This window comes from Emydura macquarii, unplaced genomic scaffold (genome assembly GCF_026122565.2).
Source record: "Emydura macquarii macquarii isolate MOO-44397 ecotype Brisbane River unplaced genomic scaffold, CSIRO-AGI_Emac_v2 contig_2457, whole genome shotgun sequence".
Taxonomy (NCBI): Eukaryota; Metazoa; Chordata; order Testudines; family Chelidae; genus Emydura; species Emydura macquarii.
Genome location: NW_027132594.1, coordinates 4,146,492 through 4,280,209, shown reverse-complemented (window position 1 = coordinate 4,280,209; position 133,718 = coordinate 4,146,492). Strand labels below are relative to the sequence as shown.

The 133,718-nt window shown below is 40.4% G+C and overlaps 3 protein-coding genes across 13 annotated transcripts; 2 read left to right on the top strand and 1 right to left on the bottom strand.

Moving 5' to 3' along the window:
- Positions 1-20,092: 20,092 nt before the first annotated feature.
- DPY30 (dpy-30 histone methyltransferase complex regulatory subunit) lies at positions 20,093-29,298 on the bottom strand. 4 transcript variants are annotated; one of them, XM_067562704.1, is made up of 5 exons: positions 29,122-29,298; positions 25,802-25,873; positions 25,674-25,721; positions 22,868-23,010; positions 20,093-20,326 (listed from the first exon to the last, which is right to left on the bottom strand). In XM_067562704.1, exons 2-5 carry the CDS (start codon positions 25,835-25,837, stop codon positions 20,254-20,256), a joined length of 300 nt encoding a protein of 99 aa, XP_067418805.1. In that variant the 5' UTR covers positions 25,838-25,873; positions 29,122-29,298; the 3' UTR covers positions 20,093-20,253. The 4 variants fall into 4 exon arrangements, with proteins under 4 accessions (XP_067418805.1, XP_067418804.1, XP_067418806.1 ...); XM_067562703.1 differs by lacking the exon at positions 29,122-29,298 and adding an exon at positions 27,235-27,402; XM_067562705.1 differs by lacking the exon at positions 29,122-29,298 and adding an exon at positions 27,235-27,402 and having other exon boundaries at positions 25,802-25,869.
- Positions 29,299-36,474: 7,176 nt separating this feature from the next.
- SPAST (spastin) lies at positions 36,475-96,285 on the top strand. 6 transcript variants are annotated; one of them, XM_067562698.1, is made up of 17 exons: positions 36,475-37,000; positions 41,829-41,912; positions 43,818-43,901; positions 50,559-50,654; positions 59,145-59,332; positions 60,367-60,500; positions 60,855-60,948; positions 69,598-69,672; positions 71,351-71,422; positions 72,070-72,145; positions 72,785-72,876; positions 74,772-74,851; positions 76,523-76,565; positions 77,326-77,405; positions 83,047-83,117; positions 85,073-85,113; positions 89,723-96,285. In XM_067562698.1, exons 1-17 carry the CDS (start codon positions 36,565-36,567, stop codon positions 89,843-89,845), a joined length of 1,869 nt encoding a protein of 622 aa, XP_067418799.1. In that variant the 5' UTR covers positions 36,475-36,564; the 3' UTR covers positions 89,846-96,285. The 6 variants fall into 6 exon arrangements, with proteins under 6 accessions (XP_067418799.1, XP_067418798.1, XP_067418800.1 ...); XM_067562697.1 differs by having other exon boundaries at positions 41,826-41,912; XM_067562699.1 differs by lacking the exon at positions 89,723-96,285 and adding an exon at positions 86,124-86,824 and having other exon boundaries at positions 41,826-41,912.
- A 5,797-nt stretch (positions 96,286-102,082) lies between these two features.
- Positions 102,083-133,162, top strand: SLC30A6 (solute carrier family 30 member 6). 3 transcript variants are annotated; one of them, XM_067562693.1, is made up of 14 exons: positions 102,083-102,139; positions 112,185-112,271; positions 113,748-113,832; positions 114,887-114,929; positions 117,564-117,629; positions 118,016-118,096; positions 120,112-120,147; positions 120,661-120,755; positions 126,730-126,778; positions 128,593-128,712; positions 129,009-129,111; positions 129,510-129,557; positions 130,211-130,279; positions 131,899-133,162. In XM_067562693.1, exons 1-14 carry the CDS (start codon positions 102,137-102,139, stop codon positions 132,394-132,396), a joined length of 1,383 nt encoding a protein of 460 aa, XP_067418794.1. In that variant the 5' UTR covers positions 102,083-102,136; the 3' UTR covers positions 132,397-133,162. The 3 variants fall into 3 exon arrangements, with proteins under 3 accessions (XP_067418794.1, XP_067418796.1, XP_067418795.1); XM_067562695.1 differs by lacking the exon at positions 102,083-102,139 and adding an exon at positions 102,283-102,396; XM_067562694.1 differs by lacking the exon at positions 102,083-102,139 and adding an exon at positions 104,185-104,203.
- Positions 133,163-133,718: the final 556 nt, after the last annotated feature.

Here is a 133,718-nt window from a genome sequence, read left to right as displayed (position 1 = left end):
CGGCAGGGATTGGTCGCCCTTGTTCTCCCGCCCCCCCCAGGCCTGATGGCAGCCTGTGATTGGACAGCGCCGTTGGCTTGGGAGCGGAACGAGGTGGGGAAAGGCCCGCCGGCAGAGCTGGTGTGGATTGGTCCGCCGGGTTGCCGCGGCGATGGCTTCTGGCCTCGCCGATTGGCGGGTTCGTGTCGCTGTGGTGGCAGGGAAGATTAGAGGGCAGGGGGGCGTGGGGAGACGGGGCGAACCCCGGGGGAGCCAGGCCCCGAGGGGGGAGGGGAGTTGCCGGGCAGCAAGGCCCCGCCCCCACTGTGAGGGCCTGGCCGCGACCGCGCGCCCGCCGCAGCAGCTCCGCCGCGGCCCCCGCGCGCACGCTGCCCGCCCGCCCAGCCCCACTGCGGACCCCGGCACAGCCCGGGGGGCGCTGGTAGCCCGCAGCCGAGCCGGCCACGCTTCAGCCCCGTGGGGCTGGAGCCTGCAGTGGCACCAGCTCAGGTCCGGCTGGGACGCTGCTGTACTACAGCAGGCTGCCCCGGAGGTCGGGGAGGCCCGTGCCGATGCTCTCAGAGCGGCAGGCCAGGCCCGAGGCGTTTATTACCCGTTCTGGATTAGCGAGCGATGCGCAATGGGTGGGGGGCGGGGAAAGGGAGACACGTGGGTTTTTGCTTTGTAATTGACCGCGCGCGCGCATTTTTCTCATCTGCCTCCCAGACTTGCTGTTAAGCGTTGGCGGATTTCTCAGAGATTGTGGCAGAAAGGGGGCTGCAGGCGACAGTAACTGCCTTACTACCTGGCAAGCTCACTTCCACCTGTGCATCCTCTAGGTTTCCACTTACACCCCTGTTTTCACTTGTGCACGTGTCACTAAGATCTGAATTTGGCCCTTCCGTCAGCACTTAGTAAATAGTTACCGGTATGTTAAGGCCAAATATGAATCCCATTCATGCTCTGATACCTCCTTCGGCCCTGCACAGCAAATGGAAGTAAGGGGTGAAACTATTTAAGTCAACAGATTTCCCTGATTTTCCCTGGACTCCTGCGAAGGGGAAGTAAGACCATGCCATTGAGTAAGAAGATACCATTTTTATAGAGTCACTTTTCAGACTAGGCCACACTTTGAGCCATTTCAGGCCATTTTCTGATTTCAGCCACACTAATGTCAATTACAGTGACTCCCTGATGGTCAGTGGATTTACTCCAGCTTTACACCCAAGTAATTTATCAAAATCTAGCACAAAGCTACAACAGCATTTAAACGTTATTCTGAAATTCTTTGATCCCTTTCATACTTAGTCTAAACCTAAATTCTAACAGATTTTAGAGACAACTAAGTTTGACCTATATTTAAGCACAGTTCTTAAACTCTCTTGCAAGTCTTACACAGATAGGGTCTTATGTGTCATAAGAAGGCAAACTAAATTTCTTTTGAGAGTAAGCACTGCTTTCCTGTATGCTGTATCTCAGTCTCACTTTCTCCATAGCCAACGAAGTGAGAGACCCTCCAGCATCTCCTTTCCACCACATCCAGTCCATCAAAAACAGGCAAGGAGGTTTCTGAACAAGGTTTCCCCATACCAGGTGTTACATCACATGTGTAACTAAAGACAGGAAACAGAGTTCACTATTTGAGTAGTTATGACTGAAACCCTGCATGCCCAAACCACATTATAGGAATAACATAGAAATTATAATATTAGGCCTAGAATTGGTTACCTGCTCAGCAGAGCAAGCTAATCACGTAGGCATGTAGTGGAAACATGCCTTATTTTTTATATTTAAACTAATAAATACTAATTGAAACCTCTCACATTTTCAGTACTGAGACAGGTAACCAGAGACAGTGTCTGTTCAATTCCTCACCTTGACTTCCTCCCTCCTACCCAACTCCAAATCAGTTCTGCCTCTACCTCCACATCAATCCTGCCCTCTCAGATACTTCCCCTCCCCAGTAATTTTCTCTCCATATCTGTTCTGTCCCCTCCCATGCCTCACCTCTGCTCCTCCTGCAGCTCTTTGAAGGGAGGAATGCCTCAGGGTCCTCTTTCCCAGGCTAAGTCAGGTGTTGCAAGGGGAGAGTGGTGTTATCCCCCTCCTTAGGGAAAAGGGAGAGACAGAGAGAACAGCCTGTACACCCCTCAGTGACTTGGGGCTCCTCGGTGTCCAAGCTCACTTTCTAGCAATTTTATTTCCTAGAATGGTGACCCCATGCACTTTCAACACTGCTTCCTTCCCCCCCCCCCCATCTCCCTCCCTCAAGACTTCTATTGCTGACACTGATCCTTTCATGCCACTTTTGTCTCTCTCACCCCTTTCTTTAGCTGTCCAATTGCAACTGTTACATAGCTTTCTGAATAGCAGGAAAGGGGAATTCACTCCATGTCCTCCCACACTTCTCTCCTACTGGCACCATAACTCAGATGTATCCAGCACTATTTACTAATTAAGCACCAACTGTGCTTTTGGCACTTTACAACAATCACATAGTCCTGGCCTCAACAATCTTAGACTGCACTGACCCATAGCGAGATGCTATGAATTGGAATTGGCAAAGCATATTGCTGTGGCCTTTTGTGAAGGCCTTATGAAAGAAGTATGTTTTGAGAAAGGATTGAACTGAAATGGGAATTGTCTAGTGCATAAAGAAGAAGAGGACAGCTGTTCCAAATACAATGATCACTGGGCCCATGCCTATAAAGCAAGCATATTTAGGGAAAGATGAACTTGTTTTGTCTAATTTTCAGCCCTCTTAAAACACAGCTCAACTACTTGATTCAAACTTCGTTGAGTTGGCATTTCACACAGGAAGAACTGTGGAGTTGGGATTTTGGGGGAGGAAGTGAGAGGATCATTTCTTCCCCTCTGTCCCCGCATATTCACAGGTCACCCACTTGTGTTATCTATTGGCATAGGCTTCCCTTTAGCTACAAAAATATGTTGTTGTTTTTTTTTTAAAGTGAATCATTCTTGAAAATAAATGGGTTTAAATTTGGGGGGGTGGGGGAAAAGTTGACAAAGATGTATCTTGCAAATCCAGCTAAATAGTTGCAGAGGTTCACAAAAACAATTTCATGCAGTTCATATATCCTTATTACTTTCTACACTAAATGCACAAACAAAAAGTTTCAAAGACTTAAATTAATGTTACATGATAATCCCTCAAAATCTTCATTTCTTGATCACAACTTGCAGTCTCAAGACCACTGGTAGCCACAAGTTTCTCTCTCAACTCTGTATTCCTGTTGAATAATCTGGCTCCAATTCTGATCTAGGGGACATCTGTACATGTATCCTGTGATCTCCTTACAACTCTTCATATATTTCCAGTGTTTTCTTGAAGTCCATACACTAGTAGCATCTAAAGTCTTGCTGCTGTTTTATCCTCTGCTATGCTTAACTCCTACAATAGGGGATATGGCATGCAGGTCCAACATCAGGGGAAAGCAACAGAGTGTAATCCATGGGAGAGTATTTGGAGTTACAGACAAATACTAGTGATTCAGACAGTTCTCTATTTTGGATTTCTTCAGTGTTCCTAAAATAAATAGTAATGTTCTGTTAAGGTGTTCATAAGCCTCACTTCTTTAACGAGAGAGAGTCAAATAGTCCATCACAAAGTTCTAATAAAATGGTCTTCTAATTGGGCAAGTGGCACTTTACGTCTTTCTGAGACAGTCAAAGTGCAATTCTGACATTTTGCTTACAACTTAGCATCTTCTTGTGAGATTTGTGCTTGATAAAATCTTCTCTTCATCAATTCAATAGCATTCTCTGGACCAAGATGTCCATTGCAGTGTAATAAATCACAAGGCACTTTCTCCTTGAGAAGTACTGTCATATCCTGGTTGTTGTACATCTTCCTGTACAGGACTTCATTACTTCTCAACTTAAATTCGCATTGGCACAAGTTTTCCTCAACTTCTTTCAATAACCTGGTTCTCCCACTTCCACTGAGGCCTCCTGCTGATTTCCAAATACTCTACTCCCAGTACACTGCTGGACCCCGCTTTCAGTATGCCCCGTCTGGTCTAACTTACAGTAGAACCTCAGAGTTACAAACATCTTGAGAATGAAGGTGGTTAGTAACACTGAAATGTTTGTAACTCTGAACAAAACATTATAGTTGTTCCTTCAAAAGTTTACAAGTGAACATTGACTTAATACGGCATTGAAACTTTAATATGCAGAAGGAAAAATGCTGCTTTCCCTTTATTTTTTAGTAGTTTACATTTAACAGTATCATACTGTATTTGACTGGGGGGGTTTTGTTCATTTGTTTTGGGGCCGGGGGGATTGTCTCTGCTTCTGCCTGATTGTGTACCTTCACTTCCAAATGAGGTGTGTGATTGATAGGTCAGTTTGTAACACTGGTGTTAATAACTCTGAGATTCTACTGTACTTGGAGAGAGACAATTACAAAGTTGTATAAAGCCTGTAATGACTTAATTCTACTATTTTGGATCATCATCCCTTCACAATTTTCTTTCTGGTCTTCTCCATATTTTGCAATGCATTTCTAAAAGGACAGCTCCATTATTATACGGTTTCCCCAGCATAGGTTTAATTCAGAAGTTGAAATTAGCCAGTCTTGTTATTTGTTTTTGTTCAAATGCCCCCACCTTTGCACTAGTTAGATATAGAAGGGGACTGTTTCTGTATATGAAGCTAATTCAAATTCTGACAACATGGGGGAATAATCCATCACATTCCAAAAGGAAGGCAAGTTTCAGCTTGAAGGAGTTAAGGTGTTCTCACTCAAATAGCCTCAAAACTTCTTTCTTGTCCCTTTTGGTTCTTGAGTCAACACAGCTTCCAACACTAAACTTCTGCCCCATCCACATTTTGGCTCCCGTGGTGTGCAACAGGGACCACTTGAATATATGCGTAGGCAGCCTGTCTCTTAACCCTCCTCATCCCTTTCCCCCACCTCATTCCTTATCTGCTTGTCAGCAGACTATTGCCATGGAGACACCAACAGACCTGCTACCCCAAAATAGCTAATAAGAGGGATAACTGGGAAGAGGAGCACAGCTGTTGAAGTGGGAGGGGTGAGCACAGCCACTGTTGCAACAATGGGGGGGAGGGAGGACACAGCAACAATGAAAGAGATGAGGGACTTCAGCCACCTGGAGAAGGCAGATTGAGTTCATGGGGAGGAAGAATCTAGACTTGTTTTGGGGTGGAGGCAAGTGTTCCCCTGTATCCAATATGAATGTTGCATGACTGTTGCAACTATTTGTTGATAATTTTAAGGATTCCTCTCTCCAAAACTCCAAGCACAAATACAATCTAGGATTTTGGTTTTGAATTACATATAAAACCAACAATTTAGAACTCTTCAGAGAAAGTCTGGGACAACAAATAAGCTTTGCAACGTTCCATGACCGTCAACAAATTCAAGCTCTGCAATGGGATTGGGGGGGGCAGGGTGGGAAATTAGTTCTAGAATTGGGTGCCCTTCTCTCAACACACTGACACCAGCCCCCTTTTATTGAAGCTGAGGGGCAATTAACTCCAGTGTCTCAAACTGATTTTGTTTGCCATAGAATCACAGGAGATGGAGGTCATGGAAGGGTTCAGTGTCTTCTGAGGTAACCAGGACCCATTTCTCGGTCTTTCACCGAAGTGTTAAGCTAATATTAGTTTATCACTACATACAATGTATTGAGAAAAGTTTATTTTGTAATAAATATCTTGAAGAACCATCCTGATGAATGCTTCGATATAGAATTACCCCCAGGCTGGCCGTTATAGCTATATCCCAAAATTCTCAATCCACATTGCATTGATAGGTCAGTACTAAGAGTACCAACTTCTAAACTAATTAACCTCACAACAGAACCAACTAATTAATGCAGTGGGGTTAAAGTTTTACTCAATGAGGAGGAATAATTATCATGCTTCTATCCAAACAAGAAAGGGCAGGTCAGACAGCAATTCAAACCAGTCATACACTTCCAGCCTATAACCAGCAAAGCAAGGTTGTTAGGAAGTCAAAATAAGTTGGGGGACTCTAGAGACTAACTTCTCCCAAAAATTTTTGAAATATCAAGTGCCATTTTCTACCATTTAAATTAAGAGATTTCCACAGTTAAATGAAAACCAATAGAAAATCTTCCTAGCAGTCTTTGGGACTTCCATGTAAGAACAGTTTACCAGCGTGGCAAGTTAAATAGGCATGCAGCATGGAGATCCAGATACCCTTGTATATTTCCAGACATGCAATCCTACACCCTCTAAAAGCTAGAATCCATATATTCTTAAGCAGCTTAGCATGCATTAAAGGTAGTGCACCTTGTCCAGGCTAGACTTTCAACTCTTTCCCAGTGAGCTTTGCACTTCTCCTTGCCTTTCTCCCCTCACTCTAGCAGTGTCTAACCATCCATTTCCTTTCTCTCTCTTTACCAGTGAGGTCTCCTTCTCTTTCTAGGAGTTTTTCGCTCTCAGTTGTAGAGGGTATTTTATCAACTTATGCTTCTCTTCTGAGGGATAGGGGGAAATCTCTCTCTTCCCAAAGATTCATCCCTCTAGCTCCCCAGATAGTTTAAGCCAGGGCAGGTAACTGCTCCCCCTACCAGTGCTGCAGTGAAATAAGACCTAGGGGCAAAACCAAAGAAGCCTACAGTTCTTCAGAGGAAACACAATACACAGGCCCACCCAGTACTGGGAATACAGAAGTATACAGGATCATACTGCTCTGTGCTGAGCACTTGGGCCAGCTATCCAGAGAAGCAATGAAAGGTGATTTAGAACAGCAACCCCTACTGTCTCCCCATAGTAATAATGTCTGGCCAGGTGGAGTTCTGTCATTTTTTCCAAGCACTCGGTCTGTTCTATAGCCTTTTCCTTTGTGTTCTCTCATCTCTTCTCTCCTCCCCTCAGGGAGCAGCTCACTGCTGTGGCTGTTATCTCAGCTCTCTCCCATTTACAGCTGTCCAGTTCAAACCACCATTCTCAGTCTACCCGTAATCTGCTGTTTCTAATAGTCTATCCTTTCTGGTGTTAAAAGGAACCCACCCACTCCTTGCTGTATAAATCATAATAAAGTGGGAAAAACTATTGTTTCATATATACCTTGGCAGTACACAGGGATGGAGAGGGATCATTGAGGATGCTGTCCAGAACTCCTCAGCCTACATGATTGACAAAATAGCCTGCCAGTCTGGCTAACTAAAGGTTTATTATAATCTTGTCTTTTAAGTACCTAGTAGCCCAACAGCTGCCAGTTATTAGGCTTGTTAATACTTCCCTCAGGAAACTCTTACTGGTTTATTAAGGCTAATTGCCAAGCAGACACAGGATGTCTTAGAGTACAGATAAAATCCCAGCTGTAAAGGGGATACAAGTCAGTCTCATAAGAGTCTAGATAAATATCTTCCTTACCTTACCTTCTTAGACTCTGTTGATTCAGAATGGCTGGAAACTTGATTCTTCTTTTTATTAGGACTGAGGGTACATTTAAGGGAGCCTTCATTTTTGCAGTGAAATTTAGCAGAGATTTTGCTAAATTTCTCTTTCATTTCGAACCTGTTACTGCAGCAATTGACTTGCCACACTTTCAGGCATTTCAATGTGACTTCAAATTGTGTGAAATGCTGTAATGGAAACACACACTAACAAAGGCTTGGCTGAAAAATAAAATTATGTAAGTAAATGCAATGATCAGAACAAACAGATAAATATATTCTAATAACTATAGTCATGACCTCTACTTTAGGGTGCATGTGTTTCTGCTTTAGCCCACTAATTTCAATTGCTCATAGTCTTCTTATTTTTTTAAATCTTTTTCATTTTGGGATGAAACTTTGCAGGCTTGGGCTTTGTCTGAAAGTGATTATTTTTCAGTTGCCTATTTAAAGAGGCTGAATTGGTTTTTCCCCAAAACATACCTGAAAAACCATTTCCCTATTTAAAAAAAAAAGATCTTACAAGGGTTGTTTGTTTTTTTTTGTTTTTTTTTTAAATAACAGCTCAACAGTCAAAATGGCTGCAGATAAAAATATTTTTGCATTAAAGAGTCCTCTGTTGAGTAGCCTGGTGAACACTATTTTTGATTGGACTAGCATAAATTTGAAAATCAGGTGCTGAAGATTCTATGGATTTTCTTGCTAGGTTCATATAACACGCAGCTAATGGAGGCTGTGCATAGCTGACTAAGTGCATGTTGAAAACTACGATAGAGAGCAGTAGCTGAGACGAGCACTATTGGAATTGGAAGTTCCTGTTCTGAAATATCAAGGTTTATGTCCCACCTCTACCAGCACTCACACACATGCTTAGCTTTACAAGCTGTATGTAGTCACAATGCAGTCAAAGTTAAATGCAGAAGTGGGGGCTTACTTGCTTAACTGACGGTCTGTGTGCAGCTTACAAGACTCCAATTGTGAGTGTCTGAAAGATTGGTCAGATATGAAAGGTTACAATAGGCAGTAATCAGTGAGTGAATCTACAGTATTTTAGAGAATGCTAGGTCATGTGTTCCAGGTCTTAAAGAGTTATGTCTTGTTTTTGGATGACAACCTTGATGGATGGGAGAGATGTATAAGAAACTTAAACAAGTTTGGTAGAGGTTACAAATGTGTTGTGTGTGTTTAAAACAAAAGTGTGCTTCTTTCCAGAATCAAACAATTAATTTGGAGGACTCTGACCATGTTAAAATATTAGAAGATTTATTTCAGTTTTGTTAACAGTCTCTAAATGTTTGGAATGGTGGAAAAAATGTGATACAGGTTTAAATTTGAAAGCCAAAGCTATCTGTTGAAGAAACAATGTGTTTCAAAATATTGGTACTCTTCCTACTACTAGCATACAATGCTGGGAGCTGATATCACATATTAGAAGCCATAGAAGAAACTCCATAGTTAAAGTTGAAGCTTTCCACTATACGCCCAATTTTAAACTGCCCCTAACTTCTTTCCTAAGAAATCAGTCTCCATGTAATTGGAGATGCTACATCTCTTAATTAAAACAAAGGACAGGGGAGGAGTGTGGAGTATGTATTTATAACATATGTCTTCATTTTCTGTGTGCTGCACCTTTACATTTCTCAGAACTCTGGTTATTGGGTCTGGACTAGGGCTGGGTGAAATTTTTTCAGCAAATAGTACTTTTACCGAAAAATGCATTTTTCAGTGAAAAGATCTTCATAACTACAGGTAGAATTTGGAAAAATGGGGGATTTTTTTTGTTTGTTTGCCCAAAGCTAACACAAAAACAAATGTCAAAAATAACCATTCCAACAATATTGCGTCCAATTAACACTCAAAACATTTCACTTGATTAACAGATTCTTTTTTTTGTGAGAAAACAAAACACCACTTGAGCTCTTTTGGTTTGGTTGCTGAACAATAAAAAATAACATGCAATTATTCTCTCAGCTCTAGTTTGGACTATTCTTAAAGTGGTCATTCTGATTGTGGTAGAGTTGATGGTAACTGCAATCAAAGTAGAGGGATATGATATAGCTTTTAGGAATTGCTTTCAGTAGGAAATCCTCTCTTACTTACCACTGTCACTTAGAAGCCAAAGAAGAGACTGCAATTACTGCTAGGCCTAGACCCATCTCACATATTACAAATCTCAAGGCACCATGCATGGTTTTCAATTCTTTCAGTGGTTATTGGAAAGAAATACTGCAGCTGGGGTGGTTCACTTGTTTTGTTTGCCATATTGCAAGTTGTGATCTTAGGTTAATCAAGCACTGCTCACAAAATTAAGTGGTCTAGAGTTAGCAGAGAGATGGTTTGGGCTATGTATATGTGAGCTGATATGCTTTTTCAGAAATATTGCTTTTAAAAAATTTTTGTCCAATCCTCTGGCTTCTCTCTCTTAATGATTTTTCTATCTTGTAGCTCCTTTGATTTTTTTTCAATTTTTATTGGTGTATGATTTCTGGAGTTGCCTGTTTTTCACACTTATTTGTAAAATCCATTGATTAAGGTTTACTGTACATTTAAAAAGCAAAATAAAACCTCATGTAAAGCTTTTAAATACACACTTAATTTATAGAGCCCTGACAATTAGTGTTTCCTAAGAAAAATGTTAAAATTGTTTTGGCTTAATTAGGGTTGGTATGGTAAAACATAGGTAGACTTCTCCCTGATACCAGTTGGAGGAGTTTAAAGAGAAAACCTTTGAGAAATTGGAATATACCATTACTTCCTACCCCAGCACTTGAACTCTACTTTTGACACTGCATTCATCTGCTATGAACCTTAAAATAGTAACCAACTACTTTTCCTAAATCAGTCATGCAGCACTTCCTCATACAGCCTATCAAATGACACAAAATTAACAAATACAGATTTAAAGGAATGCATTTGTTTAGATACATATCCTAGATATCAATTCTAAAAAGCCTTTTTAAAAAATAGTATGTTTCATTGCTTTTAGGTTCAAGTTCCAAAACTGTTCTCCTGTATGAAGCCTCCCTGAAAAGATCTTCCTAACAGTCATTCTTCAACAACATTCTCTTGCAAAGGACAACTTCTTGTTTTTCTCATTCTGGCCTAGATGGAAGCATTGGTAGCAGGTGACATTGACATCAGCATTTATAAGTACACAACAGCTGAATGATTGGAATGCTGATGGCAAGTGGCAGCTGAATTGGAGATGCTCTGATCTTGGAAATTTCAGGTTGACCTATTTATTGCATAGCAAGCTAAACTCTACCAAAACACTTCTGCACAGCTATTTTGGGGAGTCAAAGGGAGAAGCCATGAAAGTCATTTTACTTCAAACTTGCACAGAACCACACCTCTTGGAGGAAAATTGTTTTGTCCAATAAAGACTGAGCTGAATTCTTACTTCTCATAGTTTTCTGTTGGAAACGTGTACTGTATTTTGGGATCACTGGAATTTTTCATCTTTAGAAGTTCAAATTCTTTAGATAGTGTCACCTACAGCTGAGCTCCTTGAATGTCACAGTACCAGTAAACAGCAGTTTGTCCTTTTACTCAGTTACTCTACTTCTTTAAGAAGCAACACACTAGTTTCCACTTCTGCCTTATTGTTTTTGCAGTTCTCTGTATTCCAGTTGCTGTGTCTCACCCCACGCCCTCCTTCATTTTCCCATCTGATTGCCCGGGGGTGGGGATGACAGAATAGAGGTTAAGCTGAATGAGCTAATTTGGCTCCTATTGCTCTTTGTATAGAGTTTTTCAACTGAATTAACTTGCCCATTTTAAAGGGTTATGTGATGCTGTCTAAAGGGGAAGGTAACTGTCTACGTAAATACAGTCACCACTTTTACAGAATTGTGATAAATCTTGTACAAAGTATGCCTTGCGAGGTATCATTGGAAAAGTTGTAATCTTCTGAGTATTATCGTGTTATAATATGAATATTGATATTGTGTAATTATGAAATTTTGCCATGTTTGTAACTCAAACATGTTGTGGGTCAGAGAACGGCCCACAGATTAGTTCTTCAGGAATAACAAAGGAACTGTCAATAAGAGCCTCTGCATGTTATCCCCAAAGACACCTCTTACAGCACATATGCAGAACGTCCAAGCAAAGATTTGCAGCTCATATGAGGAATTGATGGCAATGCACATATGCCATGCAACTGCTTGACCCCATGACACCACAAGGATTTTTGCAGCAAAAAGGGTAAAGATATAAGAGGGGAGAACAAAGGTTCCTGGCCATCTCTTTCCTTCCCCAGCTCGGGACTAGTGAATTCTGGACAGGGGAAATTTTGAACAAACACTGAGATCCTCGAAAACTATTTGGGCAACCCATAGAAACTTATAAAAAACTAAAAGATTTAACATCCCTGTTATCACTTTGGAATACCTATTTTGATCCAACTGTAATGTATTTTATTTGCTTTAACCGTTTAGGAACTCATTTCTTTTTCTTACTTAACGATTTAGTTAGTTTACTAAAGGATTGGCTTCAGTGTTGTTTTGAGCATCCATTGAGCTGGGTAAGTGACTGGCCTCCTGTGGCTGGAAGAACTTAATATGGAGAGATTTAATAACCTGTCATAACAGAAGTCCAGTTTGTGTGGGTGCTAATTTAGGCTGGAGTGTCCTAGGGGACTGTCTGTGGCTCCACGTTAAGCTAGTATAGCGACCCAGCAGCACACATTTGTTACTGCTTTGATTAAATCTAATTATAGAATAGACCACTTCTGTGGGGTGTCTACCCAGTTTTTTGACAGCCTGATCTGAGATTGGCCCTCTCAGCTGTGATCCATACCAGGCAGTGTGACACCTAAATAAGGAGTCTTGTAGCTCCTCCTGTGAGGTGCAGCTCAAGCCTCTTCCCTGCTACTTGCTCTTTCGAGTGTCTTCTCCCTTCTCTTTGCATGAGCTGGGTTCCAAGTTCTTCTGGTGGCTGGTTCTTCCACCCAATGTGATTCCACTGTGCCTAAGACACAAGATATGCTATCCTTTGGAAAAATGCTACCAATCTGCAAGGAGTATCAAACACTAGGGTGACTAGACAGCATGTGAGAAAAATCGGGGTGGGGTGGAGAGTAATAGATACCTATATAAGACAAAGTCCCGAATATCGGGATAGTCCCTATACAATGGGGACATCTGGTCACCCTAGCACCCCCAAAACAATAAAGTACTTCAACACAAACCCCAGCAATGAAATAAACATTAAAAAATAACACTATAATAAGGGGGGACTTTATTGGGCACAGGGAAAACGTGATCTGGGGAAACAAAGGGTTAAGGTTTAACTAATAAGTTCTAAACATTAACAAGTCAATCAGTTCCCTGCCTCCCAAACCCCAGCTCCTTCCCTGGCACCTTTCTAGGTGGATGACATGCTGAGGTTGAGTCCAGAGAGGAGTACTGCAGTGCTATGAACATTGGCTGGCTTCAACAAAGAGTACCCTTACTCTGTGTTCACCCCTGGGTGGAATCCACTAAAGTACATAAGTGTTATGCATCTAGAGGATTGGTGCTAGCCCCTTGATTGGGGGCAGTCTCTTGGAGGAATCCCTTCAGTGTGCCAGACCCCCAAGGGGACTCGCTCTTCCTTCAAGGGAGGCCACGGGGGCCTCATTGCTTCCAAGGACTGAGTCTCTGGGCTACCAGCGCTCCTGCTTCATATAGTGATCTCTGTGCAGTGACTCCAGCTGAGAGAGACACCTGATAACGACTCATACACTCTTCAGGGATTAGTACACCTCACCCAGTATTTGCAGTGTCACTCAAACAGCATTAGGATGACCAGATAGCAAATGTGAAAAATCAGGATGGGGGTGTGGGTTAATAGGTGCCTATATAAGAAAAAGACCCAAATATCGGGACAATCTCTATAAAATTGGGACATCTGGTCACCCTAAGCAGCACTGTGAAAACAAGAGTGTTCATTAGTCAACTGGACCACAGCCTAGAAGTCCTTATGTTAGTGTAGAGAAATGGAGGTTAAATCATAGTCCAAGTCCATCTGATTAGCCCAGAGCCCAGTCAAGCTGTAGTGAACTCCATGTTCAGGCTCTGTCTCTCTCAGTCTGACTTCCTTGGATAGTTCCCTGGTGAGAGCCCTGTCTCCCTCCAGCAGCCAATTCTTTTCTCCCTACCCTTACACCTTCCCCATCCTTTGTTCTCAAGTCCATCTGATTAGGGCCCAGTCAAGCTGTAGTGAACTCAGTTTACTGTCTCAAGAGGCAGGGGTGAAATCCATCTTCCTCCATTTATTCTCAAGGTTGGGAAATCCATCTTCCTCCATTTATTTGGTTGCTAGGTATCAACTTCCTGGTGACTGTATTTTCCATTCTTTTCGTATTATCCATTGCAGTGTTTCTCAACCTGGAGGTAGCAACCCCTCGGGGGGTCAAGGGAAGGGTTGCAAGTAAGGCCGGCGTTAGGGGGTAGGATGCAGAGCAATTGCCTAGGGCTTCATACCACAGAGGGCCCTGCAAAGCTAATTTACATGTTTTAGCCCTGTGCTGTGAGGCACACAAAGGATTCCTAAAAATATTATAGAAGATTCCCATTTAATTACTGTAGGCTCCCAAGTCCCAGTTTTTGCTCCTCTGCAATACACAGAACTCCCGCTGAGCCCTGTAAGCACCTGAACTCATTAGATGAGTAAGTTTTCAGGGTAAAAGTTCCCATCTCTGGGCATGCACACTGCTTCCTCCCTGTAGGCATCTGGACATCTATCTTTGGCCTAAGCCCCAGAGCGATTCACAAACTGGGAAATATAGGCACTCAGTTGCCTAATTCATGTGTAGGGCCCAATCTGGTAGATGTGTTCAGAGGTCACCTACCAGATCGGGTCCCGTTCCACCTGTGGCTGGTGGAGGACGGAGAGAGAGGGGTGTGTGAGAGAGTGATCCACTGTGGATAAATAATTATATAGTCATTGAGTCAGCAACAGAATGACTGTAGTCCAGTGGTTAGGGCATCCACCTGGGAAGTAGGAGACCCATTGTCCAGTCCCCTGCTCCAATCATTCATCATTTATCCACAGCACAAACAGTGGCGTAGTGAGGGGGAGGCCATGCTCCTGGGTGCTGGCCTGGGGAGGGTGTCAGCTGTGCCCTCCTTGGAGGAGCTGCCCCTCACTGACATCTCCAGCGGCTGTACCAAGCCAGCCCCTCTGCCTTCCATTCTCCCTGTCTCTCCACCCGTGTGCTTGGAGGGGATCCCAGCTGCACAGGGCCCAGGCAGCCAAAGACAGGGCTCTGGGGCAGAGCCCATCACACCCTGCCTCCCCCCCCTGCTGCCAGGCAGCCCCCTCATACTTAAATTTGTGTTTCCCAGCAGCAGCAGCAGCACCCCACGGGGGAGGTCTGTGGGACTGTTTCCTGCTCTCTTCCACTCCTGCTCTCCGCTGCCCCCATCACCCCCACAGGAGGGGGAGTGAGGGAGAGCAGGAAACAGGCCCACAGACACCCCCGTCGTGAGGTGCTACTGCCACTGCTGTGACAGGAAGGGGAGCGCAAATGTAAGTATTGGCCTCTGGGCGCCGGAGACCCACGGTACACAACTGAATGGAAACCTTCAACAGGAAAGACTGAAAAGCCCTACATCCGACCATCTCCTAGCTCAGTGGTTAGAGCACCCTCCTGAGAAGTGGGAATTGAACCTTGCTTCCTCACATCCGAAGAGACTGCTTTGACCACTGGGCTGAAAGTTATAAGGTGGGAACCACCTCCAGCAGCCAGTGTGTGGATAGTGAGGCAGGCACTTCACTCCCACAAGAAACAGCTTAGGTGCCTAAGGCACCTCCAGGACACAGGTTCTGTTTGTGCATCACTAAGCAGAGATAATACGCCTGGATACAGATATAATATATTAACCAGAAAGGGCCTAAGAAAGAAAAGAAGGGGGGGCAAACCACAAGATAGATACCAAAGTCTGAGCTACAGGGAGGTGCTTACCTCCATGAGGGGGCAGAGCCACACACCCTGGCATTAGCATGAACATGGATGACCAATGTATGTAGTAGGCGGTCACGAAAGGTCTGGTTGACATCTCCCCTCAGCTGGTTTAAGTGGCTCCGCACCTAACATGCTTGCTTTTGTGGATCGTTCTGAGGTGCCTCTCTCTGCATTCACTGTATGGTGAGCCTACGCCCCCAGCTTGACTTTGTGACACTATTCCTGTGATTTTCTAGATGCCTAAAAGTTAGTCATCATGACACTCAGCCTTGCAATGCCTATGTCCTTTTCTGGATTGCATCTCAGCTCTTAGCAGGATCCCTGATTAGGAGTCCTGTGGAGGCCTCATCTGCTCTCGGTAGCCAGCACCAGGCAGATCTCTGCCACTCTGGGTGCTGGTCTCTGCAGGGCTGGAACTGCCTCATCCATACAACTTTCCCACAGCAGTTCAAAGACTCCCTCTGTAGGGAGGGGGAGTTAATCAGACTGTTCTGCTGTTCTCTCAGGCGCCAACCTCAAAAGACAAAAAACTGAAAGCTTGCCTTGGTCTCCGAGTCAAGCTGTCCTCTCCCACTGAGGGGCAGAGCAGCACTGGCTCACCCTTACTCCAGGAAATGGTTTGTCCATTTCCCTATGCAAAAGCCTCCCTATTGGCTTCAGCAGGAGTTTCTATCCATTCCATCTCCTCCTCAACTCCAAGCATGCTGGGAAACGGTGTCAGAGAGCTCTGATAACCATTACTGTGGGTAGTCCTGAGGGTAGGACACCCTAGCTCAAAATGGCACTCCAGAAGCTGGCAAACAGAAGGAGGGGGAGGGGAAAAAGGAGAGTTAGTCTGTTACACAGATTAGTGTCTCACTGACACCTGTGCAAGCCCATTAGCCTATAGCGAGCATAATCCAAACACAGGAAGGTTGCACATGTGAAAATGATGGTCATATATGCCCTGTAAACCTATTACTGGTTGTGGTTCACAAAATGAACAGAACCCAGTTTATCTTCCAGAGGCCAGAGCAAGTTTGTTGCTCTGGCAATTAAGAAAAAATAATTATTTTATTTGCAAACAGAACAAGCTAGCTATGCCTTTGAATGAAACACAAGCAATGCTGAACTCCATGTTGTTATGTTTACAGTCACTTCTCAGGATACAGCTGCTCTTTACTGTTAAGGAATTATGCATAGATATCAAGTGAGAAAATACCTCTATACATTTAATTTGTCTGGCAAAGTGTAATGGGTTCTGCGATTGAACTTCAACGGAGAGTCACATATAGCATATACTCAGTGACCAGTTAATAAACACAATCCCATTGTGTGCCATTTGTTTGGCACAGGCCATTCATAAAATTATCAATAACTGCCAAAAAAGGGAGAGGGGGAAGTCACACCACACACTTTTCACAGATAATTTGCAAATTGAAGCAAAAGCTAAATTCTTCAGATGAGTTATCCTTAGTGAAAAATTCCACACTAATTTCTATTACCCCCAACCTGGCATCTGGGAGGATAACAACCTCTATTCCTGGAATAAAAGTAAATTCATTTCTAACAAATTGTTTCTAAAACAGTGATATTAGTGCTAAATGTCAAAGTGTCACAATTAGTGTAACCATTTTGAGTGGGGAAGGGTAAAACACTTTAGTTGCATTTTAAGCACCAGAGAATTTGAAGGGAACAAGAGCTTTCAGTGATACACAAAGGAGGGTCATTTTTCATCTAAAGTTAGATCAAGAAATGGGAAGGGAGCGTGTGTAGATTTTTAAAATTATCATCCCTTCCAAGTAAGTCAAAACGCTCAAGTTAAAATCCTTTGAGGTTTCATTAATCAGGACACCTGCTAGAAGTTTAGAACCGCCTCTTTCAATAACCCCTTGTATGTTATCTAAAATAGACTAAACATTGCTTTTCTTCATAAATCATTCTGCCCTCTTCTGCTATTACACATGGACTATTTCAATAAAAAAGTTTCATTCCAATTTTTTAATGTCTTCCAGAATATTGAGAGATGCCATAGTAGAGCCTGCAGCCAAATCTCCTCCCTTTGAATTCTTGGGCAATTCAGTTTTCTTCTTCACCCCATACCGTTGTCCCTCTTCTGCCAACCCCTCTGCCAACGCTTTAGAGCCATTAGGGATGCAAACCATCCTTTCTTTTTTGCATTGAAACTTTGTTACTCCTTACAAGGGCATCTGCCATAGGAAAAGCTAGATGCTGGCTGGGAGAGGATCACTCTGACCTGTAGTGCCATTATCTGTAAATATTTGTACTTTACTAAACAAAAAGGGAATATACATCCTGAAATCATACAAATGAATCTACTAATCCTCTCACTTCCTTGCTGGAGATGTGTGCTCAGGTACTCCAGGAACATTTCAAACAGGGTTTGATCAGACTCTCTTATTAGAGCAAAAAACAAATATGAGAAAAGATGTATGCCTCTGAACAGATCCTAGGTATCTGGGGCCTGAAGCAACCTAAAGGTAGGTTCCACAGTAGGGGGTGGAGGAGAAATAACCAGAAGTGACTACAGCCTTAGTTCCAATCCTGCAAATACTTACACGTGCTTTTCTTGAAATCCTTCCTGTGAAATGAATGAGACAATCTATAAAAATAGTGATCATGCAATACACACAAGGAAGCAAGATTAAAGTTGCCAGAGGCAACCTTAATTCTGTCATTTCCTAACTTGGAATATTTAACTTTGCAACCTTAATGTTCCTTTAACTTAGATTGGTTTTTGTTATAGAGTTCATTAGTTCAGGTAGTCACCTCTCTCCAGCTGATGAGTGTGTTGGCGGTTAGTGAAGCTGGGTTGTGGTGACTAGAGAGCAGCAGAGATGCCCACTTAGTTACAAGGACCTGTGTGACTATCACTCTAAGCCCTGGTCTACACTTACCTGGTGATTCGGCAGCAAACGGGTGTTATGCAAGCTACGCAGAGTAGCTTTCATAACGTCCGTCAACTGCTGTACTTCCATTCAGTGCGGCATCTTCACTGCACTGTGCCGACGGGTCTGTGTTCCCGTCGACGCAGCGCTACGCCACTTGAGGGGGTAGTTTTAGTGTCGACTTCTGGATTGAGTGGGGTTTCACTGACCGCTCAATCGAGCCAGGAAGGTCGATCTGACAACGGCGACTTTGCCGCCATCAGTGTAGACATACCCTGAGGTTTACAGAGGTGCAGGCCTGTTTAAGTGGGCTGGAATCTGCAGAACCAATGCATTCTCTGCTGAGATAGAGTTTGGAACCACAGAGGTGCCACTGGAAGCTGTCTGCTTTTATGGCATCAGGTTGGGGGGCTGGAATGGAGTGTGCTCCATCCTCTCCATGACTAACCCATCTCATTGAGTTCAAGGGCCAAAGCCCAGGGCCCCACTCCTACCATGCCAATCGTAGGGGCCAGTGGTTGAGGATGGAAACTGGAACAGGCCCAGACTGCTCCTAAGAGAAGTCGCATCAAAGGCTATAGAGGAAATGCACATAAGGATATTAGCTTGTGTCTTTCAGGGAGGGGCAGCTGCTGCATAAAGAAACACAGAATGATTCCTAGTTAGGATAAGCAAAGGAACAAATCTGCAGATGTTTTAGAATGTTTCTATGAGATTTCCTATGCACCAAAAGAAAACAGATCTAGAAACAGCATGACAGCAGTTAGAATTGGAGGGGGAGCTAAGCCTCCTAGCCAGTGTATGACAGGTTTGATCTTTCCTCTTCAAACACACAGACGTAAAATCAAGACAGAAATAGGCAGCATGGTTAAGAAGTATAATGGTGATGCATGTTGAGAAACAGGAGACTGTACCTAAGAGATCATTTGGCTGCAGCAGATTGACTAATTTAGCTTATATTAGAGAAAATTTTTGAAAAAAAATCATTTTGCTAGAAGTTACTTACCTACTCAGTTACTAGTACACAAGCTTATTGTAAATTAGTTAATAAAAAGTCTATTGTTTGAGTTTACTCTGTGCATTTTGAAAGCACGTTGTGAAGGCAGTTTTAGTTTCCTCTTAAACATCAGCAAAGAAAAAAAATCTTTAGTTACTCTAAGTATTTATAAAAGGTGAGGGGTATAAAGGATGCGCTATTAGACAGTGGATTTGTTTTAAATAAATTAGTTTCACATAATTCAAACTGCATCCCTTTTAACATGGCAATGCTACTGATGTGCCAGAATTAGAAGAAAGCAGGTATATGGCAAACAATGCTTCACACTTTTTTCCATTCACCTTTGCTTATGGCAGAATAGGATCATCGCAAGACTTAGCCAATGTAAGAACACTTGTAGATACTGTAGCATGAATGTATCTGCAGTACTGGAGGTTGTTGTTCCAATATGTTCACGTATGGTACCCTCTGTCTAAATAAAAATTAAAGCTCCCAGAGGATGCTAAGTGAGGCTTCTTTCTTAATAAATTGTCTATCTCACTAAATCAAATTCTAGTGTCCGAAGATATTCATATGCTCTTGATGACTGCTTGGCTTGTACCTTTCCTGGAACAGTGAGTATTGAATTCTACAATACTAACATAAAACTTATGGCTTTAAGAGGTTGGGATATCTTTAACAGGAAAGGTGCTATATAAAACCAAGTCTGATTATAGTAATTTCTTATCATTAAGACTGTTACATTTGTTTCATGGACTGAGGTGAAATATTCCAGTGGAATTATTCAAACTTTCATCTAGCTATGAACTTTCAATATTTTATTCTGAAGAATACTTAACATGTAGTTTAAATAGACAAGTGAGAATAAAAATGTACTTTATTAAATAACTCAAGAAAAGGTGAGGGAAACTGTGCAGTTACGAAAAACATTTGTGGTTCTGTAGGATTTTTACAGCAAAGAAAGAATCATGGCATATTAGCATGTAAATCTAGCAGCCAAACTGTCCTCTTCCCATGGAATTAATTTCGGTCCTCAAACTGTGACTTGTTTTTTAAAAGATACGCTGCTAGGAATTCAATGGGATTTGGCGGTCTGTAGAGATAAAAGTCAAGAGTAATTACTATTTATCACATACATTTAAGTAAAGCTGAAGAGATCTTCACTGAAAACAGAGATTTACTTGTAAAACGACTGGATAAATTAAAATTTTTCAGCTTTGTATTGCGACAAAGACAAGCACAAAGGGCCAAGTTTTAAGCAGCAACTAGAGAACTCCTTAACTAGGAAGCTCCTATATTTATTAAGCTCCCCACTGCAACACTTCCTGGTCCTATATAGCCACTCAGCGACCTTCATCCTTAGACTACATCTACAATATGATCTAGGGATGTGATTCCCCTGCTCATGTGCACACTCATGCTAGCGCTCACCAAACTCGTGAGAGTATAAATAGCAGGGTAGCCACAGCAGAAGCAGGGCTCAGCTATGCCAGGTAAATGCACACCGGTTTCAGGGGAGCGTCTACTTAGCACAGCTCATGCGTGCTACCATAGCTGCACTGCTACATAGCTACACTGCTAGCTCTGATTGCTTTAATCATTTAACATTTCTCTTTAGTTTGTTTCTTTCCTTTTATAATAAACCTTTAGTTTTAGTTATTAAAGGATTGGCTGGCAGTGTGGTATTTTGGGTAAGATCCAACCTTATATTGATCTGGTAATGTGGCTGACCCTTTGGGGACAGGAGAACCTTTTTGGTAAAAAGCATAGAATTTTAAATAACTTATCTCTTTACTGGACCTAGTGGCTGATTGGGAGCCAGAGACTGAAATGTGGCTGTGTATATTTTGTTTTAGCTTCTTGATAACCAGTGTGGGGACTCAGAAGCACTGTTTGTGGCTCGTTGGGAAGTCTGATTTCCTTGTCACCTAACAGTGCTGGGAGAATCTGCTGTCCTTTTGCAGCCTGCCCTGACCTTGGCATTGTCAGGTTACCACCCTAGGCACATAGAGGGGTCACACGAGTGTGTGTTTCAGGTGGCTACCCTAGGCACGGACAGGTCACACGAGTGTGTGTACATGAACAGGGGAGTCACATGCCCAGCTCATCGTGTAGTCACAGCCTGAGAAGAAAAAGTTCTTCATAACTATAATTAAGAGGCATGTATACAGAGTCTATGCTAATCAACATCTCATTTTATTTTTTTGGTGGCTTCGGTTCAGGGCCAATCCTTAAGAGACATCAGACAAAGCCTAAAATGTGTCCACATGCATATTAAGCAGTTACTGAGGGAAGATGCTGTGTGCAGGTTCTTGAAGAAAGGGAGACTGTACAGGAAGCAGGAAAGGAAAAGTAGATCTAAGGGGCAGGAGAGACAAGGGAAGTGACACTGACTAGCCAAACTGGAAGTCAATTTAGAAAGGCTGGCCTCTCTCCCCATCCTACTCACATCCATTTTGAAGAGTCAAATGAATTACCCAAGTTTACACACTGAATTTATTTAATGTAATTTCCAAAGCATTTTCCTCTTTCACCAACTCCTGCCATGTAAGATAAAGATTTAAAGTTGCCAGCTCCCTGGTTTGATATGTTGTCTTGTTATTTATTTCAAATAGCTACTGTTTCGTTCCTCCATTAGAACAGTGTGCCTCAAAGATATCTTTGTTGCTTCTGCCAAGTATTTTTTTTCTAACCAACATTGTCATGATAACAATTGAAATTATTGGAAGAAAAAACACTACATGCAAACTGCTTCACAATTAAGCCTCACTACAGCCTTGCTACCTAAGTAGATTTGTTTTTCTTCAGCAGTAGACAAGGGTAGTGCATAAATCCTGGTAATCAAAATTGTCTCACCCCATATATCAGGTTGTCACACTCATTCTGGGGAAGTGTTCAGAAGTTTTAATTGTGGTCTGGGATATCAATTTAGGACTACATAGTACTCTCCATCCAAAGCAGAACTCCACAGAAGTCATCAGATCTGTGTATATCTTATAAACAGAATATTGTCTCTATATAGCAACTAAGTGTTTAGTTACTCATATGGGTAGGTTCTAGTTTAAGCTCAAATATTCTTTTGGGATTAATATACTGCGGGGAGAGGCATGAAAGGTTCTCAGGATTTTAAGTTTGTCCATTTTGGTCTGCAGTTTTTGATAAGATTGACCAAATATTGTCCCTTCAGCAACAAAGAAATATTATTAGTGTGTGCAAGTATAACACTCAAATAGTTCCAATTATTCCTAGATGGCAGGAGTCAACTGGAGAGGAAGGACAGTTGGGTGTTATCACCAAGGAGCATCCTTCCTATGTTGTTCAACATATACATGAAGCCTCTTGACAAAAGAGTCTTTAAACAAAAGGAACAGTATCATTAGTATGCCACTGCAGCACAATCTCTTGCTATGTGGACTCTGAGAATTTGGCCTCAGTCCTGATGAAGTACTTAAATGCTCTTGCCAACTGGATGTACCAGAACTGCCTTGTTCAACAAAGGAAGAGACAGCATGAGGAGTCCCTACTTACTGAGGAAGAAGGGCTTATTCAAGAACCCCGAGTCAGGTTAAGAATGATAGTGAAATGTCTGTACATACTCTCGCCACAAGGACAAATGCTACAATAAGCTTCTTACCTCTCCTTTGCAAGCACAGCGAGTCCCTGTAATAAGATAGGCACAACTGTCTGATCCAAGTAGGCACGTGTAGGTAACGACTGAAGATCCACCTTCTGCTTTGATGTTTTCTCTGCGTTAATCTTCTCATTTTCTACTATCCTCTGATGAGTTCAAGGCACCATGTGAATAAAAGTATTTACATTACTACATTAAGAGTCTACTTTAAAGCAGAAAGTCAGCATGAGCAAGAAGATAAGGGTAGCAGAAGATAAATTTCACTAACTCCATAGTTTTTCCTTGGTTGAGAATCCCAATTCAGTTTTCCTAAGTTAGATATAGAAAGTCTTATGTTAATTTAACAGCATGTTCTGACATCTAAACTACATTAAATTCCTTGAAACCAGAGGCAGCCCCTGCATTACCATTTTCATCAGTTCTTTCATATTCATGGCTTTACCCTGCCAACTGATATAGATAAGTAAAATTATTCTAATGTGAGCAGTTCTCATTAAGTTGCTCCCATGAGCATTTGTAGTATCAGGCTTCAAAAGCAGGACCCGATCCTGCAAGAAGGATTTGTATGATAGGCCACTTGCATTTACCAAGAGTTCCCCTGCAAGCAGTGGTACTTGGAACAGGTACATGGGTCCATCCATATAAATCCCTGTGTAAAATCAGGCTCCAATTACAGCAAGTGACTAATCTTTTTAACAGGCTGAAATGCTTATACACAAAATAAATACATATTGTCCACATTTTTGGCTCCACTATATCAAAGAACTTCAGGGTTGGATATTGTAACCAACCTTTTGGTCAGAAAATGTTAAAATGAGCTCTCTTATACTATTGTCAAATGGATTGCTACACACAATATAATATTCATAACATCCTCAAATTGTCAGTTTTGCCACATTGTAAAAATGTTTTAAAAAAATATTAGCACTATAAAAAGTTAGTCCTTAATTTATTCTAGACTTGCAAAGAACATTCAAGGTAATATCTAGGAATCATCACAGGTAGTTCAATGAAGATGTCTGTCCATTGTAGCTGTAATTAAAAACAAAACAAAACCACCACCACCAAACAACGCACACTGGCATCATAAAGGTATACAAATAAAATAAAACATATACTCAAAATGTGCAATGATTAGAAACCATTTTGGGTCATATCAGATCAAAATAGATATATTAGAGATTGAAAGGCATATACGAAAGTATGACTAAGAGAGAATAGCAAGACAGGACTTTTGAACAGCAAGAAGTAGCTAAAAGCTACTATTAATTGGCTTAGACTACAAGAAAGTTAGAGGGATTTAACTGAAGCCCCCCATCTTATGAGGAGTAGTAAACATATGCGTAACAATACCAACAGTCATTACCCAAGACTAACATTTTATCAACAATAAAAGAAATTGTGTTGAACAGCACTCACAAATAAGTAAAAGAGGGGGAAGAAAAAAGTAGATTATTTTGGCACAATGTTTCCAAACCTGAGAACATGGAAAGCTTCCCCTCCCTTCCAAATATACCACCAAATGCTCAAAAAAATTGTCAGGCAAGTGTGATACCAACACAGCCAGACAGGCAATAACTCCTGTGTCTGACCATCTTCTCAATATTTCACTGAAGAGGTCATGTGTGGTCTCTGCTGAAAGCTAAAAACTAGTTGATTGTCATGGTTATTGTGAGAAGTTTGTATGGAAAACAATTCTTTGTAACAGGAAGTGTATTTTATTCCAGAACTGTTAGAAGTGAAACTTGTCATTTGAGGCCAGGGAGTCTCAGAGCTCACAATCAACTTCTGTGGAGCCAGCCCTGTATTTACAGTTTGGACCAGGTGCAGGCTTAAGTGTTTACAAAGACAAACAAAACTAAAAGAAATCTCTGTTTAGGGGACTCCCTAGGCTAAGAGACAATAGTCTGTAACTGTGTAATAGAAGGGGAAGAGGAAAAGTTGTTATCCACTATTCTGCCAGCAGGAGTGTCTCATGAAAAGTGGATAGCAAGCTCTTTGGGCTGGACAAGCACTGCAAGGATGCTCATTGGAGGAGAAATACATTATTAGTAACAAATTACCTTTTTGTCTAAGTATAGACTATCAATTGCATTTTACGGTTTTCTTTTACCTGTACCCTTATATTTCCATATCCTTTTATTTGCTTTTATTTTTAATCTCTCTCTCAAGCTTTTTTGAAATAATCTTCAATTTTGTTTTACTATCAACACATCTAAGTCTCTTGTATTAAGGGGAGCACTGAACTGAGGTGAGGCTGGTAAATTGGGATGCTCTGCTTCCACGGAAGCAGTGGATCAGCACACACTGCAGGAGCTCAGAAGGCAAGGGACTGGGCACTCAATGCAAGCATGTGAGGCACATACATTTTTAGCATGGAGAGAGAAAGAGTGGGACTCATGGGACCCAGAGCAGAGTGCTTGTACCACCAGTGGCTGCCAGTGCTGGGAGGCATTTCTCCCCTGTTGGCACAGATACTGCTCTCTCATGTGCAAGACATGACAACAGACTGATGGAAGAGGTAGCGGAGGTAAGTTGTACACAGCACTTCAAAAATAAAAATACAAACCACCACACAAATGGGAGCAGCACAATAGGCAATACTGGTACACTATTAAGGGTCTATTGTGCAAGGTACCAGCATTTATTGTGTCATGCTAATCACCCTTCATCTCCCACTGCCTGCAAGGACACTCAATACCTTGAATGTTGGGTCTCATTCTGCAGTCATTTTAGCTAAATTAAACCCACATTTACCCCAAATCAGATCTATTTCAATTGCATTTGAAAACAATTAAATTTTAGTTACCTCTACATTTTCTGTAAGGCCATATTCAGCATGAGGATTTTCTGGAACCTGTAAAATAATATGCTAGTCAGCAAAACTGAAATGTACTTTACGTATCTGTTAACTGTGTAAAGAGTTTCTTGCAATACCTGTGCCTGCCCCTCGATGATCTGTTCTGTATCCATGATTTGAAACTTGGAAATCACCAAATATGCAACTATCTTGGGAAGTAACAAAAAAAGAATTGGTCAGAACATTAAAATCAATACAAAAATAAATTAGTTGATACAAAATATGATTGACAATTTTAGTCACCATCATGCAAAGAGTTACCAGCAAGGTAGGTTTGGGTCTTTTCCCTCCCCTCTCCATACACCCCCATTTAGCTCAGTAAACCAGATTTTTCTTGGATATAATATCTGAAGTTTTTCAGAACAACATGTGAAATAAACTCAGACTAAGTAACTGTTTCAGACAAGGTTAGTTCAGGCAGAATTAGCAAATGGATATATGTGGTCCAGAGACATTTAGAAGTGACTGCACAAGTTAGTGTTAAAAGAGATCAGCAAAGGCTGTTTAAAAAAAGAAAAAAAAGAAAAAGAAAAAAGACGTGTTCCTTTTTTTCAAATCTATATAACATTTAAAGAAGGCCCAAGACATGTTTTTTAAAAAAAGTGTTTTTCTGCTTGTTTTGGTTTTTTCTACCCTATATGACTGTAGTAACTAAAGAACTAGTGTAACTGCCATCCTCAAGTGGCATGGGAAAGAAAGCCAACCAAGTGAGTGGGGAAGAGAGTGTTTAACACGCATTGAATTCCAATACCTAATGGGCATTTCAGAGAAGAGCTATCGATGATGTATTTGTATTACAATATTTCCGAGAGGACCCAACAATCCCATCCCTCTCGTTAAGGTGCTGGAGTACAGCATGTCCAAGAGCTCCTCCAGCAAAGCTCGAGAAGAGGGGCCAGGAGCAGGTGCAGCAGGGGCTGAGAGCTGCGTTACCACGGCGTCTCCTTTTTTAGTCATGCTTAAAACAGGCGAAGGAGCATTGCTTCGGCAGGCAGGCAGGCGAGTGACCACGGCCAGGGAAAGACATGCCAGGGAGCGAACCCCAACCCCGCTCGCTGCGGGAGGGGCTGATCCTGCCCCGAGATCAGTCGCCCGGGGCCGAGGTTACAGCGGATCAGAAACAATGGCTCCAAGTGTTTCTAGCCCTGGCAAGAGGCGACGTGCCGGCCTGGGACCACCCCAGGGAGCCGCTCCCGCCAGGCTCCCTCCAGCCCCGCCTGCCCCACGGCGGGCACCGCAGGAACCCGACAGAGCGGCCAGGGCTCGGGGGAGCCGCTCCTGCAGCTGTCCGGGGAGCGGGGGGGGGGCTCCCCTGGGAGGCCGAGGGCCGGTGCCCGCGCCCCGCGGAGCGGGCGGGAGGCACTGGGCGCCGCTGACCAGCCCCTCTCCCTCGCAGCCCCGCCCGCTCTGCCCCTCGCACGCCCGCCCAGTGGGGCGGGGCCCAGAGCGAGAGGGACCCGCCGCGGCGCCCGCGCTCCCCTCCCCCGGCCGGGAGGCCGCCCGCTCTCACCGCGTCTCGGGGCAGCAGCTGCGCGGCGGGGGAGGGGCGGGGGCCGCAGGCGCGAGTCTCAGCGCAGGGGGAGGGGAATCGTTGCGGAGCAGCACGAGCCTCTCAACGGCGTCCGCGCGGCTAGCAACACAAGCACCGTTGGGACCGTCGCAAATTGTTTTGCCGCAAATGAAGGAAGAGGCACACCGCGGCGACCACTCAACTGCGCCTGCGCGGAGAGAAGCCCCGCCCACATCCCTCCAGGGAGGGCGAGGCGATGCTGAGAGTCCCGGCTGCCCTGCCCTGCCTGTCCTCACAGCGCCGGGGCCCCAAGCATCATTCGTTACGTCAGTGGCTATCGCCCCGCCCACTGAAGTATCTTGTCTTGGTTGTGTAGCCTGCGGCCAAACGGCGCGTGGGTGCAGCGGCCCGACTCTGCATCGCTGGACTGGAATCAACGCGAATCGACCAGGGAAGAGGCGCGCCTTAGCAATCGAGTTAGCCCCACGTAGCACGTAATGTAGACGCACCTGCAAAGTCACGTTAGCTAGCTGGTCATAAGCGAGGAGGGAGCCTGGGTTACAGCACGACCAGCCCTCGTATTGTAAAGATGTGGAGTCCCCTTCTTAGTGCATTTTATTCCACTCCAGGTCAGGCTAGCTAAGTGGGCAGGTAAAATGATGTCTTGTCTGACTTCCAACACCACAAACTCACCCCAGGTCTCTAACAGTCATATTCCCTCTCCCAGTTGGGTGTATCATCACTAATAAAGGCATTGCAGGCAAATGTCACCCTCAGTGACACCTGCAGAGGGCCATCTAAGTTAAAAGTTGTACAGGTGTTTGAGGGTTTCATTTGGCTTGCTTAGAACTTTTATTAGTGGTGGTGACACCTGAGATGGAAAGAACTCAGCTTCATTGTCAGAGCCCATGGTGAGTTCACAGGGTTGGTAATTAAACAAATATTTTTGAGTAAAACACCTAGAAATCTGTAAGAGTCAAAGTACAAACAACTCCATGTTACCAATTCATATTTTATGGTGAAACTGCCCTTTAGATACAAACACTTGACACTTAAGTAATTATTTTACTGGTACTTCAATCTATTTAAGTGAATGCTGTTTTGCTAATTTTGAAATCTGTGCTCTATATTGTTTAGTTTTGCTTGTGAAATAAAATTGGTGGAATTCGTCAATTAACAAAAATGCAGATAATATCTGCACCGCAATCCAGCTATAAGCGCTGCATAAAACCCCACTGAAGTCAATAGGGCTTGACCTGTGAGGCTTTCATTGTAGTATTGGAGCCAAAATTATTTTGCTCAAGTTATTTTTGAAGTGACTTTTTTTCCCTTCATTTAGAGCTACTTGAAAAAAAACAAACAGATCCCTATTAGCCAAGAATCCACCCAGTCCCCCAGTTGATGGAATTCTTACCAGGGTACTGTCCGGATTCATTCTCTGGGTGCCCAGTTTGAGACCCAGGGGTCAGATGTGCAAAAGTGCTGACCATCACCAGAGCAATTGAAGTCAAAGGGAGCCATGCTTTGAACATATGAAGTCCTATAAAAGTTTAAGTATTCTGAATAAACAAGTCAATCACTAGGCATCTTAAATTGGGCCTCCTGTGATGGGTGGCTCAGAGAGCCAGATGGCCTAGTAGTTAATGCACCTGGCTTCCAACCCCCTATCTTCACATTGAAGGCAGTAATGGTGCCTGGTCCCTACCTTCAGCCCAGGAGTGTTTGGGACCCCCCACTGCATCTGGGGGCAGTTACAGTTAAGTGGGGCATAGTAGGGGGACCCAGACCCTCCTCCACCAGATCCCAGACCAGGGCCCTGTGGAAAGTATAACTGGTAGGTTCCTCCCTCTGCAGAGCCTAAATCTCCTACCCCAGGCTACTTGCTACCTCAGTGCCCCTTCAGTTTGAGGCATGGCTCCTGTAGTCCAGTCAATAGCTTCAGAAAATCCCAAACAAGCAGGGCACTGCAATCCCTGCTGCTGTTGCTTGAAGGCGGTGGTGGTTGGGGAAGGCACTGCCAGGGGCCTACCCATTCTGTGGTCCCCACTCAGGCTCCACCATTTAGCTAGTTTCCTGGACGAAGCCTTCTCTCCTGCAACCTGTTCACTTGGCCTTCTGAACTCCTTTTAACTTGCTTCTCCAGCTGGAGCATGGGTGGCAGGCCTATCTGTGGAGGATTGCTTTTTAACCCCTTTAGCCCAGTGTGGAGTTTGTATAGCCATCATCCCCCAAAATTAGTGGACAATTTTTACCTCAATCTGTAAAATGGGAATAATAATAACTGCTCACCTCACAGAGTTGTTGTGAAAATAAACTCATTCATGTGTATGAACCACTTGAATATTGTAGCGATGAATGCCATAGAAAAGCCCATGAGGAAATTTATAATTCCTGATAATTCAAAGCAGGATTTGAATGGTGGTCAGTAAATAAGATATGGGTCACATGTTAAAAATGATAGAACAAAATATTGAGTAGCTGCTTGTTCAGTTAGCATCATCCAATTTGTGCACTGAATGAGGTAGAGGTTCTATGGAAAAAATATGTGAACATGTAATTAAAGACATGTACAAGGGGGCCAAAGTAAGGTTGCACATACGCTAGCTTGATTCTGTCATTTTATAACTTCAGAGAGCTTGACTTTGCAACTGTAATTTAAAAAAAAATTATTTTGTGTGTGATTTCTTTATTATTTATATTACAGAATCAGCTAGGAACCCAAATTAAGGATTAGTGCACCACTGTACAGACATATAACAAAAAAGACATTCTCTTCCCCAGACAGCTCATAATCTTCCTGTCAGACAGGATGCAACAGGTGGATGAAACAGACATACAGGATGGGGATAGTTTGGAAGAATGAGGTAATAATAAAATTAATGATTTAGCAGAAAAGTAAAAGCCACCGTTTGCCTCTTGCCTAGTCAATGCCAGCCAAGAATGATTTATACCCATCATGGCAGAGGTAGGTTTTCGGGATGGATTTAAAAGCAGATCAGGTGTTGGCTTTATGAATTTTGATGAGTTTCAACCATGCAGATTGGCTCAGTATGGGAGAAAGCATGGAGTGCTTGCAGGAGATGTGAGCAGGTGGGTGATCGAGACTCTGATCAATGACAGATCGCAGGAGTCAAACTGTATGTTAATAGATACAATAGACAGGATGGACCTAAAGGGTGAAGAACTTTAAAGACTAGGACAAGGAGCTTAAGTTGGATGTGGTGGAGAAGAGAAGCCAATGGAGGAATGCAGAGAGGGGGATGATGTGGTCAGTGTGATGAGCCAGGGAAATGATCCTAACAGCAGTGTTTCAAATTTAATTAAAAGGGGGCAGTGGTTGGTGTCAGGTTGAGGTGTGAGATTATGAGGGTCTGAACAACAGCATTGTCAAGCTGGAGAGAGAGAGAAGTCCAAATCTTAGGCCAGGTCTACACTCATGGCGAAATTCAGCGGCAGTGGATGGGGGATACGCAAGCTACATACGCATATCTCCCGTCGATTTCCTAAGTTCTAATTAGCGTGGCGTCCCCACTATGCTGTGTCGATGGGAAATGCCCTCCTGTCGACGCAGCATTAATTTTTTGCAGGGGTGGATTTATTGAGTCGACTTCCAGATCGATTGAGCTGGTCTCCACTGCCGCTCACTCGATCCTGAAGAATCGATCCGGTTGTGCTGCCGGTGCCACCAGGAGTGAAGACATACCCTAAGAAATATTATGGAGGTTGAAATGGAAAGATTTCAAAATGATCTGGATATATTTAACTTCAACAATTCATATTTTCAGCATAAGGCTATGATGTGTCAATCTGATGTACATGGGCTGACCCTTATGCTTCTACTGAATCCTTCTGAAGTCAACAAGCTGCATGCAAGTACAAGGTCCAGCTGCAAGGATTCAACTGCAGGACCGAAGCCTAAACCACTAGCCAATCATGATGTATTTTTGGTGTCACTACAAAAACATTTTTTTTTATAACTACTTCTCTGTTACTTACTCAGTTAATATGAGAGAGCCAACACAGTGGAGTAACAGGGGCTGGCTTTTATTAAAAAGATTCTCATGAAAGATAAAACAGAGAGCAAATAAAGCCATGCAAACAGCCTATTAACATAAAATGTGCATAACTTGCATAAGTAGCAAGACACTTAAGAAAAGAAAAAGATTTTACAATTGTGTAAAATTAACTAATTCACAATAATAATAGAAGAAATTTGGTAAAATAATAGCTCCAGTGAAAAAGTGACTAATATACTTTAATTTTAAACACAAAGAGTCAGCCCTACCAAAACAGTTATTCAAACTTCATTATCTCATAAAAAACTTGAAAAATGTATTAAAAGATGTCCCTTACCAGTAGACAAGGCATACATACATACAACCATAATTAACTTGAAATATAGTCCCTTTTCACAAATAACTTAAAAGCAGTTTCAGATGTTAGAATTGTCCTGAGCTTTCCTGCCAGTTTTTGTAGTTTTAGTCATATTTTCATATTTAAAATAATAAGTACTCTATCCTTTATGAAGAACCCACACAATAAATTGACTTTACAAGGGAAACAGTGAAAGTGGCTATGTGACTGTGCACAAAGCAAGCAAACGGGAAAAAATGTTTCTCTTATCTTTGTTATAAGTAATCTTAGGTATTGCTTGTAACAGTAGATTAAACATTCTTGGATGGAAGTGATTTTAACTTGGAACTATTTATCCTTTTACTTAAACATTCTATCGTCTTGTAAAATAGACAATAGGGATAAATACATTCTTATGCTGAGTTGATGTTTGGGGATGCTGTAGAAAGATAATACATCATAGTATATAAATAACAATATTTTGACTTCAATAGAGCTTTTCATTTGAAGATCAGAGCACTTCACAAAAGTAGTATTATATTGGGGAAACTGAGGCACAGATTGATTAAGGGACTTGCCTAAGACCATAGCCAGTCCAGTGGCAAAGCTGGGAAAAGAACTCAGGAATACTTACTGGCAAACCTGTGCCCTATCCTATAGACCACAATATCAAGCAAATTGGGGAAAATTCAGAGAAGAGTAATAAAAATGATAGAGGGACTACCTCAGTAGGAAAGATTCACATAAATAAATATGGTAGCTAGGCTAAATGACAATTAAATCAAGTATGGCAACTATCTACAAGTATTTCAAGGGATAATGGAAGAATAATTTTGTAAGGTAACTGAGAATGGAGTAAATGGAAAACTTTTCTAATGCTGACATCTAATTATAGGCCTATAAACTCACCTACATTTTGTAGGTGACACCAGCCAATGGAATGAGGCACTAGTGGAAATATATTAATCATCTGTAAGATAAACCACTTGGCTTGCATTGAAAATTTCAAGTGAAACAGCATATTTATGGCCAGGATAAGAATTCCTACTCAGCAAGCTTCGTCTCACTTGCCCTTCTGAGAAGGGGAGTAAAGGTTTCATACTGCCTTATGGTATAGCAAAGAACCCAGCTGCCCCACCCGCCAAAGAACCAGTAGTAGTTTGTGTGGGGGGGGATTTGACCAAACTTAAAATGTCTTCTTAATAATTTCTGATATTTTATTCATTTTTAAATGACAATGACTTTTGTCACTCCACAAAACAGTAACATTTTTTAAAAAGAAGGAATGGATGGCATAGGAGGTTGGTAACAGGAAGAAACAGCAAAAATATCTGAAAATGGTCCTGGTTAATCCCCTACCTACACCTGCTCATGTGGGTGCTACATATCACACTGACTTTTTGTCTTTAAAATTGACAGGTAGATATTGTGTAAGTGTCTTCCATGGGAAGTGTTAGAAGCTCCATTATCTGAGTCAATTAAAATTTGACTAGACAAAGCACTTGAGAATATACTCTAAAGAGCAATCCTACAGGGAGGAAGATGGACAAGATAACCTATGAGATATTATACATCTCTAATTGATACGACTTTAAGAAAAAGAAGCAATTCTATGTCGCCTGCTAACCTAAATCATCTTAATGTGATTTTAAACATAATGTGATACGATTTATCTGTATTATATGTTGACTGCTTTATGGGTCACAAAGAATTCAATTAGCAAGATTCCAACTGTTCCTATTATTTTAAAATAAATTATTCATGATGTTTCCACTTGGTGAGTTTCAAATTAACTCAGTCTATTACATTTTAGTAGCTTTGAAACATCCCTATATTTTCCTCAAATAGTTCTCAAATTGTAAGGAAATTTAAGGCCCAATCCTGCAAATACTTACTATTGAATATAGTGCTTATTCTTGTGATTTCCAAGAGAGTGCCCACAGTAGTAAGCACCATGCTCGTTAGTAAGCGTTTGCAGGACTACTGGACCCTGAGGGCCTGCTCTAGTTCGCATTGCAGTCTGTCCATTGATGTTATTTGGAGATGGCTTGGGCCTTTAGTGCATTTGAAGATGTGTACATCTCTGAAACATGGATAAGGTGCTAAGAAATGGGTTTATCACCTGAAATGTGCAAAGCACACCTGAAGGAGGTGCACAGACGAGATTGTTTGTGAAAAGGGTGGGTGAAGACTTCCCCATTTACTTTAGCAATAAGGGAGAAAGGGACTGAGTTGAAATCCCATAATAATATATGATGTAAACATGACTCCCACTGAATGGTTTCTAACATAGTTTGGTGGCCTGTTGGCAGGATAGCTGGATCCAAAATGTTTTAGAACAGTGTTCAAAACCCATGTTTGACACTGGTAGAAGCATGTTTAGTTTTTTTAATAAGTTGTGGGAGAAGGGAAGCTTTAAAAAGAATTATAAAAACAATGTATGAAGATGCCCTGATCAGATTTTAAAAGATCCTAACAAATCCTATATATTATGTGATGTCATTGGGGGTGGAGAGAGAACCAAGCAGGAACCAGGAGAATGCCAGAAGCTGCAACAGTTTGAATGTGGGAGATGAAAAGTGTGATTGAAATATCTTTTACCTCACCAGGGAGAGATTTTAGACACTACTATAAAATTAACTACCCCCCAAAAGAGTCCCATTCACTTGCAATGAGCTAGAATAAAGAGATTATTGCAGGAGCATGATTCTTCTGGCCTTCACCCAACTGTCCTAGTAGGGGATCCAGTAGTGCTGCAGCTACTGATTGACTCCTTCCCTACCTGAAAATGAACTGTATAGCAGGGAAAAAAAGTTATGCTGTTCACCACTGGGAGGAAGGAACTAGTGAGGTGTTCCACAGGGGAAAGTGTAGGTCTTCAGGATCCCTCCCTGACCATGCTGTTCTGATACCATCTTCATTACCAGAATAGTATCTGAGCACCTTGGATCTCCTTATTGAGTTTCCTTCCCCTTAACTTCTCTGAGTCCTCATAAGGGAGCCTCTCTTCATGCTGCTATAGCTCTTTATATGAGGAATAGCTCAGCAGGAAGAAGGGGAAGTGGACAGGGTCCAGGAGAGAGAATGTGCAGGTTGGGAATGGGGTGTCTCAGAAGAGAACAACTGAGAACATCAATGGGATGACACTAGTTAAAAATTCTTCTTTTAAAAAATACCACAGGAAATTAACTGCAAAAATAGGTTAATGCAAAATTAAATTTACTAGTTTTTAAAAAGAGAAACTCCAGCAAATACAAATATTAAGATATGTATGGACAGTTCTGTTGTACACATATAATGCAGATTAACCTTGATTATCCACACCTCTTTTTTTCTGAAACAAGGTAACAAAGCTGTTAATAAAACAGAAAATATCTTTGTTTATCTGAACACTTGCTTATCCAAATGCTTATCCAAATGTATTCGATGTCTCCTTTTACGCTCAGATAATCAAGGCTGTACTGAATTTCTAATGACTAGTTAAACTGTTTAAATGTATGCTTTAATAGACAGTATATGCAATGTGGGCAAATTAATGTAGTGGGATTCTTAATGTTAACATTTCCTGACACCTATGTTTAACTATATAACCTTAAGGTTGCATTGATGTTTTTAACAAATTCATTATAGCTCTTTAATATTAAGGAGAGGTTGCATAAAACTGTAATTCATGCTGCAGAAAGTGGCCCCTCCCTATTTTACTATCCTGCTGATAGATTTTCTAGTATTCTTTGTTGCAAGATTTCCCCCCTGTACCATGTCCCAGATTTGTCCCAAAGCAGGCTGAGAGGGAATATATTAGAATGTCACCCACACCCAGTGACCACCTGCCCTTCATTTGGTGCCTAATGTTCCACATTACACATCAAATCAATAAACATTGTCTTGTATACACCAATAATCATGCAGAGGATTGTAGGTTGTAACAAAATGTGTTCTTTGGTACTTGAGTGTGTGTCACAAATAAAACACGGAGGAAGTGCCCTTCAACTTCCTCCTGAAACTTCCAAGTTGTCCTTTATTTTAAGGGTCTGTATATGGGGGGCGTGGGAGAGATTACCATAGCCAGGGACTAGCTCTTCTTTTTCAGGAACCTCAGTCCCAATGACGCTATGCATTCCCTGTGGCCAGGCTTTTTGCGCTGCCCGGGGTGTGGGCACCAGACCACGACCCATTTTTTGCACCCTCCGGTACTCGCCAGTGCGAAGTGACCCGACGGGCCCAGCTGACTGGGTGGGTGTGTTGCAGTGGCCACCCCGCTAAGGGCGGAGGAGGGGCTGGAGCGGATCACATGGTCCGTGCCAGGGGCGAGGACCGTCAGGGGACTCGGGGAGCTGCATGACACCGAGCTGTTGACAGCCGCCGCCCCCCCCCCCCTTTTGCAGCACGTGGCTCCTAGAGCCGGCAAATCCCAGAGCGGCGCAGCCCGCGCGCATGACAAGTCCCAGCCGCAGGCCACAGGGCGGGTCCCGATTCATGTCCCGGCGTGCAACGTTCCACAGCGAGACCAGCAAGTGATTCCCCCCGCCCCGCCCCGCCGGCAGCAGGGCCTACAGCCCTCGACATGCAATGCGGAACGAAAAGCCTAACTGTCCCAAAATGCAACGCGCCCGCAGCGGCGGCGGCGTTCCCCCTCAGCCCTCCTACGTCACTCCGGACTACAGTACCCGGCATGCCATGCGACCGCCGCCTCGCGGCCTGTCGGGACGGGTAGTCTCCGTGACCCGGCGCTGCGCTCAGCAGACCTCCCATTGTCGCCGCGCGGCCGCGGCCTGCCTCTCGCCGCGGCATGTCAACAATACCCGCACGCTAGGGGCGGCGGTTACGCTGCTTGCCCGTATTCAGAAAGGGCGGCTGCGCATTTTCCCCACGGCCCTGGTAGCCGGGGTTGGCCGCGCCGCGGGCTGAAAGGGGCGTAGCCGCCGCCATGGCCGCTTGTTGTCAGTCGCTGGCAGCGGGTTATGGCGACGGCGGTGAATGAATTCTCCGGGCGGCAGAGGGAAGAAGAAGGGCTCAGCCGGCTCCAGCTCCCCGCCTCAGGCCCCCGGCGCCTCCTCCTCCTCCTCCTCCTCCTCCGCGCCGGCCGGGCCGGCTCCCCCCCAGCAGCAGCAGCAGCAGGCGGCGGCGGCGGGGGCGGCCGCGGCGTCTCCCCATAAGCGGAACCTCTATTACTTCTCCTACCCGCTCTTCGCCGCCTTCGCGCTGCTCCGCTTCGTCGCCTTCCAGCTCGGGCTGCTCTTCGCCTGGCTCTGCGAGCGCCTCTCCCGGGGCGCCCTCATGGCCGCGAAGGGCAGAGCCGGGGCCGGCGACGCGCCCGGGGCCGGCGACGGGGCGCCCGAGACGGTGCGAGCCTGTCACAAGCGGGCCTTCGAGTGCATCTCCGTGGCGCTGCGCATCGACGAGGAGGAGAGAGGTGGGGGCCCGAGGGGGAGCCTGGGAGCTGGGGGCGGCCTCGAGCGGGCCCTGGGGCTGGGGGCGTGCTTGGAAGTGGGGACTCGAGGGGGGGCGGGTGGTATCCTGGGGCAGAGGGGTTGGGGGGGGTCTCTAGTGGACAAGTCCCTTGAAAGATGGGGCGTCTGTTCCCCCCCACACCGGGGTGTCATGCGCCCCCTTATCCTTAGCGCCAGCTGAGTCCTGTCTCGTTGCACATGAACATCCCTGAGGTGTCTCCGCCTCGGGCAGGTGCTGCTGACAGATGGCGTGTCAGGGGCGGTGGGTGATGGGGACTAGAGGGAGGTGGCGTGGAGGGGAGGTACCTGGGCTGTTTTGGCAGCTGCCGAAATGGTTGAGTCGTGGCAAGCAACGTTTCTAGCCTCGTGGCAGAGAGATGGAGTAATTTGTGACCCGCAAACTTAAGAAAGCTGCCGAGCACGTCCAATGAGAGAAGGATGAGCCAGAAACAGGCACAAACATATTGAAAGAGTTAAATCTTAGCGGTGAAATCTTGACTCAAGGGTACCAGGATTTCAGCCTAGGTATATAGCTAGAGATCTTTTAAAAATGTTGATGATAATCTCTTGCCTATTTAAAATATATGTGGAAGAAATGCATTTAAATGCAGTGTTCTGTAGGAGATTGATCTTCAGGTTAAGGAGTGTCAATGGATAGCTTTAATATATAGAATTTTAGCCTTCGCTCCACTTTCTGCCTCTTCCTCTCCTCCCCCCACTTTTGTTTTCAGTGACACAGCAGTTGTAAGATGCAGTGATCTAGTGTCTAACAGATGTGGCACAAATATCATTTCTTCTTTTGTAAAAAAAATCTGTGAAATTCAGTCTTGAATTCTAACTTCTTAAAATAGTTTGTTTTGAATTTTAATTCACAGATACAGATTATGGGGGGGGGATTAATGGGGTATTCATGCTTATAATTAAACTGTCAAATTATTCATGCCTAAATAATTAGGAACAATGATGTTATGTTTCAGGGTCTGGCACCATCTTTATAGCATTTTCTTATTTTGCAATTTATATAAATATTTAAGAAAATCTCTACTGAAATTTGATATACAATCTGTCAATGTGGGAACAATTGTGTCCTAGCAATTAAATTCTTATTACATTGCATTTGCCTCTAAAATTGTTGCTGAGTCATATTACAGTATTTTACTTTTGCCCAGTAACTTATAGAACTCTGGGGAAACAATTAATTAAAAATAAAATATAAGGTTAATGAAAATCATTGTTTGGTTGAGATGTTTTTTAAAAAAAAAAAGGCTGTTGCCAGTGTATTTGACTTAGACCATCAGCCTACCTGCAGCAGTACAACCCTGGTAGTGTTCAAAGGGGAATCCTCTGAGGAATGGGTATTGTGCTGGGCTTTAAATTTCCCAGGACATTTCTAGCATGATTTTAAGATGTGATGATTTAATGAAACTATAGTTCTGCGTAGCACCAGGTAAAAATTGTTTCCCCTCTCTAAAATCAAAATAAAACTTTCATAGAGACTACATGCTTGGTATGTCATGAACGGAACAGTCTTACTTTGCTCTAGCAATAACATGGGAATGTCAGTGATGAGCTCTGAAAGAGACTGTATGCAGCCTTATTAATATAAAAAATTGTTTGTGTGTCAGGGCCTGTGACGGTTCAAGGAAAACTTAGATGGTTCAAAATTTTAATGGTAGTAAAGGTGGTGATTACAATGTACTCAAGGGTAGATAAATCTCCAATTCTGTCAAGCACCTGTTATGGCTTACAATAACAAACTAGTGTTTGCTTTTTCAGAATCCTGGTATGGAATTATAGCCTTAACATTTAAGGAGTAAAAAATAAGAACTAACTTGTTTCTCAAGTTTGATTCTGCTTCTCTCCCCTTTCCCCCCACCCTCAAGTCCCTTCTCTTAATTGGCATGTTGTATAGTTCATTTGTTTTAAACAGCATGGAATTACACAAATAGCCACTCAGATTATGCTGGGAGAGAGAACCACTTACAATTAAACTGTTGAAGGTTTACATAGTTAATAGTTAAATAACACCACAAATGTTGGAGAAAATGTAGTAAGTGCCATCTTTCTCTAAGTCTCATAACTTACCACCTGCCAAGACCAGAAACACTTCAGGAAGCCAATACAAATACTTGTGGAATCAGTAGATCTTTAAGAACTTTTTGCAGACCAATATGATCAGAGCAATTTTTTTTTATCTAAATTTTAGATGCCTTAACCAGTTTCTAGTGCCCAGGGAGTAATGGTAGTGCTTTTCTTTATAACTTTGCTCAAGTTACTACTGTGATTCTCAAACCTTTTTATTAAAGTCCTTGCAATCCATTGAGCAGCATGCAACTATGAAACCTTCAAGTCTTGCTCTTTTCATCAGTTTGCGTTTTAAAATATTACTCCTGCACTTCTAAAATGTTATAGTTGTGTTATCTGCGCATGGTGAATAGTAGTGTAAAAAAAAAGTAATTTTAATTACAGATAATACAAGCATATATGACTGCCTAGGAGGAGATCTGTCAAGTACAGATTTGACACTATTACATCCACTTTTCCGAAAAAAAATCCAAATGTTAGTGTGATTCCATTACTTATGTAGGAAACACCCATTAATCTATGGACATAAAGGGATTTGTATATTAATGTGTGTTGAATCTGTTTTTATTCTTTTTCAGGTGGATTTTGTACAACATCATATGTGAAGCTATTTTTTGTTATACTTAGTTTGGGGGTCAGTTAAGATTTCTGAAATGTCCCCTCTTAATTTGTGCCCATTTTGTTTTGAAAATATATGCACTTAAGTTGGCATCATTATAACTACCTAATGTTAATAAATTTTTTGCACTTCTAAACTTTTAGACATATTATAATGGGCTTGTCTGGTGACTTGTGACTACTGTGGCAATGGCTTGAAAAATCCATTTCCCCTTAGGGAGTTGTGTGGCGTTAGAGTGGGGTGAGCCATCAAATTCTGTAGAATCTGAGGGTTTTTTACTTGTTTTTATAAAATATCTTAATAATTGGAGGGATAGTGTTTTCTTAGTTTGCAAGCAGATAGTTCAATTGCTTTTGTCACTGCCAAAACTTCCCCAAATAGAAGCATAGTGAAGCTAACAATATATTTGATCAGTTTCACAGCTGCTCTTCAGAATCTTGTGGGCAGTAGTAAAGCTGACAAATCTTCTCAAGTTTCATTTGGAACAGCTATAACTAATGGCAGAGACAGACCTTGGAGATTTCTTGATTCCTTCTCTCAAGATAAGGAGGGGTAAGGTGGTAGTCCCCCATTGTTGTAGAAGCTAAAAGCATAGCTCCCCTTCACAGTCAAAAAACTGGAGATGGAGGGAGAGCGTGAGATTTCTAACTACTCAAAAAGACAAAGATGGTAGGAGGGGAGTTTTAAAATATATACATTTAGTAGCCAGCGCACGTGAAGAACAAAGCTTTCAGTGGGTTCCTAGGAACAATGCCTAGATGCTATATTGACTGATGCTATACAGAATGCTAGATAACAGATGTGGGACAAAAGGTTCCAATGCAACACCCTCACTGCTATTTAGACATGAGCACTTGGAAAATGTATGGTACTCTCCTTACTTAAATTTAAGGTTTCACAAAGCCGTCCTTCCCTTTCCCCTGACTTTTGTCTGGAGACAGCACAACAGTTAGTGACAGGAGGTACAGGATAACAATGCTTGATACTAATACTTGATTGTTATGGTTTTTAAATAAAATTGTGCTAAACTGGACATGTCTGATTTTTATAACTGGTTAAATAGGCCATAGAACATCTCTTTGAATACAGAGAATGTACAGGAGGAGAGAAAGGGGAGCTCTAAAATGAATCTGCATTTTTTTGTATTTCAGTAAATTTTACACCAATGCGATCAGACAGCATGGGTTAAATCTAGGCATGTTATTGGTTGTCTTATAAGATATGTGGTACTGTTCAATCACCACAGTCCTCTCTTCCTTCCTCCCGCCCTGCTATTATCCCAATAATTGATGCTTCTTGAAGAGGCTGACATTTGTGATGTTGGTTACTTTGTCATACCATAAAACCACTACCTAAGAGATTGTTCATTGCACTCATTTTTCTCTTACTTTGAACCTGCATTCTTAGAAAAGAAAGCCTGGTGTACTAATTTAATGCACAGCATCTCTGTTTTTCATTGGTTAAATTGATTTCTAAAAGGTGGAGCAATGCAGAAAGTGGCTGTTTTGAAACTGATTTAAAAATACCATGCCCTGTAGGGTTCACTACAGTGTACTTTGGGATGTAAGTGTCTTTATGCTTTGCCCATCACTCTAGTGTCTTGGTTTCATCACTTTTTTGTTTCTGAATGTTTATACCTATTAATGGTAGTTGCCTTATGAACATTATATGTAAATGGGAGATTAGGAAAGAAGGGTTTTCCAGTGTGATTGTTTTGTGACTTGACAGCATTTTGTGTCACAGTTCCACTTTCTCCAGTGAATATACATGGTTAGTCCATTTTCCCCTTTTGGAGCTTTCAAATGTTAGGAGAAAAATGTATGAAAAAAGCAAAAGTGATTGAGACTAGTGCTAAAGAGACAATCATAGCTCCTAAAATTATTTTTAACTTCGTCTTTGAGATTGAGGTGGTGTGAAGTTGTCTCTCAAAAATGTTTTTGTCACAGTACTTTGCTCAAATGTGTCATTTTCCCCGCATTTGTAATTAAGCTGTGCACAGCTCCTGTATAGCCTTGTGTATCTTGTAGAAACATTCCTTAATTATAATCCACTACAGAGAATAAGGGGCCCATTTCCATTTTAAGCAGGACAAAAGGAACAAGCTGTTGAATGGTATAAGAAGGGAATTGAAGAACTGGAGAAAGGAATAGCTGTCTTAGTTATTGGTCAAGGTAAGCCAATTTTGTGTGTGTGTGAGTGTGTGTGTGAGTGAGAGAGAGAGAGAGAGAGAGAGAGGTTATACCATAGTGATAAATATCACTTAATGGCATTTTCTCAGGAAAGGGGGAGATTTAAGCACCATATTTTATTCTTTAAGTAAATGGATAAGGAATAAACCTGATTGGTTTGAACAGAATAGTGGAGAAGCACATGCAGAATGTTTCCTATTGCCGCAGACATTATCTCCAGTGTAAGTACACACACAAGTAATTATCTCTTTTGACTTTCTCCATATAGGAAAAGGGCATATAAAAATATAAAAAACAAAACTACTGCTACTTGCATTTGCCATTGTATTTGCAAACCTTGTCTATTTTAAACTCTCTTGTCCTGCTTGATGAAGTATATTAAGAGAGTCCAAAAACAAAGCAATTTTGGCTCATGAAAATGTCCATCTAAAACTTTATACCGAAATGTTCTTAAAGTTCTTGAGTATTCCTGTAGCATCAATTTAAACTTGATCCATTTGAGTTGAGGCTTGCGGATTTGTTTGTGTTCTCACTGCTGTAGACTATGTTGTTGTGAATATAAATATAAATCAGTACCACCTACCCCCCATGCCAGTTCTGCTATGTTTGAGACACGTAAAAATACATTTTTCAGGTAAAGCTATACTACCCAGAAAAACCTGCTTCAGTTCGCAGATATGGCGAATGAATATAATAAGAACAGCCCCATACCAGATCAATGGTCCATCTAGCCCAGTATCCTGTCTCTGACAGTGGCCAGTGCCAGGTGCTTCAGAGGGAATGAACAGAACGGTAATTTCAAGTGGTCCAGTCCCATCTTCTGGCAGTTGGAGGTTCAGGGTCACCCGGAGGTTCAGGATCATCCGGGTTGCGTCCCTGACCATCTTGACTAATTGTCATTGAAGAACTTATTCTTCATGAATTTATCTAATTCTGTTTTGAACCCAGTCATACTTTTGGCCTTCATAACATCCCATGGCAACAAATTTCACAGGTTGACACTACATTGTATGAAGAAATACTTCCTTTTGTTTGTTTTAAACCTGCTTTTAATTTCATTGGTTCACCCTTAGTTCTTGTGTTGAAGTCCTAGGATAAATTGATAACATTGCATATAATCTGAAAAAACATTTCTATCTAAGATGTCATTAAGAGAGTTCCCACGTTTTTCTGCTCACTAAGTAATTTTTTAAAAACTTAAATTTGCCCATTCCTGCAGCAGTTATTTGAGAGACAACCTCAGACAGTTTCCATTTCTCAGGTATAGTAAATATAGTCCTGTAACTTAAAATGTTAACGACAGTCTATTTTACTAATACAGCACTCCCCTTCACTGTCAACATCTGGCAGAGCTGTTTTAATGTCAAGAGGTAGACAGGTTTTTAAACTGGGTGAGTTCTGTTTTTAGGGGTGGCCATAGAAATGTTTGTAACTCCATTACTGATATTTTGAAATTTGAATGAACACATTTAACTCAGTTTAAATTTGTCAGTTTTGCCAAAATGAAATCATACCTGCCTCTTGGTTACTGTTCTATCTATCCACCCACACACCCACTGTACTTTGTTTCCCTCATTGCTGTGTACAACCTTCACAAACCAAATGGCAGCATGCACCAGGTTGGCCTGGGGTGTCCGTGGACATGTACTGCAACACTTGAGTCTTCAGCTTTATACATGCAACTTTGTGAAAGCATATGGAGCCAATTTCTTACAGCATTTCTTTCTTTAAGTTAAGATCTTGGACTAAGGTTTTAATTTTATTTCAAAATTCCCTTACCGCTGGGGAGAGGGAAAGGTAGATGTCAGTTTTAATAGGGGAATTATTTTAGCACTTGTAAGCATTAACTTTTCATTCCTGTTTTAACACTGATTCGTTCTTCTCAAGGTGATCAGTGTGAACGAGCTCGTCGTCTGCAGTCTAAAATGATGACGAATTTGGCTATGGCAAAGGATCGTTTGCAGCTTCTAGGTACCAGTTGCTATTCATGATTTGGAAAGTTCGTACACATAATGACAATGTTATATAATGGATTAACTTAGTTTATTTCATTGTTTAAACTGAAGAGCAAAGAAATCATTGTAGATTTTTCCTCCTTTTTAAAAAAAAAAAAAAAAAATTGTAGTAGGATAGTGTGTTTCTCAGCTTTTTTAGGTTGGTGATCCCTTATGTGAAGTAAAAAAATTTGACAAGCCCCTTACAATTACTGTAAAAATATCAGAGAGAAGCCTATATAATACATCAAATATATTTGACTTCACAACCTTTGAAGGTTTTGATCACCTTGAAGTTATTCTGGACATTTTATTTTCTTTGCTTTAGAATTATAACAACATTTTTAAACACCTGCAATCCCCCTGATTGCCTTTTGTGACCCTGCTGGGGATTGCAGCCCCACTGGTTGAGAAACACTGTCTTAGTGTACTGGATTTCAGCTGTATAAAACTTATAGGTGTATTCATGTTCTGCAGGAAGCACTCAACAATTTAAACTAGTTCTACAATATTAATATAGTAATTACATTAACAATCTGATTCCCAATATGAATAACTGAAGTCGTTCAGTCTTATAAATAAGATTCAATAATTTTAAAAATCTAATGTCTGTGACTTTCATCTGATCATCTTTTTCTACTTAACTTTAGCGATTAAAGACCATTTCATTTCAGGAGCAATGTATGGTAAAGTCTGAGGTCTTATAAATGTTACAAAACTCGTTGTGATGGTTGTAAACACTCTACAAAAACAATAAAACTGACACCTGTGATTGGCAGTGAAATGTTATTGTGTAATTTTTTGGAGAATGACGCACTTTGTATACATATTTAAAAAAAAAAAAAAATTCTAGTAAAGCATCCTTTAAATACCATGCCCTGAAAGTGCTCTTAAAAATTCCATTTAAAAAAATTTGTCTTTTCTGTTCTACTGTTGATTTGTTTTATGAGGGTTTTTGCAGTAGGGAGAGATGGTCATTCTGGAAAGCTGCACCATGAAATGTGTTTGGATCTGACAGCCTTCGTCCTGGTTCTCTGTTTGGGCCTGCTTACTTCTACCTTCAAAATTGATTGTATTTGAGGCAAGAGTCCTAACTTCTTCTTGGTGCCTGAATGAAGAGTCTGAGGCATGAATGTCCCCTGTTTCCTTTGGCTCCCATTGCTCTCTGTCTTGATGTAGTGATTACAGCAGGAAGAAAGTGATTCTCCCTTTTTCTATACTCTCATTACTCCTGGCTCTGTGCAGGGATCTGGGGAGGGAATAAGTAGGTTCCCTCCCCAGCTGCTATCTCCCTATCCACTTCTGTTTCCTATTGTTGCTTGGAACTGTGCACATTCTTGGCCCAAAACTCAAAACAGCAGCAGCTCATCAAAATTAAATGCTCTCTTGAAGAGGCTAGGGGAAATCTGTCTCCTATAGTGATGTAATTGAGCAACAAAACAGTGAAATTAAATGTACGCTGTGCATTCAGGTGTGTAAACACATTTTTTACAATTTGGTTTTATTTATAGTCATTTTAAATGTAAATAGTAACAGTAGGCTTTAAAAAAATCAAATCACTTCTTTCTTCTTAGTTGATTGTATATGTTTGTTTTATGTGTGCAATACTTAGTCCTGATTTACCCCAGTTATGATAGTTTGCATGTATTAGCAAACTGAGTTGAATATTGGCCATGTATGCCCTTAAATGTATTCCTACAAAAGAAGATGTTAAAAGAAGGTAAAAGTTGAAAAGTTAAGAACTCAAAATTCAGGAAATGACATTAAGGACATACATGGAATCTGAAATCTTCATCTTTATTTGTATTATTGTAATCTTTAATTAATGTTCTTTGCTTCATTCTGTGTGCAGGCTGAAAAGTGAATGAAAGTAGAGGTACATAACAAATGAGGCAGGTGTCCTGTAAATCCATGTCTCATTCTAGTTCAAATTGTCTTTGAAGTAATATCTGTGTAAATCCACTGAAGTAATTGGTTTACTTTATTCTATATAGGTTCTTAGGCCTCCTCCATCACTGTAGTCTGAGCACCTGCTTCAGATTTATACCAGTGTAACTGAGGGCAAAATTTGGATGGGGAGCTGTACCTTAGTGGTGAAGACAGAATCATGCCTCAAATGTTTTAAAATTAACTTACTGGACTTGAATTCTACCATTAAAGATTTTTAACGTGAGACAGTTATATCATTGGGTGACATCAATTACACTGTTTATCCTTTTTTTCACTTTGTTTTAAATTTAAAATGTTGCACCCTTGCTTTTGTCACTTCTGTCATTCTTGCATACTTAATAAGGCAACATTACTGTGGAAATATTTGTGATGATGTAACTCAAATGTATACTTTAATGCAGATGCACAAAAGGGCTTAGATAAGCTTGCATGTGCAACTGTCTTTTGAGGGCTTAATTTTATGACCTTAGCCCCCACTCCTGCAGTTAGACCATTTCTGACAGACCCTTGCATCTGTGAGGAGACCCATTAAAATCAGTGGAGCTCTGTGCGGGCTTGAGAATCTGCCTGCAGAGATCCAGTTGCAGGATCAGGGACTAAATGTTGTTTTTTCCATAGTAGAATAGTAATCTTGTAGAATTTCCCACATTCTTAACAGATAGTCTCTTCATGATGACACCTACTTTAAAATATTTTGTCTGACCCAGTGAGAAATACCAAATGATTTAAGCTGTGTTTAGTAGAGATAAAGACATGGATGAGGGCTACCTGGCTGAAACTCAATTCAGATATGATGGAAGTGATGTTGGTAGTATAAGGAAAGCAACCAGATAATGACACTGATTACATCTGTCCCTTTTTAAGAGTGTGTCCAACATGTTTTATTTGACTTTGCATCTGTAGGTCCCATTGCATCCCTAACTGCTGTTTAAAAAATCATAGAAGCATTGATTGTAATAGCTTTTTTTCACGTTTGGCCAGGAGGCTGAGACCATTTATTCTGGATGTGGTCTGTGCTACTGTGATCCATGCTTTTGTTTTGAGATGAGATTACTGTTGGGCACTCTACTTTTAAGAGGTGACACTTTCAGTCTGCTTGGAAACTGAAGCTCATGCAGAATGTCTCTTTTTAGCTGAAGTTATCACTGTAAGGCAGTCCAGGATATCCAGTTAGGTTAGATGCTGAATTTACAAATTATTGTACTGTGGGTTAGAGGATCCATGGCTGCAATTTGCATGTGATAGGGACTGAGGTGACTTTGTATCTAGGAATGGCAGCTATATTCAGGAGGGGAAGTGGACCTGAATACTCTGAAGATCTTCATAAGCCTGGCATCCCAAATGATGGTTCTGATTCACTGGACAATCAGATCATTGTATTCTGTGTAAGCAGAGGCATAGGAGAGCTCTTCCTGTTTTGGGAAACCCTGCAGGTTTGTAATTGGGGAGTGTCACATAGGGCATTACTTGATGTCACCTACCTTGTAGGAATGATAAAATTGGAGCCTGGCTGCTTTGACTGAAAGGACTGTCTCTGAATTAGGAGGTGGTGGATCATATCTTTTTCCAGGAGGAACTGCTGTAGGATCGCACTCATCCCAGCTCTGACCAACAAGATATAGATGGTGTGACACATTAGGAAGACACTTGCACTGGCAAGGGATGTTGTCTCTATCCACTGAGATAGAAAGCTTGCAAATCATCCCACCAACACCCCCTTTAGTAGAGGCCCTGGTGAAATTCAGGCATAAATTTCAGTGATTTTAGGCCTTGTCCACATTGGCACTTATGCCAGCAAAACTTTTGTTGCTTAGTGGTGAGGGGAAAAAAAAAAACCACCCCAGGGCAACATAAGTTTTGCCAGCATAAGTGTTTGTGTGGACAGCGCTATGACATAATTGCCGCTGCTCGTTTAGGTGGTTTTATTATGTCGGCAGGAGAGTTCTCTCCTGTCAACATAACATGGCTACTCAAGTGCTCTTATACAGTTGTGCCACTGCCAGTTTTAAGTGTAGACTAGCCCTTTAATCATTTGCTGTGGAGTGAAACAAATGTTTCCCTGTTTTGTTAAGGATGGTGATGGCTACTTGCTTCTTCTGGACAGCTTTTTTATTTAAGCTTAATATATTTGTTCATAAATAGGAAATGTATGAGAACAGAGCTTCAAGAATTATGAAACTTAAGAAATTGGGTGATCTGTGGAGAACAAATTTACTTTTATAGGAGTCAGATAAGTGCTATCAACACGAGAAGAAATTAGAAGCTGTTTACTGTATCTGACAAGCTGAGCAAAGAGTTTATTTATTAAATTTGATATACAATGGAAGCTGGTCTCAAGGAAAAAGTAGACTGCAGTTTTTCTTGGATGTTAAGAAGCTTTATCAGACTAATACATCTCCTGGGAGATAGAAAAATCTAATTCATCTATTGAGTTTTTTAACTCCTTTGTTTGGAAGTGAACACTTAAATGGAAGGGAAAATCTCCCAGGAAGAGAGCTATTAATTCCTTGGAGGGAGGAAAAAGGTTCTCTCATGTTAAGGCACTGACTCTAAAAGAAAAGAAGAACTGCAGTACTTGCACTGTGTAATTTCATATGAATTATTAAGAAGGAGAGACTAGGCTCCTTTACTTTCACCTTCTCTAGTACTGTGAACTTCTTTTCTGTTCAGTTGTCAGTGGGAATCTTTTGTTCATTCCGAATCAAAACTGTTTAACGATTTTATCTCAAGCCACAATAAGATGCTTAGTAACAAGGGATTTTTAGGATCAGATCTTCTGTCCGGAAGGAGACTCTAGGGATCAGCTGGTATAGACCAAGACCAACTAATATTTTAGAGGGCTTTGCGTGAGGAGGCCAGAGGAGATGAGGGATCTGAAATCTTACTTTAAATATTAGCCCAAATGAAAATGGCTAACTTTTTTGGGGGGGGGCAAAGAAAAGGGCTATATCCTTGTATAGGTTAATAAATGAAGGATCTTACAGACTAAGTATATATTGTGTACATGTAAATAATATATGAAAACACACACACTTATTTTAAATTAGTGGATCTCCCTGCCAGTAACCTGCCTCTTTAAAAATGACTGTCCATGTCCATACGAAGGGCAAAGTCATGTCTAAAGTTCTAATTGTGTATTCTGACACAGGGCTTTTTCCCAGTATAGACAGGCCTTTAGGCAAAATGCAACAAGTTGATATAGCAAACAACTGGAAGGAGCTAGGGAGGGAAGACTTGGGAAATGGTAATAAGAATTGTATATGTAGGCAAAATAATTTAAAAATCAGCAATCCCTTCTGGCAATACATCTGTTGTTGTACAATACAATACTGTCTTTTGGCAGTTTCTTTTAGGCGTTTTAGGGGTTGGCAACCTTACAAAAGGGCCATGCCCAATCTTTCTCCCCACCTCTCTCCCAGTGCTGGTGGCAGGGGCAGTCTGGAGCCCCATTCCGGCGGCAGTGTTGGCAATGAGCACAGAGTGTCGTGGCTCTGGCCAGGGTGCCAACCTCCTATGTAAGGGGTTGAGAGAGAGGATAGTGGCTTTTCAGATTAGTTCTGGAAAGGTATATGTATAAAGATGGAGTTAAATTGTATTTTTCTATTTTTATTTGTGTTTTTAATAATTTACCCATCACTGTGGTAACTGAGCACAAAGATATTTTTGGGGAAAGCTAACATGGGTGATTGAGGCTGGCGATAGCAGCAGAGGAGAAGGACTGTGGAAAAGTGATTGTAATAGTAAACTAAAAAGTAGATAATAGGGAGGGACAAAGTTTGTGAGGGGCCTTAACAGCAAGGGCCAAAAGTTTGTATCTGTTGCAGTGAAGAAAGAGGAACGATGGAGTGACTTAAGCAATATCAGGAATATTTATTTTTTAACTTGTGGAGTTGAGGGAAGGCTTCTGTCATTCAAAGTATCTCTTGACTATTTTTTTATTTGTTCACTGCTAATAGCTTAGTTATGTTGTGCCATGCTTGTTTGTGATAAAGTCCTTCCCCTTAATCTTAAATTATTTTCATGAAACACATTCAGATGTTACTCAAGTTAACCTTGTTTCTGACCAAGCCAAAGTCTATTTTACAGCATTTTAAAAAAATTACATGTAACTGCCTAAGAAATGAGAACTCTATGAACTTCAATTCAGATTTTGAAATCCTGAAGTCACCTATCTCATTTGAGTACTATAAGCTGTCAAACAAGTTTTGCTTATGGCAGAAACATTAAGTGTAAAATGTGGACTAGCTTACATACTTGTTTCAGTGAACCACTTCATACATGAAAAAGAGTATTTGCCCCATGCAGATGGTCAACACAAGCTCCTAATGGAAGACTTCCAGGAATGGGATTATCATACAAATCCCCATATCAAATGGAGTCAAGATGATAAATCCTGTGCAGTGCCTTTGGAAAAAAATCTTCTAATTTGAGTTTTTTTTTATGATTACTTTTACTAATTCTGTGATTGACTGCCAGTTTAAAACTGGTTTAATAGATTTGTACTATAAGTTCACAAAGTAGTTAGCATAAATAGAAATATCCCTTTTATCTTTGACCTTTACATCAAATATACTGAAGCCAAAGTTGTCATTTCTATGTGATCAGCATACATAAATTTCATTGGTTCATTTTTTGTTTTTTATTTGTTTATTTTGTCCTTTTTCCCCCTCTGTTTGTTGCATAGAGAAGCTGCAGGCAGTTTTGCAAATTCCCAAGCCGCAAATGGAGGTCTATAATGACAGTACTAACCTGGCATGCCGCAATGGACATCTCCAGTCAGGTGGGTTTGGTTTCACCAGCACCGAATTAATCAGATTAATCTGAAAATATGCTGAGTTTCCTGGCCCCACCTTCATTTGTTAAAATTTGTATGTTTCTATTTTAAAGAGTTTGTATAAATACATTCCATCCTCATAAAGCTCTTTGTTAATACTGTTTTTGTTATATTGCAGTACTCAGCTGTCTCTCAAAACAAGTTCTCCTGTGTTGCTCCTCTTCAGGGTTTTCAAAAAGTTAGGATCCAAAAGAGTTTACCTTAATGTGCTTTAATCTAGTTATATTTCAAAGAGGACTAGATCAAAGTGTATTAATGAACTGTTAATGCACATCAGCAGGATCCACACAGAAAGTTAGGCTATGGCTGGCTAGTGCAAGGTAGAGTCACACAACCACTTGCTATAAACTAAATGTTTGTATAAACAAGCCCAAAAGACAGAATTCCAAAAACAGTTTTCTTGTGGTTATGTTTTTTAAAGGAGGTTAGCATGATCATACTTTATACTTTAAATGTTAGCTCTTGATTTCTGGCATCTCCTACTAGAAGTAATTTGCTGTTGTCATAGTTGGCATAAGACGTTCTTGGAAAAAGTCTTTATTTGGTTTTAAGTTTATAATATAGGATCTGAACTCACATTAGATTGCTTTAACTAAATGTCAGTTTGTGTTTGTAAAAGTTTGTGAGGTTTTTTTTTTTTACTTTAAGAGCAGAAAACATAAAATCACAAGTGTTGCTGTTTGTTTAATTTTTAACTATAGATTTTCAGTTGGAAGAAGGGTTTTTTCCTCTTTTCTCCCAAGTGAATATACCAAGACTACTAAATTGTCAGAAAAAGTGTATTTCCAGTTCAACTGCTACACAATGAAGCAAAAAGTCTCCTGAATTTCATAAACTGTGTTAAGAATTAAAAGAATGTTTAAAGCCAACAATATGGTGTAGTCAGAACTTACCAGAGAGGGCACATAGGAAGTCTGTGGTGGAGCAAGGGCTTGAACTGAGGTCACCCCAGTCCTAGGCTAGTACCCCTAGCCATTGGATTTTTCTTACCTTTATTTCTGTGTTTAAATACATCTGTTTCTCACGTTCATCAGCTACTCAGATAAATTTCATACTGTGAAAAACAAATTTTAATTAAAATCAATGGATATTTTTCCACCCACGCCTGCTGGAAATGGAGAAATGTTTTGCTACAGATTTGAATTGGTAAATTATATCCCTGCTGGCTTCTTACACTTAAAAAAAATCACTGTCAAGGGAAAAGCTACACTGCCAAATTTCAGGATTAGTGGATTATTCGCATAGATTCACACACCCCACTTCTTCCGAGCCTTTTGTGAAGAATTTCTTGAAGTAGTGAAGGGTTACTGAGTCACTGTCTCTCTTGTACTTCAGAACATTGGATGAGCAGTGGCAGGTAGTAATGGAATGTCTCACAGGGTAAGAGGACTGGACTAGCAGACTAGGGTAGGTAAGGTAAAGTGATGGATACATTTTCTCTCCCGCCCCCTTCCCCCCCCCACCCCCCCCCAAAAAAAAAAAACAAAACAAAAACCCAAAACCCCATTTCTGGCAGAAGCTAGAAAGCTTTAGGAAGGGACAAAGATAAAGTTCTTTCTCCCTCTCTGAAGCAAGAGGGACGCTTCAAATTTATAAGACCTCTGCTAACCACAGGCAGATTTGAAGTACAGCATTCCCAAATAAGATATAGAATGAGACAGAGAGAGGTATCCAAGCACGCTTCTCCTTCGTGGTATAGGGGCTTTTCATCAGGTTGTTGCTTCTTGATCTTGCTGGAGGGGATCCCACCCTGGTCTTTATATCTGTCTAGATGTCTGGTACATTTTTCAAGTTCTGTTCATAAGGATAAGGGGGAGCTTACAGTCTTGTCTTGCGTTCTCTGTAAAGGTACTGTCTTAGCTCTGCTTTAATAAGTTAATCATCCTGCCAACTTCCTTCTCACACATACCCTTCCAATATAACAAGAATATAAGTATAATGTTAATAAAAAGTGCCTTGATTTTTATCTGGAACAGATTAAAGATTTTAGAACATCTGGCTTTTTTTTCCAATTGCTGCTGGTACAGGGGGTCAAAGCCAAACACCTTCCAAGGGACATTCCTCTGTCTAAATAGCTGTCTGCATTTCTCATGGCTATTCTTTGGCAGGCCTGTATCATCAAGGTTTTTCTTTCAAAGCATTATTCTTTGGATTGAGTCTTTAAACTCTGTTTCTGGCCCTCTCCTCCCAGGTCAGATACCTCCAAGTAACTTCAATGTATATTGGATGACTCTACTTTTCATTTTGAAAATCTGGTCCCTTGGATTTTTATAAAACCCTTTACTATTGTGACACTGATGTCTTGTCTTTCATTTGTGCAGCTAGTCATTTATAGATGAGTCTGTGGAGCTCTGTAGAGTGTACAAGTGAGTAGTCTTATGACAAAACTTCTCTTGGAGAATAAGTTACTTAATGTACCTATTGTTCTTCTTCTTAGACTAGATTCCAACCAATCTACCCAAATTCTTCCATAGGGATAGATATACTTTGCATATTTGTTTCTTGTATTAAAAAATGGAGGCATTATAGGTGACTTTATAACTCCTAGCAATGGCAGGAACAAGTCTTCATGGATTTATTTTTATGTTAATCCTTATGTGATACATGCTTCAGCAGCAATTAACTGGAATATTGCAATACTCCTAATATACTTACTTTGCCTTACTCCTGGGTCTCAAGTCATGCTGAAATTCATTATAACATTGAGTCCATCAAGAACAATTAGAGGAAGTACCATACAGCTCTGTGTTGATACAGTGTTAATGATACAGTACCACAGTTTGGGTATCCAGAGTTTAGGTTTTGTTTATACTTGAAAAGGTTTCAGTATAGGTATACAGGTAAAGATATATTGGCAAACCTCCTAGTGAAGACGCACCTTTTACTGATACAGTTTAAACTAGTTACCCGAATGGAGTAAGCTATAAAAAAATGACTTTTTTGCCAGTATAGGTAAAACTAGGGCTTTTGCTGACCTAGCTCTCTCAGAGGTACAGGGAAAATAATCACACTGACATAGCTATGCTGGCAAAACTTGTACATGTAGACCAGGCTTTAACAGATCTTTAACTTACTTTCAGAGAAGTGAAGGGAATTAAGCAGTTCCTGTAGTTGTCTTTTAACTTGATTGGATGTTGCTGAAATACTTGAACATGTATTTACTGAATGGGAATATTATGAATGAATATATATGAATATTATCTTCAATGAAAGCTCTTCCAAATGAATAAAAGACTAATAATTATGAATGATTTGATAGTCTTGTATTTGGTGCACAGATACCAGTCTGATGATTGGATCAAAAATGCCTGGGTAAGCAATCTGAGTAGGGCCTTACCAATTTCACGGCCATGAAAAATGTGTCATGGACCATGAAATAAGCCCTTCATTATGAAATCCATCTCCTCCCATCTTGCTGAGAGTGCCCTGGTTGGGGGCAGCAGCCCAAGAGCTTCTTGCAGCCAAAGGAAACTTTGGATGTTGGTCCGATCTCTTCAGTGCTGCTAGGAGTGCCCCAGTTGGGTGCTCCTAGCTGTTAGTTCCACCGGGACTGAGGAAGGACAGGACTTGTTTTTCCCCTGCATGGCTGCTCTCGATGGGGAGATCATATGTACTTCCAGAGGCAGCACAGAAGTGAGTGTGTCTCACATCTGCACTGCAGTAGCTCCAGAACTTCCTGCAGCCAGGGGAGGTACCTGGAGGTGGGTCTGATGCACTTCTCTGCCTGCCTTCTCTCAGGGGGACAAGTCCTGTTCATCCCCAGCTCACCCAGGAATCAGGCTCAGGGCTTCCACCCCCCATGGCTTGTGCTGGGGCTCAGGACACCCATTTTTCCAGGGGGCCCCCAAATTGACTGGGGTCTCTGGGCATGGGCCCTGTGGGCCTGTATGTTAATCTGCTACGGGCTGGGGCTAGCAGCTAGGCGCCCCTGGCTGGGGTGCTCCCACAGCAAGGGGGAGATTGGATCCATATCCACCTCTGGGAGCCTCCTTTGGCTGCAGGAAGCTCTGTGGCTGCTGACTTTAGAGCCCAGAAGTGAGGGTGGCAGTCTTGTGACACCCTCCCCCCAACCACAACAGTTTTGCGCACACACACGCACACACGCGCGTGCGCGCGCACACACACACACACGAGTGACCTCCTTTTGGATTGGGACCCTCATGGTTAAAACACTCTGAAATTTCAGATGTTTACATCTGAAAACATGAAATTGACTAATTTTCAAATCCTATGCCTATGAAATTGACCAGAATGGACACTGAATTTGTTAGGTACCTATCTATAAGATACTTTTTTAAAAATGGAGAAAGATTTCATGGTCATGGTTTTGTTAGTAGAGTTGCATTAGAATTGCTGACTCACTGAGCTTAAATCTGAATAAAACCCATTTTCCTGGGGGTTTGGCATTAGTAAAATACTTTTTGAGCAGAAACTTGCCCTTCAAGAACTCACTCTTTTAACCAACTCAAAAGCACAAAAGTTGGTTTATTCTTTTTTGAAATAAGTGAATTACTGTTTTTAATAGAAAACCTGAATAACATATTTAAAGTGCACATTGGAACAGTCTTCCTCATCCAATACTACTTGTGTTCCCCAATTTTTAGTATTGTCAAGCTTGGTAATTCAACTGCATCTTTCATCAGCAGAGTGTTTTTAAAAAAAAAAAAAAAAAAAAAAAGTATATATCGTACTCAAACTGCTTTCTCCTACAGTGTAGTCTGGAATCGGAGACCTGTGTTCTCCATTTAATCACAAAGACAGCAACAGCTTCTGTGGCAATCCTTAGATAAAATTTGGCTGTCTGCTTGTGTGGGGGGAGGGTTCGGGGGGGTGTCGGATGGATGTGTATTGTAGACTGCAAGATGGCCTTTATACCTTGATTGTTGCAACTTAATTTTTCAGTGTTAGGGCTGCGTGCTGAAAAGAGGAATAAACAAGTAGCAAAAACACAGGATATACAGAAACAAAGCGGAATGGAAACTTTACCATTGGCATAGTTACTGAATTGGGTTAACCAGGCCAGTGTATTACAAAGGTGATTCAAGTTCCAAATTGAAGCTAGGTTATCTATCTCATTCTTGAAATTTAGATCTAAAAACTTAAGATTTTTTTATATACCAGTTCAACCTTTCCAAGACATTTCTAGATGCTGATTTTTTTTTTAAGTCTATGATTCTGGAAATATTATGTGACATATTATATCCATGCAGATTTTTGGGTTGCAAAATATCACTTTTGACCACAGAGCAAAAATCAGTTTTGTATTAGTTTCTTTTTAAAAACTGCTGTGACTTTAGGAATATTTACAAGTATACAGCAAAATGTATCTGTTTTGGGATGTGATATTTTATGGAGATAAACAGAAGAAACTGAAGTACAGTTCTGCAAAAGATACATATCACAGTATTGCCACACCCAAGAATAAAAAATGCATGACATTGGTTTAAATCACGAGATCTAAACAAATTGCTTTTTTGTATACTTTTTGAATTTCTAGGCAGCCCCTTGCTCCCAAGTTTGTGTTGAAAATGTGTTCCCCCATACTTGGGGTATATCTACACTGCAGTCAGAGCTGTGTATGCAGCAGGTATAGACATACCCAGGCTAGCTTTGATCTAGCCAGCCTGAATAACAATAGTAATGAAAGTGGTGGCATGGGCTAGCCACTCAAGCGGATACCTGACATCCTGGACAACTGGGCTGCCCCAATCCACAGCTCTTCTTATTCAAGCTAGCTAGCTGCTTCATTGCTGGGTTGAAAATGTGGAATTACTAGGTGCAAAAAGTTACTGTTGGACCTCTTAAAGCCCTGAATAGTGGCAAGAAAGTTACTGTATAAAAATCTGAACCTGGAGAGCTTGAGGTTTTCTAGAAACCTAGGTAAATTGAGTGATCGTTCCCATTACAAGCCTCACTCCATCTTCTCCTAATCCTCCTCATTTGCCTCTGTCATGTTTCTCCTTAAAATTGTGATGATCTGATCTTTTGGCAGGGGAGAGAATGTTTCATTTTGGAAAGTTTGATTATTGGGTAGGGTGTTTGAGAGAAGAATTTGAAGGAAAACAGTCTTCACTTTTAGAAGTCTTCTAATTTCTTTTTAATCTACTTCAAATGAGTAAATTTAAAGAACAATTCAAATTTGAGATTTTTTTTTCCTTCGTGTAATTTAGTACATAGGACTGTCTTTAGAATGTTAGGTAGGTAATTTTGGAGTAACCTGCTACAAATAATCAGTTAACTGATCCTTAGACTTCTGTGCCAATTCAGAAGTTCATACTTCTTAAAATTTAAACTTCGAGTTTATAAACTCTGTAACCATAGCCTACAGAGCTTGTGAACTTTTAAGCCCTAGAGTTTGGCTCAGGAACTTTACCAATTATGCAAGCATGTCCTCTTTAGTTCACACATTCAGGAACTCAGTTCTGGTTCAGGGATTTTTATAAGCTTAACACATCTCCAACAGAGTTTATAAAGGCCTGGACCTAATATCTCCAGTTCAAAAGATTTAGCTAGCCACTATGGTAAAATCTCCAGTTCAGAAGACTTAACTAACCACTATGGTAAAGCATTTAAGATTCCTCAAGGTCCTTAGATGTTGCTTGCAAGGTGAGCTGGCTGTATTTTCACTGTTGACCACTGTAGATTTTATGTAACTTGTAAAAGGTTGGATCTCTGGTGCAGGAAGGCGTGGCCTGACTGCTGCCTTTTTAAGCTATTTAGACAACACTTACAGTTCCTGGAAAGTCTGTCACACTAACAGCTACGAATGCACAGGCTCCATAAAGTTCCTCACTTGAGCTTAGTTATAGATAAATTTGTATGAAGAATTTATAAATGTGCAGAAAAATTCAATATCCCTTCCAAAGTTAAGATAAATAATGGACATTATGAAACGTAATGCTCCTGCTTCCCTGAAATATTTTTGCTTCACACTTCTTATATATCTTTGAAAATAATTTTTTTTTTTACATTCTGAAAGTGCTTTCTCTAGAAAATGAATAATTTCTAGGAAGAAATTAAAAAACACTTCAAAGAAGTTCTTTCTTGTTGAGGTTGGAAATGTGCATGTTTAAACAAAACATTACAATCTTGAAGTTAAAAATAAACCAAATAAAAATATCTGAAAGTTGGTTAACTTGTAGCTAAAGTTCATCAACCAACCTTCCTTAACTCTTATGTCTTATCCTCTCTACCTGTCCAGAAAGCAGTCTTTCTTTAGTAATCCTATGTCGTGTAGCCTCATCTGCATTTCCATTACAGGCTACAAAACCTATTTTTGCTTTCCCTCACTGTATGTGGACTGTGCACTGACCATAAACCCAACCGTCCCCTAGTCCACTTACTTGTTACAGAACATCAGTGCCATATCTTGCCATCCAACATCCAGCAATCGTGAGCCTGGGAACCTTATTTTACCCTGTTCAACTCATGTGTATGGACTAGATACCCCAGTGTACTTACCTTATTAACCCTACAGATTCAATCCAAATAGCTTTCTTTGTATGTACTGGCCACATGTGACTGTATCAGTGACCAAAACTGAGACCTTCTTTCTTATCTATGGAGGAAAGCCAGAGCAAGCATCAGATGTATTGCATTATTTGTGCTCAGTGCTGTAATAGTTTAAGATGGACCTGTATCACTGTTAGGTATATGGTAGGCAGGGAGACTGCCTCAAAGCTGTTTAGTTTTCTCAAAAACCCCCAAACAAACACACCCACACACAAATCCCCACCTCTGAATTTCTTCAGTTTGGGCCCTTCACATTTTAAAACTCCAACTTGTTTATGATGAGAAGGTTTTATAATCTCAATTACCTTAATATTTTTAGCAGGAAATGAAAATATGACATTCTAAATAATGGAATTTGAAAACTACACCATATGTAGGATTTGTGCAGTAAATTACTGTTAACTTCTAAAGCACAATGCTGTGGGCATTCCTTTTCTTAGGGAGAGGGGTACTTTGGACTTAGACTTAGGGACCTTTTTGTACAGCAATTTTGTACTCCTTAAATATTTGAATCTTTATGATCAGTATCCTCCCTGTAATACTCCCTTGAGGTAGTGGAAGAGGGATAGTTTTTTTTGTTTGTTTTGTTTTTTAATGTTTGCTAAAAATTGCATTTGTGGGTTTTTTTAAAGATTGCTAACTAGCATAGATTTCAAAATAACTTATTTAAATTAAGGGTTAAACTTAAGCAGAAAACAGTGTTTTTATGGCATCCTAAAGGGTTAGGCTTTTTTACTCTTAAAAGACCCTTTCACTTTTATTGTCAAGCAAGTTAGAAAACTCTGACTTAAGGTAGAATATTTTTACTTTTTTACATGCTGTGTTTTACAACTGAGATTGTGACGTGCATAAACAATTTTATTAACACTATGCCATGTTTAATATGCTGTTATGACAACATTGGCTCTCCTTTTTCCTTTGTAGAATGTGGAGCTGTTCCAAAAAAGAAGGATCCTTTAACGCACACAAGTAACTCCCTTCCTCGTTCAAAGACTGTTGCAAAAACTGGCTCCACAGGCCTTTCTGGTCACCATAGAACCCCTAGCTACAGTGGGATATCAACTTTCTCTGTATCTAGACAGGGATCCAATCCTACAACTTCAACACAGAAGGTATGCCAAGGATGAAAATTCCAGCAGTTGCTGGGCACTTAATGCAAAGCCCATGACAAGCTCTAGTTTTACTAAATGTAGTCTAACCTCACATAGCAGTATTTCATTTTAAGATGAGAATACTAAATGCACATTTTCAGTTGCTTAAGATATTTTAAAAACTAAATTTTTGGTCTGAAACTCTTTAGGCTTGGTCTCCGTTTCAGAATGAATAAAAAACCCACAAAACCCCTTAAATCATACTTTGACTTTAAGCCAAGAATGTTTTTAATTGAATTAAAAGGTTTATTTGTACTAAAATGGCATTTTTAAACTTATTACCCACTAGAGCTAAAAGATACCTAGAAATAATTTTATTGAAGAACCCTAGACTCCTTTTTTCTTTGTTCTTCCTGTTCCCCATAAGCCATGCATGTACAAATAGCTTTGTTTCTTAGCCCTAGTGATCATGCTTAAAGAAGGCTAATTACATGGTGAGAATGCACTTGAAGTATAGTAGTAAAAGGCAACTCCAATAAGACAGAGTCCCCCCCAAAATGAAACAACTAGAGAACAGCAAGAAAAGGACAAGAGACAGAAAACCTGATTAGAAATATAATGGAGACTTCAGTGATGGAATGGTGTGAGGGGATGTAGCAAGGGGCCCCAGTGCCAAAGCATTAGCAGGGTGGAGCTTGACTAGTAAAAGTGTGGAACTCTCCAAACTATTGGTTGTTTGTGGTCTTTTTGAATACACACTGGGGAAAAAGTCACCATTCTTATGGAAAGTGAATCCAAATGGAATATTTACCAATCCTTATTTTCTAAAATGGAGTATTAACTTTAATTTTAGAAAAAATAATTACAGCTGCAAGTTCAAATACACTAGCATAGTAAATACAGTAGGGTGGCCCATGACAAATATATCAAAATATCTGGCACTCAACATGCCAAGTTTTACAACTGAAATTGTGACATATAAACAATTGTATTAACAGTTTGTCTTTAAAACATGTATTTGAGAAGTGTGAACTGATTTTGTGTCTTGTCTTAAGGCTACTTCAAAAAATAGCAGAACTAACAAGCCTTCTACTCCTACAACTGCTGCTCGAAAAAAGAAAGACATGAAGATATTTAGAAATGTTGATAGTAATCTTGCTAATCTAATTCTGAATGAAATTGTTGACAAGTAAGTCAAACATAAATGTATGTTTATATTCAGAAGTCAAGTAACTTCTGGGATTGTATTTTGAATGAAAAACTAGTCACATTTCTTCTTGGAAAGAATGAAAATCAGTTAGAAAATGTTCTGAGTTAGATAATTTTTTGAAATTTTATTTTTCATGTTGACAAGGAACTAACTAGCCTTCAGAATGAACAGGTGCTTAAAGACAGCAAAATGTTCAGTAGTATAAATTTAGTTAGTTTCAAATTGGTTCCTTAAAAATGGTTAAATGCATGAAATGAATCAGCTGCAGGGTTTAAAAAAAAAAAAAAAAAGTATCCCATTGTTAAGCTAATTGATATTCCATTTCTTTGTTAGTGGGCCAGCTGTCAAATTTGATGATATTGCTGGACAAGAGCTGGCTAAACAAGCACTGCAAGAAATTGTTATCCTTCCCTCCCTTAGACCTGAGGTAAGCAATCAGATAATATTTGTCCTGTTGTCACTTACTTGCAGCATCTAAGAAACATGTTAGTGCTGCCATTTTACAGAAGACTATCTTCTCTATAATAACAGCACTAACATATTTACATATCTCGCAATCCAGCAGTGATGATGAAATGCTCCAATAAGGTGAAGAGTTAATGCAGCGGAATTTCTATAGCACTTCCACAGATTTTCAAAGGCTTTATGACTCTGTTGTCTAGATCTGCTGTGAGGATATGTGAAAGAGAAACAGTACCCCTGGAGCCCTGTCTATACTAGCACTTTCACAGTTTATACCACCAGTGGTAGTACAGTGGTATGAGATGTCCTGAAAAATACAAGAATGAGGAATTGGTAATAATAAACACCAGCCTAGAAATAGTCTCAGAACTTGCTCACAGATGATGTAATCTTAGGCCTGTAGTTTGAAAAAAGGATGGGAAGTTAGCAAGAGAGGGAGCAGACTATTTCAGAACTAATGCAGTGTGGCAATAACAAAGGCCAACTGTGTACCGAAGTAGTAGGTGATGGAGGCCAGAATTGGGTAAGTGAAGGAGAAAATGAGATCAGAGGTAAAGTTTAAGGCATGACATGAACTGATGAAGAGCCAGTGAAAATCTTAAACCAGTGGTATGGTCATATTGTATGAATGGATAAACTGTGAAAGCTTTTTGAACAGACTGTTTTATATATATGAGTGACTTGAGTGACTGTAGGGAGATGCAGTAATCAAGGAGTGAAATGATCAATTCAGTATTGTATCAATTGGGGTAGATGCAGTCTATATATTGGGAGAGAGAAGTTAGATTTATTTAGTGTTTGAGCAGTAATGCATAGGAAAGGTTGAAGTCAAGGTTGGCATTGTGATAGATTTAAAGATGCACCGTTTGATATTTTAAGTTTATAACTAATCTGTACACACTTCACATGGAGTATGCTAGCAGTTTAGATTTTTAAATGACTGGTTCTAATAATCTCCAGTGTTTGTTGGTGGTATCCAAGTTCCTATAAATGTAAACTTTGATTCAAATCTGATCTATTTTTTGCCACTTATGCTAGGATCTTTGCATTTCACTCAGCTTGAGTAACTGAAATAGACTAGTCTGCTTTCTAACAATACCATCTGTGCTATATTTGTAAACATATCTGGCATCTGTGCACAGCATGGTTTATTGCAAGGCAGACAATGCAACAAAAATCACTAATGGTTCTTGGACATTGTCCTGCAAACTAGCCAGGGACTTGAAGCTGCCGAGTCCCTTCTTTTCTCAAAGAATACCAGGCCTGGTTTTAATGAATAAAAGTACTGTGGCATCGGGAGGGGGGAGAGTAGCTGGATTTAACAAAAATAAATTTCAACACCAAAGTGCACAAATTGGGTGCTTGTGTGGGGGAAAAAATTGGTGTTGAAGCTCCATGGTAATGCTTCAGTGTTGCTAAGCAAAGTGCATCCGTCCACCAAGATAACGATGCTGGAGTAGTGGCAACCTGTCCAAACTAGGAATGCTAATGTTTTCCTAACAAGTGCTGCTAAAACACACCATGCACTCTAGGCAAAAACCTCAGGAATTTGATGTTTGAAATGAGTCAAACTAGATGATTAGAAGGCAGTGTTGTCATAGATAAAGGATCTTAAAGAAGCATTGCTGGGATACTGTAGTCATTAGAGGGTCTAGCTCACACTCTCTGCCCCATTACTGCTGTCTTCAAGGGTCGGAAAAAAAATTGAGGGGAGTTAAGGCCCAGGAAAGAGGGTCCTGCTCAGATGGTATGTTCAGAGAACCAGAATTACTTACTGTTTAACTTACGCTTGAATTATCATGATACTACAATATTGGAGATGTGAAAACTACAGGGTAATACTTAAATTCAAACAAAATATTGCTAGCTTTTGTAGAAATAAATTGTTTAAAACTGAATTTTGTACCTAAACTGACTGATAATATCTCTACGAAGACACATCAAGAATGAAGGTGAATGGAGATGAATCAGCTAGAGGCACAATTGAGTGTTTTACTTGCAAAGTAGGATGACTGATATCTTGGTAGCATTTATGTGGAGGAAAGCATTCTGTTCAGGATGAATAGGGAAGTGTTAATGGAAGACAGAAAAGCATTGTACATCATTCGAATTGGTAGCAGTCATATTTGAACTATGGGGTGAGTTGGATCTTGGGGGATGCAAAAGTGGCCTAGCTTCCAAGGCAGCTGGTGCACCAGTGACAGCCAGGCAGTGGCCAGACACATCAGTGCAGTATGGGGGCTTGAGGCATCCTGAGAAAATTGGGCCATGAATCATATCAAATTCTGCATTGAAATTAGAGGATAAATAATATGAAGGAGTCATCGTTTGAGTTCAGGACTCCTTGATCACCCTAAAGAGGACTTCATTGCTATAGATCAGGCAGAAGCCAGATAAGAACAAATTAATGATGCTGTGAACAGTGAAATGGTTGAAGAGATGACAGTTTTGCTCCATTGTTTTGCTGAGAGGTAAACTACGGGCAGTGGTTGACAATGGGTGCTGGGGTGGGGTTGGGAATGTTGGGGGTATGTTTGCCTGCCAGCGGTGGCAGTGAACAGATCTGGGTCATTTTTGCTAAGTGTAACATTGGAAGCTAGAATGGTGAGGCAAGGTGAGATGAAATAAGTGGGTCTGACGTCCACTAATGAGATGAAAATTTGCTCTTCAAAGAAAACTGCAAAGATGGAGTGCTGGTGATAAGTGTAGGGAGGAATAGCTGCAAGAATTGTTTTCAGTGAGAGGCGAATGGGAAGTTGGCTGATATGAAACTGTATGGTGGGCTGTAGTTTTATAGTGGATGGATTAGGTGGAGAGAAGAGGCAAATAAGGGAGATGATAGGCTGTATTGGTAGCTGGAGGGGCACGTAGGAACAACAGAAAGTTTGAATTCAATAGGTGAAAATTTGTTGTTGTAGGTGGTACTGTCTAGTATATTGGCACAGGATTCAGAGTGTGGTCACCAAAGTTGAAAGGAAATAGAGGCTGCAGTGCGTGGGGGAGATCAGTATATGAAGGTAATGGAAAAGGAAAACAAACAAAGTGAATTGTTGCTTATCTTTGAGGGAGGAATTCAACACTTGCTAAGCTCAGACTTGATGCATCAGAGTATAAAATAGGGCTAGTATTTAAAAAAAAATTGGTGCCACATGCTTCTGCTGATGAAATTTACATCATTCAACCAAAATCACAGTTGGAAAGCAAAGCAATGAATAGCTTAAATTAAGAATGTAAGTGATGGAATAATCACACTTGAAGGACAAAAGAGCTAAATGTTCTTTTTGATGAATTGAAGACTAGGATCAGGCAGAAGAAAATTAACAGAAATTAAAAATGGTTAGAAATTTCTTGTGAAACAGACTCCTTTAGAAAGGGAAGGTAGAGAGAGACTTTTATGTTCAGAGCACCATTTCAGAAGTGGAATAGACCTAAGGCTGTAGGATGGCATCAAATGGGCAGATTAAGTGAAGGTAGAAAGCTTTTTTTCTAATTTTGGTTGTATTCATATTTGTCAAAATACTAGAAGATGTAGCAAGCTAGACTTAAAACTAAATAGCTTTTGGAAAGCAAATGAATAGGTTGTAACAGGTGAAGGCATCCATTTTAAAGACTTTCTTGAGAATGTTGTGATAGCAAAAAAACAAAAACTACAAGCAGAAGTCTAGGATGTATGGGGATCAGTCCGAATGGTACAGATTTGTGGATAGCTAGCCAGGGGGGAGTCCAGCAGTGCCCTGTAGTATTCCAGTGTGAATGGAGTTGTGTACCCTGGCAGAGGTGAAAAGGTGGAATCTGTTCAGTGCTTTAATTGTTGTGGATTTTTTGAGGAGATGGAAGAGAGAATTCCCTGCCATGTTCAGTTTCAAATGACCTGGATATGGGGTTCAAAACTTAAGTCTTTTGCTTACCTTTCTCAATCTTTGTACAAAACTGCAGCTACAACATCTGTCTGTCTGTCTGTCTGCACTAGAGTTAACTTAGGCATAGCCCCAGTATCCTCCCATCCACCCACAGTACCCTCTCACTTAAGTTTGGTGCTTTGAACCCAGGCTAGTGGGGCGGGCTAGGGTTGAGACTAGAGCTTGTGTGCTGCTTTTACTCAGGATAGTAACTCACCCACTTTGCTGTGAGGATGCAGAATAAATCATTTGAGTACTGGTTGTCCTCCAGTGACTTTCCATAATTTCCCCTCTAGTGCCCAGAAGGACAGACAAGTTCTCCTACATTTCGCTGTGAAATAATTGTAGAACAGTTTAGCTTACTGCAGTGCAAACCACCATGGGCTATGCACCCAAAAGTCTTAGCATCACGTACAGGTAAGTATAGCCCCAATGAAGACACTGTAACTCCTGATATGGCATTGCAGTTTAGCTGCTCAAACCTGGGCCAGGCTAACCTAGGTACCTGAGTTAACTCTGCACTGAAGATGTATCTTAACTGTAAGATCTGTAGGAAGAGGAGGGTTCAACCCATTCCTTCCCTAGCAGCAGCCATTTGGCTAAAAAGCAGAATTAGGACAGTGGAAAATTCCATATTCGCTCAGGAGTCAGCCAGGCACTTACAGTTTGGCACTCTCCACTACTCCCACCCATATGTACTTGGTTTGCAGTATGTCCACTGTCTGTCAAAAGATAGGCTCCAATCTGAGGCCATTTTGTTACAAAGGCAGCAATGTCAAACAAAAGACTGAGTTTCTAGAGTGTCTTTGGAGAGTAAATTAGATCTTATGAACACAAGGTAAGGGTCTATGAAACAGGTTGGTTAATTGGTGGTTCTTAATGCTAGCAGGCCTTGGAATGGACTTCAGGATTTTCTCTGGAGTTTTGTAAGAAATTGAGCAGATTCTTTGTAGTCTTTTAAAAGGTGAATTGTTAATGGTAAGATCAGCAAGACCTGAGACAAGAACTATCTGTTTTTGGCCTTGTGGCTGCAGCTTACCTAAACTTCTCCATCAAGCAATCTGTTCTGGCAACAGTGAAAAATGGGGCTAAGGCCACGGTCATCTTACCCGTCAACAGCATTTTTCTCCTCCCCCTCCCCCTTTGTGTTCATATTGGAGCATTCTAATATTTTTTGTGCTACCAGGTCTGTGTTACTCTGAGGCCATTGCTAGAGCCCTGCGTGGATACAAATATGTGGATCCACATCCAATCTGCATCCGCAGGAATAAACTTTCACCTCACGCGCAATCCGCCCTCTAAAAGATTTACCTGCATCTGCACATCAGCTGTTTTAGAGCCAGCAGCCCTTCATCTGCTGTTAAGCCCCTGCCATCCCAAACAGCTGATGAGCCTCCCCCCCCCTTGCCCCCCAAACAGCTGATCACCTGTTGAGCCCTGCCAGGTGCCCTTCGCACCTAAAAGCTAGTGAGCCATCCCAGCTGCCCCAACAGCTGATCAGCTGTTGAGCCCTGCCAGCAGCCTAACAGCTGATCAGCTGTTTGCTGCACCACCTCTGCTCCAGAGGTCCCAGCCTCTGTGACCATCTGACCGCATCCACAAGAAATGGTTCACAGATATAAAGTGGATATCCGCGGATTTGCAGGGCTCTAGCCATAGCCCCAGTAAGGAGTTTGTTAGGCTCACCTTCAAAGTGGGAACTGCAGACCTGGTATTTCAAATATAGAACAGAACAATTTTTATTAAAACATTGATGGTCATTATTTATGTTAAAGAAATAGTCCCTGTGCTTTTATTAGTTCAATTTTTGTTGACTTTAGAAGGGAAATGATTCATTTTGGTGACTTTCATGTTGGCAATGTTTCAGATTCTTGCAAATATCTTTCAATTCTATGACTAATGGACACTGAGGATGTTTCTGGCAGCATTTGTTCTTTGTCTGATTGTTAGGGTTTTGTCTGCCTTTTCACACAATGGGTAGCATATCTATTTTGTTTTGTTCATGTATAATCTGTCTTGGATGACAGTTATTTAGATCATGTGTGATTTTATTCCTGCCTTATTCTTTAAAAAGTAAATTCAGTGTTTCTTAGCATCATGCTGAAAATGGGAATGAACTGGATTTGATTTGCAAGTACAGGAGCTGTAGACCCACCTCCTGAAATAATTTTAAATAGGGGTGGCAGGTGGGATAAAAGCTGTAATGGCGACTGGTACAAAATGCGAACAGTGAGCTGTTCAGCACAGCTTGTTCAGGAGAGGAAGCGCAATGTGCTTAAAATTTTGTGTTTTTTCTGAATTAATGGTTGTCTCCAAAAGGTAATAAATCACACCCACTGACGTCCCCTCTCAACTTTTTCCTATTTTTGTTGCATTAAATAGTTCAAGTCCTTCTCTACCTCTCCTTCGCTTCTCCATGTCACTATAGCTTTGTCTACATTGAGAATTTCCCCCCACACCCACTATTGTAGCATAGGTGCAACTTTAATTTTACCAGTGTTAGCAACAGAGGTGGTGTTAATATAGACTGGCGGCTAATGTTTTTTCCTATGAATTGACTAGATTTACTTTCAGGAGGCAGGGTTAGATATGTTGGTAAAAATATCTGCAGTTTGTCTACACTAGCACTCCCACCAGTGGTGGAGCTGATGTTGGGTCTGTGGTGAGGGAATTCCCTCAAATTCAGTGTAAATGGAGCCTAAGGCAGTTTATGTGGCCAATAAAGCTCTATTTCTGTTAGGATCTTTGTGAACCTTGCCTTGGCTTTATTTCCAGTTTTCTTTCTAGTCTCCCATTCTTGGATTGCCTGACATCTTATTTATCCCTTTGTTTCTCTAAGTCTTTCGTGTTCTATCCTCACCTCCACTCCCTTATTCACTTGGGGCTTGTCTACATGGCGTGGCAAAGGGCTGAAGACGGGTGTCATTTGCAGAGTGTTCTGATGTGTTGTGCTCTAACTGCCCTTGGTAGACCCTGCTGGTGCACTCTGAAATGTACCTAGTTTCCATTAATGTAAATGTAAACACAAACTGGGTACCTAGCAGGGTCTACACAGGCTAGATAGAGCACAACATGTTAGCTCGCTTTACAAATCATGCTCCTATGGTGTGCTTTGCTGGCACCATCTAGACCAGTGGTTCTCAACCAGGGATACGCGTACCCCTGGGGATATGCAGAGGTCTTCCACGGGGTACATCAACTCATCTAGATTTGCCTAGTTTTACAACAGGCTACATAAAAATCACTAACGAAGTCAGTACAAACTAAAATTTCATACAGACAATGACTTGTTTATACTGTTCTATATACCATACATTGAAATGCAAGTACAATATTTATATTCCAATTGATTTATTTTATAATTATATGGTAAAAATGAGAAAGAAAGCAATTTTTCAGTAATAGTGTGCTGTGACGTCTGTATTTTTATATCTGATTTTTGTAAGTTTTTAAGTGAGGTGAAACTTGGGGGCGTGAAAGCTAAATCAGACTCCTGAAAAGGGTACAGTAGCCTGCAAGTAAATTGAGTGCCACTGGTCTAGACAAGATTTTGGACTCACCCTTTGCTCCTCTCAGTTTTTCCAATACCTGTCCCTCTTTGTTTTTACCCATGACTTCATACACAAATTTCCTCCCTTTCTGTCCACTCACTTGCTTCACTCTAACCCATCTACACACAACCAAGATCTTGAAACTTTCTTCTTAAATGCTCATTTGAGAAACCAGCATCTCACCCTCCTTCTGAGCATGTTAACATTCCTGTCAGTAGGCCCAACTTCACACCCATGCCTCCCACTCTTGAACCACGTTGGGGAGGATGGCTTTATTTCATATGTTGTAGGCTGCAGCTCCCTCAGCACCACAGAATCTCTAACTATGCCTGGCTTAAACTTAACCAGAGAATATTGAATGTTTGGTTAATGGTGTTTAAAACTACAGATTTCTGCAAGCCTGAATATAACACAGGAAAGTCAAAGTATGTACTTACTTTTCTTTTCTCCTTTCTCCTTAACCAGAGGCAAAATAGTTAAGTTTAATTTAGGGACATTTTTCTGAGTTTTAAGGGTTGATACAAATTTATAGGGATTCCAATAATCATTGACTCTCCAAATTGCTGCTTTGTTTCACTGGACGACATTAAGGCTGTAACAGAACATAGTGCTTTCAGATTACTTTGGTGTTCATACTTTCTAGGCTAACTTTACTATTAGAGAATCTAAAAACTGGAAGGTGTTGTATACAGTAAAGGTCCTGGTTGCCCAATTGTACTTTTTTGCCAGTTCCTCCCTCTCATCTGTTTAAATTTCATATTTGCTCTAAAACATGATTTTTGCTTCAGTTAGCTTTTAGCAATGCTATGAATGTCTTTTCTACTGTCACTATTTCTACATTCTTTTTTTATATTTCCAAAGCACAATTGCACTTGGCTTAACTTTTTCAATACCTTTTTGTAATTTTATATGTTTTGTTCACCATGAAGTCTCTACCTTTTAAAGAATGCTAATCTTGATGATATCTTCAGGCTTATAGCGAGCCCTGAAATATTTTCCTGAGTACAGAATGTTTTGTTGTTGAAAATGGAGCTCTAGTATTTAAAGAACTAAAACACTATATTCTAGAAAACTGCTGATCTGTTTTTTTAATAGAATCTCATGCTAGTTGCAATATTTGTAACCTTGCAAAGGCAGTTTACTATAATGCAGCATCTCTCTCAGTTATTTACAGGACTTAGAGCTCCTCCACGTGGATTATTGCTGTTTGGTCCGCCAGGAAATGGGAAGACTATGTTGGTGAGAAGATAACTGTCTTATTTAGTGGAACTCTAAATACAAGTTGTTCTCAGGAATTGTTGTTTTTCTTGTCTATGAAATTGAAAAATCCTCCACAGGGATCTCCTAAACAGTGTTGTTGCGATCCAGTGCTGTTTAGTAACAGTTCTGTATTTTTAATTAGTAGATGGCTTCTGTTTACAAGTAACTAATTTCTTTCTAAGCAGTTCCTTTCACTGAAGAAGGTGAGCATTTGTATACTGAATGACCTACCTCATTCAGAGCTGGGGGCTGAATGTTATGGAATGAATGAAATAGGGAATTGTATATGGAGCACCAATAGCTTCCAGGCCTCCACAAGTATCTCCCAATCACCAACAACATATAAAGAAACATAATACATTTGTGTAATGCACAAACGCCAACTCCATGCACTCTTACCATAACAATAAACTTTACTTCTGACCTTTAGGAATGAGCAATTTCAGCTCTAGAGAATTGTATCCTGACCTGAGAGTATGAAGTGTTTATATATAAAAAGAAGACTGAATTAAGATTTGGTGTAGTGTGAATGTGTGGAGGTGAATGTTTCATTGGCCACTGAACTAAATTTTAAAATAATGAATTCTCAACCACTAACTTAATGTATGGCTGATGCTTTCCATGGAGTAAACCATGGAGAGGCTGGCTCTATGCAGCCCAGGAGTAATAGTCCAGTTCCCTGCTCATAAGTCTTCCTCCTGATATGATGATGGTGCAACTGGTAGAAAGGGAAAAAGCCCACCTGCCCTTATTGGGAGCTTCCTTTGAGAAGTGGCTTTTCTCCTGTTTCCAATTTTCCTCTGAAGATTGCTTCTCTTACTACATAGATGAGAGAAAAATAATGAAACTAAATTAGTGAAACTTCATCCAACTACTATCCCAAATGAGTTAAAAAATTAAATATATTAAAAAAATAATGGTCTTTAACTCAATTTAGCCTTTCCACTTTTAACAAGTGCAGTCATTGACAACTACATTCTTTAGTATATTTTCTAAGTAAAACAGGTGTGAATTGCCACAGTGAATTAGACTACTTGTCCAGCTAGCGCACATCCAAAAGTTGTCTGTATAGATAGATGCTTCAGACAAACCCAAACTCCATAGAGGGCAGCTTTGCCTGAGGAAAGTTTCTTCCTACTCTCTCGAGTGACTTATGTCCTGAATTAACCACAAGCGTGCGTTAATTTCTGAAATGTCTAGGTGCACAAACTATCTCAACAAAATTCCTCTAAGTAGGACTCAGTGATGTGGTATTGTATTTCTTAGTGCATATGCTTTAATTTGGTTTTAGTTACTGAATCATCCGGTTAAAGTTCCATGTTATAACACCTTGGAGAAACTGGGCAAAGGCAGTCCTAGTTCTCTAGGAATAGTACCAATTTGAGCAACTGATATATGAATTATTTAAACTGTCAAGTTTCCCTCTAGTAGTAGTAACATCTGCTTAACTGACTTAGCAGAGATCCACAAATCATTTGAGACATACAGATTTTTATATCATATACAAGATCCTCATATAGTTAAGTTACGTTGCATCATATTTTATTTTTCTTCATACAATATACTTATTGTGTCTTGTTTAGCTTATTCTAAATCCTGAAATACAGTGCAGCTCTTCAACTTGCCTACCATTAAGAAAGGATTTACTGTTTTTCAGGCCAAAGCAGTTGCTGCAGAATCAAATGCAACCTTCTTTAATATAAGTGCTGCAAGCCTAACTTCAAAATACGTAAGTAATAGTTGCTAATTGTTCTGGTTTCTTAATGCTAATACATTAGGATCTTGACTATCTGAAGGACTTGCAGGGCTAATACCTTGACATTTATGATGAGTGGGGGGGGAGCATCCTGTGCCATGGGAGGGTGCTGCCTCAGTCCACGAACCTTGTTAAGACAAAACCCTCCATTAGTCATCAAGGAGTCACCAGCATACAAGATATAACGCTTTGTACTGAAAAGTGTATTTGATACTAAGAAGTACAAAATAGCAGTTTCAGAAATTGACTCTTCAGTATTGAACAAACTCCTGCACTCCCAGGGAAATATTTTTATTTAAGTATAAAGGCTGTGATTTTCAAGAAAACCTAAGGAAGTTAGATACCCAACTTGTTTTGAATTTCATTGAGATTAGGGACCTAACTCCCATACGTGTCTTTAATATTCCCAGCCAGAATCGTTAGTGAAGTTTTCATATTTTTCTGTGTGGAAAAAGGCAGGGTGCTTCACCACTCAGTGCCGAATTAGTGGTTTGCTTACCTGTGCCATGATATGGGAATGGCTCATGCCAAGCTTGTGTTTGTGAATAATAGTGGCTTATTGAGAAAGTTGTATTAACTTTTTTGTAATACTCGTTTTGAAAAATGCTTCACATGTTTAGGTGGGCGAAGGAGAGAAATTGGTACGTGCTCTTTTTGCAGTAGCCAGAGAACTTCAGCCTTCTATAATTTTTATAGGTAAGACCTTAATATTTGGCGCAGAGGTTTCTGTATATACATATTTTGCAAAATAGTCTTTTTAAACTAAAGTGCTCTCTATTTGAGACTCCCTTGTCCCAGTAATAAGACATAACAAGATAAGGGGATCTCTTGGCATCAGTGATTACTTGCTCCTTAATTGGTATTTCATGTAGGGAGCATGTTTTGCCTGATCCATATTCTGCCCTAGCATCCAGTTATCTGGGAAAAGCTTAACTAACAAAAGAATTGTCCTCTGATACCTTGTATGCAAAGACTCAATTTTAGTGCATTTTTATATATGACCTGAAGCAGAGCTATGAAAATGTTGTGCATTTTCTCATCCTATTTGGAAACTTAGGGTTTATTACCCACAGATGACAGAATGTGTACAAAATTCCTGTCTTGTCAGATGATGTCAAATCTCTGATTCTTTACTGATGCCACTGGCCCTTGCACTTTTAACATCTGTAAAAATATTTTTTTTTAACTTTTGCCACCATTTGTCTGCCTCCTGAAGAATAAAGACAAGACCCCTTATTGGAACCCCATACTAGCAAAATAATAGTTGAATTAAAACCTTGATAATTGGCTATCTCATTGGCTGAAACTTTATAATTAAGACGTTTTTCTTTTCAGATGAAGTTGATAGCCTTTTATGCGAAAGAAGAGAAGGTGAACATGATGCTAGTAGGCGTCTAAAAACAGAATTTTTAATAGAATTTGATGGGGTAAGTATCAATATTACAACATTGTTGGTTATTTAGTTAAATTAGTTAATGCAGTGATGGGTACCAATGAAAGCTGCTAATGATAAGCTAGAGGGTTTAAGTTCCATCAATTAAATATCTTCTCCTTTATTTCCTTAAACAGCAATAAAAATACTTCTTAGCAAACACCTTCTACTTTCTGTCCAGTAAAGTTCTGCAGCACAAGCCTTCAGCCCCTGAGCAAAGAGGGTGGTGATAGTGACCTGGGGAGGAGCTGTGGGTGGACTATAGTATTGCATGGGTGGGGAAGAGAAGGTGGGGAAGTGGTGGCAGTAACAGCAGAGAAGTTATGTGGGGTGGAATTCATTTCTTGGACAGGAGGAAGAACCCAGGACTGCTGTCATGGGTTGATGAGAATTTAAGCAGTTGGAGGAGACATTCAAGTTCAATGTTGGGGTTACACCTCACTTAGATAGTGTGTATCTCTAAAAAATGGCATGGTGAAAAAGGATTATATAACTATTACCTTTTTGTTATTAAAGGATCTGTCTTTCCCTTCTAATGGAGTCTGAGCTTTTGGAAATGTGGGAGTTGGAGAAAAATAGGATTTTGGCTAAACATTAATTTAGTTTTTCATATATTCAACTATGAAACTGTAAGGAAGCTTATTATCTGAGTATTCTACTTGTATAGTAAGAATATTAATTTGTTTATGGAAAACTGCAAACAAAGCAAGATTATAGAATCTGTTGAAAAGTGCAGTGTACACATAAAGAATCTTGGTTTCATATGTAAACTGAGAAACCAATGGATGAAAAACCAATAAAAATTAGAATGCCATTCATATAAATAATGGCAAAACCTGTCCTGAGAGATGAATTTATTTGTAATCCTGTGTCTCTCAACATAGCAGAAACAGAGCAGTTCAGAGACAAACGGTGAAAATGGTTAAAGGCATGGAAAAACTTCCATATAAACTGAGGTGGAAAAGATTGGGACACTTTAGTTTAGAGATGCCATGATAGAGGTATGTAAGATAATTAATGCAATAGCCCACCTTCTTTGATAAATAGACTTCTCCCATTTATCCTCCTATAATAAAAGAATAAGGGAATATTTTAAAAGGCAGCAAATTTAAAACTGATAAAAGGAAGTACTCTTTCACATAATATTCTTGTAGAACTCATTGCCTTCAGATATTATTGAGGCCAAGAGCTTAGCAGGATTCCAAAAGGGAAATAGAGAACTATATGGATAATTTAAAAATCCCTAGTTAGGTAGGATTTTTTAAAAAAAAGTTTGGAAAGGAGCTGAACCTTCATGCTTCAGGTCATAAAGTTGCCTCATAACTAAGGGACTTGGGAAGAAACTTCCTCTGTTGGTGAGCTATTGCATAATTATCTACTTAGGTTTTCTTGCACCTTCCTTTGAAATATTTGGCATTGGCCACTGCCAGTCAGGATACTTGATTTATGGACCATTGGTCTGGTCCAGTATGGAGGTTCCTGTGTTGTTTTAGACCTATGTTTCAATTTTTCTCTCCTCTATAGGTTTCAGTGCTCTGAGTGGCAGTAAAACTTGACTGTTTGTTTAAAACAGTGAAGTAAGTCTGTTTACTTTTTAATTTTGAGCACTCACAATATCAGAGTTCTCCAGGACCATATGGTCTAATGGCCAGTTCATGACACTTACTTTGGATAACAGGTTCCGCTATGGAAAACAGAGTTTATATATACTAGTTTTTTTTTTAAGCCGCAAACTAAGCAGGAAATAATGTGGATAACATCAAGCCAACCCACACACATGAGCTTTTAGTATTGACATCCAGTCAATGCACTTCGGTCTTTTTAGAGTTTACTGCATTGTTTCTCCGTTTTTCAGTTTCTAAGGTACTTTCTTGCTTTACAACATTATAGGTACAGTCTTCTGGAGAGGACAGAATACTTGTAATGGGGGCAACTAATAGGCCACAGGAGTTGGATGATGCTGTTCTCAGGTACCTAAATTATGCCCCTTTTAATATATATTCAAGGACAAAGTTGCACGTAAGTTAGTTCCCTTTATAAACTACAGGTTTCACAGTTAAATATCTTGCCCTTTTCAAATTGTATTGAAGTGAAATTTGTTGTTGGGTGGTAAATGTTAACAAAATACTCAATGCTCATTTTAAAGAAGTGCCTCAGCATTCCCTTTTGGGTTAGTTTTGCCTTTATCACCATCAGTTTGGAATAGTCTTCAGTATCAGTTCCTGTTGGACAAGCAGGTACTCTCTCAGATCTTTCATGTCTCTGATCTGTTCCATTCTTTGGGTCTAAGGATAAACTGAGGGGAAAGTCTGTCCTATAAACACTTTTTCACAGAAGCAACACTGAATTTCTGTTTTGGACATCGGAGGCCTGGTAGCCTCAATAGGGGCCTTGGAGGCCTCGTTTTATTAAAGAATGATTTATAACATGGCATCTCCCACTTACACCTCTCTTATGTTAGACTGAGGAATGCAGACTCAACTTGATTGACTCCTTATAAATTACTCCGAACATGAATTCCACCCCTCAACGTTTTGAAAGACTCCAAAGATTCTGCATTAGTGGACAATACGAGAACATGTTAGAATGAATGGAACATCTTTTTTATCACTGTTTGGATGTAGTGATCGATGTTACCTGCTTCGACTGGTGGATCTTATCTGGAGAATTTGACCATGCAGAGTCATTGGAATCTTTGTAGGGAGACATTACCTGTGAACATGTTAGTGCTACATTCCTTCCTTCCTCATAAGAGTTTTAGGGCACATTTTCATTAGGGTGAAGCTAGCATCAGTGGTATGTCCATAATGTTTGTACCTTTAAAATCTGCAGTGTTGCTACCTGGAGTTTCATTCATACCTTAGGTATCACCGTAGTTTCGATTTGGCCTTCAGCCCACCTTTCTGAGTGGTTGTAATTCTTGTTAATCTCCCACAAGTGAGAATATGTATATGCCATATTGAAGGAGAGATTTCTCACTGGTGGTAAAGGTGGTAGTGGGCAAATTCAACCTGCTTAGTGCAAACTGCACCTTCTTGCACCAGAATAAGCTAGATAACTAGAGTATTAAATAGGGTGTGGGGTTCAGGCTATGTAAAGTTTTTTCCATATTTAGAAAATGGACACGGGGTAAAAATTACAAATCTCAAGTACATCTGTCTGCATACAACAATGTGGGGGAGGGGTGGTGTCTCCAAAACTTCCCTTATTGTCCAGGTATCAGCCTCATGGGAACAGCTGCCACATGAGTGAGATGGTACTGGTTAGCATCATCAGACTAGAAGTAAAGACCCAACTAGGCCTTGCTTTAATGCACCCACCCGTCTGAGGAGATAAAAGAAACAATTATGGTACTGAAATTATATTCTAACTATATCAAACTAAATTATAGTTTAACATCCTATAGCACTCTGATGCCAGACATTCTTTGAGACATTCTTACCTAGCTACATCCTCAGTCAAGGGCAAGGATTTCAAATTTGCTATTCCCTATCTAAGTTTTCTTTAGTTAAATTACCATAGATATAAAAAAGAAATAGTGTTGGTGGCATGGGCATGAAATGTGTACTTTTATCAAATGTCTGCTTTTGCTAACTAGCTCTTCTGAAGTACTAAAATGTTTTTTGTTTTTTTTTTTCCAGACGATTCACCAAGCGGGTGTATGTATCTTTGCCAAATGAAGAGGTAAGTGTGTGGCTTATGTGTGCATTTCTTTCTGTGAGTTCTTTGTTTTATAGAAAAACAAGAAGATATATTGTAGAACCTTGTTAATTTTCCCTAATGACTGGTAGACCTATTGCAGATTACTGAATTTTGTGAACTAGCAGTGTTCACTAATTCGTTTTGGCCAATATGGTGAGTTTATGCCACTCAGGAGAATATTTAGGTTTACATTTTGATGTAGTTACTAGAATCAAAACTGCTAGTAGCTGCTCCCTCCTTTTGGGCAACTTATTGTTGTATAGAAGTGTGCTGATTAAACAGACAAGGACATGTTTTGATATGCCTAGAATATTGCATATTTGCAACAGTAGGTGTGTGTGGTGTGACTTAAAATTCATTAACGCAAAGATTAAAGAATTTTGTGGGCCCATTCTAGCAGTTCTTCAACACTAAAACAAAAACATATTAGGACTATTCACTACCTTAGCAGCAGCAAAAGTGTGGATTGTAATTCAGTTGCCATGATTGCACAGTGCTTGGCTGAAACCAGTTGGGCCCTCAATTTCACAATTACTAAATCCATATAGCCCCTTAAAAGAAGGTATTGACATGTACACCATAGTCAGAAGTACTACAGACGTCATACATATACGTTTCTGAATTCACAAAAACGTATCGTATTATTTTTTCAGTGTTTTATATCTTCTAACACCTTATAGATCATAAATATGATTGACAAGTTTTTGTACATAAACTTAAACTGATAAATGCTTCTTTTCAGACAAGATTGATTTTACTAAAAAATCTTTTAAGCAAGCAAGGAAGTCCATTGACCCAAAAAGAGCTGGCACAGCTCGCTAGGTAAGTACTTTAACAGTTCTGCTAACAATATTGCTGGTCTGCAACATTCATATCAACTGCTCTGTTGGTTACATTTAGAACTAATGCTTATCAGGGACACTGAAATAGTAACCTTGCTTGTACTTAGAATCATAGAAATGTAGTGCTGGAAGGGACATCAAGAGGTCATCTAATCCAGTCCTCTGTGCTGAGGCAGAACCAAATATACCTAGACGGACCCTGACAGGTGTTTGTCTAACCTGTTCTTAAAAACTTCCAATGATGAGGATTCCACAACCTCCCTTGGAAGCCTATTCCAGGGCTTAACTATCCTTATAGTTGAAAGTTTTTTTCCCCTAATATCTAACCTAAATCTCCCTTGCCACATATTAAGCCTATTACTTCTTGTTCTACTTTCAGTGAACATGGAGAAGAGTTGATCTCCATCCTTTTTATAATAGCCCTGACATGTTTGCTGACTGTTATCTGGTCCCTCCCCCTCAGTCTTTTCCCAAGACTGTACTTGCCAGTTTTTTAACCTTGCCTCATAGTGGGTCTTCTAAAACCTTTGATCATTTTTGTTCCACTCCTCTGGTCTGTCTCTCAGGTTTATCCACCTCTTTCTTAATGTGTGGCATCACTTGACACAGTATTCCACATAAGGCCTCACCAGTGCCGAGAGTGGGACAGTTATCTCCCGTGTCCTACGTACTCAAGGCTCCTGTTAATACACCTCAGAACAATATGAGCCTTTTCCACTTCATCACATTGTTGTCTTGTATTTGGTTTGATCTAATATAACCCCCAGATCTTTTTCAGCGGTACTATCACTTAGCCAGCTATTCCCCATTTTGTATTTGTGCATTTAATTTTCCTTCCTAAATGAAGTATTTTCCACTTGTTTCTATTGAATTTCATCTTGTTCATTTCAGACCAATTCTCCAATTTATCAATCATTTTGAATTCTAATCCTGTGCTCCAAACTGAGGGCAACCCCTCCCATCTAGCTGTCATCTGCAAATTTTATAAGCATTATTCTCCACTCATCTAAGTAATTAATGAAAATATTAAATAGTACAGGACCCAAAACATACCCCCAGTGGGACCCCAGTAGATACATCCCCTCCTAGTTTGACAGTGAACCATTGATAACTGCTCTTTAAGTACGATCTTTCAATCAGTTTTGCACTCATCTTACAGTAATTTTCATCTAGGCCACATTTTCCTATTGTGCTTATGAGTTTGCTTATAAAAATGTAATGTGGGACTGTGTCAAATGCCTTACAAAAGTTAAGTCTGCAGCTTCTGCCCTATCAGCTAGGCCAGTAACCTTGTCAAAGAAGAAAATTATGTTGGTTTGGCATGGTTTGTTCTTGACAAATCCATATTAGCTATTGCTTATAACTAGGCTTGGCAGAATTTTGATTTTTTTTAAAAAATATCAATGGATATAGATGTTTTGTTCTGTTTTTATCAGTTTACGTTTTCACAGTTGCAGGTAATTTGGGGGGAGGATCAAACAGTGTGGGTCAGACAGTAATTATTTAATGACCATATATGTTGAGATTCATAAAGTTAAACCTTTATAACTGTTAAAACACAAATTGTCAACATCACATGCAAAATATATAAAGTAAATATCCCTAAATCAAACTCTAAGTTCTCAAGCATCACTTTTCCTTTTTTGCCAACTGTAAATTATGATTATGGATGGAAATATTTTGTGTGTATGTGTAAAATAGACATTTACCAACATTTTACCAGTAAAAATCTAATCCCCCCCCAAGCCTACTTATAAACCCTATTCTCATCTACTTGCTTACAAATATAATAATTTGTTCCAGTATCTTTCTGGGTATCAAAGTTGGCCTGATCAGTCAGCAGTTCCCCGGATCCTCTTTTTTTCCCCTTTTAAAGATAAGGACTACATTTGCCCTTCTTCACCCATCCTCCAGGAGTTCTCCGAGATAATCACACTTACTCCAAGACTAGTTCAGCTAGTTCCTTAAGTAGTGTGAATTGCATCAGATCCTGCCAATTTGAATACATCTATCTTATCTAAATAGTCTGTAATCTGTTCTTTCCCTATTTTGGCCTGTGCTTCTTCCCCCTTCTTGTTAATATTAATTGTATTAAACATCTGGTCACAATTTATCTTTAGTGAATGGAAGCGAAATAGGGATTTAACACCTCAGCTTTCTTGAGCCTTTTTCTTCTTTACTAGCTCTTCTTCCCTGCTAAATAGAGGACCTACACTTTCCTTCATCTTTCTTTTGCTCTTAATGTATTTACAGAACATCTTACTACCTCTTCTGTCCCTTTCTAGGTGTAACTCATTGAGAATGAATTGCACACATTCTGGAATTTATGAAAAAGGCACCATTTCTCCCCATGTTTAAGCTGTGTAAGAGAGTATTGTTCACACTATTTTCTCACCACCTAGGTCTGCTGTTGAAACATGCTGATGAGCACTCTGCCTGGGGCAGAAGGATAGGGAAAGAAAGGAAGGAAAGCACTTCCCACCCAGCCTCTAGGCAAGCCTCATTTTTCCCAGCTGACAAAAGAGAGCACCTGCTCTACATTTTGTGTGCATTTCAGGTTGAAAACAAATTTTTTTTCCCCCCTTACTTGTGCATTCTTGGATTTGGCAATACTGAAATTTTAAGCACAAAATAGCAAGGATTCCATAATTGTAGGATCTTTCCAATTTTTTTTGCTGTTTGCAAGATTTTAAACTTGCATTGAAAAATACCTAAGTTATTTGTGCTTTCCATTGTGAAAATTGGCATGTATTATAGCTTTCATTCTTACAGATCACACAATACTACTACATGCTCATCCTCTGGAGGTTAGGTACCCCATTAGAAATGCTATTTAGGAGATGGAGACGGGAGAGAAACTAAGAAATGTTCCTTAATGTAAAGGAAAAACCCTCTCTCCTGCCACACTTCTGAGGTACTGAAGAATCTACTTGGTAGATCATGAAGGAGGAAAGCCAAGTGAGGTATAGGACATCAAGACTGTAAATAATTCTGTTTAAATTTGTGTGTGTGTGTGTGTGTGTGTGTGTGTGTGTGTGTGTAAGAGAGATGCATGCACACATGCTCAGCAGGGCTCATAGGCATCGGCCTTTTTGTATCTGCAATATCACATATTTTGAGGCACAGTGAAGTTGCATCTATTGTTATCTTAATTCACACTTGTAGAAAACTCTCTTCAGTCACGTTAGATGCTACTGCATCTAACTGAAGTAAAAAATGGGATTGCAAGTTAAGTGCTGATTATAGATTCTATGTGCAAACATTAAGCACAACTTTTGAAAAATACTTTATGCTATCCCTTTCCCTACTATAGACTTTGTTCACTGGACTGACTTGCCACGTTTCCTTGGCTGGCAAGAGATTGGGATTTACCCTACTCTTTAATCCTTTATAATTTTAGTAAATACTCCTCCTACAAACAACATAAATTGTAAGTAGGTGCAGGGCCTCAGGAAATTGGATGAACTGGCTCCTTTAATGAGCCATTTTGGGTGCTTAACATTTTCTAATGGCTGCTTTAGAAAGGTGAGGGGCATGACCAAAAAAAAAGCTCATTTGCTATTCTTTACTGCTCCTTTTCAACTGATGCAACCACTGCCATTACTAAAATGTCATGACACCTACAATAAATCAGCTTTTGAAAGAAAAGCAACTGACTCCAGCTGAAATCAGGCAAGACCAAAATGATGCTGGTCAAAAAGGGAAAAAAAGCTTTGAAGAATTAGCTTAAACATTGTCTCCATCATGTTTTGAAAGACATAGGACCCCCAACGATCACAGAGGTGCAAAGCCTCAAGTTTGTTTGTTTGCCTCCCTAAGCTTAGATGACTAGATGGCATTGGTACCTTTTTTTCATCTCCAGTTTATTAGGAAACTTTGTTTTTTCCTCCCAGAAAAGGACCAGCCCACAGTAATCCATGCGTTTGTTATCTCCAGGTTGGATTACAGTAATTCATTATGAAGCTGACTGTGAAGATAATTCATAGGCTCCAGCTGGTCCAGAATTGGACTGCCCACCTTCTTTGTGGCTTAAGCTGCTGTGAGCATGTCAACCCTAAACTGAAGTCCCTCCATTGGTTCCTAATCAGCTTGTGATACCAATTTAAGGCTTTGGTCCTTATTTTCAAAAGAGTTACTGGATCAATGCCCAGCTATATTAGAGACCAAATTTCAGTCTATAAACCACTGTAATAGCTGCACTTCTCTGGTACAATTCAGATCACAAAGCCTGTGAATGCTTGGGATAAAGCATTATTAGTGTAAGGGATCCAGCCATAGAACAAACTTCCAGAGGAGATCAGGAAACTCCAGTGTGAGACCATCTTTAGGAAATACTGCAAAACCATCCTCTCTCAAAAAGCCTTATCACCCTAAAAATAACTCACTCAACGCTGACACCTTTCTACACAATAAATTCCTTATCGACTAAAAAGGGAAGTGAATAAAAAGTAACAAAATAAAACAAAAGGAAAAACCCTACCCAGTATTTTTTCTCCCCTAAAGGAAAAAATGTCAGATACTCCATGAAGTCCATTAGGGATTTTGGTGTTGCTATTGATCTTACATGGAAGTCATTCAGACACTACCATAACGGGCAGCAATATGAATCCAGAAGATAGGTAGAGAGTAAATATGATTTTCCATAATATATGTACACATTCACTTACTATCTATCAATATCAACAAAAGGTTGTAAGTTTAATTTAAAAGTTTAATTCTTGCACAGTGTGTGAAGTGCCCCAACAACATGCCCCAAAGGAGGAACGCTCCATTTTTCAAAAAATGGAAAGATTCCTTTCAGTTCTCACCTTGTTTTTTTAGTTTAGTCTGGGTGAGATTCCTGCAGCAGTCCTCAAAGTAGACTAGGGCTACGGCTACACTGATGGCGGCAAAGTTGCTGTCGTCAGATCGATTTCTCTGGATCGACTGAGCGATCAGTCCAGACCCGCTCAGTCGATCCAGAAATCGACATACTAAGACCACCTTTGTAAGTGGCATAGCGCTGCATCAATGGGAATGCAGTTCCCCTCAGTGCAGTGAAGACGGCGTGCAGAGGAGGAGCCCAGAAGTCGACAGAAGTTACGCAAGTTTTTTGCGTAGCTTGCGTAACCCCCATCGACTGCTGCCGAATCCCGGAGGTAAGTGTAGACGGTCTAGATCACCAAAGAAACTGATCATGGGCTAGAAGCACAGCATAAAGTGTTAGCCATTAGAATCCAGTCATTGTGACATGAAGAAGGAACGACAGCTGTATCTGGACAGTCGTAGACCAGTATGTTAGAGTTAGAAAGTGCTGGCAAACTAGTGGGTTGTTTAAAGAAAAATTATTGCATCTATAAGTGTGTGTGTTAAAATGGCTTTCATCAATAGATCTCAGTTGATAGACTTTGATTGCCTAGAATGCTACTTACATTTAATATTGATATTAAACTTCAATGGGTAAAGTGTTTTCAGTTGCGAAATGCATTCAAAGTAACACATTTGTGTAATTTACTAATTATGCTGGGCAGTTTGTCATTTAATCTGAGGGAAATATGATTTTGCTCTTTGGTAGTATGTATGTGTAAAGATGCAGATCATTGAAAATTTTTCTGTTTCTTCCCCATCCTCCCTTTACAAAGAATGACAGATGGATACTCAGGAAGTGACTTAACTGCATTAGCAAAGGATGCAGCACTGGGCCCTATTCGTGGTAAGAGATGTGGCTTTTTCTATAGTACCTCTTAATACAACAAACGTCTCTTCAGGAAATTAGAGATACTGTTGCTGCGTCCTCCAAACCATTTGTCTGTCTCACTCACTCACTCACTCACTCACATCTCCAATATTAATCTATCAGAATATATCCACAAGATCCTGAGTCTTGTGCTGCTGTGCATGGTAAGGTAGAGATTGTCTAGCATTGCTTTTCAGTAATTTTCTAAATGTCCTAAAAAGAAACCATTTGATATTTACAAGTGACAGAAACACTTCAACTTGCTATGCCTTCACTTGTGGCATTATGTGCTTCCCAAGTTAGTGTCAGTTCCATCTTAACTAGACCATATCCCTAACAACTGTCTATATTAAAGAACATTCTTCACCCGCTTCATAAATTGGATGCGAAAAAAGCTGTTCAGATCATATTGGTTGTTTGTCATCGTCCAGAAGAAGTGCCATGGGGGAAGTCGTCTTGATTCAGGGATTGTTTGAATGTATGAAAACTAGCTTTCCACTGTTAGTACCATATAGGGTTGAATGATGGAATTACATGAGCCCAATCAAGTAGGGTTGTGGCTGCCTCTGTGTCCTGCCTTTGACATTCCTCTCTTTGAAATTTATAGTTAAAACAACACTTTTTATTTAGCACTGCTTGCTCACTCTCAATGCTGGTGCTAAATTGGATGCTTGTGTCAGAAAGGCAGTCCTTCAGTCACTGTTCAGCTAGTTACTCAGTCCTTCTAGATATTGCTACTGTTAGCTGATCTTCTACAGTGGGAATCAGCAGAGACAGTTCTATGAAGAAGAGATGACTACTTAACAGTAACTGAAATTTCCAAATATACTGCCTCTGTGTGCCTCTTCCACCCTCCACAATCTCCCACCCTCCTCTCAACTTTGGAGTCTTGAATTAAATGTGTCAGGCAAAGAACTGAGGGCAACTGGAGGATGTAGTCTTTCTATAACCTGACTTTATGAATATATGAGTTGAGGCATCAGAAGGCCTCCCCACCACGGTAACCTGTTTTGAAGTGGCTCATGGATTTGAGGCACAGTGTCCAAATTCTAGAGTGTGGATCTGTAAGTGCAAAATATTCTGAATTCCAGTTGCTGGCAATTAACTTTCCTTTCTCAGCACTCTCCCTTCAGTAACTACTTTTAATGAGCTGTCATGAGTCAGGGTGGTTGGACTTTGGGAACCACCAGTCTAATACACTGCATGAAAACTGGGAAACAGTATTGTATTAAAAGTGACTGTCTCATAAGAGCCATCATAAGTTATAACCCTCGAATAGGCTGGAAACATTATGTGCTTATACTTACAACTGATCGGTGCACTAAAATGTCTGTGCATTTTGTCTGCAATGTAAAATCTTCATATTTAGCATGTAGTTCCTGTGCAAGTCTTCTCTGAGAAGAGCCCATAAAAACTGCATTATGGGGTTCGATGTCTTCTCCCTCTCCTCCTTTTTGGCTTCCATTTAAAATGTGAAGTGAAAAAGGTGTTCCTTCTAACTGGCAGTCCTACAGACTAAAACTCTTCTCATGCCCTTCTTCAGGCAAACGAATGCCCTCAGTTACACCCTCCTGCACAGTCTATTGTCAATTAGGTCATTATTTGAAGATGTCTGTAAAATTATTGCTTTTAAACTTGTGCAAACTCATGTGACTGACTGAACTTAATAAATAATTCTGTTGATGCACAAAGAGTAATGGTATAATTTCATGCTCCTGGCTCTGTTGGCTGTGCCAGGGCTAAGAGGAGTGAAAAGCAATAAAAAATGTAGTCACTTAAAGCAAGCAGATCTCACTCTGCATATACAAGGAGCAGGTATGTTGAGTTGCAAGGTGCCACTTTTAATGACTTTTCAGAGTAGAATTGAACATAAAATGTTTTAGGCATCAGAAGTCTTGATATTTTTTCTTGTGAAACTTTGTTTTTAACAGAACTAAAACCAGAACAGGTGAAGAATATGGCTGCCAGTGAGGTAAGCTGCTCTAAGATGCCTTTTCCTTTCTGGGTGGAGAATGTATAGATATTTCTAAATTATTGTAAAAATAATATTGCCTAATTTTTAAACAGTTTTCCTTGCTTGAGTGAAGTGAGAAGATTGGTAACTTGAAATGCCAGGCTTTTATTTCCCCCCTCACTGAAAGGCTACAATGACTGTGGTGACTTTATGTATGCAGTGTTGTAGCCATGTCAGTCCCAGGATATTGGAGACACAAGGTGGGCAAGGTAACATCTTTGATTGGACCAACTTCTTTTGATGAGAGAGACAAGCTTTTGAGCTTATACAGAGTGTCAAATTCTGTCCTGACTTACACCCCACAACTTCAGTAGGGCTGGATGGGATGTACACAAGTGTGGGCAGAATTTGGCCCATATTAATGGTAAAGGTGGGAAGACCAAGACATTCTCAAGATACTGGGTGCTGTAGATTACCACTCCATGTAGCTTGTGCTTCTGGAGAATGCAGGTGAGATTTGACTTGGGTCAAATTTCAGAGCCTCTACAATGCCCACCAGCAGATGGTGGTGTGTGGAAACTTACTTTGGGTTTAAATTTTAAATTATCCAAAGTACTGAAAGTGAAAAGTGTCATGTTGTTGTATTTTATAAACAGGTTAGTTTTTCAAAAAAATATAGAAGATGCAAACTCTGTAGTCTGCACTATAAGCTCTTTAGGGCAGGGACTGTCTTTGTTCTGTGTTTGTACAGTGCCTAGCACAGTGGGATCCTGGACCACTATTAAGCATCTTAGGTGCTCCAATAATACAAATAATAGAAACTGTTGATTTAGTGGGGGTTCATAGCACATGGAGATACAGAACTGCTGATGCAACTGATCAGTGTTTTTAACATGAAGTGTGCATATATGGACCACTGGATACTTGTTTTGAAACAAGTTTTTGCATACCTTTTGAACATTGGTTTTGTGAAAGGCATGGCAAGGAGACTGGAGCAGCAGCATCATTGACTATCTTCTCTGTTTCAGTTCTTGTTACTGCCACTTCATGTTGGGATCCAGGGATTTACTATAATACCATTGGTCCTTTCCTGAATTTGAGAGATTGAGTGTACCAGGTAGAGAGAATTAGATGTTATCATCTCTGTAGATGTGTCCTGAGTAGCTCCTGATATGTGAACCTAAGATTCCTGCTACCCAACTCCCTTGTGTATCAGTTTCCACACTTGCCCTATTCTTCCTACCTCTTTCCTTTTTATACTATCTAGTAAGATTCCTCTTTACTTGGCCAAGACTAACTTTAATCTTGCAATGCTGCTATAACCAATTTGGCAAGCTAAAAGCAATTCCTATGTAGCTCCATCTAATGAAAGATTTGCTTCCCACAGATTGGCCAGAATAAAAGAGCAGTTTAGCCAAACATTCTCTTGAGCCAAGAAAGCAAAGAGGTATCATATAGTGGCAGTTGGGGTCATGGGCCTTGTGCTGTGTCCTGACTTTGCACAACTGAACTGCAAACCAGAGACAAGCTGCCTTTTCCTGTCCTTTGCTGTTCTTTCTGCCTGTGTTACTCTTGCTCTGTCTTTAAAGGAAACAGGATAGGACTGACGCATAAGAGCTGCCACCTAAAATTGACTTTCTCTCAACAAGAACCCTTATTGCTGTTAAAATTTGTAAGTGAGGGTTTTTCCTGTTAAGAAGCTTCTATATGAAGAGAAAAGAAATAATATTAAGAAGGTTACAAGTTCTGTCCAGTTTTTAGATTATATTGCAACTACCCTACTTGAGTTAATCTTTCATTAGTCAATGAGGAAATGGCTAGGTATCTTAACTGTTCCTTGTCAGACTCCTTAATGTTGGGATTTTTTTTAGTTGTATACTTGTGAAATGTAATTTTTTTTGAGTCCATTGAAACACTTTCAACTCTAATTCTCCCTAAATAAGTTTTTTGTTTTTGTTTGAATGAGACATTCTGATATCCATTCCTTCTGCCTTGTGTATTTGTTACAGTGTACCCTCTTGGGCAGGGACTCAGTTGCTAAGGCTAAGACATGGGGTGAATCTCACTATTTTATGTTAGATAACAAAGTGCCATAATTAAACCGTTCTTATCCTGACTTTCTTCTGTTCTGGTGCTAGTTAAATTCAACTTTCAAATTTAGTCTCTGTTTACGCACAATCCTGTATAAAAAAATGCAGATAGTCATACTTTAACTGATGGTAAATTTATTTAAAAAAAAAAAAAAAAAAAAAGGTAGGAAAGGAGTATATATTGCTTAAATTGGAGAATATGGATTAAGTGACTTCCTGAATAGTGCCCCAACAAAGGACTCTAGATTTATAATCTTTAATGGTGGATGATGAATTTCTCCCATTGTATCATTAATTCAAAATGAGTCATGTCTGAATCCTTATGTTTTGGGGATTTTAACTTTCAGAGCAAAACTACTATGAAGTGAGTTAACTTTATTAAACTACAACAGTACCAAATACAGATCCTTCCATTATATTGGAACTAAAGAAGGCCTGAATAGAACCCCCCGGATCCAAACACCATATAAATTCTAGGCAAAATTTAGATTCACATCAAGATCAGAACTTTACAACTTGGGCTCTTTTCTGGTCAAAGCTGAAAAGTGACTTACTGTGTGCGTGCGTGTGTGCGTGCCCCTTTTCTTCTCTTACATATCTATATCCCAGGGTGCCCATTCTTGCTTCTGTGGGGAGTGTCACAGGTACTTAGGTAATTGCACCTTTGAACCATTTTTGTCTTGTTGAATGCAACCCTTCTCAGCCACGTCTCAAAGATAGAATCACACGATTCTCCCACTCTCAGACCGGGCCTACTTTGCAGTCCCTGTGGTCGATTGTGATTACTTTAGTAAGTCCGACTTGTCTTCGGTGCTTGCAGTTCTATTCCTCCATGAGCAATCGTAGTGATGTCCAGTAACAAAACAGGCTTCTTAAAGCAAAGTCATATTTATTTTAGATCAAAAGAATTTTATATAGGAAATGGATCTTAAAACAAACCAGTGTATACAAATGCTTGCCTTTCCCGAAGGCTTACTATTCCTTGCATCTGGGGAAGGGCCCAATTCCAGATTCCTCTTCAGAGTCCCCTTTGGCAGCACCTGACAACTAACCCTGTCCCACCTTCCTCCCCTGAAAGGGCGTTTTAGCTATTTAGTGTTCTCTTAATCTGTAGGCTTCCAGCCTGGCAAAACAGCTATGTCGCTTCAGCCTGGAGCCTGGAAGTAGACCATTGTCCAGTAATTGCCTCCAGTGTTTTCTGGAAGTTCATTATCTAGATCCATTGTGTTTCTTTTCTGCTTGTGTTTCCACAGCCTCCTATGAAGCTAGAACAGTACATTAATACAGAAATTCTGATAACCCAATATACAATAACTCATCTTGCTGACCAGGTTACATAGTGTTCACAAAATTAGTGCATCTCAATATTCTTACATTATTACATAGCATTTCTATGTCCATCATAGGGAGGGAGTACTACCAAACCAGCAGCTTAAGTAATATGGCATAAGCTAGTACCTATACTGCTGTTTTGAATAACATTCATACTGAATCTCAAAAAGTGCATGCGAAAAAAGGCTTTTTTAAAGCCCACATTTTTACAACTTTCACCTGGAAAAACATGGAGCAAAGGCAGAGCAACAAAGGGGAAGACTTTGAACACCCTCCTGCCCCAAGAGGCAGGGGGATTAGATGAGCTTGCAGATTCTTCAGTCCTGCTGATGCCTAGACTGTGCCTTTCTGCCCCAGTATGTGCATGCCCCATACATATGGCAGGGGAGGAGCAGGGAGAAGCTTCATTTCCTGGCTGCACTCTAACTTCCTCAGGTAGATGCTGCAAGTGCGAACTAAAAGGGTCCTAGCTCACATTCCTTTTTGAAGAAGACTATGTTGATGTGAACTAGGACCCTTTTAGTTTGTGTAATCCGAACTGCAGGGCAGTTTAGACAAAGTCTTAACGATTTGTTAACTAGACTCAGACTTGGACAGCTTTCTCAGTTTCCCAAGGTTTGAAGGAACTGTTTTGTTTGCTTGGCAATATGGAAATTTGCCTTTGTTTTACCCTTCTCCAAATAAATTTCTGCCTCCTAGTTCTTGGCACATAATTCTTGTATGGCCTGACTGCTCTTTTGATTCCTTAGAGCATTGTTCTGAAGTTACTCTCCAAAATTATATTCGGATGTACAGGGATACCTTCTGTGTATGCCATCTGGGCACTGCACAACAAAACCCCACTGAATGATGACATTTTAATCCGATTGTCTGTGAAAAGACAACACCATGAACAAGGTCATTCTACTTTGATTGGACCCAGGTCCCTCATATGAATTGGCTAGCACCACCTAGTGGAATAGAAAGCAATAACTTTTTTTTATTTTATTTTAGTCTCGTGTGATCTAGCATGGTCAAATTTTTATATAGTATTACCCGTGTTTCTCACTGTAATCTAACTGTATCTTGGCTACACAAACCCAAATTTAAGCATCCATTTATATTGTATTGCTCTGAAAGTAAAGTCCAGGGTCTTCATTTATTGAATAAGCACATGGCATGTAAAGCCATTCATGGTCCTAAAATGCCTTTAATTTTTTGTCTAGATGAGGAATATCAGACTGTCGGATTTCACTGAGTCTTTGAAGAAGATAAAGCGCAGTTTGAGTCCTCAAACCCTGGATGCATATATTCGCTGGAACAAGGACTTTGGTGATACCACAGTTTGAAGTACTGCAGTATAAAAGTGAGGAGAAAGTGCTGCCTGCAAGGAGCAATTGGTACAAACTGCAGGAATGCAGCCAGAGTTTACAGGACTTGACAGATCTTTAAATATCTGCACTAAAACTTGAGATGGAATGAAAAAGTAAAATTATACAATGTGAAAAGTGTTGATTAAGGCCTCCCTGCCTTTTTAGTCAGGATTTACTCACAGGGCATGTAAGTTAAAGCACAATAAGACCTGGGGTAAGACTTCTAGCAATCTAACCATGATATGAACATTAATTTGTGTATTTTGTTGCAGATAGAAGGTTCCAATTGTATTGACTGTTGAAAGATTTATTTCCTTAGTTGTTGGGGTTTTTTAAATTTTTCTCATGACATTTACTTTTCCTGTTCTCTTCCTGGTAACTACTAACTTATAACTGGAACTTTGTACATTTGTGTTTGTTTTTGCCATTTTTATCCATACTGTGCCAAATAAGCCATTTCCCTGTGCAACAGGAAGAACAGCATTGGAAATTAGCATTATTTAAAAAAAAAAATCAAATAGAAAGCAGCTGGTCTGTTACTACCTTGTCTTTTGTCTGGTTGTAATGTGGCTGTACAGTTCACAGAACAGTTTAAAAAAAAAAAAAAGACCTTTGGTAGCAGAACAACAAAAATCCTATCAAACCATTTGAAATTAATAAAAAATTACTGCACCATAAAATTGCTACTCTAAGCCATTTTTGTCTTCAGTATTTTTCTTTAATACATTTGTAAAGCTTCCACTGTAGAATGTTAGTTTATTCTTATGGTGTATTAACTTCTACTTGAAGCCCAACTGATGTTTGAGAGAGTAAATGATGCTGTCAAATTGTCAAGTTTTAGAACTAAAGTGTTTCTACTCTGTATTAGTTTGTCTGTTTACAATAACTAAAAGTTAGTTAAGTTTCCATTCTGGTCCTTGCTTTTTTAATCTACAGAGGAGAGCATTAAAATAAGTGGCCAGATGTTTAATATATAGCACACACTAACATTTTTATATCTTTCATGTGCTTTGGTTTGTATACAAAGATCTGAAATAAACTCAACTGATCTGCTTTTTAAAAAGAAAAATAACTACATTATTTGTAGAAGTACCTGGATTTTTATTATATAAATGACATACTGTAGTAAATAGAAACACTTAAATCATGGCCTTTAAATACTGTAATAAAGGGAAATGCATATTTGGCCTGTGCTACATATGGTCAACGTTTTGTTTAAAACTTCATGGTCAACACTTAATTAAACTCCACAGTAGAATTTGTAAACAATGATTAAAGCATCATGAAGAGAAAATGTTTGTAGGAAGGGTATCCTGTTCCAGCTTCATTAAACATTTTTCTTCAGTAATTAAAAAAACAAATAAAACTTCCCCATACTTTTGAAGATTTTGCTACAAAAATAATGCATGGATTTTTACTATCAGGAATTGCTTTTTAAGAAATCAGTTTATACAACTTCCTTGTAGTTTTTCTTCTGAAATTGGAAACTGAATTTTCTATTCAGGTTGTCATTAAAATACTAACTTTTCTTACTGGTATGGGAATGGAGCAGTCAGAACACTCTGAGAACAGCTGATCTTACCAGTTTAGCTATAAAAAGAAATAGCTGATGTAGGATTGTAAGCATTTTAGTTCTACAACAGAGCCCTCTTTTATCCATTGCACAATATTGGGAAGTATATAACAACAGAGGTTCTGTCACTCTGTTCAGAGAAATAAACATGATTGTTCTTTACATGTTTGAAGAACTGCAAAGATAGCTTAATATTACAAAAATCAATTTAAGGCAATAGGAAGTGATAAGAAAGAGGAGACACAGTTATACTGAAATGCCTTTTAAAGAGTATGACCAGTTTGATTAGACAACGTCAAGGGTGCAAAGTTTCTCAAATGTGTGTGTCATACATAATTAAGATTTATGAGTTCTGTTCCCCTTATCTACCACTCAGGATAGCTTGGAAAAGTAGTGAGTAGCACTAAAGGATTTTAATGCCTCTGTTTTCTAAAGAGACTTTTTTAAATTCCACTTTGTCTGGGTTCTGTTCTGCCTTAGAATTGTGAAGCATATGCTTTGCACCACCAGGTAATTCTCCACCTTTTGGCATAGGTTTCATCGCTAAGGTTGGATAGTACTTCTTGGTTAGTATCTCTTGGTTAACTAATCTGACCTCTAAGACCCCTCATTTCTCTTTCCATAAAATTGTGTAATCTTGTTTTGCGCAGCTTTTTTGGTGCTTGACTTTTTTAGGTAAACAGTTTTATTGTAGATAGTCAGTCTTTTCTGTTAACCAATCTAAATTTTTCCTTTAGTTCAATCCTTCATGTTTCATTAGTATTGTCGAATCTAAATAAATGCTCATTAGCAGTGTAATGTTCTACGTGAAGTGTAAGGATCATACCCCACCTGTTAATGGAAAACACTTAGATACAGCATTATTAGCTAAGGTCATAGAGAAACCTTAAACATGCATATGCATCAGAGGTGAAGAGTGGTTGGTTATTTCCTTAACCTCTGCTGTACAGCCAGTCCAGGTCACTGATAAGTCTATGCATAGTGGTAAAATACTGATGGCTCATATCTGTCCTACCCTGAATACTTGAGGTTTTATTATAATGTGGGAACCAAAATTTTATATCTATTCCAGATATCACTAATAATGTTGATGGGGACTGTAACACCTTGTTTTACAAGATGTCTATCCACCCCACAGTTGTTGGATTTTTTTGGCATAGAACCATAAACTTATTTAGTTATCATAATAAAATTACCTGCAAGTCTCTTCATGACTGTGTGCTAAGCAATTCCTTGTGTTTGGTAGTTCTGCCCCACTCAGTGCAGCATCTTGCATTTTCTTCTTAGTTTGATACATCTGTGGCCCAAAATTACCTGGATTCTTCTGTAATAACTTGTGTATGTGCCATTTGTGTGTGTCATCTGCAAACTGAGACGGTTCCAGTCCATTGACTCCCATTTATCTCCTGGATTAATTGCATTGAAAGAAAATCACTTTTGATAGACTCAATCTATGCTTAATTCATTAGATCTTGTATTGCTATTGATCCTGTAACTTCCTCATTTACTTTGTTTAAAATGACCAGAATCCAGCTTGTCTGGCCTTCTGCCTGTGTGCTCCTTAATCTCTTTACTGACTTTGAATTTCAGATATAGCATTACATTTAATTCCCAGAACTTATCACTTTCTCTAGCTTGTTATAAACAGCCATCTTCTCTCTGAGATTGTATCCTCTTCACTGTGTGGCAGGAGTTATTCCATTTTGCTACTTATTGGAAGAACTACTTATTTTTCTTATTGAGCTAGCAAGTTCCCATTTCATGGTGGTAAAGCTACAGTGGGAAAAAAATGATCTATCAAATATTGTATCACCACAAAGCTCTATGAAGTGTCCTTTTGTAAAATTTGACTTTCCAGTGTTTTAAATTAAATTTACTAATGCTGATTCTGCATTACAGTACAGTGATCTCCTACTTCATCTTATTAGGATAGCTGGTTTTTCAGCTGTAAAAATAGTCCCTTAGATAGTTATTCCTCCTTTACAACCTTTTCTCTTAAGAAATTATTAGGCACTGCATTTTCTCAAAGCACAGAACTGGAAGAGTCCAGACAACAGTGCAACTCCGCACTGTAGTACAGTATTGTGAACTTCTCTCACTATAGGTATGACTTGTGAGCAGACAGGAATCCTGGGAATGGGTCTGAATAGGCGAATGGGCCTGCCTTATCTTCAAGTCAGGATACATATGCAGCCATTCCTTCTTGCTTGCCCAGTGGCTCCAGGTTCTGCACACAGAATTTGAGTTTAAAAAACCAGCTTTCTGTCACTCAAGGCCAAGATACTACAGAAAACCAGTCATTCTGATTAACCAAGTTTAGTTATTACGCCACCTACTATAGTGCTGTCAGTCAGGCATGCAATTCTACGTAGAAAATAACAACTGAGTGGGAGTAAGAAAATCAAATACACATCAGTGTTTTAAAAATGAGAGGAATAGGCTCTAATCTTCCTCTGAGGATATTAATAAGAAAGCAAGTGTGATTAAAGCAGATAATTTTTGTGCACACAATGTAGTTTGACTAGGGAATGAAGAACTGATGTCATCTTCTCCATGGAATAGAAATAGCACATTCTGTCCAGTATACAGGAACAACTTTAGCATCTGTTGGCTCAGCTGCCAGATCCATCTTGAGGAATACAAGCTTTATTATCAAGCACTTCAAGTTGATACAATGCAGGCCATCAAATTATTTTGTAACCTGCTTCAACTGCAATGTCACTTCTCCAACAGATAACGAGAGTGACATTTTAGCAACTGATAAGGACTTCCATATCCAAGTGTGGAGCAAACTTGTGTATCCATTTTGCACTCACTCACATGTCAAAGATAATTCACCCACCCAGAGCCTCAGCTATGTAGCTATGCTGACATAGTTCCCTCATGTACAGGCAGGTATGCCAACGAGCTGTTTTTTTGTTTTTTGTTTTTTTTTGCTAGCATAGCTACACTGCCTCCCTAAATGACATTACCTATGCTGATGGAAGCAGTCTTCCATTGGCACAATTGCATCTACCCTGGGGTTTTTGCTGACATAACTGTCATCTAGGGCGTATGACTTTTTCCACACTCTTAGCCAACACAGCTACATTGGCAAAACTTTGATGTAGACCAGGCCTCTAATTACATCTTGTCTATCTAGTTACTCCACATTGTTTCAGACTGACAATTTGCAGATCTCTTGTGTCTCTTGGCTTTGGAAATGGAAAGCATGGCCTTCTATTTAGCATGGCCTTGTTCCCATTGTCCAAATGCCTGTCATACAAATTCTCTAGGTATTAATGGGTGTCGGAGACCTTTCCAAATTATATATGGGGAGGGTGGAGTAAAAAGGAATGAGTTGGTAGTGGGTGTAACCTGCTATCGAGGTCATTGTGCCATGGATCTGATACAGCTTTGCTTCAAGGCAGTTGTTGGTTTCACTATAAAGGTTCTCTGAAGCTGTTACTTAGTATTGAAAGATGTTGCTTTACTTGCTTTGGTGAATTTCCATGCTTGTATTGTTTACAGTGGTCTTAGTCACATCACGTTAGGAAAGTGTATGAGCTTTTGACACTTTCATATAGATAAAACTCCATAATGAAAAGGCAAGTTCTTTTGACTATCCCTAGCTTCCTGGCGAATATAGGAGGATCATCTTATAGTGTCCAGGAAATGTGTGTTGGGGTTTTCCTACTTGTTTTGTAATCTCCTGTTTTAGGGCTGGTCTACACTGGGAATTTACATTGGCATAGCTAAGTCTCCCAGGGGTGTGAAAATCCACCCCCTTGAGAGAGGTAGCTATGCCAACCTAATCCCCAGTATAGATGGCACTAGATCAATGAAAGAATCTTATGTTGACCTAGCTACCACCTCTCGGAGAGGTGGATTACCGACGTCGACAGGAGAACCCCTCCCATCAGCATAAGTAGTATCTACACTGAAGCACTACAGCAGCGCATTTGCATCTATAACGGTTTAAGTGTAGACATACCCTAAGAATGGAAACTCACTTTACTTTGGCAATAATTATCTCCTGAGCCCAGCAGTAACGGGCAAAGTAGAAGCTTTAATGGACAAAATCCAATGGATAGATTATATCACAGAATTTGTTTTGGGGCATGACCTTTTGATCTCCAGATTCTGAACAGTGTCTCAGACCTAGGAGATAAAATTTCCCATTTTGTTGTAATTTTCTGTACAGTTCCTTTATCAGAAGCAATTTTATAATCCTGTTCTTAGAGAAGTGGCTCTGAGGAACAGAGAGGAAAACATTTTTACCTTTATCTTGTATTATATAACATCTGTCTGTTCTCTGATACCATGCTTGTGCTGTAGCCCCTCAATTCTGCAAGTCTTCTGCCTGAGAAGAGAATAGTGGGAAGAGTCTTTTTTTTTTTTTTTTTTAAATCTAGTCCCTCACCTAAGGGAGGACCTGAGATACAGTAGAGAGTTTCAGATTTTGGTCCTCCACATGAGTAAAAAGTTGAACCATGTCAAGAGGCCACTTTTCATAAGCCAGAGTTACAAAAACCAAAGCTGCGGACAAAAAAAAAATATATCCTTTTTTGCAGCAAATTTACCAGATATCTCAAACTGGAGTGAGGTTACTTGTATTCTTGCTCTGAGAGACCCGTACTCAAGGATGTCTGTTAATGTTTTTCTGAAATGTTATAAACATTGCAACGGATTATTAAGCTATGTCCTTCTATCGATAAAGGAAAAATGTATGTGTAAAAGCATGGTGAGTATTCACATAGCTTTAGTTTCACAGTGTTGATTGCCCTCCAATAAAATGTTGCGATTTGTCTTGTTTATACTGTTCCCTGTCTGTCAGTTTTGTTAATAAAATGTCCAAAACTAAGAGCCTTTGATAAATCTGAAGCTCATTAAATAGCTATTGCTTTTAACATTATCTGATGTAATACCAGATCATGAGGGGTGGGGGGAATGTGTAAATACCTCATATTTAGTTTCTGTGGGACATGACTCATTTAAAAAATATTTTAAAAGCTAATGTAAACCTAAGTGCTATTTCCAAAATAAATAATGTGCTGAAATTGAGTATGTTTGATTACCTTACAGTCTTGGTAGATTACAAATAAAAAAGTGGAAACTATGATTCGGGTGACTATTTAATCCAATTGAGCTCAACCAACAGCTCTGAAAATACAGGGAAAATGTGGCTCAGCCCAAATTTAAACCTATTCTGCTCAGCTGACTCTTGCTTAGGTAGGATTCTCTCTCCATATTTTTTGAGTGACCAGACTTTCAACAAAAACTAGGGAGAAGAGTGAAGGTTGGCTGGAAAATTGGGGTTGGGGAAATTGGTTATTTTGTGGAGCTAGTAGGACATGTGACCTAGAACTTAGAGCAGAAGCCTGGAAATTTAAATTCATGGCACTTCCTTCTAGTGCCCAAGGTCAGACACCACGAAGTCAAGTCATTCTGACCTCATAATCTTGGGGGAGGATGTCTTCTCCATACATAACAGAGAATAATTCCTGCTTTAAACTCACCTCATCTATTGAATCTGACCAACAGCTCCATCTATCTGATAAGTATAAAAAAGTGGTATAACAGCTAATTTAGTCTGCCAGTAGCTTTGAGTAACCAATCTTATCGCCTGTCTCTTCTCCCTGCCCCCAAGTGCTTAGGCTGTTTTGTCCTCACATCAAGTGTATGTTTAGACTTTAAGCTCTTCAGGGCAGGAACTATATCTGTGCTATTTTTTATGGTGTGAGACAATAGCACATTTCTGGATCCTGATAGAATTTTATTCCAAATGATCCTCTAATTGGGATCTTAAACTGTTGAACAATATCCTCTATTAAGGAAATATTTTTAAATAAATATGGGCTCTGGAGGGGTTATATGTTAAGAATCAGTTATATAGTTTAAAGTAACAGCAAGACCTGGTAGTACTGGGAGCCTCATGGGAACAACAACAGTATAACCACCACCATCTACCATCTTCCCACTCATCCCAGTATCAGCTTGGTTGTTTGATAGGAGAAATGAAGATGACTAAGTCAAATGAATGCAATGATCCAAAAACAGTAGCAAATGCTTTTCAAGCAAATTGAAGTGTATGGAGTATTAATCTTTGTCAAACAGCCTGGATTAGAAAGGCACTTCTGCTGGCTTTGTTGCATAATTGTCCATTATAGGGACTTTATACCATCCTCTAAAATACATGGTTGGAGACAGAATATTGGATTAGGTGAACCAATGATCTAATTTGGGGTGTCAATTCCTATGTTTCTAGGTTAGGGATGGTATGTCTTGTGGGGGAGAAAGGGAGAGCTTAAATAAATTTAACCACCACCATAAACAGCAAAGGGTCAGGAACAACACAGTGTAATTTCTAATATTTGCCTTATTGGGGTCTCTGAAGATTGGAGCTCTAATATGTTCTTATCTAAGGTGGTGAAGGATTCACTAGGAGAGCAATATTTTCTTACTCCAGCAAGTATGGTTTGAGCCACCAGGTGCCCTGCATTTGGAGACAGGTGTAGATACATCATGGAGAAGCTGTTAAAGTACAAGAATAGGGAAAGAGTTCTCAAGTTTGCCAAAAAAAACACAGGAATGATATTTTATATGTGCATTAATGCTGTCCTTATGCATAGCTCCATGTGTTTTAAAAAGTTGTCCATCTTCACCTCTAGAGGAGAGGCAAATAACTCCATTTCACTGATGAATAAAGGCAAAATCCAGTGTGAGTGGAGACTGCTGGCAGCACAATCAATGCAGTTCTACTGTACAAAGAGGGTTTGCACATGGAATTTGGGTTTGCAAAAGGCCCCTATTTAGTATGAGATGCGCTATGTTCAGATCCAAATAAAACAATCATAAGCATGGATGGTCCTATCTTCTCCCACTCCCTTTTTGTGGAGAAGTGGAAAGCACCCATAGCTGGTAGCCTGGAATAGGCTTTGCAGCTGTTCCATGGCTCAGAAGAGATTCCTTCTTTCGGCTCCTGCCCATCTAGGCTGGCTAGGAGCTGGAATTTAGCTGAAGTGACTTGTTCAAGGTCTCATAAAAAGTTTCTGGTGGAGCTAGGACTAGAATCAATGGCTGGGATTTTCAGAAGTTTCCAAGTGATTTATGTGCACAAGTCCTATTGGCTTTCAGTGGGGCTTGTGCTCCCAGCACTAGCACTGCCCCAAAGAATGTAGTCTAGAAATGTTCCCTGTGAACATACTGCAGCCTTTAGGTTGTTCATGAACTATTCCGTAATTACTGTTTCAAGAACTGTGCAGGGGAACCTCCCTTTCCCCCCTACAGTCTCGGGATACGACTGCAGGTGTGACCTTCCCCTTCCCCTGGCGATGGGTCCTGGGGGAAAAACCGCCGAGAGAAGCCAGCCATGGAGGAGTAGAAGCAACCAAAGAAGGGACCTTTGGCCATTCAAAGAATTTTCTAGTTTTGATAGGACTTCCTCAGCCCTTTCCTGATTGGTTGTTTGCTCTAATCCTCTCCCTCACATCTATTTAGATTGTAAGCATTTTAGGGCAGGGACCATCTGCTACACTGTGTCTATACAGTGCCTAGCACATGGGGCCCCATTCTTGTTTGATCATTGGGCACCTCTCTAATAAACATATCAGATGCTTTTGAAAATCTCACCACTGGTCTCTCCTAGTCATGTGTCTTAGTTTCAACTTCCTTCTGTCTCTAGCATTTATATTTCCAGATCTCATCCTGGCAATCTGTCTGAGGCATCAAGTTTTCCCAAATATCTTGCTTGTCCTTGGGAGTTTGTTAATGATCATCCGTGAGCTGAAATTAATCCTGGTGTATAAGGCCTCTAATATTTACCTTCTGCAAATCCTTAAAATGCCACCAGCCACATCAAGATTAACAGCCTGAGTTTTGCAGGAAATAAACATCCTGGATATGAAATAAAACTGAATAAATTAAATGACCAGAAACCACAATAAGCAGAGACATGGATAAATGTCATCTGTGCTGATTATCCTTTCTTCTTCCTTCCTGATGTGCACTGTTACTGGAGAAGGGAGACAGCAGCTAGAGGCCGTGGCTGAACTTGTCTCCCTTAAAATGCTGCAGTGTTCTTTTCCTGTTTTGATACACATGAAGGAGATTTCAATGGAAAAATACCTCTAGTGTGTGCATCCATCTCCTTCTAGATCTTAAGTGTCTGTGAGAATGCCTTTGCCCATATAATTATTCAACATTTAAGATCTAGATGGTGTAGCACACAAAGAGGTATTTTTTCCATTGAAATCACCTGTGTGAGATAACATAAGAATGGCCATACTGGGTCAGACCATGTTTCATCTAGCCTAGTATCCAGTCTTCTGACAGTGGCCAATACCAGATGCTTCAGAGGGAATGAGCAGAATGGCAATTATCCTAGCTTCTGGCAGTTAGAGGCTTAGGAGCAGAGGCTTAGAGGTTCCATCCCTGACCATCTTGGCTAATAGCCATTGATGGACCCATCCTCCGTGAATGTATCTAATTCTTTTTTGAACACAGTTATAGTTTTGGCCTTCACAATATCTCCTGGCAATGAGTTCCACAGGTTGACCATGCACAGTGTAAAGTAGTACTTTTTGTTTTGTTTTCAACCTGCTGCCTATTAATTTCATTGGGTGACCTGGTTCCTTTGTTCTAGGAAGGGGTAAATCACCCTTTTTCTCCACACCATTCATGATTTTATAGACCTCTATTACATCCCTTCTTAATTGTCTCTTTTCCAAGATGAGAGATTTAAAAAACGGACTATTCCTTACGTGGAAGCTGCTCCATCCCCCCCCCCTCCCCTTGTTGCCCTTCTCTGTATCTTTTCCAGTTCTAATATATCTTTTCTGAGATGGGGCAACCAGAACTGCATATGGTATGCAAAGTGTGGCCAGATCATGGATTTATATAGTGACATATTTTCTGTCTTATTAAGGGCTGCAGGAGGTCAGGTGCAAGTGGGAATTGCAGCAAATAGGTGTGCTTTTGGGGCAGGTCCTGCAAGACAGAGACAGAAGGGGAAAAAACCCCTTGGCCCTTGCAGCCTGACTTGATCAAGGGAACAGCTTTGTATGTTAAGAATAAATTGCATGCTGAATGAAGGATCTGAGCAGACTTTGGGTGTGGTAGTACAATTGTGCAATACTTGAAATTGTCCCCCATTTACCGAGAGGTGTGTGTGTCTCTCTCTGTCCTTCCCCCGTTCCTGCTCCCCGCGCCCGCACGTTTGGCCGCTCTCCCTGGCAACCGGGTGAGGAGCCGCTTCCAACCCTGGGCCCGCCCAGTCACGACTCTGCAACGCGAGTCTGGCAGGAGGCGGCTTCCCCTCCCTGCGCTGGGCTGGGTGCTGGGACAGGGGCCCCAGTGAACCGGATACTTGCCAGGAGGTGGGAGAAGGAAAGGAGCGTGGCTCCTGTTCACTTGGCCGTTGCCCCTGGCGGCCAGCCTCGCTGGGGAATGGAAGGCTGCTTTCCCCGGCCAGGGCTCTCCCAGGCAGCTGCCACACTGCACAGAGCAGCATCCCAACCAGCTTAGGCAGGGCTCCTGTGGGGTGCAAGCTCTGGGGGTGCCGAGCTGCCCTGTGTTCCGGCTGGGGCAGGCTTAGCCGGCCAGCGACAGCAGGGGGTGCATGGCCTTGGGCGGAGCTAGCCTCCCCGTCGGGTCCCAACTCCCAAGGGGTTGCAGCATGCGTTCCCGCCCAGCTGGAAGTAGCCAGTCCCAGAACCGCCTCTGCTTCTGGCACAGCCCGCTGGATGCCGAGCACCCACTCATTTTTTCTGAGGCGGGGGGCCCTGCACTGCTTCACTGCCAGGCCAGCCCCGCTGAGTGCTGAGCACCCCGGCACCCACAGCACTCGGCTTCTATTAGCCACAACCGTGCTTCGGAGCGAGGGGCCGGGACACGCCCAGCACCCGCGCTCGGAGCTGGTCAGCCGGGCCGAGCCGCCTGAGCTGCGGCGCTGGAGCGGGCCCGGCGAGGTCCAGCATGTCCCTTAGCACGGCAGGGCCGGGCTCGTGCGTCGGGCTCGCCGCTGTTGCGGGGGGGGGGGGAAGGGGGAGGCTGCCTGGCTCTGGCTCTGGCCCGCGTGCTAGCGGCGACAGCCGGCTTGGATCCCGCCCGGACCCAGAACCCCCGCTAGCTACAGGCAGCCACTGGCGGGGAGTCGCGGGGAGGACTCGGCGTCGTCGTTGGACGCAGTCACTGTCACTCATACACTGTCCCCGCCCAGTTCCCCGCGCGCCACCACTTGCGAGCCAGCTGATTGGTCCGGGCTGCTCGGGTGTGGCGGGGAAAGGCGGTGGCTCCAGGCCTGGTCCACGCGTACATTAACATTCGGCGGGAGTTACGCAAGCTTCCGTGGTGCGCGGCGCCCTCACAGCGCTGCGCCCCTGGAGGGGGTGGTTTTAACAAGTCGACTTCCGCATCGATTGAGCGGGTCTGAACTGACCGCTCAGTCGATCCGGATAGATCGATCTTGAAGACGTACCCACACGCGCACCCTGTTAGGAGATCAGAGTCTCGTGGTGTGGGGGACGGTGACTAGTGCGGCGGCTGCGGCCCCCCCCCCTGACGTCTCTGCGTCACTTCCCGTCCCAGCCAGCGCCGCCAAGCGAAAAGTGGAATTGCTCCGCCCCTTTTGTTCACCATGGCAACGGGTGGGTCCGCCGACTCCGCCTTTTCCGGGCGGGGAAGCCGCCTCTTCCGGTGGCCGGCGGCCTGGGGACATGGTGAGTTGCCCCCAGTGAGGTGAGGGGGGGAAGGGAGCAGAGGAGGCGCTTGTGGTTGTGGCCGTGGCCGGGGTCCCGCTGCCGAGCGTGCGTGTGTGCGTGCGCGCGCGGGGCCCGGCCGCCCGGGGCTGGCGGCTCCCCTGGGTCACTCAACGCGTCCCGACCCCGGGGCGGCCGGCCTGGGAGATTTGGTTGCTGGGGAGCTTCGGCAGCGCGCAGGGCCTGGCGGCTGCCCTGGCCCCTGGAACTCAGAGCCGGTAGCTGCGACAGTGGCACGTGCCCTGGGCACAGCAGCTCCTGGGCTGTGCGGGGGGCTGTGGAAAGGCCCGGTGCTAGCCGGACTGCTGTAGCCGGGGGTGGGGGGGAGGTCTGTTTGTTACAGCCGGGGAAGGGGTTATTCTGTTGCTGTGGTCAGGTGGCAACCCCCTGGGGAGAGGTGGTAGCCTCCCAACTGCGGGACACAGGGCATGACCCTTTTCACAGCCCTGAGTGATGTAGCTAGGTCAGTGGTTCCCAACCCATGGGCCAAAAGTGGCCCCCGGGATCTTTCAAAGTGGTCCACCACTCCCCTCCTGCTGGTTGCGGAAGAGAGCTGCTGCCTAAGGACCCAGGTGGAGTGTATTGCTGCAGGGCTACAAGACCAGTGCAGGCTCCTTGCTGCAGCCAAGGGTACGGGAGAGCAGTGTTCCCCTCCTCTGGGCTGTAGCAGGGAGGATGGCAAAGTGCTCTGTCTGGGTCCATAGGCACTGGGGTCCCTGCTGGAGCCAGAGGGAGGGGAGCACTGATCTCCCATGCCCCTGGCTGTGGAAGAGAGCCATGGCCTAGGGACCCAGGTGTCGTGCATGGGGCTACAGGATGTGTATGGTTTCCCTGCTGCAGCCAGGTGGATGGAAGATCAGTGAGGAGACAGCCTCCTTGCCGAACTCCTGTCTGGTTGCAGTGGGGATGGGCGTGCTGCTGTTGGAGACTGGTGGCCCTTCAGGGTTATAAAAATGGTATCTGTGGCCCTTGACTCAAAAAGGTTGGGAACCACTGAGATAGGTTGACATAAGTTTTAGGTGTAGACCAGGCCTGTTTCGCTGCATGAACCAGGGGCTCTGCATGAGGAGCTGCTGCTAGGCATAAGCGGACTGAGCAATTGCTTCGGCCCATGAGCAGCTCAAAAGAGCCCCCTATTAATTATTAATATGTATTGTGTGTGCAGGGCCCCCCAAATATTCCTGCTTAGGGCACCCAATGGGCTAGCACCAGCATTGTATGCATGCACTGGAAACCACCAGTGGGTGGCCTGATGAGGCCTGGCAAAGCCAGACCTGATACATTACTGGAAGGGGGATGGCAAAGGAAGCAATATATGGAAGGAGTGTGGCTGGTGGAGGAGGGAAGCTGGGGGGAAGCACATAGAAGGCTAGGGAGCTGGAGGCTGCCTAGGCCCCTCCTTTGGTCCAATGTTAATGGTTTGCCAGGGATTTCAGGGCTGTGTATTCAATAGCCAGACAATTTGCCACTGAATCCATTTCTTAGTACAGGATTATGCTTCACACACCAAGTATTTATTAAGTATATTATATCAAATAACATTATTTTTAAGAGTGTTGTTTAGGTTTAATGTCAAGCACTTGAGTTAGGAAACACCAGATTCACAGTTGCATGTACAACCTGAGTTCAGCTGTCTTGTATATCCATGCCATGCACCGAATGAGGCAGGAGTCCTATGGAAAAGAAAATGTGTGATCTTTTAATTAGACTATCATAATGCGTATGCATGAAGAGGGTAAGTTAGGATTGTATGGGCAGTAGTGAATTTGGCATTGCCTAACTTTTCAGTGCTTGACTTTGAAATCTGTGTAGCATTGTTTTAATGTAGTTTTTTTGTATGTGACTTTATAGTCTTTTTAAAGGAAGAAGATGATACTGTAAAGCATGAAGGATTCTTTTTCCAAGAATCAGGCAGCACACACAATACTGAAGGGGTTTATTCACGATACCAGGAAGTCTGAGAAATGAGCTTCAACTTCATGGGGTTACAGTGGTCAATTATATATCTTTCTTATCGATTACATAGTACGTTTAGATTCTTTATCTATTCACTTACAAATACAGACATTGTTCCATCCGGAGAGAACAACAGTGATAATGGTCATTACATACATGCAGAGACACTTTAATCACTTTACTTACATCAAGGATGCTAGGGTTACACTCAGTGGGGATAGGGTGGAGGGAGAAGGGGGGGATCTTTACAGATAGGTGGCAGACAGAATTTCTAAAAGCAAATGTGTTGTTCTTATCAAAATTAAAATCACTAAGAGGACATCTGGCTACCTGGGTCATCGGATGTCTGCACGAGTCATTGTCCTTGAGAATTAGCCATTTACATGAGTTTTAATATACAACTTGTTAGCTGAAAACAGTCTCAAGCCTTACAATATATTCTGTTATGTACAACTCTAACTCCTTCATCATGCATCATTAATTGAGCTTGAATCCTCAGCTTTCAGTACTGAAGCACAGACTTCTGCCACTTGTGCTATAGAACTACCTACGCCAGCTGACCAAAAAAAAAAGATATTACAACTGAGGGAGGATGGTTGTTGGTATCGTGCTGGATCTGGATGAGTAGTTGAGGGGAGCCCAGAATGGTGTGGATATTTTTGTAGGGGATGTACACCATAAGTAAATACGTCATGTACTCCTCATTGAGGGATGAACCACTGGGGCCATGTGCTGCAGGCGGGTAACCTAGCTCCTCTTCTTCTCCACTCTCCTATCTAGCTACTGCTCCAGCAGCTCCCAGCTGTTCCTGGTGCGTGGTAGTGACATTGCTGCTGCTTTGGCAGTGAGGTGGGCCTAGCTCTTGAGAATGTTCAAGTTCAGTTATTTTGGCAGACTGCCAGAATTTGCCTGAGAAAAGCAAGTGACAGAAGGGAAATAGTCCTTCAAGTATGTGTCTTTGTGTATCCCACTCTTGCTGCATTTATACATCACAGGTGGAAGATGAGAACCTTTGAATCAGTGTCTGTTGGGCTGTGTCTGCACTGTGCATGCCACCTGCACCTAAGGGCATAAAAGGCAAAGTGTCTGCAATTGACCTTCGGTACCCTCTTACTGCCTGTGGGACAGAGGCAGAACAAGCAGTGTCTGCCTGTTACCTAGTACTAGAATTTGCTTCTCATGGTCAGGGTTAATTCCTTTCTAATTCCTCTTTTGTTTATTTTATTGATGCAAAAATAAATACATATAAGCATTTACCTCAGCGCTTTGTACCCCCTACCTGGACTTAAAATGACTGACTGAAAGCCCTTTGGCTTCACCCATGCCTATCCTGTTACAGACTCATTCTGCATATGCCTGGCCATAGCCTTTTTTGTCTCTGTGAGAGCCATGTGCCAGACTGCTGCTCAGTATAACATTCCTTTTTGATCAAGACAAGAAAATCACAGATATTTGCCTGAAGCTATATGTCCCAAAGGGGTAGAAATCAACCTCAGTCATCACTTGGCTATGCCTTCTATTCACTTTCCAGCAGATAATTTTCTCCTCTCTGTTAATGCATATCAGGAGAAAGCCTCTCTACAAACCCGGGGCACTCACTTCAGAGCCTTGACTCATCCACTTCACACATGGCAATCACCAAGTCAACCTTACCAGAACCATCTTCATCCCTACAGTGTTCCACATTGACTATATTGGGCATACTGAGGACCTCCATTTAAAGCATTCAGGAGTCCACTCAAGAAAATGCAGAATGTCATGCTGTCCTGCATCAATGTCCCTGCCTCTATATGGAGGAGGAGAGGAACAAGAACAGTTTGCAGAGAAGGAACAGACAGGTCTTGAGCTTCTTGAGCAATGCTCTTCATCTCCTTTCAGAAACTGTGATCATCTTTCAATGAGACTGTCTCTTTGGTTCCTGTACCAGTTTCAGATGATTATAGAGTCTACCAGGAGCAGTTGTCTCATATAGCTGATACCCTGGAGATAGAGATGACCTCAGTGATTGAAGAAACAACTCAGAAGCTTTTTCATATAGTGCATTCTTCTGCTCCTGCCAGAAATGCATGAGAAATGCATGAGAGCATCTTAGAACCAGCCAAAGCCCTATGGCACATACTCCCAACACTGCCTCCAGTTGCTAAAGGAACAAAAAAAGAAGTATCTCGTATCTCAAAAGGGGTTTGAATAATTGCATACCCCCCAACACTAGGTTTATTAGTGATTTCTGCAATCCAAGGTCACTCCTAAAGACAAGGACCCAAAGAAATTAGCTATCTTTGGAAGAAAGGTTTACTTGTTGAAAAGCCATTATTGCTGAAGTTCAGCTAGTGGTGAAGTTAACTCTACAGGCAGCCATGGATGCCTCAGACATGGCAGATAGGTCCATGGCCATTACACAGAGCATTGTGATGACAGGTCTTTGACAGAGGGAGATGCAGAATACAATTGAGGACTTGCCCTTCACAGGTACAGACTTAGTCAGTACACCGAGCAGTGATGTGTTAAACTCCTCGGAGTACTCCAGGGCCACACTCTTCGCTCACTGGACATCTGCACTTTTGGGTCAAATTGCAAGCCCTATAGATACCAAGGGCAAACTAGACTGAAGGCCTCCAGCTACCCTTAACAGTGGTCTTGAGTACCCACCTAGCAAGAAACCAAGATTCTTTCAAAGGAAACCATCATCCTGTGTTATTCATTCTGCTTCCTGGCAGTTGGTTTGGCACAAGGATCAAGCCAGCACACTCACATCAGATGGACTTCCCCAAACCTTGTCTTCAGATGCTAGTTTTCTTTCTTCCATCTGGTTTGGACTAGAGTAACAACTGACAGATGGGTGCTGGAAATTGTATCTCATCCAGTTTCAGTTCTTGCTTCCTACCCAATCCCTTCTCCATCTGTCTTGAAGGACCTCTGTCATGAATATCAACTAAAAGTGGCTTCACTGCTTCACCTAGGAGTTATAGAAGAGATATGTCTGGAGTATAAGGGAAGAGGCTTCTGCTCTTGATAGTTCTTTATTCCAAAGAAGAATGGAGTTCTTTGTCCTGTCCTAGACCTGACAAAACTATATAAATATATACATGGTCTTAAATTCAGGATAGTAACATTTACCTCCATCATTTCTTCTCATAAGGCTCAAGGCTGGTTTGTGGAATTATGTATTTCCATATTCCAGTCCATTTGGCCCACACAAAAGTATCTGTGCTACACAATAGGACTCAATCATTACTAATACATAGTGCTATCATTTGGTCTCTCCACAATACCGAGAGTTCCCACTGTGGTGGCAGCTCACTTGAGACAAGTCACTTGCTTTCATGTCTACTCATATCTAGATGATGGGCTGATCAAAGGCAGGTCTCATCAAGAAGTTGCCACAGCATTGAAATGTCTTTCAGCTGTTCAAGCAACTGGGTCTCAGGTTGAGATGATTTTTCATAATTCATCATACCTCATACAAGACATAATAAAAACCTTAATTAACTCTAACTTGGAGAACACACATCATCCTGAGGGGAGATTTTGCTCTCCAGATGACCATCACCAGTATCAAAATGAATCCATCAACTACAGTAAGAACTTGCCTCAGATGTCTAGGTCACATGTCAGCTTGCCCATAAATCACACTGCTAGCCAGACTACACCTATGTCCATTACGTGGTTGACTAAGATCACTGTATCACCCTCAAGAGGCATCAAATGAGGATATGTGAGTTGTGGTCCCAGCTCATATTCCTCATTGCATTGGTGGTCAGACCAACAGTGTGCAGAAGGGTGCATCTTTCTTCATACCTCCTCCTACAAAGATGCTGAACACAGATGCATAAGGGACACAGAGGTGCACACTTGGACCACCTCCAGATAGTCCCATAAGAACGACTCTATACGTAAACGTTAGAATTGAGTGATCAGATTAGCTTGCATAGCATTCCAATGTGTCCTACAGCATTCCACTGTGACCATCTGTCTCCTATGTTCACCCGTTTTACAAAACTTAAATTTTGTACAAAGCATACTGTGTGAGGTACTTTTGAAAACACATTATTTGCTGATCATTATTGTCTTGGTAAAATATATATGGCAACATAGTATGTAAAGAGATGATTTCACTGTATAAAATTATGAAGACATGTTCCAGCATGTTTTGGAAGGTAGTCATAAACAAGTTCCCCAGAGACAAAAAGCTAGCCAATGCCTCAGCCAGGTGTCAAATAGATCAAATGGATCACCACCTGATTAAGTGGCCACTTCTTGGCAGAAGAAAGGGTGTGGGCAAAAAAGCTACATTTTGACAAAGAATCGGCTTAAGGTTCTTAGCCACACAGACTTTGTCTCCTGAACATCAGCTGGAGATGATTCTTGCACAAGAGAAAGGGCTCTAAGAAGAGAGGGCACACGCCCCAAATCATCTCTCCCTTGCTCTCTGCCCATGGCATCATCTACACCTAAAGAACAAAGGAAGCACCATTGGACTGGGGGAGAGATCCTGACTGAAAGAGGTTCAGCCAGTAAGACTACTGGAACATGTGGTGAGAGACCTTTGTTTAGTATTCACTTAGCTTGTGAAGTTACATGTTAGTTGCATTTTACCTTTTATTTTCTTGTGACCAATTCTGACTTGTGCGCCTCATTACTTGTAGTCACACAAAATCTATCTTTCTTTAGTTAATAAATTTGTTTTGTTTTATCTAAACCAGTGTGTTTGTTTGGGAAACTCCATTTGGGATAACCACGTTTGTGCATTTCATTTTTTATTAATGAAATGACAGACTTTTTATGCGCTTGTATTGTTCAGGAGGATGTTGGGCAGTTCAAGATGCACATTTCTGGGGAAAGTCTGGGACTGGGAGTTTGCTGGTGTCGCCCTGCAGTGTAATTCATGAGTGGGTGACTTTAGCACTCATATAGTTAGGAGTGATTTACATGCTGGAGGCTGAGAGCAGACCAGGAGTGGTTGCTCTCACAGTGAAGCAGAGTAAAAGGCACCACAGGCTGGAGAATTAAGAGGACACAGCTATCCAACAGTCCAGACTATACCCTGGGCAATGTCACGTCCACTATGCAGATTCTCATAGACAACATATCTGCAAAGCATTACGTAATAAGCAAGGAGATGCCAGGAGGCAATCAAGTTATATAGATAGTGCAAACAACCCAGGATTACTCCAGTAGCTCTCCATCTTCCAATAGCCAACAATGACCTAAGCACACAGTCCATTAGTAACTATGAATTGTCTTTGAAGAACTCTGTCATCCCAATATTTCACCAGTGAGGAAATCCCATTACAGATTTGTTTGCCGCCAACACTTAATCTTGTACCCCATGGAGGCATGTGCTTGGAATCTTTACAGGACAGGAGGATATCTTTCTCATGTCATGGGATCAGGGTCTCTTGTATGCATTTCCACAGATTCCTCTGATACTGAGGGTGATATGGAAAATCAGATGGGCCGCAGCCCCACTTATCCTCATTATTCCTTATTAGTGCAGACAATTCTGGTTAACATAATCTGAGTGTTTACTTTGCTTCAGATGACACTTCCAGATAGTCCAGACAAAATAGCATAGAACCAAGTAAAATATTGTCCAGACATAATAACATAGAACCAAATACTTCATGTAGTTCTTATATTGCTGCATCTAACAGCCTGGATGTTGACTGGTTGGGTGCTGTGACTGTTCGCTGCTAGTTCAAGAAATTTGACTACATGGCAGAAAGTGCTCTACAAGGAAAACATGTTCTTCTAAATGGAAAAGATTTTCAATATGGGCACTCCGTCATATCCATGACCAATGAAGGCCCCTATATGTACAATCATTAATTACATTTAATCTTGGCAGAATTCTATGTTTTGTTTATAATTTCAGTGGATTATATCAATGTTTGTTTTAAATTTTCACAGTTGTCCAAAATTATGGGTTTTAAGTATTTAAATTTTTTTTTCTATTTACATTTTCACAGTTGCCGGAAATTTGCAGTGGTGGGCTCAGACAGTGTGGGAGGGTTCAGCTAGCAGGTTCAGAGAGAATATTTTCTTCATTTGGATTAGTTCATTCAAAATTGAGAAATTGATTGAGAATTGAAAAAGTAGGAAACTCCTAATTCTAAAAACTTGAAGGGCATGGGGCCAGATTTTCAATGCAAGCTAGGAACCTAACTTGCATGGGACTTCTGAAAATCCTGTTAGGCACCTATCTGTATTGCTAGGCATCTAAAGACCTTTGAAAGTGTGGCCCACGATGACAAGAAACAAACCATTAGTTTACTAATGACAGTTAATAATTCCTGTATTTAATAAATCAATGTTAAATTCAGAACATATTGATATTCTTTTTTCTTATAGTTTAAACTAAAAACAATTTTAAATGCTGTTTTTGTATATTTTAAAATGAATTTGAATTCTTATTTCTGTTCAAATGCAGCTTGACACAAATCCAGAATAAAACATTTTCTAGTAAATACTGTCACCAATTTCTAACACATTTATTCAGATGTTTAATTATATATTGTTATATAATTCCTTAAATGTATAGTGTAATTTGCTTAGCAAAAAGATCCAAATTTAGTATAAAATGTTATATTTGGTTGCAAACCAACATGTTTTAATGGTTGTACCAATATAATGAGAATTAGTATTTCTTTAGAAAAATAACTTAACCACAAATGCAAACAAGAATAAAATCAGTGATTTAATTCAAGATTTCCTATTTGCTGATTTAAATCATGTTTAAAACCACTTATATAAATTACTTTGATTTTAAATCAAACCACCGTGCTCAGCGGGATAGAAAAGATTATAAAGAAAAACTGGGGAAGGGTTGACGAGCTCAGTGATTTTGCTGCTTGCTCCTTTGAAGATTGTAGCATCTGTCTAACCGTACTCATGTTATACTTAACAAAAGAAAAAGACTAGCAGGATCTTATTCAGGGGATAAGGCAATACGCCATGTTTATTGTGAAAACAGAAATTTTATAAAGCAATTGCCTACACAAACACCCATATGTTCTGCAAGCAGAGTATAATTACCTACCTATGTGTTGCTCAGGTCAGTCTGCTAGCCAAACAGATTGAGCACGAGGGGAGAGCTGGGCCTCTGTCAGTCCCGAATCTGTTGCTCGTAGATATTTACAGAAGGAACTCAAAGTCCTCATTTTTTCACCCCATTTTTATAGTGGTCAGTTCCCATTTTGGTCTTTGGATTTTGTTGTGTTATGCTTCTTATGCATCCGGTGTGGTTGTTAATCACCTGCTGTGTTGCAAGCATGACTGCTTCCCTGTTATTTCTCACACTTTGTTTTGTTTTTGTTTTACACTTTGTCCGGTTCCTGTCCTTTTGGTGAATTCTCCTGTGTTTTGCGGTTATTTTTTATTTGCATTCTTTGGCCATTTGGGCTGTAAAACGTTAAAGTATTTTCACTTCCCTTTATTACCAAGAAGATTTAGGGCTGCCACCGTTTTACTTCTTAATTACATACAAATACTACATTCATTCTTTAACGAACTTACTAACTTCTACTTTAAAGAAAAATACAAAGTTATACAAACTTAAAACCAAAAGAGAGAAAACAATACTATGGTGGAGTTTCACATCAATATGGGTTCCACTTACGTTAATTAACACAATGTACTAACAAGAAACACTCTTGATCTTAGTCAGGCAATTCACATTCAACAAAAGGCTCCTCAGGATGTTCCCAAACAAATGTAAATAGAGCATAAACAAAATCCAGTAAGCAGAACTTACAACATACATAGTTTAGCAGATAATAGGTAAAGGCCCTTAAGGCCTGTGTCTTTTGGTTTTAGCAATCTGCTTTTGGGCCTACTCTTGTGATTATCCATGATTTTGCTTCTTTGTGATGAGGAATATGAAGGCGGTCAACATTTCCCAGAAAGCAACGTATTTTCATTTGATCATAAAGTTCTTTACAAAGGAGCTACAATAGTTCCTAGGAATAAAAATGAGAAGGGAACATAAAGGTCTGAACAAAAAGAGAGCTAATTTTCCTTTTTTTTCCCTTTTTTTTTTTTTTTTTTAAAGGGGACGATACACCTCTTCCGTAAATCACAAAAAACAATAGTTAGCAAGTTAACGCAGGAATTTAGGTTGGTAGCAGCTGATCGAAGGGTAAGTTAATTTTTAAAACATTATAAATGTAATAAATATAATAAACAGATTATAATGTAATTTAATTGTGATTGTGCTTAAATGATTAATATATTGCTAAAGATCTAGATAAATATCTTTTACTTTTTCCTAGCTATGCTTTCAAACATGTAGTTATGCAGACATTTTAATTTATATTTTCAGTTAAGCATTCACCTAGGCTCATGGCCTTATACTAAAGTGTGTGTTGCAGTAATCATAGAACTTGAAAAATGGCCAAAAATATATCTGAAGAATGGGTAGGAGAACAATTTAAGAATTAGTGAAGTACATGTTATTTTTATGGATGACCTAAACAGTAATGTTCTACTTTACTCCACTATTATCTGCACCTGCATTGTTTTCACTGAGTTTATTGGGAGTTTTAATTACTTCCTGATTTATATGGTGTCCCTTGCCATTGATTCTAAGTGCCTCACATTTTTTATTTTAAATCAGATTATGTGGTAATCATAAAGCCTTATGGAATAAGTAAAACATACTTGGCTGTTAAAGACTATATCCAATTCCCATTTCTTTAAGGTAGAACTGAATTAGGACCTCTGTGCTGAAAAAATCAAACAAACAAAGGGCAGCAAGGACTGTTTTGCACATGGTATCTTGCTAAGATTGAAATATATCAAGAGGGAATTTAAAGTAGTTTGCAAAAAAAGTAAAAAAAAAGTTTACCATCCTAGTCACAAAATCTGTATACCTGCTGTTTACTTTGAATGATTATAGTGAAAAGTCATATGATATTTGATTTGCCATCAAACAGAATTACTCACTCTTGGTTAGTATGTGAGTAGGATTTAGCTAGGCTGCTTTGAATTGTTTAATTAAAACAAGGGTTAGATCTTGCATTCCTTACTCAGACAAAACTTCCAGTGTAGGGTGGGGGGTTGGGTGTTTTGCCTCCGTGAAGAGTGCTGAATTCGAAATCGGCCCCTACTGCTTTGAGGTTTGTTTGCTTTTTTTAAAAAAGAAGCTTAAAGTTTAGGTTCTGTTTTCCCCCATCTCTGTCCCATTAATGTTCAATGAGAATGATACTCCCCCACAGTTTCTGCTTAAAGCAGTCTATCCATATCAGTAGTATTCAGTTTATGTAAAAATATTCTTACAGACTGCCACCCCTGCAAACTCAGCCTGGGATCTGAGAGTCAAGCTGGGTTGTTTCTTACACATCATCACTAGAAGCATTTACATAGAATTGTATTTTAAGGCTGATGTTCTGTGATGCATGTACCATGATGCTGTTAAAAATGAGTTGTCAGACTGCCCATAAAGTTAGCAAGGGGAGATGAGGGTGTTTAACAGTTTATTTCAAAATAAATCTTTTTGGAGAAAAAATACTACATGTGTAATGAAGTTTTGCAGATTTTTTAATCAAGCCAGGCATATTTTATCATATTTTGTCTTAAATCAAAGGGTTACTCATGTAATTATTCTTATTAACAGTCCTGGAAGATCTTGCTGTTTGGTGCAATTAATTTAATATGCACTGGTTTCCTGCTTATGTGGTGCAGCTCTACTAACAGTATAGGTACGTTCCGTTCTTGAATCTAAATAATTGTTGTCTGTTGTTGAGTTTTAATTTATTTCAGTGCCAGCATAATAAACAAGCAGGGCCCTGAGTATAATGGAATTAGATGGCTGTGCAAATGGCCTCATAATTTTCCCATTTTCAAGCTACTACATAATCAGTTTATGAGAACTGTCCTGCAAGGCTTAGGAACTAACTACACATAGCCAGTAACTTCTTCAAGCTTTTCACTGTTTCCCACAAGGTTCACTAATGCTTCTGATGCTGCTTTCCCTGCTGTTCCTTCTCTCAGAGCTTTCTTCATGCAGAGTTTAGAATCTAAGGACTAGTCTTTCAAACCCTTACTCATGTCAGTAGTCCCATTGACTTCAACAGAGAGCCTCCCCTCCAATTGTGATGTAGTAGCAGTGGGCTTCTCTTAAGTCCAGGAGTATTCTGCCCTGTATTCCACCAGTCAGCCCTGTTCTGGTTTTGTATACAATATACAAAATGTTCACGTGTTCCTGAAAATGCTGGTACAGTGCCTATATTTTCACTGTATGGTGCAGTTCTAATCTTATTTCAGTTTGAAAAAATTATCAAAACTTTGCTCTCATTCCTATTTTAGCTGAACCAGTTCACCCATTCCTTATTTTAATACATACACATAAGCAGGTGTTGTTACTGTTGGGATGGAAACCTTAACTGAGAATTTCTTGACTTTTCCATGTTTCTATTCCCAGTCTTAACTGTTCATTAATGGACACTCCTCATTGATTAAATACTTCAATATTTTACGTGGTTTCACAGAACTAGTCTTGTGTTAATCAACTTGTTATTAAATGAGATATTGGAGTAGTTACTACATGTGTATTACAGACAAACAAATACAAAAACAGTTTTAAGAAGTACATTTCATACTCTGAGTCAAGGGGCTGTGTTTTGAACAAAGAATTTGGGTAGATATCTGCGTCAGAGATGTTGAGGGGGACAGTATTTGAAAACAAACTTACATATAACATTTTTTGTTGCTTATAATGTAAAGTATGTTGAGTGTAAAATTTTGTTTTCACAGCTTTAACTGCCTATACTTATCTGACAATCTTTAATCTTCTCAGGTATGTTTTTTGTATTTTATACTATAGTTTATCAATACTTGTGAGAATATTCTTTTTACTAGATTTGAAATAGGGTAAAAAAAATAGTATGAATGTACCGGCTACAGTGTTGTTCATGACTTTTCATAAATACATGCAAGAACTGACCAGTTGGTTTAACGATATTTTAGATTAAATTTATATGAGATTATGTGTCAAAAGGTACCTAAAAGTTACAGTGATTAATATCACAGCTCTGAGAAAAATTAAAGAATTTCAACTCTATTTAGATTTCTATACACAGGTGCCTGACACTGTTATAACAAAGTACATTGAAAACAAAACCCTCACTGTGTGCCAAATTAGTATCCCTGTAACTGGTTGACTCAGGCTATGTCTACACTGCAGCACTAATTTGAATTAGCTTAATTCAAATTACAGAAAGCGATTTATAGAAAGCGCTGCAGACTGTCCACACTACAGTGTTTGTGCTGGTTTCTTGCGTCCACACTGTCCAGCCTTAATTCGAATTAGAAAGCAGTGCAATGTGGGAAGCTATCCCACAGTGCAACTAACCATAGAGGCTGTTGTGACAAGTGTCATCATCCCAGGATGCAGTGCTGCTTCCCCCACCCTCTTCCCCCACCCACAAACAAACAGGAAAACGATTTTCATGCTGTTTTTTTTACTCCCCCGATTGCCATTGCTGTGGGCACATGGAGCCAGCTGAACTATGCTCTCATTTTGACAATGACAAATACATCGCAGCTTATCCTGGATTACTTTAGAACTGTATGCTGTTTGCCTTTTAGGCCCACCCCACCCACTGTATATTGCTTGCCTTTGATTTTGATTCTACAGGTGTCTGTAGAATGTAAGATAAATAACAACGGAGTCAGTTAGTATATTAATACAGTGATACAAATGTTTCCATTTCAGTGATGGAAAGCATGATATACTCTTAAGAAAGTATCAATTTCCATGATTGGCCACTGAAACAATGTAGCAAAGAATTTCCTCTCACTGCTGGCATTTAAAACGCATTCACCATGCGGGGAGGGGGGTGGGTGGTGAAATCTTTCAAAGGGACAAACTTTAAAGGGCTAAACTTTCAAAGGGACAAACTGCAAAGGGCTTGCTGGGCATTTAAAACGCATTCACCACGCGGGGAGGGGGATGATGAAATCTTTCAAACCCTTAAAGAGACAAACTGCAAAGGGCTTGTTGTGTGTGTGTTGTGGGGAGGGGTGATTGCAGCTTGGATTTTAAACCCATTCACCGCAGGAAATGAAGATTTAAATCTTCCCGGGGCTGCTTTGGGGGAGGGTACTGAAATGGGGCATCATGGGATACAGTCTGGAGGCCAATTAATTCGAATTAAGTCCCATTGCGTCCACACTCACACTAATGCAAGTTAACTGATGTGCTTCAGGTGCCAATCCACTTGCAGAGGTGGTTTTATTAATTCGATTTTAAAGGCTCCTTAATTCAAATTAACAATGTGCAAGTGTAGACGTGGGAGTAATTAATTCAAATTAAGGGACTTTAATTCGAATTAAGCCACCAGTGTAGACCAGGCCTCAGAAAATTTTACCACCACCAGTGCCACAAGTATCAGTTGAAAAATATATTTGTTTTAACTTTTGGGGTGGGGAGGGGGAGAGGAGTGATTTTTTTAGTTTTACCTCTGTTTTAAGAGCCAGATCCTAAAAACACATTGACTTCAATGAGACTACTAGTGTTTCTAAAAATTAAGCATGTGTATAAGTGTTAACAGTATTTACTGATTTCTGACCTCTATTCCTGAAGAATGAGTGGCAAATCTGTAGTTTATTTTCTCACTAGGCATAATACATATCAGTTCAATCCATTAAGAGAAAAATTGCATCACTTTTAAAGACTATGTTGATATGGTAATGACCTAAGATTACTAAAATTTGGAGTCTGCAGGAAAACATAGGCTGACTTAAGATTGTAGTGTAAGAATTGTCCTAAGTTAGTGTACTGTTGATCTAACTTCCAGTTCTCAAATCATGCACTTTTGGCTATTGAACACTTTTCCAGACTTTTTAGCAGTGAGCCATTGGGTGCCATGAGAGTAACTGGATATGGTTGGCCCCAGTAAATCAAACTGAAATGTACTCTTTTCCCATCAGTAGCAGTAACTACTGTACATCACACAGCTGATCTTTAGACTCAAGCAGATCTTAAATACCAATGCTTGAGTCTTGAGAAAGAGCGGCCAATTGAGGTGCCACCATCTTTGGCCTTAGAGCCTAGAGGCTTTAAATGATTTCCATTTAACCAACAAAGTGTTAAGTTTTTTTTTAACTTTCCCATATTTAAAAGCATGCAACTTTATTAAAAAGTTATGAGTTATAATGGAGCTGTTATCAATACATTAGCTGTCCTCATAAAACATATGCCAGAGGCCTGGTCCACAGTTCTAATGCAGACAAAACTTCTACTGAATTCTAGGAAATCCTTGCTAACCTAAAAACTGCAGGATTGAATCCAAAGTGTAACTGAAGTCTTATGGAAATATTCAAATTAAGGGTGAATCTTGGAAGCTACAGTACATTTGATCTATAAACTGTTTAATTTGTAATAGTTAGCTGATTATCCTAATATCATCCCCTCCTTTTTTTATTTTAGTTTGATAACATGCCTAATAAGCTACTGGGTAATGATGAAGAAGCCCAGCCCAGCCTATTCATTTGGGTAAGCACTAATAATTAAGGCCGTACTTACCTTGAGATATTGCGGAAATTGCGGATTCCGCAATATTAGGCTTTCACTGCAGTTTTGACAGCAAGAGCCCCGCCGTGTGCAGGGCTGACACCTGGAATCCCGGGTGGCCGACAGCAGGAGCCCCCACTCAGCGTATGGCCCTTGCTATCAGTTAACTCTCTATGTTAAATGGATCGTTGGCCTAATAGAACGTGGAAATAATTATTCCTGGTTAAACTTCTGTTTCATTTCCATCTGCCCCACTTGAAAGAGTTAAAAGGTAGAAGGTCTCCTGCTTGCTCCTCCACAGACCAAAATGAAATGAAAACCCTATTAATATATTGTCCAGTGTTTTTAACTTATTTTTCAAATTTCAGGTTTGAGAGATCTGAAGTTCTAGCAGTATTTGCTTCCACTGTTCTGGCACAGCTTGGAGCTCTTTTCATACTAAAAGAAAGGTAGGAATATGTACTGTTTCCATTATGATTGACATCTGACATTATAACATGAGAAGGTATTCCACTCCAGCTTGAGTAAAGCTCATACATTTTTAAAGTATTGTGAAAGAAGGGTAATCATTAGTAAAAGCTCCAGATTTCTTAAAGACAAAATCATTTCACAGTAAGAGGTAATATTGTATTAGCTTATGTTGCTGATTTGTACTGATTACTGTATACGTGGACAATAGGAAAATGTAAATGTAATTACATGATTTTAAAGGAAAAACTTAAATGGTTCTACTAATTGCATATTCCAGGTACTCTATTAAGGACTTAATAAGCAAGTTAGTACATATCACCATACAGTTTGATCACTGAAATTGCCCAAAATTATGTGTTTGCAGTACTGCTTGATTAATTATTTAACTTCAGTATTTTCAAGTGTTCATCTGTTAAATAGCACCATATTTATGATCTAAAGCGATTTAATAATATAATTGGTAGTTAATTTATGGGTTTGTCTGGTTTTTTTTAATTTTAAGCTCCTATTTTATAAATCCTCCATATTTTCTGTGTATTCATACTTGACCTACAAACCATTCCAGGCACCAAATTTATTTTAGTCTATTTTTTGCAGTTCATTTTTGGGTATAAGCTATGCACATCAGAGAGAAATAATTGTTTGTTAGTTTAAAGTGCTGAGCTTTAAAACTGTCTTTAGAAGCCATTAAAAATTATATGATTTTAGTGTAACCTGTGCAAATTGCCTAGTGCATGCACACCAACTGTTTTTTTCTTTTAAATGCCTACAGCTGTATTAACAGCCTAACAGCGCCATTGATCTTGTGAATCATTGGCACCATGCCATGGATTGATCCTTGATGAGGCATTGTCAGAGCTGTGTAAAATCTCTAAATCTCTAGATATGACACTGAATTTGCTTGCCTTTATGTGTTTACGTGCTGAGAGTCTCTTGAGAACTGCTTCAGTCCTGTTGGCTTTAGTGGAACTGGTGGATGCTGAGCTTCTTGCAAAATCATCCCCCCTCTATATGGGGATGGCATTTCCAGTTCAGGTTTAGTTTCTCTCTATTAAAACTTGTTTTCAAGTATTGTCATCTTTTCACACATTCATTTGATATGGAAGGAGGGACCTTTTAATGGTCTTTTTGGCAGGATTTATTTTTTTAGACTTTTAGACTACCTTCAATAACTGGATGCCCAGCATAGCCTTGAGTTTCTCCTGTGATGACAATTGCACATCATCCTGGACAGTACACTCTGTTGCCTTACATGTGCATTACTGTTTTCTAATATTTGTCCCAGATTTTCTCTGCTACAGTTGAAGATTAATTCTTTTTTACTGCTCATTGGCTAAGGAGAAGAACTGATTTATGTCCTCATTATAACATCCTTTACATTTAGAGGGTTACTAAGGGTACATCTACACTGACAACGGCAAAATTGCCACCGTCAGATCGATTTATCTAGATTGATTGAGCGATCAGTGAAGAACCACTCAATCGATCCAGAAGTCAACGCTGTTAATCCACCCCCTCAAGTGGCATAGTGCTGCGTCGATGGGAACACGGTTCCCGTCGGAGCAGTGCAGTGAAAATGGCATGCAGAAGAGGAGCACAGCAGTCGACGGGAGTTACACAAGCTACTCTGCGTAGCTTGCGTAACTCCCATCGACTGCCGCTGAATCGCCGGGTAAGTGTAGACCAAGCCTAAATCTATCCTCCTTTGTCTTTTCTCTAGGGTAAATTATACTCAGTTTGGTGTCAAGTGAATTGGAATAATTACTTCAAGTGTTGTCATAAAAATGACATGCTTATCCATACAGCTCAATATAGCATTTGTCATTTTTTGCAACATTGTTGAAGCATTTAATTTGGTATCCTGTGTCCCACTTGTTACATTCATTTGTGGTGCTGTTTAGATGTCCACGACTGAAAATCTTTCCTTTATATAGTTAGTTTCAAAAATATAATTCAATAAACATAACTAAAGTTGACAATTTATTTCTTGTAGTACAGAACGGTTTCTGGAACAACCTGAGATTCACACGTAAGATTTGATTTTTATATATGAAACTGTAACTTTTTGTCAGTTTACTTCTGTTTCTTATTCTTTATCTAGTACAAAGTAAGACTGAGTTAGCTTATCCAGTATTACTGTTTCGGTACATCGATATTTCTGTGTACCAAACTGTATGCAAGCCCTGTGGTAATAACATTTCAATTTATGGTGTGCAATTACAGATTAGTCTACAAGAGCCCATAAATAGTCATAGTTGAAGAGAAGTTACATACTTGTTCCCTGTAACTTAGTGATTTTATTAATTATTTTTATTTATTACAATTTCTCTTTTGAGGATTGTATTAAGCCTGATCTTACACAATATTGGTAAATATTTGTGTTATTCTGAAATAATTGAATGCTGTTGGTTATTAAATATTCAACTGGAATTTATCATAATGGAGGATGTTCAGAAGTGTTTAATTAATGGCAGTTTAACTTTGTAACATCACAGGTGGATGTTGTGAAAAATGAAGACTAATCTATTTTTCCTCTCTCTAGGGGGCGATTGTTGGTTGGTACTTTCGTGGCTCTCTTTTTCAACTTGTTTACAATGCTTTCCATTAGGAACAAGCCTTTTGCTTATGTTTCAGAAGGTACGTGTTGAATGAACTGTGACAAGAATCAAGGAAAGGCAATGAATTTTAACTGTTTTCCTCCAGATATATTTTTTGTTAGATAAGAAACACAATTGACATGTATGTCATTTCTGTTAGTTCCACAAATCTAATTAAAAGGCTTTGAATTAGAGGTTGTTTCCTCATTTGTCATGTACTAAGTCTATAGTACATTTGTCATATACCAAGTCCACAGGACACACCATTATCAATATGATAAATTGAGTGTAAGTTCAGATGTAGCTACTGCTTTGTTGTATTTAAAACAAATTTCTTCTTCACACAACACAGAGTCAATCTATGGAACTCTTTGCCCAGGGATGTTGTGAAGGCCAAAAGTATAATTGGGTTCAAAAAAGAATTAGATAAGTTCATGAAGGATAGGTCCATTAAAGGCTGTTAGCCAAGATGGTTAGGGATGCAACCCCATGCTCTGGGTATCCCTAAACATCTGACTGCTGCCAGAAGCTATGACTGGACAGCAGGGGATGGATCACTAGATAATTGTCCTGTTCTATTCTTTCCCTCTGAAGCTTCTGGCATCAGCCACTGTTGGAAGACAGGATACTGGGCAAAGTGAAACATCGATTTGTCCCAATATGGCCATTTTTATGTTAAGAGACAGACTTGTACAAAAATTTAAAGATCTTTTGGCAAGAAAAAACACTTTCTCTGTACAACTTACCTCTTGCAGTTTTTGCTCTTCTTCGAGTGTTTGCTCATGTCCATTCCATATTAAGTGTATGTGCAGCACATGCCTCAGTGTTGGAGATTTTTCCCCTCAGTTGTATCCGTGGGACCTGCTCTAGCGCCCTCTGCAGAGGCACATGTCTATGCTGTTATAAGGGGTGCCACCAGTCCCCCCCCTTCTCTAGTTCTTTCTTACTGCCCGTGGTAGTGCTGGAATGTCCTTGCCTCAGTAAGCATTACTACCAGTGGTTTCCTCTGTAGTAGTAGTGTTAGTTCTGTTAGATAAGTTAGTTAGCTAGCATTTGCAGTTTTTGAGAGAATTGTATTTAGTCCCGCGAAGACATAGCCCCAGGGACAGGGCATGCTCTGGTCTCTGGGCTTCAAATCGTATGCTTTGTGTAAGAAGCCCATGCCTGTGAACAATCCTCACCAGAGTTGCTTAAAATGCCTGGATGAGACACATCCAGGATAAGTGCAGGATCTGTAGAAACTTCAGACTATGCACTAAGAAAGACTGGGATATCAGGTTGAGTGCTCCTGATAAAGTCTATTTTCAGACCAGCCTCTGAGCCGGGCTGTTCAGACTTAATGCCCAGCATGTCGGTGTTGACTTGAAGCGACCCTCTGGCACTGAGTTTGTCCTAGCACCGGTCACCCTCCCCTGTGCTGAAGAAATAGTATAAGAAGTTGCACGCCAAAAGAGGGTGTTCACCAGCCCCTAAGAAGGACAGAAAAGGAGCAGAGGATGAGCCGAGGCCCTTGCCAGGCTGCTTGTCTTCCCCAAAGCTTAGGTAGGCTACAGCCTCATACCTTAGAGCTCCTAGTCCTATCTGGGACCCGAATCCTGGGAGCAGTAAGGGTATCCGGCACCACGCAGTGACGTCTACACACGAGGCTTTTCAAGTGACCGAGGACTTACTGTCACTCCCCGTGCCGCCCACTCCTCGGAAAGAGAGACCTCCATTTGGGGATCCCCTGCCACTGAAGCTGGCTAAGGTCCTGTCCAAGGGCAAGTCCATGATGGGGCCCTCGGCAGAGATCCCCAATGCCACGACACTGCTCCCCGGCCCTATGTTGGTTACCGACACCCCAACAGGCGTTGCCAGGACCCTATTACTGGTCCCCAGAGAGCTGCCACTGACAGCCGGACCCTCAGTACAGTCCCTGGAGCCATGATGCCCGTCACCAGAGTCTCTGCACCAATCCCTGGAGCCATGTCATTAGTCTCCAGAGCGCTGCTACTGATCGCCAGATTTCCATCGCCAGTCTCCGGACACTCGGCACTGATCTGCAGAGTCCCGTTATCGCTCCCTGGAGCAGACATGCCGTTCTTCCCAATACAGTCGAGAGGTGGAGACGATGTCGGCACTGCTATGGTCACCAGGAGAGGACCCCTCGGACTTGGAAGGGGAGGAGATTGCCGTGCCCGGCAGTCAAGTGAATCCAGCCATGGCTGCAGGTTTCCCTGTGAGCTTGCCACCAAGCTTATGGCTGCTGGCATGATGGCCCGGATTATGGCAGTTTTGGAACACATGGGGATTCTCTTCTGCCCCAGGGTCACAGGTGCAACAATCAATCTCTGTAGCATCTGAGAGACGGTTGGTGACAGTATTGTGCTCAGCCCCAGACTTGGATGAGGAGCTGGACCAAGCTGCAGAGGCAACAGCGGTAGCCCTAGAAGAGACTTCTTCTGCTGGGGAGGAATAGTCACCTACTCCACCTTTACCTGCCTCCTTCTCCTCATCATCACCTCATGAAGTGGTAGTGGAGCTCTTCACGGTCTCATAAGATGATTTCAGAGTGCACCAAGAGCTGCTCAAGAGAGTAGCTGCAAACTTAGCCTTGACAAGTTTCATGACCCCTTCATGCTGCCAAGATATCAAAGAGTGCATCAGTGGGCTCCTTCAGTTCCTCTGTCACAAGCATCGTCAGTGGCTTTCTTAGTTCAAGTTCCAATACAGAACATTTTGCAGAGCCACAATGTGGTCTTCTGTTCATACCTTCACATCCCACTATGCCATCACTCAACTGGCCCTGAATGATGCTGGCTTTGGCAGAGTGGTGGTATTATTGGCACGTCCATGAGCTCCTGGCCCACCTCCAGAGGCGCTGCTTATGGGTCACCTAACATGGAATAGACACGAGCAGGCGCTCAAAGAAGAAAAGACGGTTACTAACTTTTCATAACTGTTCTTTGAGATGTGTTGCTCGTGTCCATTCCATGATTTACCCTCCTTCCCCTCTGTCGGAGTTCTGGCAATAAGGAACTGAAGGGGGGGGATGGTGGCACCCCTTATACCAACACATACACGCGCCACTGTAGAGGGCACTAAAGCCGGCCCTACAGGTACCACTAAGGGAAAAATCTGCAGCACCGGTGCATGTGGCACACACATCCCTAACTTGGAATGGAGATGAGCAACACCTCTCAAAGAACAACAGATACGAAAGGTTACTAATCGTCTTTTTGTACAGTAGAATCATAATCATTCTCACTAATGATTAGGATACCATTGAGCATTGTGGAAATTTGCAAATAAAGTGAATGCATAACTTTTTTAAAAGGCTGTTGCATCACAAAATGTATTTGTTGGTTTTGGTGAGTGTTTTAATTACTTTATGGTATTTTATCTGTAATGCACTGTTTTGTAGAAAGGCAGAGTGAATTGAGCTGGGAGCCAGGAACTCCTAAATTCTAAGTGTGGCTAAAACTCAACCATTCTGTGCCACAATTTCCACATATGTAAAATGGGGGTAATAATACTTTCTTCGTAAGGGTTTCGTGAGGATTAGTTAGTTAATTTTAGTGCTCTCCTTTGTAAATGTAAAGGATTGTATCAGTGCTTAGTATTTATAATTTGTGTTGTAGTATATTTTGAAAGAAAACGTCTTAATCTGAGACTCAGTACAGCTGTCTTCTTAGAGGAGGGATGAGATACATTTTTCAGGGAAAATTAATTGAGTTTTGTGGACTAGCTTCAAAGTGAGAATTAGCAAAGTTCTACATTACCTTCAGATAGAGAGAACTGATTATTTGCTTTTGACAAGATCCCTCACAAGGAACTAGAAAAGAAAATAATTAACCATGTGGTGAAGAACCAGAAACCTGGGATGAATTTAAACAAAAATTAAAATATGTATGGGATAGGAAACAGACATAGTAAATGGTTCTTTATTATAACAAAGACAGATGGAGTATTCCTGCGGTCTGTATGAGGATGTAGAGGAAGCTGTAGACAAGGAGATGGTGAAATGTGCTGATAACCATTTAGACTAATGAAAACTAAGGAGATTGTGAAAAAACTTGAGAGACTTAGTTTAATGGTGTTGGGTATCAAAGTGGGAGATGATTATCTGGGATCAAGGCAAAGTGCTGAAAAACTATCTAAATTTTTCCAGTGCAGATCGGCTCTGAGCTATTAGGTTTCTGTCTAGAAATAAATCTAGATATTGCTGTAGCAGTTCAACGAAAATATATGCCCAAGGCACACCAGTGTTTAAAGCACACAGAATACTCAAATACTTTTTTTAAAAATGAGAGAAAATAATTGGAACAGGCTTTTTAAAAAGTATGGATACTTGTATGGGCATTGTAGCAAAAACGATTAAATCAATGACACAAGAGTAATCATACTTCATGCATTAGGGCAGAGGTGGCAGATTTATCTGGAAGAGAGGGTCAGTCATTCAGTGGGCTGGTGTATATGGTCTCAGGTCTGTATGTTCCCCACCATGCACAGTGGAACGCCCACTGATATTAGGAGGAAGTTTCCACAGAACAGGTCAAGAGGAGGATTTGGCCTTTATGGAGTAACTAAATGTTTAGTTATTTGTTCAGTGCTTAGCCACATTAATCACTGAGTGAGAAAATCTGCTCCACTCATCTTTAGAGTCGCTATAATTTCTGTTTTGTTTCTCTTCCTTCCCCATTTCTGTTTCTCTCCCCTTTCCTGTGTTTGAGAATCTCCACTGTTTTCTCTGCATTTCCTTTCCTACAGCAACTCCCTATTCTCAATCCAGTGTGCTTCATTCCTACTCCATTCCAGCCACTAAAGTCATCAATGATTAGAGAGTTAAGTGACACTGAAGGGTCACTATTGTTGGACTTTAAAATTGATGCTCCCATGAGATAAGGAAGTTTACACCTCAAAGCCATTATTCCAGGCTCTCTGCAGACTTAGGCAGACATCACTGCATCAGTTAACTTTCCAAATGTGAATGCAGTTTTTCTGCAGCTTAGGAGGGCGACAAACGTATTTTTTAAAAAAAGAAACTTTAGATTCTGGAAAATTTGTCTGTTTAGCAAATACAAATACATCACGTGGGCCATCTCCAGTCTCCAGATTGCATGTTTGACACCCATGTATTTAGGGTGTAACCCTGTCATCTGAGTGGGGTCAGGAAGGAATTCTGTCCACCAAATTTGAGCATTGCTGAATTAATTAGATGCCATGTGTGAGCCCTTCAGCGTGTATTGAGTGTTGGCTATTGCTGGAGGCAGTATATAGACACTGATCTGATCCACTATACTTATTCCCTTGTGTCTGTATACATAAAACACATATTACTGTCTGAGCCTCAGATTAGAAAGGCATATTGATTTATTTTTTTTAAATTATTTATTTTTGCAATTTACGTTTAGAAGAACTGGATTAAATGGCTAAAAGGTGGTGGCTTTTCCACAGGCCTAATTCAGATGCTGTGTTCTAGAGTGGATAATGCTGTAGCTGCATGCATTCCCAAAAATTTCCTTGCAACATAGTCACAGGGCCAGATTCTTTTCCCCTTCCTCATGTTGGAGAGCAACCACTTCCATGAATAGTCCCACTGCTGTCAATAGGACTGCTGACGTGATTTACTGCACACACTGTGTGTGTGTGTGTGTGTGTGTGTGTGTGTGCGCGTGTTGAAGGGGGGAGGAGGTTACAAGCAGCGTGCTCCCATAGAAGGCTCTGGTTTGTTTGCATTTAGGAGTTGGCAAAGGCAATATTTTCTTAAAAGCAAACAGTGAAATCTGCAGTTGCACTTGAAATTAATACAATTCAGACATTGTATGACATGAGGTTTTGAACCAATCACAGGTCAGGAAATGTTCTCCTTTCTCAAGCAACATTTGAAACTCTTTGATGATTGTGGTCTAATATAAAATGGGTTATTCACTCATATTTTACTACTTCCTTATATTTCTTAAAAACACATTTTGTTTTGCTTTAAGATGAATTGTTTTGCTGATTATAATTGGTACCTTTGTGTTTTTGTGAAGCTGCTAGTACAAGTTGGCTTCAGGAACATGTTGCAGATCTTAGCAGAAGGTAAGGCGTCATGCATGATCTTTTATCATAATAGCTGATATGTAAGTCAATATTAGTCATTCTTGTGTCATACCAAGTTATTTTGAATTCCATCACATAGTATAGAGTACTTCTGACCAGGCATTGAGACACAAGCTTAGTATTAAATGTTTAATATTAAAATGTTTCTGCTCTCTGACTTGCTCAGCACATCTGAGTATCATTGGAAGTAAAGTGAGTAAAATGAGTTAAGATAATTCTATCTCATGCAAGGCCAGTCTGAACTGCATTTTCTAGCAGCCTTTGGGTCTGCCTGACAGCTCAAAATACTTAATTTAAACATAAGAATTTTACTGAGACATCTCATTACTCTAGCAGGAAGAAAGAGGTCTCCAAAAAGACTCGGCATAGAGCCAGGTGCACATGTTCTCTCTCAGGATTTTTTTCTTTTATTTTCTTTGGGTCTAAGCATCACAGCTTTTTTTTTTTTTCATTGGCTGCAGAGCCACAAAGTTTCTCTTCCAGGAACTGAAACATTGTTTGTCATGTGTTTTGGCTGTTAACCCTTTTAGTTTTGTTGGATACTGAATGCCAATAATACAGATAATTTGCAAATATCCTTTGCCAGATACTGAAAATATTTCTGTTTTGAGTCTTACACATCCCTGTGTGTATTGTATGCTGTCAGCAGTATAAATACAGTAAAATGTTCTATCAAAAAATCAGTTAATGGAATATGTTAAACCATAATGCATAATATTTTGGACATGCTGCAAAGTCCTCCTGTTCCCTAAAGCATTTCAGGAGTGGGGTGGGCAATATGATATAAGATGCAGTACAGAGAGCCAAAAAGGCAAGTTACTGTAATAATAAAGAACTTAATCCTTCAAGGAGCTAAACAGTCTGGTCCTGTTCCTGCGGCACACTTAAGCACATGCTTAAGTGCTTTGTTGGATCAGAACCTGAGTGCATAAGTACCTTATTGGAACAAGCCCTTAATGGTGCAAATTAGATGAGAAAGGCACTCTGTGTAGCAATGAGCAATACTGTGAAGGTCACATCTCAGTGTGTGAATGTGGCAAAATGTCAATAGTTTCTCAGCTGCATAAATAAAAAGTTACAAATATAAAGAAAAATAATGGTTCCACTATGCAAGGGCCTTGGAAGAGCAACACTAGGATTGCTGTGCGGAGAATTGCAGGGTTAATGTCTAAGAGAGAGTTAAAGAAGACAAGGTTGATTTTTATGGTATGGCAACCCAGTATTATGGGGAACAGCACAGAAAGCTGTCTTAAAAAAAGACGGGAAATGTGATTTTCAAATACTTAAAAGGGCTTGTAGAACAAGAGTCTAGGATATACAGCCAGATCTGCTAACAAAAAGGGCAAAACACTTGATCACAGTTTAAATCTGTAGAAACATTTTCTAAAAGACTGATTACTTTAGTGTATTTTATTATAATTTTATCTTCTTTTTTTCCTTGAGATTAGAAACCTTTATTTAAAACTGGGAAAGAGTTCAAATATAAAAAATGTGCAAAAGGTTGGAATGTTCCATGCACAAAGCACTTGATTTCAAATTACAAGTAAGGGGAGGAGACATAAATGGCCCTAGACCTGAAAATAATTAATCTTTGTAGTCCACAAAGAGGATCATTTAACTTCCAACTCAAATAAAAAGGCTTTTAACTCAATTAGCAACATCATCCTGTCTGCATGATGCTCAAGGGGTCTATTATTTTATGTTGAATTAGCACGTGTAGCTTTTTAATTCTAGTTTTCCAACACTTTTCATCATAGCTAGCCTGACAATTGCTTTTTTCTGTTTTGTTGCAGTCTGTGTAGAATCATTCCAGGGTTGAGCAGCATCTTCCTTCCACGAATGAATCCTTTTGTCTTGGTTGATCTTGCTGGTGCTTTAGCTCTTTGCATTACGTATATGTTAATTGAAATAAAGTACGTACAATCATTATTTAAATAAGTATTTTAGAATCTAATTCATGGGACATCTCCTTTTAGATTTGCAAGCAGTGGTCATGTGATAAGAAGCTAAAATTTCATGTGACCTGGACAATAACCATTCAGAGACATTTGTTTTTTAAAAGATTGTGTGTTTCAGATGCACTTGCTTAGTGAATTTTTGCATGTTCTCTATATATTTACAGTAGTGGCCATTTAAAAGAAAAAGGCATATGGCTTGCAGATATCCTGAGAAACAAGATTTTCATTTAAAATTACCCTTTTCGTTTCAGCAATTATTTTGCTGTAGATACAGCCTCTGCGATAGCTATTGCTTTGATGATATTTGGCACCATGTATCCTATGAGTGTTTATAGTGGAAAAGTACTACTTCAGGTGAGACAATGTCAGAAAATGCTTTAATTTTACCTTTTCAAAAATGTACACGTTTAATGGTATCTACCATTAAACATTTAAATGAAAAATGTTCACAAGAAAGAAATGATACATGATTAAACTCTCACATTAGAAATTTCTTTAGACAGTTATGTATTATGGAATCACAGCAATCACTGATGCAGCCTATAGTTTTGATTGAGTTGTTGCTTTGTTGTTACATATACCCATCAGCATTGTGAGTTTTGTAAACTATCCAGTCAGGTAAATTACATTTAAATTACTATACTACTTTAAACTTTAAAGGCAGCAGACAGTAGATCGTAATAAAGCTTTAAGTTTAGGACCAAATTAGCATCTATTTGTTTTTATTATAACATTCTTTTGATTATTTTCAGACAACCCCACCGCATGTGATTGGTCAGCTGGATAAACTTATTAGAGAGGTAAATTAGTGTATAACACGTTACACGAGGTGAACAGCAAAGAACTTCAACACAAAGGCTGAATTGCACAGTGAGAACCTATGGGTGTTTCGAGTGTTCATCCCACAGACAATAAATCTGACTGCAAATGAAAATTCTACACTTTCACTTTGTATGTGTAAGAAATGCAAAGTTTATAATCTAAATTAGACAGTACAGATGATCTGTCTCATAGAAATGTTGAAATTCTTAAATTGGTTGCAGATCTTTAAAATACATTCAGTCTTTGATAAATTATCATTAAAAGGGTTTGCAGACTTATGTTTTAAGAAGGGATAAAAGAGGAGAGTTCCTTTTATACGATAACAAATAGAGGAATTATAAGCATTCACAACAGAGCCTGGCTGTCTGAAAAAATAGATCTTGCTATGTGATGAAATTACACATTTGCAGATAGTGGGAGTATGGTCAATATAAATATATCTAGGAGTTTAGTGGCATCTTCAATGAAGTCCCTTACGAAAACTTAGTTGAAGGGAAGAGTCCACAGTGCAAAATGGAATGTTGACAATATCATCTACAGCTCAGCTATCTAAACTAATATACATGTCTAAAAGATTGAAAACATTTTCTTCTTTAATGATAATTTACCACATATTTGTATTTTAAATTAGGTTTCCACTTTGGATGGTGTCTTGGAGGTTCGAAATGAGCATTTCTGGACATTGGGCTTTGGTACTTTGGTATGTTTTTGTGTGATATCATCTTAGTCTTTAAAAAAAGAAACATCTTTAATCTCTTAGCTAAATATTTACTAAATAAATTAGATCAAAGCTTCTCCTTCCATGAAATCTTTGCTTTGAACTATGCATCAATAACCAGTTTTCAGACTTCTCAGAGGATGTAGGAGTTGAATCTTCTTGATGTGGTAATGATTGACTTATACAACAACCTTAGAGTAAAGTTATAATTTTGGTCCTTAAAATTCTACCAAATGTCATCAATGGTTAGTGCCAAGTTAATTGATTAGGGATTCTCCTATGGGTTTATCTTACCAGAAATAAATGTGAGTTGCCTCTGAGGAAGGAAAAGCTCAGCTACGAGTAGTGAAAAGGAAAAATATGGTCTCTTCAACTGGACGACATGTGTTCTGGCAATCCTAAACCAGAATTAGAATTGGTTTACTAAAGAGGAGCACCTAATAAGATCCTAAATAGAAAATATGGAGTTTATTGAAGCTTTCTAACAACTTTTTTTCCTCCTGTGATATAAAATGGAGACACATGGAATTATTACTGAAACTAAAGCAGCAGATCAGGTACTCAGTGACAGCCTGGGAATTAAGAATCTTTTAAAACTTTTCTCCCCTTTTTATTCTTCTAGCTTATCATACCCTTAAAACATGTGAGCTTCTTTGGCCAAAGTTAACTTACCCAAATTTGCTGATAAGGAAAAGGAAGCTCTGGAGTCACCTATTCTGCTTTCTGAAATACCAGATGTTACTCAAGTCATGCAGTATCCCTGGACTCAACGGATTCTCCAGAAATTTTTACAAAACCTTTGCACTTCAGCTTGTCTGTTTGTACTTAGCACCTTCCAGTCTGCAGTGGAAACTGACCAAGATCTGCCTACACTCTTGCTAGTGCCACCAGAAGAAAAACCAGCCATTAACCACACCTGCTATAAGTCAAATTCTTTGTTAGATATGAATGCAAAAGGCAAGTGAGGGACAGAACTTTGTTTCCCATGCCGTCTACAGACTTGTTCAAGTTAGGGGATGGGGAAATATTAGTAAGGATCAGGCAGGCATGCACCACACAGATTACACCCAGTAGTGTACTCACTTCAGACACGGAGCTCTGAGTCTGTGTACTGTTAGTGACACTGGCAGTGCTGCTGTTCTTACCTTACCTTTAAGATTACCTGTTACAGGTGTTCTCTTGCATGTAACCAGCAGCACAATGACCTACTTTCCTCAACATGGAGTTTGTTTCAGTGCTCTTTCTTCTCCTCCTCTCTGTCTGCTCCTGTCATGTTACAACTGCTGCCCTTATCTCACTGCTCACTATAAATAATATTTAACATCCAAGTGCATAGTGTTTTAAGAATATAAATTTCCCAGATCTGAATCTCAGTCTGTTACCATTCCCAGTGTTTTGGCCTCCTGAACATCTGTCCTCATCATGGAATTACTTTGTGTGGCTCTGATCAGTAGCCTCCACTGACGCTCCACGATAGTCTCTACTTTTGTGCAGGATAATATACTGTTTAGCTCTTCTTGTAGCTAAAATGTTTAATCCAAATCAGAATCTTTACCGAAAGAGCTTATAACAGACTGGGGTTTTTTTGGTTCACTTTCTAGGCTGGATCAGTACATGTACGAATTCGAAGAGATGCTAATGAACAAATGGTACTTGCTCATGTGACTAATCGGCTGAATACTCTGGTCTCTACTTTGACTGTTCAGATTTTCAAAGATGATTGGATCAGACCTACCTTAACATCTGGGCCTATTGCAAACAATATGTTGAAGCTTTCAGATCATCATATTATTCCAATGCCACCTTTAAAGGCTGCTGATAATTTGAATCCTGTTACATCCACTCCAGCTAAACCTAGCAGCCCACCTCCAGAATTTTCTTTCAACACACCGGGCAAAAATATGAACCCAGTCAACCTTCTAAACACTCAGACAAGGCCCTATGGATTGGGTCTTAATCATGGATCTGTACCTTACAGCAGTGTATTCAGTCACGGATTTGGAATGCCAGGGATGGGAGCAACTCAAGGATTCAGAACTGGTTTCACAAATGTCCCAAGCAGATATGGGACTGGCACTCGAGGTCAGCCTCAGCCATAATAAACTCTATTTTGCATTATTTATTTTACTTTATTGTACTTAAGGGTATTGACTTAATTTTTTTTTTTATTTTATTGCCCAATTTTTGTAAACCATTAGACCATTCTAAATGACTGGGATCAATTGTATTGTTTATATTCATTAAACAGTTACATTGTATTTCCCTTTTTTTATGCTAGTCTATATGATGCAACAGTTGCTTGCCAGGCTTGTGAAACTTCACATAGTTTTTACAGCTACTGAATTTATTCATTTTCAAATTTTCCATTCACCTTTTTCCTCCAATAATGTGCTGAAGTGTAACATGAACATAGCTTCATGAGAGCAAAAAATTGTGAAGGAGTAGCATCCTTCATCCTTTTCAACTGAGAATTCTTTCTGAATTGTTTACTGAATGATGAACCATTGCTGTTGCACAAATACATATCTGTTCTGCCCCAGTTCTAATTTTTTTTCTTAAAATTATTACTACTATTTGATCAACCTTTAGCAAAGCTTACAATTCGTTTTTTCCTTGCTTGGAAAAATCATTTCTATCAATACACATTTTACTGTCCAGTGTGAGTACAAACTGAGACTTTTAAATTTCTAATTGACGTTAAGGAATAATTTATTTTATAATTTTATTTCTTGTTGATGATTTTATTGAGATATAAAGTGTTCATCAACTGTTTTCTTGTTGTAACTGTTCCATACTCATCTTTGTATTATTTTGTTTAATTGCAAAATTATTTCACAATATACTGGGAAATAAAATAATTAGAAACTTCCAATTCTAGAAGCACCTCTTTCTTAACTATGACTAATCCCGAGAGAGAATAAAAGAAATAAATGGCTTTGGCATGCAGAGTTGATGGCTCTCTTGTTAAGCCACTAATTCATCCTTCAGACTGATGAAAGTACCCTTTCATTTGATTATGACTTCGTATTTCTCCTGTATAGTTTCAGAAAATAGTTAACTATTTATACACCTAGCTCACATGCATGGTATACAATACCAACGGTGCAGAAAAAGATAATACAGTATATGGCAGTGATGCTCTGCTTTTTTGATGCTGAGGGCCATATTGGCAACATGACTGCGCCTAATTTTCATGTATACTTACCTGTTTTTTCTAATAAATATGCATATAGCCATGTTTCTCTAGGGCCCAAAAGTGACTCCCAAAAGGCTTCCTCCCTCTTCATTCTTTTTCCCTTTCCCACTCACCCTTTGCTATGATGATCTTGTGGAAGGGCCTTCTGGCAACACTGCTTTTTATTATTTCCCTTGCACCCATTGTCCTCTACACCATTCAGCTCTCTAGACACAGGTGTTTTCT

Coding starts and splice junctions, on each gene's coding strand:
- SLC30A6 (XM_067562693.1), top strand. Junction 113,833..114,886: donor CAGCTCTACTAACAGTATAG/GTACGTTCCGTT, acceptor TTGTTTTCACAG/CTTTAACTGCCTATACTTAT. Junction 129,112..129,509: donor GTGGAAAAGTACTACTTCAG/GTGAGACAATGT, acceptor GATTATTTTCAG/ACAACCCCACCGCATGTGAT.
- DPY30 (XM_067562704.1), bottom strand. CDS start 25,837: ATGGATACAGAACAGATCATCGAGGGGCAGGCACAG. Junction 25,722..25,801: donor TCATCGAGGGGCAGGCACAG/GTATTGCAAGAA, acceptor ATTATTTTACAG/GTTCCAGAAAATCCTCATGC. Junction 23,011..25,673: donor GCCTTACAGAAAATGTAGAG/GTAACTAAAATT, acceptor TGAACTCATCAG/AGGATAGTAGAAAATGAGAA.
- SPAST (XM_067562697.1), top strand. CDS start 36,565: ATGAATTCTCCGGGCGGCAGAGGGAAGAAGAAGGGCTCAGCCGGCTCC. Junction 41,913..43,817: donor TGTCTTAGTTATTGGTCAAG/GTAAGCCAATTT, acceptor GTTCTTCTCAAG/GTGATCAGTGTGAACGAGCT. Junction 76,566..77,325: donor TATCTTTGCCAAATGAAGAG/GTAAGTGTGTGG, acceptor GCTTCTTTTCAG/ACAAGATTGATTTTACTAAA.